This window comes from Chelmon rostratus, chromosome 12 (assembly GCF_017976325.1).
Source record: "Chelmon rostratus isolate fCheRos1 chromosome 12, fCheRos1.pri, whole genome shotgun sequence".
NCBI lineage: Eukaryota > Metazoa > Chordata > Actinopteri > Chaetodontiformes > Chaetodontidae > Chelmon > Chelmon rostratus.
In genome coordinates, this window is record NC_055669.1 from 22,447,774 (window position 1) to 22,591,952 (window position 144,179).

Consider the following 144,179-nt stretch of genomic DNA (forward strand, 5'->3'; position numbering starts at 1 on the left):
AGAATATACTAAAATGTAAATACTGAAATGCAGCTGACAATTTAGGTAAACATGTGTGTACTTTGTTAAGTACACAGAAGGTGCAGGTGCAGGTGGACAAAGTGCAGTGTACAGTGGCTCATTGTGCTCACAGTCTCTCACTCCAGTGAGGGGCTGCTGGGGGTGATAGCTCTGACAGCTCTGGGGAAGAAGCTGTCCCTCAGTCTGTTGGTGGTGGTGCAGATGTTCCTTCCATCAGGAAAGCTGTACAACAGTCTGTGGCCCGGATGGCTGGGTCTGTGGCAATGGATCTTGCCCTCTTCCTGCATATGTAGAGTCTAAGTCAGGAAGTAATAGTGAATAGTGAAGCTCTGTATCAGTTGCACTACAGTGTGAGGACTGACGCTGGTAGATTTAGTGTCTTCTGTGTCACATTAGCTGAAAAAGGTGACTGTCCTGTTTACTTTGTTCCAGTCAAAGGGTCCTCAGTTTGAGAAGAGATGTCCTCCCAAGTGAGAATGAGTCTGCTGCCGAGCGACAGATGCTTGTTTGATGAGCCCGTTCAGGTGAAGGTGGCCGGGCTGAGGTCGAGACAGGCGGTCACCATGAGAGCCAGATCGACTGACGAGAAGGGGGTGGTGTTCAGCTCCTCGGCCACCTACAGGGCCGATGGGAGCGGGGAGATCGACCTGGACAGACACCCCTCACTTGGTGGGAGCTATGTTGGAGTTGAACCTACCGGTCTGCTGTGGTCGATGAGGGCAGACACCCCGCACAGGTACTTAAACAAGAATAAAGCACTGCAGCCACATGTGGTGAAGTTCTCTGTGCACGAGGAGGAAGGTGAGGGCAGGATGCTGGCAGAGGCGACCAATGAAAGGGTTCTGATGGGTGATGGAGTCAGACGAGTCCCCGTCAAAGAGGGGAATTTTCAGGGAGTCCTGTTTACTCCCCCAGGTAGGTGGTTCCATCAAGTGTTCTGAAAGCTTTCTTGTACAAAAAGTTGATCCTAGTGATGAAACTGAACAACCAATCACAACATAAAAAAAATGTGTCATACCCAGCAACAAGGTAAAGGTTTCTGTCCCTTCCTTGCTCAGAGTTGCTCTGTGATTTTTATATGATCTACTGTTGACATTGTTGATGCTCCAGGAGACGGTCCATTTCCTGCTGTGCTGGATCTGTGCACCTTTATGTCAGAGAAAAGAGCCTGTCTGCTGGCCAACAAGGGCTTTGTGGTTCTAGCTATGGCGGCCCTCGGTGGTAAGCCTGACAACATCACAGAGATGCATCTGGACCACTTTGAAGAAGCAAAGGATTTCTTACAACGACAACCTCAGGTGAGTTACTTTGAAACACAGCAGCACAAAGTTACAAACCTTTCATTTTTACTCATTTTGTGAACACAGCAGAAACAACTTGTGAACCTCAAGGTCACACAAATATGTGACAACACATGAAGTCTTTCTTTTGTGAGTTCCTTGAGCCTCCATGCTTGAGGAGACCTCCACATTTCATCCAGTTTGCTGACTCTCCTTCACAGCCCAGTTCCTCAGCCCTGTGTGTTTCTACAGATTTTATCAGCTCTGATTTCATGTTTTTTCACAGGTGGGCAGTAAAGGAGTTGGTGTAATAGCACGATCAAAGGGAGCAGATATTGCGCTCTCACTTGCTGCTTTTGTGCCAGGTGTTGAGGCTGTAGTGTGGATCAACGGCTGCAGCGCCAATGTTGCCCTCCCCCTCTACTATAAGAAACGCCAAATCCTTTCACCGTTAATGTTTGACTTCGACAAGGCGATTCCCACTGAGTCAGGAGCTACCATTATCAAGTATGGTGTTAAAGATCCCCTGGCAGAGGAGAACAAGGGCAGCCTGGTCCCCGTTGAACAAGCAGAAGGACGTTTCCTCTTTGTGGCTTCAGAGGACGACCTGAACTGGGACAGCAAAGGTTATGCAGATGAGATGACGGAGAGATTGAAGCGTCATGGGAAGGAGAACTTTGAGAGTGTGTATTACCCAAGAGCTGGACACTTACTGGAGCCACCCTACGGGCCACACTGCCCCTCGGCTGTACATGGACTCTTCAGCTTTCCAGTGGTGTGGGGAGGTGAGCCCAAGGCTCATGCAGCAGCTGAAGTCCACCTGTGGAAGAAGATCCAGGAGTTCTTCAGAACTCACCTGAGCTGCGATGCCACACAGACTAAAGCCAAGTTATAGATACAAGTAGGTTGACCAGAAAGTAACAACCAATGGCAGTTAACCAAAGATAATTATTTTTGAAGCTGAATGTTTTTCAGTTTTGATGTTTGATTGTTCATTGTATCATGTTGAAATTTAGGACCCATCACAACCTGATCTTACTATCCAATCCATTTCAATCCACGTTTATTTATAAAGCACATTTAACAGTTAAAACAGGCATTGTAAGGGTTCGCCCACATGCAGAGACAGCTTGTTCCAGAGTTTGGGGGCTGGTGTGACTGTGCTTCGGCCTTGAACTTGGGACAAGGACCTGACCTGAGTGACCTTGTCGGTACATTTTGTTGTAAAAGGTTGGAGAGATTCATTGAAACCAGGCTTATAACAGTCCCCACTCGGTTCCAATACCAGGACTACCCTTTTTATCTCATTAAGGTTTAAAAAATGTCATGCTATACAACCTTTGCTGTCCATAACGTCTGGAAATGGACCCAAAGGGGAGCATATAAAGGGAAAAAAAGGATTGCTCCAAGAATAGATCCCTGAGGAACTCCACAAGGGAAAGGTGCTCAGAAGGATACAGATATACCCTAGCTGATATAAAAACTTCTGATCTAAACCACTCCAGAACACCACCTTTTAAGGTACAATGTGTAAGAAATGGTCACCGAAAGTCACTGCAAACAAATGGGATGCAGCATATCACTAGAGTAACTGTTAACTGCTGCTCTCTATACTGTTTGCTGTAGCTGTCTGTGGCTGTAGCTTCTGGATGCTGTTAGTTACTTAGCTTAGTCAGCCGTGCAGCTAGTGGCCCTATTAGCTGACTGGAGTCTGCCATGATTGCGAGCTTGTAGCACCAAGGAGTTTGTTGGTGCTTACAAAATGGGCAACATAAGTCAGCAACCTCCCAGTGAACACAGCCGGATCAGTAGCAAACACAGCTTCTGAGACCGACCGAGACCAGTTTAATGACAGGGAAAACAGTGCCGAGGTCATTTACAGCGGTTCCAACCAGGACTCTGACTCCGGCCGAAAACCAGGAGGTGCAGCGAGAGGAAGGTCGGTCATGGCCAGCATGGAAAAAACCTGTCTCAAGCCAGAATATTTTCATATCTAACTTGCAGAACCAAACCAGAGTTTGTGACTGTTATCCCACTGGAAAGACATCGTGGTGAGTTTTGTTTCTGTCAAATTTGATTTATATCATGATAATGTGTGAACAAGGTAGTTAAGCTCATAATAGTTGGATAGAAGAGAGGGAAACTGGAATTCAGAAGGTGAATGGCTGTATTTTTCTGTTTAATAATGAAAACAGGTCTAAGTATGTTTTCTTAATGACATTTTGTACATTTGTTTGTGTATTTATTTGACTAAAAGCTCAGAGCGCTTGTGAAATTTAGCAATCTTCCCTACATTGCTGTGCTGCTGTGTACAATTTTTGAATTTTTTAATTGTTTGGTCGAGCAGTCTCACAGATCTCTTAAAAAAAGGTGAGGGTGTGACAGCATCTGTCGTAGAAGATGAATGTTTCATCACCAATAATTTTGATTAATTATGAGTTATACTGGCTCACATCTGACAGCATGAGTAGCGCCAATTAACCGTGGTTTGGGTTTAGGTTTGGGACATATAGATTTAAAAGGTGCCACAGTGTCTTAGAATGATTTGGCAGGTGGAATGAAACAGTGTGATTAAACTCCTCAGTATTAAAACAAAATTATATTTCTGATTCAGTTGGGATACTTTTAAATTAATCATAAAATGGAAAAGTGAGACCCCCTGGCAATGGCTGTTGTTGGTGCAATGATATTAAAAGAAGGAAATATCAAGTTTGTCATGTGACATACTATTAGTAATACACCTATGGTATCAAGCCAAATGGTGATCTTGGTGCATATCCTCCATTAAACTGTGAGGGTTTGTGAGATTTGACCTGACACAGAAGCTGGGCCTTGGCAGTACTGGAACTCCCTAACGTTATCCACCTGCGCAGATGGGAGTCTTTATAGTCAAGACTGTTACAATACAAAAACACACTTCCCGTCTATGCTTCACATCGAAAGTTTTCTGCCTGAGCCTGAGGAGACACACAAGGACTCCAGAGCTTAGTACAGAAGGAGGGTGGTGACTGGACTAGCAATGCTACTTGTGCTACTCTTAGCAGAACTGGGACATTGTGTATTGACCTCTCTATGGAAAACTGTCACCAAAGTCATAGCAGGAGATGGCATTGTCTGGACTAATACGCCCCCACCTCTTCAGACAAAGTAGGAGCAGCTTCCGCTTTTGAATTGATCCAAATCATTGTGCATCGTAAGTCCTTGAACCTCTCTGCAGTGACCGCTCATTGTATGTTTTTGGACTATAGAGTTATCGTAACACCACGACTGATGCCTTATACTATGAGTTAAACATCTTTTTATCTGTGTTAATCTACAGTAGCAAAAAACAGCTCTTAGCCACATTAATTCACATTCATGTTTGTTGAATGCCATCGATGTTGCAGTCGATCATTTTTAATTTTCTTAGTAGGACTTCAATTCATTGTTGTTTGATTTGAGTTAAGTTGTTTTTGTCAGCTTGATGACCAGGTTGTGCAGCTCTGATGTCGATTTGCCTGGCATAAAGATGAGCTCTGTTATCATGGGTAGATATGGATTTGTGTGTGGTAATTCATGTAAATTCATCATAGTAGTATCTTAGTTTAAGTGGGAACTGACCAGAGAACTGTGCATAAGAAGTGGAAAAGGTTAGGTGCTCACAGCTCGATTTATTGTGCTTTGTGTTCGCTGCAATAAGTCTATGCCATATCAGACTCAGATGCCTGTTAGTATTTTTATTCAGAAACCCATCTGTCCCATGAAGATTTTTTTCTGTCCACAGTTGGCGACACTTGGATCGAAACATAGGCCTGTCATAGCTTTTTTTCTGGGGACTTGGGGAGAGGGACACATTTGTTGGCTTGTCTTTCTGCCACTGTGTCATTTTTCATACCATCACTGGGGGTGCCTAGTTAGAAAAATTTGTTCATTATTCTGTACACAGTTTCATTTATTTTTATCTACAATAGAGCCAGAGCCATTTCTTTAATGTGGGTAAACCACTCCTGTTGCAAGGTGATTCCAGATCCCACACAAAGCAGCTGAAGTCCACATGCGGAAGAAGATCTAGGAGTTTTTCAGCACTCACCTCAGCTGTGATGCTGCACAGACTAAAGCCAAGTTACAGACACAAATATCATGATATGAAAGACACAGGAACAGGTAAATCACGACATCTTCGCCGCCAGTAATTGTATATATGAATCCTTTGTAATGGAGCAAATGATTTATTGTTAGATTGAGGGTTGAATATCTGATGTATTGAAAGATTACAACTAATAACAACCGGATGCATGGTTACTACTGTAAACTGATAGGAATATGGCAAGTTTTTCTGTTCCACTCATAGAATACAGATTGAAATTGACAAGTACAAAGTGGAAAAAGTAAAATCTTTAATTTTAATGGAAATTAAAATTAAAAATGGAAACTTACCAAACTAAGCAAGACTTAAATGGAGATATTGAAATGTAAAACTGTAATGAGAAAGCATGAACAGAAGCAGGTACACAGGACAAGCTTACAGTGTCCAACATGCAACGTCTCAAGGTGCAGATGCTTCAGTGGGCCTGAAGCATGCTGGGGCACAGAGGCACTTTACGGACACCAGGGAGACTCTGTGAGGTATATTTATTGAAATTAGCCCATCAGTGTTGATAAAACCATTTAAAGAGTGCATCATTTGAGGGGACAGAGCCTTAACCAGCCTGGTGTTTGTAATGTCATTCTACCCTTCTACTCTGAGCTTTCTCTCAGGAGCCTGTCTGTCAACACTGTGGCCACTAGATGGCGATCATACTCCGAGTGTCACAGGAATAACCGTCCCCTTGCAATATGAACATTAATTTTGTTCATACTGCAGCTGCATCCATTCGTGATTTATTGAGAGGATGATAGAAAAAACATTTCATTCATTTTTTTCTTCTCTTCACTGTTTTGACTGAGGCCAAAGGTTCCTCTTTGTCTTATGGGTAACTTTCAAGACTCAAGATTCAAGATTTCTTTATTGTCATTGAGCATGACATGTCAATGAAATTGTCATTGCAACCCCATGTTAGAAACAAGATAATAAGAAAGATAAGAAATATTATAAAATAAAATTAAGATACTAGAATAAAATAAACCAACATGCAGTAAAATTTTTCGTAAATGCAATTAAAAATACACCAGAAATGAAAATATACTAAGACAATAAAAATATACTAAACAATAAACAAACAATAATGTACCAATGGAATAAAATTAACCAGTGAAATGTATTGACAGCAGCTGAAATATACTAAAATTCATATAAACAATAAACAATAAAAAATATACCAATGAAATATACCAATATACTAAAATGTATATATTGAATGCAAATGGTTGACCAGTTAGTTGAGTGTGTGTGTACTTCTTCAAGTCATTAATAGCGTCTATTTGTCTCTCCTCTCTGCATGAGCGGTGCTCTTCTCTTCTGTGTTTGTGTGGCCCGGCCTCCTTCCAGGTCTCTATGATGGAGAGGTGGCAATGTTAGAGGGCAACACTGGAAGCTGCTCAGTTGTCCTCCTGGATGCATCTTCTTCACGAGTGTTTTACAGTCCACATCATTCAGTATCTGATGAACAACTGCGTTAGGTCACATTTTCTGACTTCTCTTCAGCTCTCTCTGACAAATAATCAGATGAACTAAAGGTAGAACAGGACTATTTATTGTTTGCCTTTGTTTATTCCATCTACAAGCTGAGAAATGAGCCTCTTCAGTCACAAATTTTCATTATCCAACAGATGGGGAATGTCAGAGCGACCCTTTTGAGTCACAAAACCCATTACAGTCACTCTCCTTCCTGCTTCTTATGTATGAACTTGCACCTTTCCAAGATTCTCTTCAGATTTGTGGCTCCACAGTTATTTCTGCATTGTCATCGTCTGTCAAACTGTACAGACACAAGTCTTTATGTGAGGCAGGAAGACGCAGAGATGAGAGAAAAAGACTCTTGTCGTTTCGCTGAGAGGAATGATGGTGTGTTTATGGAGACTGTGAGGTATTTGACAGTCCAAGGTCAAAAACGTAACTTACTGCTTCAATCAGCAGTTCATCATCTGTGCACTCACCAAATCTGGGAATTTATTGCACTGTTGTACATTAGCCATTTTGAGTGAACTAAATACAGAAACACTTGATGATTTATTCTTGCTCTGAAAAAATACTTAACCCTGATTCCAAAATCAGACGCTGTGTAAAGCATAAATTAAAACAGAATGCAATCATTTGTGCGAAGTGAGTCCATTTATTAATTTCCTTTATAAAGTCATGTGCTCACAAAGTGTTGAACCTCGCTCCATCCTCACTTGTGAACGACTGAGCCTTTCCAGGATGATTCATACCCAGTCATGATACTATCACCTGCTACCAATCAACCTGTTTACCTGTGGAATGATCCAAACAGGTGTTTTTGAAGGGTCCTTTACAGTCTTTTGTTGCTCCTGTCCCAACTTGTTTGAAACATGTTGCTGCATCAGATTCACCATAAGCAGATATTTACAAAAATCAATGAAGCTGATGAGGTCAAACATTAAATATATTGTCTTTGTACTATTTTCAATTGAGTATATGTAAAAAAAAAATGATTAGTAGGTTATCACATTCTTTTTTATTTCTTTTTTTGCACAGCATCCCCACTGTATTTTTATATCATTATTCAATTAATTGTAAGAACACTCTTAAAGTGTTAATCTAGTGAAGCAAGGTGCAGACACAGCCAAGCAGAGAGAACAGAGGGGGAGAGGCTGAGACAGGGGAGCAGGGCTGATGAGATGAAGGGGTTGGAGACAGGATCCGGAGCACAGCAGACAGGACTGCAGGGAGGGGGGACACAGGATGAGTGAAGGTCAAGGGGCAACGATGTAGAAAGGTGGGCTGACTGAGCAGGCATAACAATCTGGCGGGGTGGATGCGGCGAAGCTGAGTCTTGATTACGGTGCAGCTGGAGAGGCTCTGCTCAGGCTCCACACCTGTCTCCACTCAGCCAATCACAAACCACACAGACACACGGTGAGAGAGAGTCAGAGAGAGACAGGAAGTCACTGCAGAGCAGACTGTGTTCGAGGGGCAGATGCAACAAACGCTTGTTTATGAAAATAAACAGAAATGAGCATAATTGCTATAATGGTCCTGGGATATTGATTAGCTTTAGCTTTCTAGCATTTTTAATCCACTGATGTGGGAAAACGTGTACTTCTTGTCACTCTTCACTGTGATGAGCTAAAGAATGAACGTGATGAGCCTCAGCTGTCCTTTTGTTTTTTTTCTTTTTTTTTATTGTATAGTGTTTTTTCTAAACTCGCTTGTTTTGGACTTTCTGCTCCCTTTCTGAATTTCTTTGTCTATTTGGATAGACTTTTTTGGATTTGACCTTTGCCTGGGTCACTTTCCCATAAACCTTTAGTTAACTGCCGTTTTTGGTCAAGATATCGTTTGAACTGTACCTGCTCTGACTCTGTTTGCATTTCGGTCCAACCCCTGGCTTCCTCGTTTCCCCCGTCTGCACAGGTGTGACATAACCAGGTAGTACAGCATTGCCACAACACAAAATTGAAAGTGGAAACATAAAGTTTCAACACATCCGTGGTTTGCAGAGACGTACAAAGCATACATTTATTCTGGCTTTAGGGTTGATAGAGTGAAAAGAAGTCCTGAACATTGTGCTTTGTCGTTACAGTGAGACTGATAAGAAGAAATGGAATTAAAAAAAGCTTAATCTTATCTGTGAAGCACAGTTCATTTCATATGAAAACTGAGGTTGCAAAGAACCACTGCCTTTCATTTTATAGTGGAAAGGTTTTTTTTTTTTTTTTTTTTCACAACCAGCACTTCCTACTCCTCTTGTATTTATTTCAGACAGTCGAAGACTTGATGGAAAATTGTGAAGCTTTTATACTTTTATAAATGTTTTAAACTCCCGTCGGACTCATCATGTCACACTCAGCCGCTCGTCACCTCGAACCACCTTGGCAAAGCACAATAGAGGAGACCTGAAAAGGAAATGAGGGGCAGGGAAGAAAACACGATTTATTGGTCACTATCTCACCCTGATCTCACTATCTCGCTCCCACTAACACGGTATTGTCCCGAGCAGGCCCGCTACCGCGCAAGTTCATCCAGACAGCAGAGCCAGCCTTATTCCGCCTCCTCCATTTATTAAGCAGCATTGTCGAAAAGCTCTTTCTCTGCCTATCATCTATTCTTTGTGTTTATGTATCTGACTGCTCCCTTTCTGTCATTTCAGTTCGGCAGAGCTCTCGTCAGCCTCTGGCTTTTGAACGGCAGGAATTATTTGTTCCACTACTGTACCTGCAGAAAGAGATGTACGAGCATCAGACACTTGAGGCTGAGGCTGTATTTGTGCTCCTGTGCTCCTCAGTGAAAGTGGATTTATATATTTGCGTGTTAGGAAGTGACGGTGTAGCAACTGAGCCAATGTGAAGATGCAGTGAGATGCGGAAACTGCAACAACTGTGATTGCTATAGGCTTGTGTTTTTTCTCATATAAGTTCCCAATGTCGAGTCACAGAGAGAAAACATCTGCAAACCTGCATGCTGCAATATCCTGAAGTGAATTAAAGAATATGAACAAGGTTAGTTTGGAGGACGAAATTTGAGCAAAATTCAGTCAGTCAGAAATAAGGCATCTCTACATTCAGGGACTTCGGACGCTAAAGGCCTCCTGGTTGTTGGTGGATTTTGCATCTACAGAGAGCTGAAGTTCAGCCCTTTCTAGTTGGCTCCTAGCCTAGTGTTTTAGCCCATATTCTAAACTAAATTTTTTTGTTTGTCGTGCTGTTGTTGACATACTTGCTGCACATAATATTGCATCTGCATCTATGCGTGTTTGCCCATCATTTCTGTATTTAGCTGTACGTCTGAGTGCGTAAGTAGACTGAGAACTAGAGACTCACATTCTTGTTAACATATTTATCTGAAAAACATGATTCTGGTTTCAAATCTGCACTGAATCCTAACATGTGAGCGTCTCTTTCTTTAAACAGAGACGAAACAGTTGCAAACATGAGATCTTGGCGACTACACCTCCCATGTGACAGGCACCGCTGTAGAACGATCACGCTCGCTTCCCTCAACGCCCACATTTGAACTTTTGAACTTCAGGCCACGAGTTAACTCCTTCAGCCCACTTCCTTCATCTCCTCACCGCATTTCATCGTGACGTTTGCCAGAGACAGAAGAGTGAGGCAGGTTCAGGAAAGTTTAAACACATCCGGTGCTTTCCCTGGCGTGCTGTTCTAGCTGTGCCTAACATAATACACCTGCATCATAAATCTCTGCTGCAGCAGCCACAGCAGCAGCGTAAACAGAAACAAAGAAACCATGCCCTCGTTCTCCAACCACACTGACGTTTTACAGTTTTCATTACTTTAATTTAATCCTAGAGGAGTCTGTCATTGCTTTTCTGATTGAGAACAAGCCTGTCTGCCGCTGACAGGGTATCCATCATGATGCTTTGTGTTCTGCTTGTGGCTGCAGGCACCTTGTGCACAGAAGCTGTAACTGCTGTATTTTTAATGAGCAATAAAGACGAGGAAACAGGAAGAGAAACATGATCAAACAGCAAACATCCTGATGCTGCAACAAGGTTTTTAAAGTTACCTGGCCCTCATCTGAACTTCAGTTGGAGGTGTTTGACATAGCAGCGCAGTCCTCGCTACCTTAGTTTATTGCATTTAAACTGCATATTTGAATGTGTGAGTATAAGATTATGATGTACCAACAGGCCTAAAAATATGAGTTTGCATGCACATGTTTTCAGGCTTTCTAGCACATCTAATCATACAGCTATTAATAAATATAATATTCACAGTTAGAGTTTTCTTTATTGCATAATTACCTGAAAATCAGAATTGTTGTGTTTCTGTAACCTCAGGATGAGCTCTTTATATTTACAGAAGGAGCAGGTCCTCTTCCACAGAGTCCGCCATGTCGCACTGCCATGTTTCAAGCAGACAAACCAAACACTGGCTCTAGAGAGAGTATCTGACCCTCCACCAGAAGGGAGGGTGAGGCAAGTGGTAGTCAGTCAACCTCACCACTAGATGCTAATAAATCCAGCAGACTGGATCTTTAAATGAAACCAACCTCTCAAAAATCTCATCACACCCAAGTCACAAGGCATTTATAGCTACATCTGAAACATATCCCTCTGGATTTTGATTTAAATTAGAATAATTAGGCGTCTCTTTAAAAATATAGATTGGTAAGTTTGTAATCATGGCTGCTTTGATAAGGTTGGTAGATGGTTGCAATTCAATAAAAAATATGTACCTAACATATCAAGGAAGTGTTTACTGCTACTATAATAATTGAAAAAAGGTAGTAATCAATAAATGATGAGGATATGAGAGATTTTTTCATTGTGCGTTGCAGGCTGTGTCTCATTTTGGAAGTAAACTCTTTAAACTGTGTGCTGGGCAGACTCACTTTGTTCATTATGCTTTGAGCTACATTCGACAAGCAGGCATGAAATATCTCCCTGAGCGATCAGGAAATTATAAACCTCACTGCTGTGGCTGATTTGTGCAGCCGTCATCAGTGTCCCTTATTATCACGGTATATAAGCTGTGATCAAACAAATCCAGAAATAAACAGAATATCACATCGACCTTTGTAGGTGTCTTTTCCCCTTAGCACTTTTACACCAGCTTGTTAGCCAGAGAAGAAACCAGTGAGGAGCAGAGCTGTGTTGCTTTGAACTGTTTTAAATTGGGGGAAATTACCAGGCTATCACTTTCATGTATTATTAGGCTGTATGCATGTAGTCTGCAATGTGTAATTAGCTCAACAGGCTAACGACAAAGGCGGATGGGAGGCAGAGTCTCTGTTCCTATCTGGTGCAGATGTTTGTGTCTATTTGAGCGACTCTATAAGATAAAGCGACAGTAGTGTGAATGTTTCCATCTATCCTGTGTTTCTCATGATGCTGTCAATCAGCACAACCGGTCTTGGTCTCGGTTACCATCAAAGGAGGGGACGAGGTGACATAAAAAGACTCCGGAGTGGTTTAAGTTCAGACAGCTGTGACTCTTGAAAGCCATAACTTTTAAGTCTGAGAGTTAAGAAGAATCTCTTGCACTCTTGCTCAATAATGCATCACACGTCAGCCCCCTTTTCTTCAGCATTTCAAGCCGCTTTGAAGGAAGTCTTTGGTTTCCAGCATCTGTTATGTTGATTACAGACAGAACTGGTTACTTTAGTCCAACTGGATTTCATCATTAGATTTGGTACTAACCTTCGAACCCTATAAAATGTGCTCATTGTGCTTAAAAAAAGAGCATGTTCAATTAGTCCCACAACATTAAAATCACCATATTTTGATTTGTAATGCCTTACAACAGCTCCACATGCATTGGAGGCATAACGCGTTAAACACACACAAAGTGCATGAAAAGACCGTTAGAAGTCACTTTTGATAGGCTAGCAGGTTCCCTCTGCTTCCTAAACTAAGCACAACAGTTAATAGTGCATTCACGCAGCCTGCAGCACCAGAAGAACAGGAAACCCTCCCGTTATTCTGACTGGGGAGTGTTCATGTATTTTTCTGAGATGTTAACCTGCGAGGCCTCAGGCCGTCAGTACTGGCCTGCTTTATGTTAGCAGGCTTTGGGTGTCCAGAGGTTAAGATAGACCTTGTGGATGTTCCAGACTCCGCTGATGATACTGAATGAGAACTGGCATTGACTGAGAGCTACCTGCACTGCCTCCTCACACGCTGAATAAAGTTAAGTTTGAACTGCATCAGTGAATACAAACCGTACCAAGATCGTCTCTGATCAGATTCCTGTTGCAATAACTTAAATATTCAAGTAAGTCCACTGCCAGCTTGTGTAGTCACATTATTTAGCTGCTTCACTTTCAGCTGTGTATTTGTTGCAGCTCATTAACAAGTGAAACCAGACGCAGACAAACTGTGGGAAGCTCCTTTAAAGAAGGTGAACTGATGGCGTTAATAACAATGCCAGCAGTGGTGATTTTGCAGCCATTTTTCCACAGATTTGTTGATACTTTGTAGTTTTGGGGGGGTTTTTTTAGCAGGTGGGAGATATTGTTGCTGTCTGATATTCCTAATATCTACGACTGATATGATATGAATGCAGCATTAGTCTGGCCATGGCCATGGCTGCCACTTTGGATTTTTCTTTCTTCTTGTGATTGTAATGACTCATGAAGTGAACTCTTTTTTCTTTCTCTCCCATGAATTCAAACATAAATGGGCACCGCTGGAAAAAAAAGAGCATTCAATTCAGATCCTCCAGCTACATTAATTGCCTTTTCATTTGCATAACCAAGAGCAACTCCAAACCTTTTCTGTCTACAGTCCTTGTTTCTTTCCCTGCGTCCAAAACAAGCAGAGCTACCGTATCATCTCCTTTTAATTCATTTAACAAGGACACAAGGAAGTCCAGATACATTTATTCAAATCCCCTGGTGGTTCAGTGGCCCGCGTGCTTGGCAGCGCTCCTCAGGCCTTCGCCAAGATGAAGACGACGAACCGTGTGAGCCAGGCTTTGAAAACGGCACAACAAAGACTTCCACGTTTCTGGTAAAAGTATAAAAATTGCCCGTTGGTCCCACGGGTTCAGTCGTTTAAGCTTATCCCAGCGAGACCTGCAAAGGTTCACTGAGAGTCAGGCACACGGAAAGATTTCCATGTGTCAGTGATGCATGCAAGTGTGCAAATTTATAGTTTTCTGAGTCATGTTTGCTGATTCTGTGTAGAATTATGTATGCATGCAAAACAAAATTAGAATATGTACTCAGTTTTTTTCATTTTCTTGTAAAGATGTGATCACAACCATGAAAACAGATTTCCAAAAAAAAAAAACTTGAGCGTGAGAGAAGCGTCTTATTTTGAAAGTTATTTTACTACTGCTGCATGAGGTTTAATGTGTCGCGTTAACGTCATCTGCACTGAAGTGTAAAAGTGTTTCTGTAATGATGTAGTACCTCGCACATCCTCACGAGGGCGACATAGCTGAACATTTTGAGCTTGAGAACAACATCTCAGGTGCTGCTGGCCCTGTTTTGAGGGGTGGTGCATTGTGTTTGACTCGTCTGTGAGCTTCATATTGGGATTATACCTCAAATCAAACACAATATAAATCACATACCCTTCCTCACTTTTAATGGCATCCTCTGAAAATATCTCTCATTTACATTACAGACTATCTCGAAATCCTACAACCAGTCTATCACAGAGTTTGCACGCTGGCTCATTAGCAGACGACCTGCACGAACTGGCTGCGAACTGGTTTGATCCTCAGAGGCTGCCATGAGGGAACCAACAGCGCACATGTGAACCAATCACATCAGCCCACCTGCAGCTCATCAGACACACAACCACACCACAACAGCTCGATAAGTAGAAAGAGAGAAAACACCATAATAAATGTCAAACACAGTATTTCAAAACCACCCAGAGTCGCAGCACCATCTGTTCGAGCTTTGTCTCGTGTCAAGTGAGGGAAAGGGAATTCAAAGCCTCCAATAGAGCTACAACTGCTAGCTACACTCTCATTTTCTGTCTTATAACACTGGCAAATGTTGCTGTTATTGTTTCATATGTATTTCAGTACATAAAAAAAGCTTTTCTATCAGAAGGAACATTCTGGAACGGACGAAACAAATATCTACTTAACAGTGTGTAAATAGCTTTATCCACTATTTGTATGCTCCTTTCAAACAGTGGATGACTAGAATAGGAAACACTCTGTTACAGACGCTTTAGTAAACATAAATCAAAACCGAATGCAAATATTTTGCTTTATGTTTTTTTAAATCCAGGTTCTCAGGTGACAGTACCACTCAGGTGTGTGCTTCACCTCCTTCTTGGTCCCACTGCTGTGCGACAGGAGAATTAAGACGTGAGTCTGCATGAATGTCTCCCAGTTAGCTGCTGGTGAGTCTATAGCCGGAACCACAATTGAGGAAACTGATTGCTTTCAGGCCGTCATGGCGACGGAGACTGAGTTTGAGGAAGATTACAGAGTGAAGGATTGATAGAGGCGAAGAGGTTGATTGGATGCGTCTTACTGCATTTGCAGCATGAATGTTTCAGCGTGCACAAACTGATAGATGAGTACATTAGTGGATGATGCATCGCAGTGGTTGAGCGCAATCTGTGAAATGAACAGTGCTTTTCCATTCAGGATATTTTGTGACATGATGCCGTCCCCACAGGCACATTTGTGCTTTTCACTGAAATGTCTCAACAACTATGGGATGGATTTCCAGGCATTCGGTTGTCCTCCGGGGTAAATTGTAACTCTTTTCAGATCCTCTGACAATTCATGCAGCACTTTAGTTTATGACTAAATGCATGTAAAACTAATGTCACCCCCATCAGCCTCACCTGTGCTTTGTGCTTAGTGCTGATTAGCTAAACTAAGATAGCATGTTAGCATGTTGACATTGAGCATTCAGCTCACTGAGCCACAGAGCCGTTAGCATGGCTGTGGACTCTGTCTTGTTTGCATGAATTTGAGGAGGGAAAAATATTTTATGACTTATAAAGTCATGACGAGTTAAAGAGCACATTGAATAAATTGCAGAAAGAAGTTAATGAATATTTTCGAGCACAGTATGATACAAATGAAGGAAATAATTCTAGCATTAAAATGCAAACATTACTAAGGATTATGCATATATGAGCAAAGACTGCTGTGTGGTTCGAGTCTGATGGCTCGGATTGACCTTTAATTCATGTTATTGTCACAGCATCTGCCTCACTCCTGTTTCTCCTCGTTCTTCCTCTCTTTTCCTCCCTCTCCCCCCATCCCCATGCATTTTCTTCCCATCACTGCCATTCTCCTACCATCCACCATGTGCCTCCAGTCACCTGACCTTCCCCGCCCATCTCCTCACCTGACCTTCCCCGCCCACCTCCTCACCTGCTTCTCATTTCAGCTAATCAGCCCAGTTCTGGTTCTTTTGCTACTTTTGCTACCCAGACCTGAACCCGCCCACCCACCAGTACCTGCCTGTAAAACTTTCACTATCACTGAAATCATCCTGCTTTGTCTGCCTTTAGGTCATGACAGCTGTGTTCCTTTCTTTCCCAAACACGTTACTACAAATGATGACTTTGGATCAATTAAAGTGAAGCAAAGTGTAGCTTTGTTCCATACCCAGAAATAGATGTGTGTGTGTGTGTGGATGCGTATTACTGATGTTGTGGGGACATAAATCTGTTTACACGTTGACGTTTCGGGGACTCATCTTCCTTATGGGGACAAAAAGCAAGTCCCTGTAACTTAAATCATGACATTTTAGTGTGAGGACTTGGGTTAAGGTGGGATCCAGGAAATGAATGTAAGTCTATGTAATGCCCCAAAAGTGCGTGTGTGTGAAACAGAATAGACAAGCCTCAAATGTACCTCTGGCCTCATTTTAAGAGTGTGTGACAGCTCAGAGACTAGAGTTCAAAAGAGAGACGGAGTACAGCAGTTATATAATGAATCCTATAAGAATAGAGGAAAGACAGGTGACGAGGTGTCAGGAGGGAAAGCGTTTCATTATGTAAGGTGATCTTGAGTGGCGACAATGGCAATGACACCTTCAAAATGACAAAGTCTCTCCCTCAGCTTGAAGATAAAGTTCAAAGTGTTGGCATGTCACTTGTGGGATTTTGCGTTCTTGAGCAAATTAGGTGAAGGATAAAACCATCAAGGGCAGCAAAGCAGCAGCAGGTGTGAATCTTTGTAAGGGAGGAATATAAATGTATTTGCTAATGTGCCTAAAGTAGACACCCTTGGAGCATGAAAAATGGGGTGTTGCTGAAAAAGAGAAAATAAGTGAGTGAGTCTACCTGGAACCACGTCCCTGCTACAAACCTCAGTTTCTTTCCAAACTGTTTTTTAGATCAGCGCCTCCCAACTGTCTTTGCTCCAACTTCCACGTGTGACGTCTCATCCCCGTTATGGTGATTAGCCATTAGCCAGGTTTCATCCAACTGTTGCACAAATTTTTTACCTGAAATTCAGAAAAACAGCAAAGGGAAATGCTAAATTTAAGTTGGTTCTTTGAGATGAGCAGTAGGTGGCGCTAATTATTGCCATTATTGCATTGTAGCAGACCAGGATTAGGTTAGCAGTAGTCAAACCTCAATTGATGGGAAAAAAAATACTATTGAAGAGATATTTATGTTGACTTTATTTATTAATGTGTGGAAGGTTACAGCCTCCATCGCTGCGCACAGATCTGATGTTTTCACCTGCCGTTTCAGTGGATGTTTACGTCACATGACTCTCATGTGCATCATGATTTATTTGCTCAATCTGTTTCTGCTGCACTTGGTCACATCACCTCATCTCTGTGATTATCTCTTGACACTTGGATTTATCCGGACATCTTGAAGGGTCCTGAATGGACACTGATTTGGACAGACAGGCTCTTTCAGAGTCTTCATCATCTCGATGTCAACCAACTGTTTGATAAACAAGGTTTTGACAAGCCCAACTGATTTGAACAAATTTGCATGATGTATCGTCATGATGGGAAGTCAAGGTATTTACTTCCCACCAGTCAGTCAGAACCGAAAAAACCTCTTGGACAAGAGGCGAAACGTCTTCTAGAACCACGAGCAAAACAAACTCCAGGACTCTGGAACCAACTTTGTCCAATTCAGCAAAATTAAATTCCTTTGAAATCCTTCCTTTTATACATTTCTTTGTTATAAACCCAGAACAGAAATACATGAAGCTGCAGGATTTTAGTCTGTCACTAACAATGCTTTTTCAAGGATGCAGAGTAATTCGCTCTCACTGTTGATATGTTCAGTCATGGCTAGCCTTGCTGCCCCCTGGTGGCTGTTACAAGTCATGACAGTGTGCACACAATTGCTTAACTGTGCAGGCAACTTTGCATTAACCAGTGTTTGTAAAACTGTGGAAAGTAACTGAGTACATTTTCATGGCACTCTTTACTTCTACTCTGTTACATTTCAGAGGGAAACATAGTGCTTATTACTTCACCACAATTATTTGACAGCTTTAGTTACTTTACAAATCAAGACTTTTGCACACAAGACATGTAGAGCTCATAAAACATGTTTTGTTATCAATTAAACTTGTCAAAACAAGTAAAGCTGAAGCTGAAATAATTAGTTGATTACAGAAAGTTTAAGGACCAGTGTGTGGGATTTAGCAGCATCTAGTGGTGAGGCTGTGCCAGTGCCAGTGCTTGGTTTGTCCGGTCTGGGCTACTGTAGAAACCTGCCGATACAACATGGTGGCTCAGGAATTTATGAATTCCACTAAGGTGAAGGGACAACCTGCCTGACTCTGCCTCTGATTGGCTCATCCTGAAATTCTTACCATTACACCAACCAATGATCACTCCTCATGTCTAGTCTCATGCCAGAGTATCTTTACAGTTTTATTAGAGCTTGTACTTAAGCAAAAGATCTGAATACTCGTTCCACCACTGATTATAACAATATGAACGTGTGTGTGCTGTGTGTGTGGCATTTTAGGTACAACCGACTGCATGTGAGGCGTAAAGATAAACTGTGTGGACGGACACATACATGAACACACTGAGGTCCAAACACACACACACACACACACTCATTCATATTCAAGGGCGACTCAGTGAATGTTGCATATTAAACACATCAAAGGCACAACTTCCCTCCTGCGGGCAGCTGCCAGACCATTCTGTGTTTGTCCTGGCATTGTTAGCAGACAGTTGGTGCACAAAGGCACAGACACACACACACACACACACACACACACACACACACACACACACACATTTTAAAATCCTGTCACCTCTCTTTCAACTTGGTGAAATCAGGAATTAAACAGCAGGTGGCGGTTCCAAATGTCAGGACAGCAGGACTCCACATTTGTCATCTTTATCAATTCACAAAAATATAAAGTAAATTCAAAAAATAATCCACATTTGGTTCTAGTGAATATTTCTGGCAGCGGGACAGTGCATGTGGGATTGAGTGAGTACTGTAAGTACAAATTTGAGGTATTTGTACTGAGTATTTTGTTTTGATGCCACTTTATACTGCTGCTTGACTTCATTTCAGAGGCGAATATTGTACTTTTTACTCCATTACATTTATTTGACAGAATAAATAGATAGAACATGATGTTTTGTTATGAACTAAACTACCCAACTGTATTTACTTGTACAGCTGAAATGATTAGTTGATTAATCATTTAGTTTATTGTCAGAAAATTAATTGATAATCGTTTATTGCCATTTGTCATGTAAAAACAGTTCATGGCTCCAGCTTTGCAACTGTGTGTGTGTGTGTGTGTGTGTGTGTGTGTGTGTGTGTGTGTGTGTGTGTGTGTGATGTGGGCGGGGCACTTCTCTCACTCTCCCAGCTCCCTGATTGCTGCTCCAGTCTGCACACCTGCAAACCATCAACTCACCTCCTCAGCAGTATATCTGCACTGCTCTCTCGGCGGCAGATCTATCTCCACACCTTGTTTTAGCACTGGAGAAAGGTCTGGCTGAACCCACTATAAAAAAATCTGTGACTTGTCTCACACCATGAAAGAATTTATCTCCCATTTAAAAGAGCATGGTGGAGGGGCGACCTGTTGCATGTCCAGTAATTGGTTAAAAAACTACAGTCATTGTGAAATCGTCATTTACTGCTCATATATTCAGAAAACATAGAGCATGTTCGGTGGATAACATAAGTGACATGTACTGGGAAACTGTTCCTCAGTCTTCTGCTGTCACTGGATGTGAAGATGCTTCCCAGGACTCAAATCATGCACGAACGAAAGCACTGAACTGCCACAACATTTTGATAAGACATTTCTGAGGAATTCATGTTTGTTCTACCTAAAGTTGCAAAGGCAGCGCCTTCTTCCAGCTTCAACGATGCAGACTATTGTCAAAGAGTTCACGTCTAAAAAATAACATGGTGATGCTACTGCTAAAATCTGTGATTTTGTGAAGGAGTCAGATCTGTTCTCTGTCATCGGGGACCCCCGAGAACAACATATTCAGACACGAAAGCTTGCCTCTGCGAAACAAACACTAAATAACTTATTAGAATCAGAATTATGGAAGAATTCAGCATCACAACAGTCTCGTGAAGCAGACTCAGGTGATATATTAGCGATGGACAAAACTTGGTTTTCTCAGAGCTGTTTGTGGATTTAAAAGATTTGGAGGAAAATGGGACAACTGCAGGTGGTGAAACTGTGCTGTACTGCAGATAATTTAGGTTTACACGGCACTTTTGGATTTACTGAAAGCGTTAAGGTAAACTCTGGTTTCAGCTCTCTGAAATCTCTTCATGTTTGCCAGCTTGGCCTCCCACCTTGTTTAGGCCATGACATATTTTAGGGTCTCTCATCCTCTGATGCTGCACTGTACTTGAAGTGTTTTATTAAGAAAAAGAACTGGCTGACATGTTCGCCCTTGAACCGGTGCATAAAGCAGTTCAAGTACAAAGGATCTGATATTCTCACAACGCCCTGTGCTGCATCCCAGCTTTCAGGTCAAAGCCATCCAGAACTGGAATTTTAAGCTTCCTGTATTAATAAGTGACAAAGTGCAAAATCCAGACGATGACGTGTGGCAGTTAACTCTTCATCTTAGGTACTGCTGATGTCATTTGTGCACAAAATAATTCTTTGTCACAGGCAGCCTATCTCGACATTATAATCCAAGAATATTTGGAATCAAACTGCGATGCGTTTTGAAAGTCAACACAGCAAGTTTTTCCTCAAACTAGAGTTTCCTCTTATCTGTATATCTGTACTGTCTTACTTGACTACATGTCTTATTACCTTTGTCTTCTGTGATTTATTTGTAATTTTGATCACTGGTGTCTTTCTCCTTGGTTCCAGAAGTGACAGATTTAGTGCAAACATTTCAACTCACCGCCATCATTGAGGTCTTACATGACCTTCCAGAGATTATTTAGACCCCTTCCCTCGGCGTGGAGACATAAGATGATTTTCAGTTCATTGAGGATTTTCAGTTCATTGAGAAGCCGATTTGCAGGCCAGTTCAAGCAGAAACATCCTCTCTGCTTAGAAGCTGAGGTGTAAGTCAAGTATTGCAGTACAGGATGCAACCACTGCCCAAAGTGGCCTCCATAAAAGATCAGTCTGAAATATATAAACCTTCACATATATAAACCCTCTAAATTTTTCTACCCCCTACCCGAACAAGGGTCTGTATCCAATCCCTACTTTCATCTTTGACTCTACCTCTTTACTTTCTACCCCCTACCCGAACCAGGGTTTTCTATTCCCACCCCGCTTTTATTGGTGCAGTTGGTGAGAGGCAGGGGTAGATGATGGTAGTGTGGCAATCAGCAGTTACATGTGGCATCTAGGCCTGTAGCAATAGCTAAAGCGGTGGTAGTATGATAGTATCTTAGCAGTTAGTACTCGTAGCTAGCAGTTAACATTAACAGTATAGGTGAATCTAGCTTTATTGTCTTCTTCTGTTCCTCTTAGCAGGTAGCGGTTAGCCCTTAACATTAGCTAAATGGTAGCATCGGAACTGTATTGTCTTCTTCTGTTCTTCTTAGGGGTTAGCATTAGCATTAGTTAAATGGTAGCATCGGTACTGGCCACTACCTGGAGCATCTCTGGGTCAGTTGAACGTGGCAGTGCTGTTTGGATTGTGTAGGAGCAGTGTGAACTGGCACTGGGGGGGTGACTCTGGGACGCGGGAGTTCACCACCTAGCCTGCTGGAGGTGTAGTGGGACGAAACACTGTTGAAGGGAGGTTTCCACCTGATGACCCCCAGAGACGTGTTAGGAATCACTGCTCTTTGGCATGTACAGAGGCAGATTAGAGCTCCAAGGTTCTTCACTGAGAATGAATCCTCTTTTTGAGCACAAGTATCTTGTGTTTAAATTAACACACTGTGTGTATGTGTGTGTGTTTGCAGGGCAAACTCCTGAAACCAACAGCTCACCTCTTGATGCCAGGATCTCCTGCATCCTTCCTGTCTCTGTCACCCAGGAGTTCAACCTCAGCCTCTTCAAATAGCTGCCAAAGCCCTGACATAGACTGGGTGGATACCAAGGCCACGAATGAGAAGGAAGATGGCGCTGGCTGGGTTGCGTGAGATGCGAAAAAGTTGGTAGGATCACTTCATTGTTAACAATAAAAGTAACATATGGTATCACCAGCCTTAGTCTTTAAAACCAGTTTCTATCCTGTTTTTGTTTTGTATGATGTAAACCTTCTATGCAAGGCTCGTCAAGAGAAATCTATTACAGGCAACAACTTTTTAACTCAAATCATTAGTGAGCATTATGAAAAAAGTGTCCAGGACCGCTCATTTGTTCATGTTTATTTACTATGACAGAGATATACCAATTATTTGAATGTGTTTGACATTTACAGTGTTTTCTGAAGGAGCAGCTAATTAGCTGAATGAAACGATGAATTATTGATGTGTGCATATCCATGCCATTAGGGAATTTGTCTCAATATGATGCATCTGAGTGGGAGAGATAATAAGCCTGCAGTGTTGGCTGCCAACACAACAGTTCCTTGAAGCCATTTAACTTTTTTTTTTTCTTCTTTTTGTCATTTTGTGTTCATCAAACTTCCATTTTGTGATTTTGGTGTCACTTTATTCTCTGCTGCTGCTGCAAACCAATTTCCCCACAGAGATCATTAAAGTTTAATCTGATGTTATTGCTTGAATTGAAGACACGCACAGTCACGAGTGGGGCTGACGGCAGCCATTCAAGTGCATTTCACAATTTAAAAAATCGACAGGTATTCGGAAAACATGAGCAGACGATTACATGAAATTGTGTTCCTCAGCATGCGCCCCCGCTGCTGGAAGGCACTTTGGTTAAAGGCTGATTTTCTCCATATTGCAGACACGAGCTTTGGACCCACAGCAGTCATAACTCAGCGTCTGCATGGTCGGTAACGTTGTGTGTGTGTGTGAGCCGGAGTGTTTCCTCAGGTGTTTGGAGGAGTCAGGTTTGGTAAGTGGATCTCACACCTCACTGCTCAGCGCTCTCCACACGGGGGAAACGCCGGGGCTGCACAGGAGGATGGACATAATCTAATCTGTAATAACACACGCATCCATCTCTACACACTCTCTGGTTACCCTGGAGCCGCACACACCACATAGACACACAATTCTGAACATAATGTTAAAGATGTTTTTCTGATTCTAAGAGCTTGATACCCTTTTTACACATCTAACATCTATCATTTCTGGAAGTTTAAAAGGTCAGACCATGTTTTAGCCAATTAAATACTTCATCACAGCAATCTTGCAAAACATGCTGCTGTGTTTTTTTAAGAAAAGGTTGTATTCCTTCTGCTTGAACAGGTGTGAAGTGTGCAATCCGTCACGATAAACTTTAAGTCTGCCTTAACCACTTTCCCCATTTTATTTCACCTTCACTTGCCGTAAGATTTAACTGTACGTATTATACAGAGACAGAAGTGAACTTACCAGACCTCTGCAGCCTGCTCCTCATCTCTGCTTGAGGCTAGCGGCTGGAGGTTACATTAGCCTCAATGAGCAAGAATCTGTCAAGTTGCATTGTGGGTAATGTAGGCTCCAGGTTTTGACAAGGGAGAAGCAACATTTTCAAGTCGGTCTGTGCTTATGCTGCACGATCTATTAATGTAAATGCAGCATTAATGGACAATTAGTGTAAACATCAGCTAATGAGCGAAAACCTGATTTTCTCATGCTTCTCTTTTCTGATTGGGGACGATTTAATTAGTGAAATCAATAATGTAATGACACTATTTTTCTAATATGTTCTTCATATGCACGCACACACACAGACTGAAACAAATGTGTATAAGTTTACAGAAAACATGCACGCACAAATAAACAGTGTTTGCCGTCACACACGCAGTCACACAGTCATGCCTTCACTTGACTTTAAGATCAGCAGGAAGGCCCATAAACACAACACTGGTATTTTTTTAATCAGCTGTTAGTGTGTGTGTGTGCGTGCGTGTTTGCATGCAGACTGAAAGGTCTGGAAATAATTAAGATAAGGGCTTGAGGGGATGATGAAGGGGGAGGGAGGGGGAGGCTGACAGACATGCATCTCCAGGCTATATTTAGCTGAGTGAGGTATTCAGAGGCCGGTCAATTCCTCTGTTGCTGCAGAGGCGTTTTTCCTCCTGTGCGTGTCCAACAACTGTACCTGAGATACTCTGATTGATTTCCCACAAAACTGAATGCAGAAAACAGATTGTACGGAGAACCGGGGAACAGGACGGAAGACAAAGAACTCACCACCACCTCTTGGCTTCGATGGTATCGGACCATCAGAAAGTGTTTACGCATTCAGAGGATGCTGCACTGTACTGTGTAGAGGTGGTGATAGCAGAAGTAATAGTATCAGTATCAATAGTAGTAGCTGTCATGGCAGTTGTAGCTGTAGAAATACCACTAGTGGTAGCAGTAAAAGTAGGATAGTTGGGGAAAGGTAGTAGCTGCAGTGGAGACAGTAACAATAGCAGTAGTAGCAGTACATATACACATCAATACACATATCAAAACACATAGTAAGTAGTAATATTACTGGTAATAATAATACTACTGACAGCAGTAGAAGCAGTAGCAGTAATGACAGTAACTGCAGTATTCAGTGGTTGTGGTGACTGTAGTAGTAACAATAGTAGTAGAAGTCGTAGTTGCAGTAGCATTAATCAATCATCAGTAGTAATAGTACCTATAATAGTCACAGTAGTAGAAGGAGTACTGCAGAAGCATTAGTAATAGTACTGTAGTAGAAGTAGTGGGGATAAATGTACTAATAGTAGCAGAATAAGTAAACTAGCAGTGGGCATTTTGTAATAGTAGCGGCAGTGACGGAAAAAGTACTTGTACCTAGTAGCTGGCAGCAGTTGTAGTAGTAGCAGCAGCATTTTAGCAGCATTAATGATACAGCTGCAGGAAGAGTACTCAAATTTCAAATGGTACTCATAGTCCTAATAGTAGTAATGATAACAGTTGTAGTAAAAGTAGAAGTACAGTAGTAGTAGTAGTAGTAGTTGCAGCACTAACCGTTGTCATAATGGTAGTATTAGGAGACTAGTAAAGGAACATTTTGTTTAACATTACAGCTGGAATAAACTGGAGTATTCAGGCTTGAATACACTTATTCTACACATAAACACCAGTATGTTACTAATGACTGCAAAATATGTACAGTAATGTCCGATGTAGTACAGTTTATTTCAACCACACACCACAACAACAATACAGTCCTAAACAGCCAAAGGGTAATGGCTGCATTCATCATTATTAACCGACAGTATTGTGTGGTGGCTTTTGTGTTTTTTAACCTAAATCTAAAGCAGAGTCACAATTTTTGACCTTTTGAAATACACAAACGAGGCTGTTTCCTGTTTATAGCCGCATAGTTCATCCGGCTGTTTGCTGGTCGTATAAAGAACTGACTTACTGATCATTTTCTGTCTGAGGATCACAGCCGAGTTATGAGTTTTATTCTGAGTACATCTACAAACGTCTGTCTTGAAATTCAACATTATATACAGTTGATTAGCCCTAAAGGGGACAATGACTCATATTTACTGGCTTTAACTGGGGGGCATAATTTCCTTATTTTAAAAAACAGAATAATTGGGGCAGTGTTGCTGTTATTCTCCCAAGCACTAAACCTTTAGAAAAGACTGGAAGCTGCTACGCTGAATATCAACAGACCTGCTGTAAACTGTTGAGTTTTATTCCATGTGAATCATTGACTGAAACACTGAATAAAAAGTTGAGTTATTCATCCTCCAAGTAGTTTGCTGCAAGCGTGTATTCACTCCAGAGATGGTGCATTTTGTCCTTTATGCTAACACACTTTCTTTCTGACATGGAAATCTTCAGTTGCAGGTGTTGTCGCGCAGCGCTGCCATCAGATATTGTGCACAGCGAAGCAGGCCCGCGTCTGTTTAGAGGAGAGGATCAACATGGAGACGGTGCGCCCGAGGCATCGTAAGCGGCACATTGTAAAGACAGCCGACTCCACCTCAGCAGCATTAAAACTGGAGAGACGGCTGCATTGAAGGAACATAAATACAGCAGAGCAGATGGAGGGAAAGAGAGAGGAGATGGGAACTTAGAGCTGGGTTAAAAACTGAAAGAAACAGTGATAAAGGAAGTTTTAGCAGTAAAAGTTTTAAACAAACGGCAGCTCCAGGCTCAAATCCTTGTACAGGACGCTTTCAGTCTGATGTTTTATGGGTATTTTCCTAAATTCAAGGCAGACAATAATTTCCATTTCAGTCAGTCTACAGTATGAACATCAATGTGCACAAACTTAAAAACAATGCATACTTTTATCTTCGATGAGGCTGCATTATTGTTCTGTGCAGTTCAGCCTTCAGAGCACACAATGCGAATTACTGTTAAATGAAGATTAACTAAAACTTTTCAAGCCAGTTTCAAGAATCTGCTGACCTGATTCTCTGTGAAGAGAAGAAACAAGCTGACATTTCTCGCCCCGTATAGTGTAAATTGATTAAAACACGTAATATTATCGGTGCAGTCTGTGAACAGCATATTATTTTACATAATTTTCACATTTTGAAGGCACAAATTTTTGTTTTGACTTTCTTCTCATTCTCGTCTAGTCAGAGATAAACATCCATTTTATTATCATAACTTATAAATCTGGATAATTCCACACAACCGGAAGAGTACCTCATAAATTCATTCTGTGTTGTGCTTTATGCTTAAATAATTCCTTACATTACCCTGAAAATTCATCTTTTTTAACGACTTGAATAGTCAAATGAGCCTGCTGAGATAGAGTTTCAGGTCCCACTGCAATTATTCAGTGAAGTTTATTACTGAAACATGAGTCTGTTTGTTATTTCACTATAACTGGTACATGTAGTGTTATCTAATATAACCTAATTCCAGGTTTCATCTATGAAAAAAAAAAGTGTTTTTAGGCAATTACATGGCTTGGATACACCCCCCACAACCCTGTATTACGGTCAAATGGTCATAAGATAAGATAAAACTTTATTTATCCCCAGCCGGGGAAATTTGGGCATTACAGCAGCATGTGTAGCAGCGGGAAGAAAAGTAGCAGCAGAGATAGAGAACATTAAAAAAAATAAAATAAAATAAAAATAAAAAGTAGGCTATATATGTACGTGTCATCTCATCAGTCTTTTTATGATATGTACAATTTCAGAACTTTTTTTATTTAATACTTTGCTTGAAGAGTTATTCAAATAAAGTGTTGAAGTTAAAATGAAGAGGTAAAGATGCACAAGGATGTTTGAAGATGTAAAGAGTTGTGTTGTACCATAGGTTTAACCTGTATGTGTGTGTGTGTGTGTGTGTGTGTGTGTGTGTGAAGTACAGAAAAAAAGACACCGAACAAAGTCAGTGCTGTAGAGGAGGTGAGAGTAGGAGATTTCTGATTTCCCAGTAAAAACAGGAGTTTGCAGCCACACACTCACCTGGGAGCTGCAGGGAACTGGGAACGGCTCACACCAGCCAACTGCCTGGGGAATCCAGCTCAGGAAACATGAAACCCAACCCCTTCCTGTCCAACTCTCAGTGTGTGAGAGTGTGTGTGTGTGTGCTTGTGAGAGAGCATATCTTATCACGTTCATACGACTGTGTGTGTGAATATACAGTATGCAGCTGCACAGATGTGAAGCAGGGCAGTGCTGATGAGGACCATTCATGCTCAAACGCTTACCATGATAAAAAGGCTGCAGGAGAGCTGCAAATGCCTCTGCAAATTAGATCTTTGAAACTCTTTTCAATATAATGCGGTCTAATACAAGGTGCAGTTGCAAGTTTTTAAGTAATATGCATTGAAGGGTGTTTGTGCTGCAGTGCATGGTCCTGTGCATTTACAGCAGCTCCCACAGAAGGTTCGACAGGACGTTGATTCAGGGTTTCGGCTGAAACTCAACACGCAAGTCAAAATGTGGAATGATTCCTGAATTTCATTCTGATGTCAAAAATCCGCTTGTTTCATTGGCCACATTGCTGCAATGCAGGAAAACAAAACAGGACCCTTATTTGTTTTTCTAGCTGCTAGTAATGTAACACAAAGCTGCACCTCCAGAAAGTGTTTTTTGATTTTGACACTTGATGCTTTGACTTGCAGTTTGCGGTGCATATCAGCGGCTAATGTTCACACAAAGGGTCAGAGTTAAAGCTGCTATAATCAATACTGCTGTTTTAGCTAAGCATCAAATGACTGTGCATGTAAAAGAGGTCACTCGTAGTGATGAAGCCGCGACTCTGCAGTTACCTTCAGCTCTGCGAAGCATTTTAACGTCTTTCAACTCATTGTTTTGGTTTTACAGCCCCAAACTTTACTGTTTTGGCTCACTCTCAGCGCTCTCGTAGCAGCAGACAGCTGTTTTCAGTGAATACACCCGAAAAACACATCGCAGGTGATGAGGTCTGTTCCTGCTCCCAGCAAGTGGGCAGAAATTCAGTTAATGCAGCTTTTAATTTCAGAGGAAATGTGTCTTGTTGCTTTTGTGGATGTGTTTTATGCATTTTCACAAGTTCTGAAAGGAAAAAAACCTTTACATCCTCAACAAATACTACAAAATGATAAAACTCTGCAATAAGTTATTTTATTAGCACTGCTGAAGATTTTCCTTGCTTTGTGTTTTATGGTGTGTTCTCCTATAAATACTTGAAATGAAGTGTATCCAGTCTTTTTTTCCACCAGTTACTGGTTACCTCACCTCTTCTCTGAGTCATCATCCATGTTACAAGAGTTTCTAAAACCACTGTGAACCAATGACTCATTCAAAGCGAGTAAAATCACGACAGTCACCAGCGTGGAGTCGTGAGGTTTTCACCTTACGACAGCAGTGTGCACGTGTGCGAGCTGCAGGCATGACGTGCCTGTAGGAAAGAAAAACAGAGACATGTGGCTTTAATGTGGAGCAGACCTGGAGCAGGGACCTCCATGCAGCCTGGAGACCTTGAAAACACACCTCAGGATGGAAAGCAGCACGGCACACATGCATTCCTCCGGCCAGATATCTCAAGTATGCGCTGCGGTTTGACTTCAGCTCTTACCTGCAAGAGGCTGAGAAATACAGGCAAAAACATGCAGGTTTGGTCGTGATTTCCCTCCGCTTGCCTGCATCAGACCTGGGTTAAACTGTTTTTGCATGTCTTTTTGGGAAAAGCAGCGAGGGACAGAAGTTCAAACAATCAGAGGAGAATGTTCATTTCAAATAAAGATGCATGTTCGTGTGTGAACCCCAAACTACTGATACACCACACTCTTTAAAATAAATGCAATGAATTATTTCCAACTGCTGGTGATGTTTTGTTTATCCTCTGAGGAAACTCTTGGATGCATGTTAGAGACTTGTGAGAAATGCTCGTCTCTTCCCCCAGAGAAGCGCTGCAGCTTTTTCCCGTCAGATCAAAGCAACTGAGCTGCGAGTTTAGATTCGACGGGGCTGAGTGGATGTCTGCGCCATGAAACATACATGACAAGATTACAAGAGAAAGTTCTTGCTCAAGTAGAACGAAATTTTGATGATGGAAAAAATGTTTGAGGTGGAGGTGGAGGTGGAGAGATGAATTGATAATGTTTAATTTCACTCCAGTAAAGTCAGATGAGCTCAAGAGCCAGAGGTGAGACAGTTTTCTACAATGAAAATCAAGTTATCCAGCTTTTATGGTGGAAGAAATCATTATCATGCTGCACATTTTTCCAACCTTAACAAGGGGTGGCCAATTTGTACAAGAACAAAGCAAACATTTGTGCTTTTGCCTCTCAAATCTGTCATATTTGGACAATTTTGCAGCCTTTACAGCCATGTAGAGTCGACCTATGTTATAGCACTAAGTTCTGTAGACAGGACGTGCATTGCAGACAGCTATGAAATAAAGTGCAGACAAATTAGAACTAAAATGAGAACAAGTTTGGTCCTTTTTCATGTGCAGTGAAATTTGCTCTCAGTTTGAGTGATTGTGAGGAGTTTATGACGCCATTAAGATAAGGTCACCGTGACCGCAGGTGACTGTTGATTAGCCTACTGCTCATATAAAATCAACAGCCTGCATTTAGCTTTTTACAGCATGCACTCAATCTTACCTCTTAAATCTTTTTTTTTCTCTCCCTCTCTTGCCAAAGTCTTCAAAAACAATTTCATTCCGGCTGAAATTAATTTTTTTGTGTGTGATTTCTGCTTGTTAAACTTGATGCTCTCTGTAAGTCGCACAGCAGCCATGAACCACACAGAGTGAGCTACAGTTGGAGATGGCCACATGGCTTTTTTCAATCGCAGAAGGCTTCGATTTGTTTAAACGCTAACATTTTTTCTTTTCTCTTTTGAACCCACCACCTGACAGGAAGTTGTTTGACGAGCAGGGTCTGCACAGTGTGTTTTGAGATTTGGGAGGTGTGAGTATCGGAACCTATGCCATATAACATCCTTGTTGACCTGCTGCTAAACATCTCGAAATCAAATAAAAATTTGTACACTCTAGTATTAGTAAATGTCAGCAATAGTTTGATGGTGTATTAGTTATCTTATATTCCCTCTGTTAGGCAACTAAACCAGTGCTAAAGCACCTACTTTTACATTGTACTTGCATATTTTAACTGGAACAAATCTTGTGTACTTGTACCTACTTGCTTACTTATATCAGAAAGGCATATTGAACATTTTACTCCACTAAATATACAGTATGTTGAGACAACCCTGTCCCCTGTATATATGTACTAATTTGCATTAATTTGCATGTCAAACAGAATCGGTGCCAGGATTATGTTCAGAGTCAACATCTGAGAGAATGAAACACTACATTTATGTACCACACTGCAGCCGCAGGGAGGTGGTTGGGATGGATGGTGGGCTGTGACACCAGAATCCAGATCGCCTCCAGACTGCGGTGAGGTTTAGGCGACAAAAGCACTTTGGTTACGGTTGGGGAAAAATTGTGATCCCCGCTGTCTTAAAACATGATCTTTCCCTAACATTAACCGAGAGCTGTCAGTGCCTAAACATTACCATCAGAAGGTTGAATAATACTGAAGTCACTGCAAGTGCATAGTGCATTGCAAGATTGGCTATATGTTATGATTGCCATATGTTGTCAGTAAATGCAGCCCACATTCAGTATGCGGCACGCCAGGTATGTTAATTAACAACATTTCCTCATTATGTAGATTTTACAAACAAAACATATGATTTTCTGAGTTCATATAAGTGTATGAGACATGATGCTACTATATTATATTTCACTAATGCTACAAAAAAGTATTTTGCAGTAAAGACCATGCAGGGCCAAAAACAAGTCACTTCACAGTGAACCTATCACATCAGAATATTTCATTCATTTCCTCCATCCACCTCCAGCCACATGAACACAATATGTTCTCGCCAAGTCTGCTCTGGCTGTCATACAGTTTACTTTATCTGTCCATTCTTTGCACATATAAAATTCTCTAGTGGAGCTCCAATATGGCAGCAGACAGTGCTGGCAGGATATTTGTAATGCAGCTGCAAAGTCTCCAGAAAATAAGATACGATGTTGTCAAACCTCCACATGAAGTCACCTCCGCTTTCATTCTGAACCCTTTACAGTCAAAAGTCTTCTGCTGGGAAAGTGCCACGCCAGGTGAACACAGGAATTCATGTGTTTAAGTCATCCTCTGACCTAACGTAGGTGTAAAGTTTCCTGTTGTTAGAAGCAAACACACACACGCAGTGAAAATTTCTCTCTGTCCAGCTGGAGACTATTAGTGTTTCTCCAGCCCACAGGAAGTCAGCCATCATTTCAGGCTGACAGGTACATGGAAGGATCTCACCAGCTCTCTGCTCTGCTGTTCTGTTCAGACATCAGCTCTGTAATTCTTTACAGCATCCTGGCATTCGCTGTGATCACCTGGACGATCAGCTGAAGGGAAGCAGCTTGCTTATGGAGTCCGTTTTGAAAAGGTGAGACCAAGTCCAACAGAGAGGCAACATGAATTTGAGTTTTTTTTTTTTTTCTTACCTGTGTTTATCCTGGCAGTTTGCTGACAGCCACCCTGCTTCACATTCACACACACACCAGTAAAACATGATCTTCTCCCGTCCAGTCACTGAAGCAGCCGGAACATTGCTTTTCCACCCATTGTTTCATCATGAAGATTGATTCAGCTCAAAATGTCATAAATTAGACTAAAGACATGAAGTGTCTGGAGGGGAAACCTGGAGCGGTGTACATATATGACATCACATACAGCTGTGGGGAAAGCTGCATCACTGAGGACACCAGAAACAGACAACCGCAGCTGTCTGTCAACATCAGACCAAAACTGGCCACAGCATCAGCGGGGAGGAGGAGAAAGAAGGACGAAGCATTTGACCAGAGACCGTCTTCGAACACAGACACCATCTCCCCCCAGCACATCACACACTCATTATGCAGCTCAGCTTTCATGCTCCACACTGAAATATCTCAACAGCTACTTAATGGATTGTCATGAATTTTTGTAGAGACATGTATGCTCCCCAGAGGATCGACCTTATTGACTTTGGTTATCCCTTGACCTGCACTAAAACCTGCAAAAGAATGACATTTCCATCAGCCTCAGCTGCACATTGTGCAGCACATTGTGAACATGGTAAATACTATACGATTCTAACATTAGCCTGCCGGTGTTAGCATTTAGTCCAAAGCGCCACTGTTCCGAAGTAAACTGCCTCACAGAGCTACACAGCACAGCTGTAGACTTTCCAGTGGTAAAATACTTTATTTTATGATGATGTATTATAATGGAATTCATCCCACAAACCCAAAAACGTGGACCTGAGACTTGATCTTGACTCACATTCAGACATTAATCCAGACATCCCAGATAAATAGAAATTAAAGCAAGGCATGCCAGCATGTTTTTACATTTTTAACTATTGGGTCAGTGTCTTGCAAGACCTTGTAAAACAACACTAATAACAGAGTTTTAAGGGAAATGTTATCATTTAATGGTCAGCATTAAGAGATGTGGAAGATTTTCAATTAACTTGAATTTGCTAATCATGACATGTGACTTCACTTTGACCTGTTAAAACCCTTTAACCACAGACATCATTGTTATCGCCTGACTGCACGTGTTTCTTTCCCCAACAAACTCTGTTGCAGCGTTGTTCCTGATGTAAAGGTACTCAAAACGACGATGAAGCTGGTGATGACAGCGCCGTCATAACTGATGACCAAAGCTATTAAAGCAAAGACCCGGTTGTGATAATCCAGAATTATCTTTTCGAAACGGCTTGCTTTCTTATGTAACATGTAAAACACCCCTTTGTCTTTTAAATTATTCAGATTTGCAAGAACACAGACTGACACATAATGTTAATGATGTGCTGGAATTGTTGTTGTTCTGTAGTAATTCATTATGTCACCCTCTGCTGGCAGCAACTGAACTGAGTCGAGCTGAATGACATTAAATTGAATTTAGCTGAACTGACATAAAGAAATGGAGAAAAATCTGAAATATGAAAAAAGCATGTATGTGCATGTGTGTATGAATGCATGCATGCGTGACATAAACACTCAAAATGTTCTCTTGTGCTCATCACACCAGGCTGAGAGTCTTCCAGCATCCTTTTAAACATCTGATACCACAGATGGCTGAATGAAACAGCTGGTAAGCACAGCGCAGGCTCTCTCCACACACACGCACACACACACACACACATACAGGAGGTCACGGTGTCTCTTTGTATTAATTTGCCTGTAAATGTGAGTGTAGCGCGTCAATGCTGAGGACGAAGAAGAAGGAGAAGAGGAAGAGGGCAGTGAGTGAAGTAGGTTGCTCACCTCATTACAGAATGCTAATGAGAAACCAAACCATTTACAAGAATTACCTCATTAATCTGTAAAATTGGAATCTCCAACCTCAGCTCGCCTCAACTCTCGTGAGCAGTCAAGTGTTTTCGCTTGTTCCTGAGCAGCCGATTACCATTTTTTCCACTTGTGCGTTCACATGAATCAAAGCATTCAGCTGACCAGCAACCAAAAGCTAAGAGGCAGAAGAGATTACAAATGTCCACTGCTGACGGCTGATGCAGAAGGTGGAGGAGTGTTGGGTTCCATCCCTGAGTGGGGTCTTGCAGGAATATTATATTGCATCTGGTTTCAGGGAAAACTGTAACATAATACATGACAACAGTGCAACCCTGAGAGCCAAAGTATGACAAGCTGATGATATCTGAAGTGGATCTAAGACACATCAGCTGGAGAGCGTCAGGCCTCGGCTCGGTCACTGCAGTCTGTACAGATGACACTGCTGTCAGAATCAAACACAGGATGATCAGAGATTCATGAAGAGACTCTATGAAGAGCCTCCGTCAGGTTAGTGCTGGTGCTTCAAGCCAAAATCAACATATCAACAAAATGTTCAAATTATGTGCAGACTTTTATGCTAAGTGTAAAATGTTCACAACTTCTTCTTCTACTTTTCTTACATATTTGGCATCAAAAGCACCCTTAAGCTCTGGTTAAGGTGACTAAAACATGTAGCGTTTGTGAGAGCAACATTAGCATTCACTTTGAGTTGTGTTTCTATCCACCTAACAAATAAGAATTCACTCTCCTCTCAGCTCTGTTTCTAAGGGAAATATCTGCCTCCAGGATGTACATCAGCAGCGAACATGGTGCTGGGCTGGTAGTTTGCAGTCAGTTTATCAGAGCTTGTACTTGCAGAAAGCATTTGCCTGCTTTGGCTGGAAAGAAGGTTCAAGTGAGCCACCGGGGGCCGGAAAACCAAAACGACAAGCTGAAAGGTGCTGAAAAACTCTGCAGACCTGAGGGAAACTGTAGAGTCCAGTGATGATTGGCTGTGGGTTCACCACTATCACAGACACCTTTTCACATTTGATGCATTCTTGATATAAAAATATTGATTAGCAGCTTTAAGATTAGGGAAAACTTATGGTCATGCTTACATGTCAGCACTGACTTGAGAAGATCTTTGAATGGTGTGAAAAGTCGAATGTTTTGCATGCTTCCCCCACCTCATACTTTCCCCTGAATGCTGCAGGAACATCACACTCCTTCCTATACTGGAGCTAAATGTGGCCAATGAACACAAATCTCTAATGCAAAACAGACGCATACATATGAATGTGTGGAACACGTAGTTCTAGAAAAACTATCTAACTCCTGAGGGCTGAACCTTGGACTGGATGACTGAGGTTGATGTCGACAGTTGAACAAACTACACGTGCTGTCTTATTGGAATCAGGCTTGTATAAATTCAAGAGGTCGTAATTACTGCTGTGTTTTTGAATTCATTCACAAACTGGCAGGCACTTCCATGCACAGATATTTTGTTTGACTTCACACGTGCCAGATTTTCAGCACATTCGCTGAGGCAATTATCGTAAGAATGATGTGAGGTACAGTTAGGGATGTACAGCACAGTATGTAGGGCAGGATTTGACAGGCTGCTAGACTTAAAAAGGTGTAAATGTGGAGTTGTGTTTGTGTGACAAGATAAAAGATTTTTTACAAGCATACAAGTCGGAAAAGCTTTTTTTTTTTTTTATCTCTAACTGATACGTGTGTGAATGCTTCCTGCAAGTAAAGATGTTTTGCTACAAAATGCGTTCACCAAATGAAAATGATAAAACGAATAAAGCCTGACATGATGCTGAAGTCACAGTGGGGTCATGTGCAGTGCAATGGCCTGGTTTTCTTTTTTCAAATGACAACCTGGATCATCAAAATGGCTGAAATACTCCATTCTGCCACTTTTCTTTCATGTTTTTGCTCTTTTTTTAATCTACCTTCAGTTTCTTTAGAGGCTGTAAGGTGACAACAGCCGTGATTTGCCCATTGCATTAAAAATGCCAGTGTGAGACCAGCCCCTTGAAAGCCCCCAAAGTGCAATTATCTGCAAATTAAATATGCTGTCATGCTATTATCACAACCATTTCCTTCTGCCCCGCTGGATCGCCATTCATAATTTAATCTTTTATGCACTTCCCCTGTTCTAGGTGTTGGCAGCGCTCCTGGCAAGGTAGGCGGAGAGGAGCAGGCAGGAGACGTCCTGCAGGCACAGAGATGAGTGGCTGGCCTTGTTGTGGGTCAATTATCCATTAAAGTGGTTGTTCTTGTAGTGTTGTTTACATGCGGGTCAAGACTGTTCCTGGAGACGAGCCGCTGGGTGGTTTTATCAGACAACACCAAGAGAGAGAGAAAGAAAAAGCTGTATGGTTCATGTTGATAAGCCAGAATGCCCATATCACGCATGTGTGTTTAAAGCATTATTTTTAACTAATATGCTTAATTTATCATGTTTTGAAGTACTGTAAGTCCAAAGTCCAAACTCTGTCACTTTTCCATGATTCCATGAGTCCACTTTGAAGGTGCAAAGTCCACGTAACTAAGCATGGCTACGTGAGTGTCGGCGTAGGCGTGGGCCACACTGTATATATGAACACATGAATATACGGGACACTACATTCACATTCATTATGAACAAATATATAAAGACCAAAGCCATGCAGCGCTGTCTGATAGAGATCAACCGCAGCACAGATGAGGGCTGTGAGTCTGGTCCATTCCTTCTTTGTGCCCTTAATTAACCTCATATTGACTGAGTCGTCCTTCCACAATCTGTATGACTGAAGCACCAGCATCTATTTAATTTATTCCCGTTTACTCTGCGTCCTTTTCACAGGTGGATTCTTATGATGGCATTTTTACTTCTGATGATAATCTGATGGAAATCATCCCTCTTGTCTCTCTAAAGAACATATAGTTGGCACCAGAGAAACAAGGAGATTTGAGGGTCTCTAGCTGCAGGATCTACTTGGATTGTGAAGAACTGCCGGTATTAATAATTGATCACATCTGAGATAAATTCATGACTGGACTGAAATCACTGCAAGCACAGATGCGTCCCTGCATCGTTCCTCCAGAAGCCACTTTGAATTTGCTTGTTTAATGCTTAGTAATATCAGTAGTAGGTAGTTTTTTCTTGAAATGACTGTAAAGAATATAAACCTTTTCAATTACCCCTTAAAAATATATGATTAGAGGCTTCTCAGATTGGACACAATCACCTATGGAGCTGAAAATGAAAGCTGTTGTTAGTCGTATAAGTAAAAGTACATCAAATAGTGCAGACAGCATCTTTCCACCGTGACACACTTTGAATAAAATCTGGCAGATTAAAGTGTGATTCTGAAGTTGAGAAGAGCAGAGGAGGTTGAGGATGGCAGGTTAGGAAAAAAAAAAGAGGTTTGAATATTAAATTTGGCTTTTATCACATCATGCTAGATACCTGTCTGATGTGTGAGATATGAAGCCCCTTTCAGTGACTGTCAAGTGTCAGAGTGAATTTGGGGGTGAGCAGAGGAAACACTGCGAGGCAGTCTGATCTCGACAAAGTGCAATTAGTGTCAAAACAGTGAGGAGTGGAGAGTAGATGGTTTCTGCTGATCTGAGGACGATGACAGGGTGGAGCTGAGGGGGGTGGGCTGGTGGTGTCAGCTGTATGATGATGAATTGTGCTCAGCGGATTGAAATTCGGCAATTTAAGTGTGTTTATGTGTACGTATAGGTAGCCTACCTTTCAAGAGCTAATGGGTTGAGATAATGGAAGTGACCCGATCTCTCTCTCACTATCTGCACTGTGGTGAAGGTGATGTCAAAGCAAACCCCCATTTGTCTGTTCGTCGTGACATGAACAGGATAAAGGTACATTTTATAGCCACCAATATTTTTCCATTCCATTGCATGATTTGTGAGTTTTTTTCATTGTCATCTCTCAGAATGTGATTTATTTTGTAACTTGAGGATATAATGACTTTTCCTCTAGTGCTACCATGAAGTTTGACATTTGTTGTCCAATGTCTCAACACAGTTATGCCCCCCTCAGGATGATTTAGTAGCCTTTTCAGGTGAAATTTAACATGTCCAGTGCTTTATTTTAAAACCAAAAGCAAACAACGTTCCCATCAGCCTCAGCTGTATTTATGCTTAGCAGGCATTAGCGTGCTAACAAACTAAGCTAAGATGGTGAACTTTCTACGCATGATACCCGCTAAGCATCATCTTATCAGCCTTGACGATAAGAACATGTTCTACAAATTCTGCAGTTCCCCTCAGCTGTTTTGAGCATCTACATAGTGAACATAGTGAGGCACGTAGCAGCTAAAGAGGCACATATTTTTCCTCAGGAGTTGGTGGAGACCAAAACGGAGCTAAACGGAAAGCAATCGTTGAGAGCAAATGACTTTAAATGCATGATAATGTTTCTGTGTGTCTGTTGGATGCGAGCAACAGATATTTGGGTTTGCTAACATGCCATGTTAATTTAATGTGATAATATATTGGTGTTGTGTTTTCATCTTGTTTCTGCTGCCCCCATGTGGCCTTCTGGAGCTTTCAGCTTCATTATAAAGTCTTCATCATGTGCCGTTTGCTCATGAATCATGCAATATGGAATTATGGAAGTCATGCAATAACAGATGTTTAAATATATATGTGTGTTTTAGATGTCTTTGATGGTTTCCACTGGGGATGGAAAGTCATTTGTTTCAAATGTAAAAATCCTGTGTTTGTCCACCTCGCTTTCATTGTTGCAGTCAATAATCTCCTAGAAAGACACTTGAGTATTTCTACTTTTCTCACCAGCACAGTAACCAGTTTTATCAGAACTTATTTGCTTGATTGCTTTTTTCTGAATTAATGCATAAAAGGTACAATAAAATCACATACTTCATGTTTTTGTACTTTGATTTGACTTCTGCTTAATCTGGTGTATAGTAGTCTGGATCCTGCACAAGTTGAACTTGAGGACAATCTTTTAAACCAAAATAGATTTATGCAGTTTGTGGAATGAGCTATTCATGTAACGATATAATCCACACATAAAGAGGAGCGAAGCCTCATCTGCATTGTGGTGTAATGTAGCTTTATAGATGAGCTTTTTAAACCATCTGTGCAAAATTACAAACGCATGATGTTTATTCATCTTGCACCATGTCTAGCGTTCAAATCATGCTAATAATTCTATTAACTGCTCGGTTCATTAATAATATATGAGGTTTATCTTTCTTTTCTTTGAACTCTTCTCCTCCTTTCTTTTCCTTTCTTTGCCCTCCAGTTATTAGTGAAATCATGACAAGCAGCAAGTCTGACTTTCATCTTGAATAATGTCAACTGGGATGAGTCATGGGGACGTCTTAGCGATGACTTACCCTCCACTCAGACGCAGAGCGCTGCTCCATATCCCATCATACACTGGAGCTGAGGCAGGGTGAGGTCATGGCTGATAGGATTTGAGGCCACAGGGGATGGGTTAGGGAAAAATATCATATTATCCTGCTGAATCCTACACTAAAAAAGAGGAATAGGACTTGACATGCATGTAAAAACCCATACTAGAAAAACAAGCAAACCTTGAGCAGAAATATCAGTTGAACAGGTGTTTTTTTTTTCAGAGCAGTTAAATGATGCACTAACACCTGTATATCATTCACAGTATATCAGCAAAGCTTTCACAGCTGTAACGATTAGCGAGCCATAATTTCTTTGCATTACCGCCTGTTACATAAACCTCCACTTGTATGCATAGAAATTGCATAGGTGTGGGTACATTTTGCCATTGTAGGCGGTTTAATTCAATGCAGATTGAATGCATAGAATAATTCATCCTCCCACGCTCATGCACTGAGCTTCTACTCAAAGGTAGCACCTATTCTGCAGTGAATGGCACCAAAGCGTAAGTTTGAACACACGCAGGGTGTGAATGGGAGGAATAAGAACCTGACTGGTGCTTTGTTATTGGACGTCTGTGCTGGTCTTGGATCGGCCATAACAAACACATGTTGGAGCGCCCTCCACTCACGTAGCCCTCCATCCTCCCACCCAAAGATCGATCAGCTTTGTGCTCCTGTCATCAGATCCGCGGCTGTGTGTCTTGTCTACTGCCGGACGGACAGGTAAACTCAAGTGTGTTGAGGGTGAAACGACTGGCTGAGGCCCCTGTCTGCGACGTCTTTAACTCCCACCTCTAGAAGAATTTCTCATTTATACCGAGCGAGATTGGGAGACAGAATCCAAGTCAGATACCAAGTGATGTGCTGTGCAGTAAAACAGATTGGGTGATAGTCGCCACCTCTGCTGTCGGGAGCACAGCAGGTGAGCCATTTTTTCTCTGAACAAAGATAATAATACACTTTTCTTTCTGATAGTGTGACAACCTGCAACACTTTCATTCTCTGCTGTGAGATTCCAGCAAAGACACTAAAATATGACTCTAAGGGGTAAAATGGGTTATCTCAGTTACCTCACTTCACTCCAGATTCACTTATTGCAGTGAATCCTTAAACAGAAATTCAATTTGAAAAAAAAAGACAAAAACTGTTAAATCTATCTGATATTCTCACTTTAGTGCTGAAGTACATAGCGGTTCCTGGCCTGGGGGCCTGGATCCTCCAAAGTCCTTTTCCAACTTCTTATATTTTTCTTGTGGAATACCAGACAGTTTGACCTCTTCCTCCCAAAAAATATTCAAAAGAAACAATCTGAGAAGAGAAAAACAGTCTGTTCACTCTTTGCTGACCTGTGCAACAGTAAAGTATATTTAATCTTTCTTTATATGATGAGTGGTCATAGGTGGCAACTGTTTAATTTTAAGGGGTCATAAGGCAGAGAGGTTGGGAACCACTTCACCAAAGTAAGTAGAGTTTCCTACAAAGCTGAAAGTGGACAGTGGGATAATAAGGTCAGGAGGGTCTGTAGCAGGAGGCTTTTGTTCCATATGGAGTTGGGAGAGCTTAGTCATGTGACTTCCATGTGTCCGGAGCTGCAGTGCTGCAACAAATGAGGTCAGCCTTCAGGTATGGGCTTGAACAGCAGGCAGCGCCTCAGGACGAGCACAGCTTTACACACATACACACAGGCATGCAATAAAAACACACCATCACACACATCCATGCGTGTGCAAATGTGGCACACGCTCTCACAGACACGCACACACGCAAGTGCGTCTGGTCCCGGAGGAGATGAAGTGATGCAAAATGACATCAGTCGCTTCTGTTCCTGCACGTGACTCGTTACACTGGCCGATAAAGGATCACCATTATCGCTGTTGGGGGTGAGCAAACAGGCCAGGTTATCACTGCGCACATACCCTGAGCCGCACATGGGCCTATTGATCACCAGTGTGATGTGGAGAAGCTGGTCTTCACTGCACAGGAAATGAATGTTGTGCAAGAGGGAAGAGGGGGCTGAGGGTGTTACTGTGTCGTTCAGAGTGAGGTGTTGATCCATTTGGAGGGTGAACAGTGGGAGTGTGTGTTTGAATAGCTGTGTGCTGGAGTCAATGTGATGTGTATCCTTAAAGCATTCGTCTATTTTTGGTCAGCAGTGGGCTGAAAAGATGACAGATATATAGCTACCAGTATCACCGGTTTATAATTGTTTTTACGGCTAACCCGTTAGCAAACATCGCCTAACCAGCACAAGTCTTTCATTTGAAGTTAAGTTTCTGTCCACATGACAATTTCCAGTCTGGATTTTTGGCTCTTTAGGTGCTTGGTGCTAGCATGTGTTCATCAGCTAGTTGCTAACATTCTTGGTCTTGGTTTGGTGCAGGTAGAATTATTGCATTATTGCATTGCATTTAATTGCAATGCATTCATGCATTATTCTGACATGACCCCAGAGTGTTAGCCATGTATCACAACTGACAAATAGCAATTTGCATTTTTTGCTGTTTTAGATGCTGCTTTTTAAACAACTACAATGAGATACAAACAGTGTAAAGCCTAATATATTACATTTCTAAATCGCTGATACAACTGTATTAGAGCTAATGTTGAATATTAGTAGCAACGATGGCTTTGTAGCAAATTTGCCACAATGGCTGCTCTGATACCAGCGAATGATTTACAGTAGTTTGGATATGACGTGCATTATCAAAGCCTTCATACGGGAAGCAAATGTTCGAGCTGTGAGCAACATGAGCTCCTCAGAGCTGCAGAGTTTGATGTGAATTCTGTAAATTCTGCACTATGAACGACTGTTCTGCATTACAGAGAGTCAGTTAATTCAATGTTTCATTCAAGGATATTGGTTAATGCAGATTAAAAGTGCATGTATTGCTTGTTGGGTTATGTGAGACAGATACATGTCTTTAAATAAATATCTGAACATCATTATTTTATCCAGAGAAAACATTTGCATCCACTTTCATTTGAATAAGCGTGCATGTCTTGATAGTGAGGAGACTGTGTCATTTCTTTACCTATTACCTGCTTTCCTGTGAGGATTAGACTGTTATCACACACAACCAGAATAGCAAACACACACACACACACACACACACACACACACACACACACACACACCTGAGCCAGTGGTCAGCCAGCTGACCCCTGGTTTACCTGTCTACAGCCAAAACATCCCTCCAGACTTTGTCCTGTCAAACACAGCTCTTATCTCAGGTAACAGGATCAAATGAAAATCTGAAGCTCAGGTCGAACTGTCTCAATCAATGAGTAATCAATAAAACAGCACTTTGCATGACAGGGAACCCAATAAACAGGTTTTAGAAATACCTGAGGTAGTCTGCACTGTAACAGACAGATTAACGAGTCACCTTAAAGAATAATTATGGCCATATCTGTGTGTAAAGACATTTACATGCAAGGTTAAAACTGAGCTGTGGCTTCAAACTAACCCTTTAATTAACCCTGTCATAAAGCAAATATTTCCCAGCAGATAGTTTCCTTTGGTTCATGCCCTTCTTTTTATTCATAATGCCATGCAGCTACACAGCATTTACAGCATATCATTAATGAGAGAGAATGACAGGGAGAGAGGATGAATTATCTTCCTCTCTCATGCTGCCTTATAAACCCAACGTGAGGACTCACCATTATCAATTCCCCAGCCACTCATCCAGACAAGTGATTTGTGCCCGCATTACTCATCCTGACACAAAATTACATTATTCATCTGTAGGCCACAGAGCCCCTCTATGGCGCTGAACTGGAGAAGATTACAGTTGAATGTAATTGATTTGTTTGGAGGAAATGTTACGTGTTTGGGTTGATTAGCATATCAAAGACCGAGCTGCACTGTCCTCACTTTTCATTCAAAAGGTTCATGCTAACATACACCTGACGAACATGAAAACAAAACACCGAGGCAGGCAGGGAACCTGACAGGGCGGAGCTTCTTCAAAGGCCAAATCAATTAGGACCATAACACGTCATTGATATGAAAATGAGCGTTCCATTACAGTTACAAAGATCTATGCAAGATGTGGCACCAAAGGCAAAGTTTATTAAAGCTTAAACACTACTTAGAGTTTAACATTAGCATCATATTAGCATTTGAAAAATGCTCCTCAGCTTTTTCCACATGTGATTTATTGTCCTTAGTCAGCTTTTTACCTGAGCATAGGTGGTTAAGAAGCTCCTATCCTATATCTGATTCTATAGCTTCCACTGATGCAGCTGCTAGACTAGTCCTGAGTCAATCAACACACAAAACGTGGTACAAAAATGAGAACAATTGCAGTTAATCAAGGAAATTAAGAAATATACAACCAAGTTATCAGCTTTTTTGAGGGAGACCTGGACAAGACATCACAGCGTCACAACAAAAATGATAAAATAGAACATGTCAAGAACTGACTGAAGGGACAGTAAAAAAAAAAAGAAGGATGTTAAAAACAGACAATGGACAACAGATACTCTTCAATGACACAGTTTTTATCTTACATTAAATTAAGGAGACAAAATCATTGAGCAGTGTGTGTTCTGAAGGTTATTCCACGACCAGGACGCAGGACAGGAGACAGCTGCTCCACTGACTTCTGAGCAAATCCTGGACACCTGGTCGAGCAGCCATCTGAACCGCATCCACCCCGTGGATCAGATCCATTCACTCTCAGCCGTGCTGGCGGCGCGGCTCAGTGGGAGCCGGTGTCACTCAGGTGATCCCCCACACTGAAACATCTCAGCAAACGATTGAGAGGATTTCCATCAAATTTTGTACACACATTCACGGTCCCTAGAGGATGAATCCTACTCACTTTAGTGATCATCCGGACTTTTCATATAGCGTCTGGTCAAATTTGAATTTGTTCAGTAATTTGATTGATGACCAAGTGCCAACAAAATGGGGCTACATGACGTTCCCAGCAGTCTCAGCTCTACTTTACTGTGTTCAGGGCTAATTATCAAATGCTACCGTGTTAACACACAAAACTAAGCTGGTGAACATGGTGAACATTAAACCTGCTTAACATCTGCATGGTAGCATTGTTATTGTGAGCTTGTTCGCATGCTGGTGTTAGCACTACTGTCTGTTAGCGTGGCAGTTGGCTCTTTATCCCAGAAAACAACTGGTTTGTACGACGTGTTGTTTGACCAGAAGTGTTTGGAGTTGTTCAGAACAGCCACACATGAAGGGTGGGTGAAAACTATATAATGTACCTCACTGCAGCAAACTGAGTAAATAAATGCTTAGTAAGGTGCTAACACTAATAGGTTTAGAGGTTAAATTCCCTGCATATCTCAGTATAGCTTCAGTCTAAAGGTATAACCCCTACCTGACGCATTACAAAGGAAACTGCTGAGGAAGGAATAAAAAGGCATTTAGCCCGAGGGACCAGCTCTTCTTCAAAGAACAATGCTCATAGTCTATTGGCTGGCGACTCTATTGAGAAGGATTATCCAGCAGAAATACTAATGAATTTACTAAAGAGGAAAAAAAAAGTCCTTTGAGCCCAATATTCATGTCAATACCAAATTAGCATTGAATAATGGCATCCATTTCCTCTCTCACATCACAGGCGGCAGGACAGCAGTTGCCTGTAGAGACATTATGATGTAGCTGGAAAGGACTCCCCAGATAGGAGAGGACTCTGTGGCCCTTCATATCCTGCCGGTGGGAGATCCAATTGAAGAGTTACTGATGTGGTGGTGGTGGGGGGTGGTTGGCTTGTTCAAACTGGTGGGCAGATCATCTTTCCACCAAAAAGATGTGCATGTGTATTTATGTGTTGCATTTCTGAATACAACCTTCACGTAAAACAATGATTATTATTTGGTGTTTGAGTAACAGTGGTGGAATAACTAAGGACATTTATTCAAATACTGTACCTAAGTGCAATTTTGAGGTACTTTATGTCATGTCTCGTCAAATCTGTTAAGTGTTTTTGTTCACTAGCGTCATGTCTTGTCATACACTTCCTGTCTTATTGTGAAACCTAACTCTCCTCTCGTTTCAGGCCCTTGACTTCCCGGTGTGTTTCCCGCCTGTCTGATTGTCTACCCCGCCCTAATTGTCTCCACCTGTTCATTGTTACCTCGTGTATATATAGTCCGCGTCTCCCTTTGTCCTGTGCCAGATTGTCATGTGCCTTGTCTCGTACTCGCCTTGCTCTCTAGCGTCCTTGATCCTTGTAAGTCTAGTTATCAGTATTGCCTGTAAGGTCTTTTGTTTGATACTTTGCATCTCGTCTAGTTTGGTATCTTTGTTTGTTACTTTGTTATCGCCTCAGCCTTCGAGCTTGATTATTCATTTTCTAGTTTTCCAGTTATCCTTAGCGTTTTCTGTTGTACTTTGTATCTCCTTCAGTTTCCCATTCATTGTTTATCCTGAGCGCTTTGAGTTAATAAACCTTTTTATTTTGAATACTCCGCTGAGCTGTCTGTGGTCTGCATTTTTGAGTCCTCCTTATCTGGTGCCTCCGGGCTTGTCAGTACAATCTGGCCAACCATGGACTCAGCAGACCCTAGCCAGTTAAGAACAGCTCTTACAGCTCAGGGCAGCCTCCTCCACCAGCATGAGGATCAGCTGCGTAATATTCAGCAGGGAGTAAAGGATCTCACAGATAGACAGAGCGAGTTACAGAGATCAGCCATGGCACAAATTAATCTCCTCACAGAACAATTCCACCGGATGAACATCCACCTCGCTAACGCCGCCTTACCTGCCGGAGAATCTCATGCAGAACCGACCGCCATTCCGCCGGTCCGTGACCAGGTCTTGGCCGCTCCACGCCTCGCTGCTCCGGAAAGATTCTCGGGAGACTCCGGTGGATGCCGATCTTTCCTGGTGCAGTGCGATCTGCACTTCAAGCAGTATCCCGGTGCGTATCCGAATGAACAATCCAAAGTGGCATTCATTATCTCCCACCTGTCGGGGCGAGCTTCAGCCTGGGCCACAGCCGAATGGTCCAGAGAATCTATGATGTGCCAAGATGTTAAGACATTTTCCAATATGCTATCTAAGATCTTTGATCATGAGTCGCCAGCCCACGATGCCTCTCGGGCGCTGCTGCGCCTGAGGCAGGGCCAGCGAAGAGTTGTTGACTATGCCATAGACTTTCGCAGACTAGCCGCCGACAGTGGGTGGAACAGCCCGGCATTAAACGATGCCTTCGTCCACGGCCTGTCCGACGCACTGAAGGACCAGCTGGCTCCGCTGGACCTGCCCTCGGATCTGGAAGCCATCATATCGACGGCCATCCGAATCGACTCTCGACTATGCGATCGGGAGAGGAATCGCCGGGAGGACAGCGCGCGCCGAGGAGACGGCTGGAGACAACCTCCGAGGGAGGAGACCCGCCGCTTCGGTCCGCAGTCAGTGCCTCCGCCGTTCACACCCACACCGCCGCCTCCTGGAACGGAGGAGCCCATGCAAGTTGGGCATACCAGGTTGACGGCGGAAGAGAGGAACCGCCGCCGTAGGGAAAACGCCTGCTTCTACTGCGGTGAGCAGGGCCACCTCTTAGCAACCTGCCAGGTAAAAGAGCAGGCTCACCAACTGAAAGGAGGTCGCTGGTGAGCCGTATGCCTGGACTGAACCCTCCTCGCGCGTTGACTAAGGTAACGTTGAAACTGAATCAGAAACTTTGTGACTTAGAGGCACTGATTGACTCTGGGGCTGACGATAATTTCTTGGACTGGCAATTAGCCAGGGATTTCCAGGTAGCCGTTAACAAATTATCGCAGCCCATAAATGCCAGCGCCTTGAACGGACGCTTCCTGTTTCAGATCACACACTGCACCGAACCATGTGAGCTGACCATAGACAATGCACACCGAGAAACTGTCAGCTTCCACTTATTTGATTCAGCTCAACACTCCCTCATTCTGGGTTTGCCGTGGCTCCGCAAGAATAACCCCCACTTAGACTGGGAAACTGGGAAAATCCTGGGGTGGGGAAGGGAATGCATGACAAACTCTCCATGCTTATCTGTCCACAGCACAGAAACCCAGAGCACTGCAGCCCTCGACATTTCGACGGAGGAGAGTGAGCAGTATCCGGACTTGGCCCGGGTTCCGCGGTGTTACTGGGATCTCAAGGAGGTCTTTAACAAAAATAAAGCAACCTCGTTACCTCCTCACAGATCCTCAGACTGCGCCATCGAGCTGCTCTCCGGAGCTCCCATCCCCAAGGGGAGGCTCTACTCACTCTCGGTGCCTGAGCGCAAAGCAATGGATGATTACATCCAAGCCTCTCTTAGGTCCGGGATAATCCGACCCTCATCCTCCCCCGCGGGGGCAGGATTCTTTTTTGTTGGCAAAAAAGACGGGTCCCTCAGGCCATGCATAGACTATAGTCCGCTTAATGATATCACTGTCAAGAACCGCTACCCATTGCCATTAATGTCCTCTGCTTTTGAGCTCCTTCAACAGGCCCAGTGGTTCACTAAGCTGGATCTTCGCAACGCCTATCACCTGATCCGCATCAGGGAAGGGGACGAATGGAAAACCGGGTTTAATACCCCTAGCGGACACTATGAATATTTGGTGATGCCGTTTGGACTGACAAATGCCCCAGCTGTGTTTCAAGGGTATGTGAATGACGTGTTGAGAGAATATTTAAATGACTTTGTTTTCGTATATTTGGATGATATCCTGATATTCTCGCCTGACCTGCACTCTCATCAGCGTCATGTACGTCTGATACTCTCTCGCCTCCTTGAACACCAGCTGTATGTAAAAGCTGAAAAATGTGACTTTCACACTAACCAGGTTTCATTTTTAGGCTACGTGATAACCAAGAACCAGATTGAGATGGACCCCGAGAAAGTAAGCGCGGTGGCTAACTGGCCAGTTCCTACCAACCGCAAGAAATTGCAACAGTTTTTGGGCTTTGCCAATTTCTATAGGAAATTCATCAGGAACTTTAGCTCTGTTGCCGCTCCTCTCCATGCTCTCACATCTTCCAAAGCAGTATTTCAGTGGTCTTCCGGTGCTGAGACAGCCTTCCAGCGTCTGAAGACTGCCTTCACCTCCGCTCCTGTCCTCACGGTACCGGACCCGCAAAGGCAGTTCGTGGTCGAGGTTGATGCATCCAACGAAGGGGTAGGAGCAGTTTTGTCACAACGATCTGCTAAGGATAATAAGATTCACCCATGTGCTTACTTGTCACGCAAACTTAACCAGACAGAGAGAAAATATGATGTGGGCAACAGGGAACTCTTAGCAGTTAAGACCGCGCTCGAAGAGTGGCGGCACTGGCTAGAGGGAGCAGAACAACCGTTCCTAGTGTGGACTGACCACAAAAATTTGGAATACATCAAAACTGCTAAAAGACTTAACGCCAGACAGGCCCGTTGGGCGCTGTTTTTCAGCCGGTTCCGGTTTACGTTGTCGTACAGGCCCGGGTCTCAGAATACTAAACCGGATGCCTTGTCACGACTGTATGAGCCGGAGCCGGTCGCCAAGGAGCCCGAAACCATCCTACCACTGAACTGTGTGGTCGGAGGGGTCTCCTGGCAGATAGAAAAGGATGTGCAACAAGCTACTGAGGGGGATGAAACCCCGGCAGGCTGTCCCAGCGACCGGTTGTTTGTACCGGCTCGTCTGAGGTCACAGGTGATCCACTGGGCACACACATCCTTGCTTACATGCCATCCGGGGGTGAAAAGGACAGGCTATGTGATCAGGCAAAGGTTCTGGTGGGCCACCATGAATAAAGACATTTTGGAATATGTGCAGGCTTGTGAAATCTGTTCCAGGAACAAGACTCTCCGTCAAAACCCGTCTGGACTCCTTCAACCCCTGCCTATCCCTCAGAGACCATGGACACACCTCGCTCTGGACTTTGTCACCGGACTACCCACGTCAAGAGGTAACACAACCATACTCACTGTGGTGGATAGATTCTCCAAAATGGCCCACTTTATCGCATTACCCAAACTGCCGTCAGCCAAAGACACAGCTACTGTCATGATTAGGGAAATATTTCGCATACACGGATTACCCAAAGACATTGTTTCAGACCGAGGGCCACAATTCATCTCCAATTTCTGGAAAGAATTCTGTCAGATGCTGGGTGCGACTGTAAGCCTGACATCCGGGTACCACCCACAATCCAATGGCCAGAGCGAACGAATGAATCAGGACCTAGAAACTTGCCTCCGTTGTCTTGTGTCCCAGAACCAAACTTCCTGGAGTGACCACCTTACGTGGGTGGAATATGCTCATAACACTCTCCCCACAGCAGCCACTGGAATGTCACCATTTCACGTAGTGTATGGATATCAGCCCCCTCTGTTTGAGGTAAACGAACAGGAAGTGACCGTCCCTTCAGCCCACGCCCTGGTAAGAAGATGCCGACGCATTTGGGCAGCAGCACGGAGCATGCTGTGCCGTAACCAGGCACGGGTGAAGGCAGCGGCTGATCGACACCGGAAAGTGGCACCGCAGTATGTTCAGGGCCAGAAGGTTTGGCTATCTACCAGGGATCTCCCCCTCCATGTTCATTCCCGAAAGCTGGCACCCAGGTTTGTGGGACCCTTTGCAATATCCAGAGTCATTAATCCTGTGTCTGTCCGATTGAAACTCCCCAGGTCCATGAAAGTTCACCCCACTTTCCATGTGTCAAAACTCAAACCTGTCCGTGAAAGCAACCTGGTACCCCCCACCGAACCACCCCCACCACCTCGCCTTGTAGATGGAGGTCCCGTCTACACGGTGAAAAAGTTGCTCGCTGTGCGCCGTCGGGGACGGGGATTCCAGTACCTAGTGGACTGGGAGGGGTATGGTCCTGAGGAGAGATCCTGGGTTCCCACAAGCTTTATTATGGATAAAACGCTCATAGATGACTTTAACGGACAGCATCCTGATGCTCCTGGGCCGTCAGGTGCCGGCCCTAGAGGGGGGGGTACTGTCATGTCTCGTCAAATCTGTTAAGTGTTTTTGTTCACTAGCGTCATGTCTTGTCATACACTTCCTGTCTTATTGTGAAACCTAACTCTCCTCTCGTTTCAGGCCCTTGACTTCCCGGTGTGTTTCCCGCCTGTCTGATTGTCTACCCCGCCCTAATTGTCTCCACCTGTTCATTGTTACCTCGTGTATATATAGTCCGCGTCTCCCTTTGTCCTGTGCCAGATTGTCATGTGCCTTGTCTCGTACTCGCCTTGCTCTCTAGCGTCCTTGATCCTTGTAAGTCTAGTTATCAGTATTGCCTGTAAGGTCTTTTGTTTGATACTTTGCATCTCGTCTAGTTTGGTATCTTTGTTTGTTACTTTGTTATCGCCTCAGCCTTCGAGCTTGATTATTCATTTTCTAGTTTTCCAGTTATCCTTAGCGTTTTCTGTTGTACTTTGTATCTCCTTCAGTTTCCCATTCATTGTTTATCCTGAGCGCTTTGAGTTAATAAACCTTTTTATTTTGAATACTCCGCTGAGCTGTCTGTGGTCTGCATTTTTGAGTCCTCCTTATCTGGTGCCTCCGGGCTTGTCACTTTACTTGAGTATTTCCATTTTAAATATATATATGTAGTAATGGAAATTAGCTCTACCTCGAGCAGCGACAACTTTAACGGTTGAAGGTTATAGTAAGAATAATAATAATAATAATATAGTATATGATAAAATATAATTATGAGTACTTTTACTTTTGATACTTTAAGTACTTTTTGTTGCTAATACTTTTATACTTAAGTCAATTAAAATTTTACTTGTAACAGAGTATATTTACAGTGCGATATTGACACTTTTACTGAAGTGAAGGATCTGAATACACCAGTGTTAACAATTATTTTGTTGCATGGGCTTCATGTTTTCATATATTAGATTATATATACATCCACAAATTATTGTTTTTTTCTAAATATGGCTCTTTCCACAGCAGTGGAAAGTCATAAACTGGGAAACACATCCTCACTCGCTCCATGCTGAAGGATGCCTTTTTCAAAGAAGACATTTTGACATGTCACAGACAGAAAAGCACAGGTGTAAATGTAAAAATAATGATGGCTGAGTTTCATTTAGCTGCTTTAGGGGCTTTTTTTTTTGCATCACTACTGACATCTTTGGAGTCTATAAAATGGAAAGCATTGCATTGTGGGCTTGTTAGCAGAATGCCATGGGTGCAAGTTTTATTCTTTCATTGTTGAATTTTTGAGGGCTCTTCTTAATGGATACATTTACACACCGAAATCAGGCAATCAAATCAAATGTCTGACAACAGAGTGAACGACATAGTAAACAGGGTTGGATTTCAGATGCAGTCTGGTATTGAACATGCTGGCTCACTGTCATCCTGCCATAGCTTAGTGAGCCACCATTTTTATTCGAGGTGCCATCACTTTTAGTCTGTAAAAACAAGCCACCAGAGCTCAAAATGACATTTAATTTTTTTTAATGAACAAAGTCAAGACTTATTGAATTGACACGACAAAGAAACACAATTCTTTGCATGTGATCAGAAAGCAATTAATTGATAATCAAAACTGAAACATTTGCACATCTTTAGTGAACATTTTGCTCATTCTATCATCTTTATTTCAAACACTGAACACCTCTTCATTGAGAATATTTATATTCTCCATATTTTAATTGTAAATTTCTATTTTGTATTTTGTACTTTTCCTAAACTTGTTTCTTTTAATCTTTCTGTCCCCATGTTAAACCTCTGCTGTTCATCCCCTGTTGTCAACGCAGAGGAGTCCTGCTGGCTGTGAGACGCTCGCAGCAGCACCTGGTGCGTCTGAACTGGAAACCTGATCACGGGCAGGTACAAGAATAGCCCGACAGGGCCGTAAAGGCCACTCCCCTGACCTGCTGTGAACTGTCATTGAACTTGTTCCTGCTGAGGACAAAACCCTTCTCAGTTTTGTGTGGGCATGCAGCTTTGGACCCAGGTTTCCCTCGTTGCTTTCCGTTACACAATAATTTAGAGATACAGTGTGTTTACAGTAAGCAAAAAGGCCACCACTGAGAAGTTAAGCAACCTCTGCTAGCCTTTAACATTAACGTTTTACATTACAAATGATTATACGGCTGAAAATATGCTTAGTTTTTATTTAGCACCAAACAGGAAGAGGAGACTTTTGTTCTCGTGCTGATGGGGAATGACCCTGAGAATGTCTTCAGTGATCAAACAAGTGAAACACACAACATCCAACATATTTGTGTGAGGAGAAGTAACAGGATAGAAATGCCCCCAGTTTTGAGAAATCTACTAAATTATCATCTCGACGACACTCATAGTGTGCTGATTGGTCTGAGTCAGGCTCAAGGGATTCTCAGTATGTTTTCCAGATTACATCTTGTGACAAAGACTGAGATGCTTCTCTATCATTGCTTGCTGTGAATTTGGATGCTCAGTTTGACCCATGAAATGTTAGATGGAGCATATGACGAGTAAAATATATTTTAAAAAAAGATTGATTCATTTGAACATATTTACAGAATAATGGAAAACTAATTTTGTGTGAAACCCAGTGATAAATAGGAGTTTATTCTTCTTTTAAAGGTTTACAGGGTGTCTTTTTTACGTAAGCCTGTAACTGCAAAAACACAGCAGTGGTGAAAAGTAACTAAGTACGTTTATTCAAGTACTGTACTTAAGTATAATTTGGAGGTACTTGTGTTTTCTTTTTTTCTATTATTTCACACCTCTACTCCATTAGACTCATATTATTAATACAAAATATTATCAACAAACAAAATATAATACTTTATTTTAGATTAAAGTTATTAAACAGTGTGTGAAGTAATTAAAATTAGCCAAACCTTTACCAGCTGCAACATTAAAGCGATACACTAATCTATCAATGGTTATAATCCAGTAACATAATAGATATTTCTGAAATGGGCCATAATGAGTACTTTTACTCTTGGTACTTTAATTTGATGCTGATACTTTTGTACTTTTACTTATTTTTATGTAAAATTTTGAATGCAGGCCTTAAGTTATAGCAGAGTATTTCGACACTGTAGTATTGCTACTTTTACTTGTGTAAATGATCTGAGTACCTCTTCCCCCAGTGACACCCGGTGTCATGGACTGTGCCGGCTCTGCTGGGAAGGAAAAGCTGCTCTCTTTACGCTTTATCTCATTAGTCTGACTGGAGGAAGCTCAAGGAAAAAAGGAGGTCAAATGTGATTATAGTGTTGGATGCATGTTGAATGCATGACATTTGACATTTAGTGGACTGTATTCTCAATTATGCAGACTCCGATATATAGAAAGCAGCATTTTACCCACTTACTTCTAATGGAGTATTTAGCACATTTGTCATCACAATACTAATAATCATAGGTAGTATTTTAAGTACTTGTGATAGAGGACTTTTACAGTTTGTTATTGCTGCCGGGCAAAGTACTCACATCTTAAGTAAAAGTAGCAAAACCTCAGTGTCAGAATACCTTGTTACAAGTAAAATTTCTGCATTCAACCTCTTACTTTAATAAAAAAAAAAGTACAAATGCATTAGCATCAACATATACTAAAAGTACCAAAAGTAAAAGTACTCATTATAGACATTGTCCATTTTCAGAATCATAAATTATATTACTGGGTTGTAATTAGTGATGCATTAATGTGCACATCACTTTAATGTTGCAGCGCAAAAAGGTGGAGCTAATTTAACTTACTAAAGTGCTGGGCATTTCATTTTTATCAATATATCGTAATAAGTAGCAGTAGAGCACAAAGCATAATATCTGCCCTCAAAATAGAGTCGATTAGAAGCAGAAAGTAGCATAAAATGGAAATACTCAAGTAAAGTACAAATCACTGACTCGTGATTTCCACTTTAGCTCTACAAAAGTGTACATTTCCACCTGTGGAGAAACACCTCCCTGTTATAATTTAGTTTTCCTCAGCATTCGGGAGGAGCAGAGAAAGTGAGAGTCCCGCTCGGACCCCGGCAGGGCGGTGGGACCACCGCTCAGAGAGCACACACCCATGAGCGGCCAGTAGGAGGGGCCGTGCGCTGAGGTGTTTGAGAAGGTGATGCCGTAAAAGCGCCCAGTGTGTCGCAAACCAGGTGTTTTTGCGGGGGGAAGGTGATGTCGTAAAGCGGACAGGGGAAAGGGAGGGGAGGGGTGAGGCGGAGGAGGGGGAGACAGGAGGAGGAGGGAGGTGACTTGCGAGCGGCTGCGCTTCAGACTCAGCGAGAGGATCATGGCGGATGGCCCCAGGTGTAAGCGCAGAAAACAGGCGAACCCGAAGAGGAGCAGCGGTAAGTCCAAACTCTTCCGTAACCGCCGCCGGACGAGCCGGGCGGGCTGCCGGCGAGCCTTCCGCTCGGTAAAGTCCTGCTGGAGACTTTTTGGGAGTGAGTTGGACCACGTTTCGATGAGTTTGGGGGAGTATTAGTGTGTTCATATCGGTGTGGTGGTGTACCGTTATACCTGGCTGGCTTCTCCGCCTAGCGGTGCACGGGGCCGCCTGGCTGAGTGAACCGTTATTCGCCAGATATAAGAACCCGAGGAGCGCTCGATAGTTGTCCGTATTTTTAGTTTCCTTAACTTTTACTCTCTTTGTTCCTGTACTTTCTGTCACTTTTCCACCCATAGCAACACTTGGCGGCAGGTTGCGGGGCTTTCACAGAACAACGTGGCCCGCAGAGCGCAGTTTGTAGTTTAGTGTGGGCTTTTTTTTTTTTTTTTTTTTTTCAGGGCGAGGTTGTTGCGGGGTTAGTTTCGTGCTAACTTGCGGCTCACTCGGCCCCGGATGGTGCAGTTTCTCCCTCCCGTGCAAAATAATTCAACTTTATCGGTTTGTGCTGACGGCCGGATGCGTTCTCTGCCGCTGCCGTGAATGCATGGGATTTTTTGCATGGGATTTGGTCGACATCACCGGCGCTCGTGTGATGGAAAGGAGATGGGATGTTTATTTTATCTCCACTTCCACCCCTCCCAGCTTCATCTGCAGCACCACATGTTCCTTTAGTTAAGGTAAGAGTAGAAATTGTGTTTTTAAATACTCCTAAAGTGGATCGCCAAATTTATCTTCATGCATTGTGTTTCCTCGTTGCTCGTGCCAGTTTAGCTTCATTACTTTAGCAATTCTTGTGTTTCAGCGTGGAGTTTTTCTTGATAGCCCTGCACATTGCACTCATTGCACATGTTTGACTTGCTTTTTGCACCTGTCAATTCGGGCTTGTGAACCGCTAGCAACGCTGAAAATAAATGTTTTTTTTTAGGCAGCAATTGAGCATTATAAGAAATGTAGTTAGTAAGCATAGGTTTCGAGCCCCTTCATTACAAAATATGTGCATTTTATTTACCTTCTCGTACTTAGTGGAATATAATTGCAACAATCCTTAAACACTACCAACAGGAAGTTTATCTATGTGATATCATTAGAGGAATTACGTCAAAATAGGTGTTTGAGGGCTGGAGCTTTTTTTTTTTTTTTAATTCACCTGTAGTGAAAAAACGGTGTGAAAGAGTATTTCGATGTAAGTTCCTGTAATAACTTTAAATTTACACAACCCTCCGGAGCCAGATCCCTCATTGGACGGTTTCTTACCTGTACTCTCCCCCTCTTGCATCGCATCAGCCAATAAAAAAAGTAAACCCATAAATTTATATATTTTTAGACACCGTTATGAGGCATGATGTGTGTGAGCCGAGGGGCTGGAAAGCACCTTTTTTTTCTCCTGCTGACGACACGACGGTGACTCTGCGCGTCCGTACAGGAGCCATCATCATCATCATCATCATCATCATGTTTACCTGAACGCGGATAACGGGGCTGACAAATGGCCTAGAAATAAACAGAAATAACACCTGCTGGCTCTCGACCGTTAACGGAACAGGAACCGCTCGCCGTTCCCTGAAGGCTCAGTGTCTTGTGAGGAGCCAGGAAAACCGCTCCAAATGTCAACTTGTGCAGGTAGACATGATTTTTTTTTGTAGTTTTCACCGTGTGCCAGCGCCAGCTTCGCATGGATGCTCGCCTCCCTTCATTCTCGCGGGATTTATCTCATCGACACGCATTTCTGACCCACTTGTGCATGTTTTATCTTCCCTTTTATGCATTTTTTTGTGTGTGGACTGGTTGCCTTGTTAGGTCGAGTGCACTTAGCAGCCCTGTGTGTGTCTGTGCACGGAAAATGAGCGGTGCATAAGGTGGTTATTCCTCTGTTATTCCCCGCCGTGCACAATAACTGCGCCTGCAGAGCTCACCGTCAAACCTCTCGTTTCCATCTATTGTGTTGCGGTAATTCGTTATACAATTTCCTGAGCGGTGTGCGGAAGGGAATGGCGGTCAGTACCATTACTGCAGTGAAGGCGGGGTTGCTGTTTTTTTTCTGGACGGGAGACAGCCAGGTACGCAAGGTGATGCAACACCTATAAAGGTGTATTTTAACCGATTTCCCCGTGATATCCTTGCCGTGCGCGGCTCAAACACATGACGGGAGTATTCCTGAGCGTCTGATTTCGTTTAATCCCCAAACATATAACGTTAGATGAGATTATAATGTGAAAGGAGCGCATCCTTGTCCGTGTAACGGGGCGCACAATCAAGATGGCAAAAGGTGCCTTGATTCAGTGCGCACCGCTTTCATCTGCTGCGAGTGAAACTCATCTTCCTCTCCTTTCCGTTTCATTCTCCATCCTGCCTCGGTTCAGACGTTTATTTTTGCTGCTCGTCCACAGCCTGTCCTAACCCTCCTTTGAATTTCAAAGCAGCTGATGTGCCAAACATTAGCCTGTGCTAATGTGCCATGACCTCCAGCCTGTCATCACCATGATGTAGCAAACAGCTGCTGATACTATCAGCTATACGTCACAAAAGCTTCAGTTTATTATGATATAATTTCACAACAGTTCACCTGCTTGATAGTGGCTTTGTGTTCTGTAAATGAATTCATTTACATATAAGGAAACATAAAGGTGGACAAACTTTGTGCTGTGTATGGAAAGAGAGCGGGCAGACAGGCAGTAGATGGGCTCACCTTGAATTACATTCCACCTCAGGTCTTTCCTGATGGTACCTGATGTTCCTCAGGTGATAGTCTGTACATTTCATTCATGCATTTTAATGCATTTTAAGTCGTCATGGAGCCAAATCTGCTAACGATCACTTAGTATACTCTCAATATAATAATGTTGTCCATAAAATGTCAGATAATAGTGAAAAATGAACATTGTAACTTCCCAGAGCTGAAACTGTTGTCCAAACAACAGTCCACAAGCCAACCCCCCAAATATATATATTCATCTTTTATGTTTATATATGTATATAAAACAAAGAAAACCAGCAAATATAGAACCTGAGCATGTTTTGCACAGAAAATTACTCACGGAACGATTTATCGCTGATCAAAAATAGCCAGTTGATTTCATACATTAATTGACTTATCGACTAATCACCTAGCATTTTCACCTGTAGCTGTAGCACCTCACATGTCTCAGGGAACCATCTCCTTTCCTCACTGGGGAGTTTTGCTGACTCTTGTTTATCATTATTGATTATGGTCTGAGAACATTATAAGGCAAAGTATGACAGAGTTCAAATTACAGACACACTAATCTATATTAAGGCAGACTGGCAGCTGTACTATACATGGTTAGCAACAGCTGAGCATCTTTAACAATATGTGTTAAGAGCTCACTCACACCTGGGTTTCTTGGGTCCAAACTGTAGTTGACTTTAAAGTTGACTCGGCATGTTTGTGTGGTTTCAGTTTCTCATTGCGCCGTTGTACTTTAGTGAACCAGAACTGTTAGCAAAGTCATTAGCAGACTGTAAGCAGACAGATTAAGTCATCTGTCACTCCTGCTGGTTAGAGGCAGTGTTAGGGAGTGAAAAGAAACCTACTTCCAGTCCATGTAATTTAAGATAAACATTGTTTGAGCTCTTTGCTGTAGTAACGTCTCTGGTGTTTAAAACAGTAGAGAACGGGAGGAAAAAAAGCTGGATGTGAGCAACAGCTCACACTGTAGTTTGTCCTTGACTATTTTTTGTTATGCATGAGCAAGGCTAGTCTATAAAACCTTGTGTTTGTATTGTCATTTCCTGTAGTTATGATCTCGTTTATTATGAGCAACGTTGCAATTTACTTGAGATTGGACTGAGAGTCTCTGTGCTGGTTTAGTGTGCCATCTAAGTTCAGACTGCATTGGTCTCACCTATATAAACAAGCTAAAACTAACCTGCCTGGTGTTTTTGATAGCTGACAGTCTGTTGGCCTTGCTCTACTTCTTTACAGAGATGATTTCCCTCCAGGCAGCTGCTGTAAACATGGTGATATAAAAAATAGGAAATAATGAGTGTCATCTAGCTCTAGTCCTGCAGAGACCCCCACCAACCTTCACTTTTCTTTTACTGTCCTTGTTTTTGCCTTAATTAAACCCTTACCACAGAATACTCTGTACATTTAGAGTGAGTTGTGGCAGCATGCACCGTTTATGAAACAGTTTACTCATATGTTTTTCATGTAAAGTATATACTTACATCCCTGTGAAGCAGGGGAAAGTATGAAGCTGTTTGTTCTCTACCTAAACAGCCTTAGGTACAGGCTCAATGAACTTGTTTTCAGCTCCACCACATGTTCTGCAGCTCTGTAAATGGCAGGTGTCGGCCGTCCATGCGCGCCGCCTGTTGCTGCTGCCACTTTGGTCGCGGCTTCGTCATCCAGTGCCCTTCCTCTTGCTTTAAAGTGCTGCATGTTTGTGTGTGTACGAGAGCGCTCTCAGATGGGCTGTAATCTAACACTGCAATTTAGGGACTACAGGAATGCGGCCTGGTGTTAACATACCTTGACAGGATAAACACAGCAGCCTACTCCCAGGCTTGGACCTCTCGTACGTGCAACCCTGCCAGGTCCTGGGCATTCACCAGCGTCTCTCCGCCTGCCCTGTGGAGGTTTTTGGAGACATAAAAAAAAGGATTGGGTGTTTAAAGGTGCCCTGTGGAGTTTTCTCTAAACAAACAAACCTGCTTGAGATCTAACCAATGTGGTGAATGCATTTTCTTCCTCATGAAACTTGCAAATCTGATTTTTACGCATTTTCAATCCAGCATTGCTGACGTCAGCCTGTACTAGCTAGCAGTCATCTTCTCCTCTGTCTTTGCTGACACTTTTCAGCATATTTAGGCATATTACTACCACTTGTAGATCAGTGGAGCAGTACGAAAACCATTGCCTGGACTGTGTATTGCTTCACCTGCGTGCATGTGCAACTCTGTGTGTGTGCATGAGAGCAACAAAACGAGGACCCACTCATAGAAAAACAGCTCCATAGCACTGCTAGAAGCACCTCTTTGTAAGGTTTCTCTTTTCTTTGGAACCAGTTATGTTTCTAGAGCGAATGCTGTACTAAAAATATTGTTCGTTGTCATGCAACATAATAATCCTCAAATGTACCTTTGGTTTAATTATATGAAGTATTTTCACTCGCAGTGATAGTGGTGCATTAACAGACAAGTGTAGTGTTTACAACAGCTTTCACTGACTGTTCACCGACTGCTGTTTTTTAAAGTCTTTTAAGGGAAACAGACTTTTGTTGGTCTGAAAGTGCTTTGAATTACTGTTTTAAAGGAATACTCTTGTCTCTTTGGTGATAGGCTCTTTGATCAGCCTGCTGTTGTTTGATGCCTAGATGAGCAGCATTTTCTCTATGTGTCTGGTATTTATGCAGCTCTCCTCTGTGGATGCTGAAGCTGTAATGCTCCATTAGCGCCTCGCTTGTCGCACAAGCAAACTTTGCATCATCTCATAGGGACTCGGCCATTGAGCCGAGCTTATTGCTCCAAATCAGCGCTGTATAGTTCATCATGCAGGACTTTATTCTGTTTACCAGTGTTTCTTGAGCATGACGCACTGTGGTTCTAAAGCCATGTATAATCACACTCTCTTAAAGGAAAAAAGGGTTAAATGTAAATGCTGCAGCGTGTCTGTATTTTGTTTTTGTATGACTGAGCAGTTTTCTTGTGGTGCTCCAGTTACAGCTGTTCTACAGAGCAGAGGAGTGATCTGTGAGTGTCCTGAGATAGTATTAAGCATTAATTTCTGGCTAATGGGCCTTGCCATAGGCTGGGTTCATCCTGGTGCCCTCATTTGATTAGTCTGATAACAAATACTAGATGTTATAATGTTGTATAATCACATTTAGTAAATGCAATTAGACTAAATCCAACACGTTATTATAGTTGCCAAATATCAAAGCTGTTTTTTATATGAAGGATTAGTGATTTTGGCAGCGTTAGAGGGAAATTGGTTGTGGTCAACAGTAGCTGTTAATTGATCCACGACCAGTGGTCATATATTTTACTTTCTCCTTGTGCTAAAGAGCCTGGAGCTGTGTGTGTGTGTGTGTGTGTGTGTGTGTGTGTGTGTGTGCTCTCTTTCCCTTGTACAAATGGGCTTGTGGAATGACAAAGCACTACAGGATGTCTTTAGCAAGTCAGCATTAACCCCTCCCATTGCCTTTTATGGTCCGGAGGGGGAGGTGCGTCAGGGCTACTGATGCTGCTTCTGTGACTAATTGAGTAATGTGTGTGTGCCTGTGTTCGTGTGTCTGCGTCAGAGAGAGAGAGTGTGTGTGTGTGTTAGCATCAAGGTGGGAAACTGCTACTTTCCTCCAGGCTTTGCATAACAACACAGGCCTGCTTGTTTGGATTTACATGCATTAACATGGTGCCTGCGAGGGAAAATCAGTGGTTCCTGTTGCTGTTGCCTTTCAATTAGATGATGTTGGCCGATAAAGGCACCTTGACAGATCAGGCGTAGAAAGATGACTCAGTACAGCCTAATAAAGGCGTACGCACAAGCTTTAAACAATATACACCCACATGTCTGCCTTGCACAAGGTTTATGAAGTTATAGCAGGTTAAATTAAATGTGTACTAAGCAATATTTACCTAAAAAACAATGTATTGACTCTAGACTCATACAAAAGTAATGCCTCTCAATCATCACTCATGACCCACTAGAAGCGTGTGCCTGTATTTTCTTATTTTCCTCATATTTCGCTGTGGTCGGGACGTTTCTGGGCTGCAGCCTTTGGGCAGTGGGTGTGTAGCCCCAGCCAATAACAGTGCAGGGGTGAGGTCGGAACTTTATAAATAGGTTGCAACCAGGTACCAGACCGTAAGCAACATGCATCCAAGAGGGAAGCATGAAAGTGGTAGACAGAGAGCTGAAAACTGTAACTGACAATTCCTGCATAGCATATCTTGAAATACAGGAGTAGTTAAAGCCTGGATCATTTTATTCATCACATATACAGCAACTTTTAGCATTATTTAACTAAATACATATAACTATATGGGTAACAGAAGAAGAAAGGAAGTTATGCTTAACGAGAATGAGATGACGAGAAAAATATCAGCTGTCTTAATGAATCTGATGATGATGTTCAGGGTGTGTGGGGAGGTTGATGAGCTAAGCTATGCCTTAAAAACAGCCACAATCTGTTTTAATGAAACTGTTGCACGGACGCGCCTGTTGTCATGCAGGTGTGATTTGCCCCTGCAACTCGTGAACGCTCAACATGGGAACTATTTCCAGTCGAGGTGGAAGGGAAACGGTGCGCTGACCTCTGATATGAAATGAAACTGAGAGCAACTAGCTGTGTCATTCAGGCTGCACGGCACAGAGGAGTCTAAATAAATCTGAAAAATGTGTGATAGCGTGGCTTTTGAAACTTTAAACTATAAGTTGTGTGCATCACAATTGTTGACTACTCAGATTTGAGGAGGCAGCCCCCCCCCCCCCCCACATAGTCAACCATCCTCCCAGTCCTCCACAGAGAGGTCAGAGGTCGATGGTGCAGCCCTGCACCAGAAAACACGTGAGAAAGTGGCAGTTTCAGTGTTTGCCACATTTCCCCAGTGTGCTTCGTAAAGATCACACAAAAGTAAACAAAGAAAATACCATACAAGACCTTTTTTCTCTGCTTCAAATCATTATAAATGGGTGTGTGCATTGATAGTAAACTGCACTGACATCAATTTTTGCTTATTTTTATGTACATGACCTTCATTGTTAGTCACCCCAGTCCTCCAGTGCCAGTTTGTGCACCATTTCATCAATTTAGGAGTAACAAATCAAGCCTGCAAGAGTAGAAGTGCAGTAAAAACTTGAGAAGAACATCTTCAGGTGGCATCTTTATCCATTACCTGTTCTATGTCCAGGCAGCAGAAATGAATCTATTACCCCATTCAAAACTCAGTCAGGATGTTTACAGTGATATCAAAACACACAAGTGTGCTTCATTCGTTCTGCAGATGGCTGTGTAATAGTCAAAGCCTTCAAAATAAGAAAAGAAAGAAAAAAAATAGGAATTTAATGTCTGTTCTTTCTGGATTTGTTGCTATAATTTAATGAAAGACATTCACAGTTTAAAGCTGCTGTGGCCTCATAAATATGTGACATGTGAAAGATGTGTCATGCTAAGAATGAAGCGCTCAGAAGCGTTGGCAGAAAAGAGCCATTTCACGTTTAGTCTGCCGCGCCTAATTAAAATAAGATTAGAGTAAAGCCAACTCCTCCAAACTTACAATGGCGTTTAAAATTGATGTTATGAAGACATAGTCAGCTCACTGCCACCTACGCGCAAAGCAAAGCAAAGCAGAGCAAACGTGGAACCAAAACTGACATTTACCTCCAGCGCCACTGGTGCATAAAATCTCAGAGGAACTGCCAAACTCGTATTAGTACTGTTCTTAAATGTGGCCTAACCCATTTCCACAAGTAACCTGCTTTGCTGTTGTCTTTCATCGTTCTCATTAAACCACCTGAATATTCATGCATTCAAGAGGCTCCCCTAGCAGCTAACAGCTAAAACTTTAATCTGTACTGTGGTGCTAACCAGGGCTGAGCTGTGAAAGACAGCCTGTGGTGAAGGGACCCAGTTTATTCTGTTGGTGCTCACCAGCATCCCACCACACACCATGCATGTGTGTGTGTGTGTGTGTGTGTGTGTGTGTGTGTTAAAACTCCCATATATGAGTGCACATGTGCGTTTGCATGAGTGTTAAATGCTTTTCTACATGTTTGTGTTTATACGTGTTTGACAGTGTCGGTTATGTGCGCATGCAGACCAGTATGTGTCAAAAGAAAGACTCCCATTCAAAGTCCTGTGTGTGGGTGTGTGTGGGAGAGGGGGAGCACTCTTTCACACTCAACCGGTGGGAAACTCCTCTCCTTCTCCTTTGGTGGTAGCACAATTTGCATATCCTGCCATCCTCCATTCTCTTTTTTCTCCTGCCGCCTGAGAAGCAGAACAGAGGCCGCCGGATCCTTGAGCTCAGAGGAAATCCGTGAAAACTCAGCCCAAACCTGCTGCCTGCCTCCAGGCACAGCGCCGAGCCGCTGATACAGTAGAGACTAAGTCGAGCTGTAGTCCTGCATGTCGTCATTGAAGTGGAGTGTCGCATGCCTATGATAGGCCACATTCCATTAAAATTGGGACACATCTCAAAGGTAAACCAGACAGAAACAGGTGCAGCAAAGCTGAGACGAATAGAAGTGCAGCGCGCTGCTGAAATATCGTTCCTCCCCTTGTTATTCAGTCATCAAACCTAAACGTCTAGTAGAATAACTGATTAGTAATCGTCAACTACTTTGATAATTGCTTAATCATTTGCGATATATATAATATTTTGGGGTTTTGGACTGTTAGCTGAAACATTTTATAGACTACAGAGCATTTGAGAAAATAGTTGTTAGATTAATCAGTAATGAAGATAACCGTTATTTGCATCCCTCGACTTGATTGCTCTTAAACCAAGTAAAATCTACTGTTTGGGAATTCGATAATTTTACTTATTTTCTAATACTGGAGGGTCACTTTTTAAAGGGTTGTTGAGTAATAGAAGGACCTGCCTAGTGTAAATAATTCTCACTTGATTTCAGAAAATTCAATCTTATCCACATCTTGTCACTCGTTTGATGAAAAGGTTTTAAGACTCAAAGCTGCTGACTTCTTTAGTGTGTGTTGTCGTGACCAGCACACTATTGGAAAAGACTTTTAATCTGAAATGCCCTGCCTGTGCTTACTGAAGTTCCACAGTATACAGTAATGGAAAATGCTTCTTTAGGCATGCACCATGGTATATACTTTCAGCCTTTTCACAGGAACCAGATTCTTTTCACGGGAACATTTTGTATTAAAATAACCTAAAAAGCCACAGTGGGTTATTTATTCTAATTTCACATTTCATTACTCTCACAAACCAAAGCTAAATAAAACCACAACCCTAACCGAGGAATTCCCGGAAGATTCCGACTTATTTATGATTGAATAAAAACCTGCAGGAGGAGCAGGGGAGGCGACCTCCCAGTGGTCTCAGGAGACATAAATCATGAGCTGTGGACAGGTGGGTTAGGAGGGGCCTGGACTCACTGAAGACCCCCCAGAGACATGAGTGGGTACAGCAGCAGCAGGACAGGTGGGAGTGGAGGAGAGAGTTACATTAGAAGCACAGCGGAGGGATTTATTCTGTTCTTCTCTTCTCAGATCACCGTGTGCATCAAATGAGGAATTGCTCAGAAATTTCTACATTTAATTAAATGCCATGTCGGAAAATTAAGGTGGACACTGCTGAAAATATGTCACATGTTGCATCACATGTCTAACCACCTCACTGCTCCTAAAGTAGTTGGCTGGAAAGCTTTTGTTGACATACCTGCCATTAATACACCAGTCATTGGTTGAAATGAACCAGCTCTCTGGGGCATTTTGGGAATCGTCTGTTCTTATTAACCTCACAAAGAGTCAGTCTTCCTCTTCCTTAACATGAGCCTGAAGCTTGCAGGTGTGTTTAGCATCGAGTTGGCAACATGCTGTTTTTCTCCCACTATATTCCTGCTTGTTGAACTTACATCTCAGGGGAAGCCATTGACCGTGACATTTAGCTTTCCCTCCTTTTGTTTGCTTTTCGGTGGTTCAGTTCCCCGGGGAAATTAAATGAACGTGATTGGTTGTCGGTCCCACCTGTCAGAGGGTATCTGCATAAAGTTGAATCAGTCTCAACTTCCTTGTATCGTCACACATGGAGACTTTTGAATCTTCAGGTTCAATTTACAATGATTTACAGTTGAAACAATTAGTCAATTAATTAGTCAAGAGACTTATAAAAAAAGAATTAAAAACTTACTGGAAATTGTTCTGGTAATTGATTAATTGTTGTTTTTCAATCAAAAATGCCAAAAACATTTGATAGTTCCAGCTTCTCAAGATTTGCTCTTTTTCCCTGTTTATTAATCATTATAAATGAAACATCTTTGGCTTTTGGGTTGTTGGTTGTATAAAACAAGTAATTAGTTGTCACCTGAACTCCAAAAATCTCCAAGAGCATCATTGGTAAATAACACTGGTTCCTGATTGGTCTCCTCCTGGGCGGTGCTGCTCTTTGTATTTGAACATTATTCAGTTTCCTTTTGAATACCTGCCTGCTAATAATGATGCACCACTATACTGTGGTTCTGTTTACATTCTGTGGACAGATTTCTCTTTATTTATTGGGATGTTATATTTGTTTCATAGTTGGACAGCTGCTGTCTTTTTATTTTTCCCTCTCGCCACGCCGGCGGATGTGAGTGAACACGCTGAAATGGAACAGAGGATTTGATTAGAAGCTGAGTTGAGATGTGAACTCTCTCTTTGTGTCTCTCCTCCATCCTGTGTCCTGTGGGCTCGCAGTGCGTGGAGCCAGAGGGATGATATATGACGCTTGTAAAAAAAACACTGGGAGGAAGAGGTGGAAGACACCTCTTGCTTGCAAAAAAAAAAGAGCTGCAGGTATATTTGAAGCCCTTGATACACTGTCAGGGTAATTTTTGATTTTTTTGTCGATGTTGGAGAACATTAGCAGTCATCCTTTTTGAATCGTGCAAGCAAATTCACAGCTGAGTGAAAGAGAGAGCTGAGCGGCTGAAAGGGAGTGTTGTTATTGAATTACAGGTGATGGCTGCTAATTGGGCCCTCCAGAGGGTGTGTGCATGAATGTGTGTGTGTGTGTGTGTCTGGCTCTAGGGATGCGCAGTTGATGAAGCTGTTAGGGTAAAGTGCGGGGCCCCTGTGCGCTCCCTGAGTGCTGTGCTTTAGAGGCTGTCCTGTCCCTGCGGAGGGGCGCTAATGGAGGCCACCCAGCCCAGATGAATTACACCCAGACTGGATGGATGGAGGGACGACAGAACCGGGGGCGATGCTGCTGTAATTGAGGCGGCTGCTGAGCCAGAAGAGCGTTTGGTTTTTGATGAGCTGTAAGCACGAAGCAACACGTTTGCACCGGAGCTGTGACAGTAACAGCATTACCACCCCACTGTGGCTCTTGGCGGGGTGTTGGCAGGGCCTGAAAGTCATACTGCACAGGCGTTATCTGAATACATGTTATTCTGCACTCAGTGATTCATGGGAGACAACAGTTCGAGCCCTGTGAAATCTGTTTTATTTTTTCTCCGGTGTTTAACGATTTAAGCATGTTTTGTCATCAGCAAACGTGTCTTATCATGTGGGGGAATAAAATTTCAACAATTCAATGAGAAAATAACCAAAAGTAAAGATTTGCTGTTTATCAATTCGCCATGGCCATTTTTCACACGTCTTCTGCATTTTATAAACAGAAATGTGTATGCGCTGAATCTTATTGTCTTACAATGTTCAGTCAAAGCTGATTTTAAATGGCTGTTTTGACACTTAAAACAGAAAAAGACCACAGGTATTCAACCGCTCCAAGTCAGCATTTAGTAGCTGCATCTTTGGCAGCGATTACAAGCTTGAGTCGGTGCGGAAGGAAAATATGCATATGTATATTTTCCGGAGCTCTCCAAAACCAGGAGCGAGCACAACAAGACTAAAGGAATAATCGAGTAACAAGAAAAGTTGCTAATAAAAATATAATGACAGCTTACCCCAGGAAAATAAAAGAATGCCAGCTACTGAAACTCAAACATTTTGACTGAAGCTGTTTATATTTGAAAGAGACAGGAAAGATCCCAGACTGGATTTCAGCCTCCCATAACATCAAGACATCCCGTTGCTGTGAGCTGATGAAGCTCTTTTATAAGATTTCTCTGTTATTTTGGCACGAATGTGTTTCCGGGATTTTAATGACAGTGATGTTCAGTTATGATGTGCGATTTCTGGTGTTTTTGTGTTTGTCTTAGGGTAAGGACACCAGCACCAGGTTCATATCTCTCTGCAGTTTGGAGCAGAAAGAATTTATCAGTCATTTAATCCAGCTTCTCAACTCCAAGGACTTCCTGTTTTGTTTTGTTTTTTTTTTGTCATATGAGAGAGTGAATTAAATATCTTTGTGTTTTGGACCAGGCACTTTGAACACATTTGGGCTGCTTTTCTTTTTTCATTATTCTATATACATCACATCTGATGTACTTTCCCGTGTAATTGTTATTCATTTTCTGCTGAGCGTTCAGCGTCTCTGCTGTCACTGAGAACGCCGCCGTGTTTTTCCACTTTGGTAGATTTCTGTTGATCAAAGCAGTTTTGGCATCATTGTTGCCGCTGCAGCGTGATTGCTGAGGTGTCAGCTGTTCAGTCTACAAGAGATGCGGACAAACGACACTGCGGGCTTTCTCATCATTTTGTTGCTGTGTTCTTGCTGCTGCCTCTCAGAGGGGTTTTGGCTCCCTCTACCACCGCTGAGGGAAACCTGTGGGGCCACACCTTGGTCTCTGTGCATCTGTGAAGCCATTTGCATCATCATATCTGCAAATTTTTACGCTTTGCCGTTACCAGACTGAAGTTATCAACCATCAACAGTTATGTGTGTGTGAGACTGAGATTGTGTGGCCTGTTTACTTTCAAGGGGGGTGTGTCTGCTCTGGCAGGAAGTGAGTGAGGGGGTCTGCTGTGTGTCCTTACAGAGTTTCCTCTGTAGTAGTGCTGTAGCAGTGCTTGTTGCAACATTGCTGTCTTGTTTACTTCATTTTCAACAAAAAAAGATGATATTCTGCACAATCCTTGCAGGGATTTTTCGTGTCTTGGTGCTGAGTGAACGTAGAGGAAGCTCTGTCTTCTCTTCACACCTGCGTAGGTAAACTGCCGTCTTCACTTTGCACTGTGATGCACAAACATTAAACCACATAACCAGCCTGCAGAGGTTACAGTTTATCTTTTCTGACATGATAGCAAAGTGGCAGCATCCAGAGCAGAATGATGCAGAGTTTTGTCTGTGGTTGGTAAGTTTAGGTAACTAGTCTTCTGTTTGAAGGTCAGATTTGGTCAGACTGACAGCTCACTGAAGCCTACTCTCTTTGCCTCACCTTTGTTCTGAAAATGTTGGGATCAGACGTGTTACTCCAAATCACCTGTTGACTTTTGGAAACCACCTGCCAGTTTAATCGATGGGCAAAAAGTTCAATTTCCTGCCCTCATCAACTATGTAACCTAAGCAGAAGTCTGGCTGAGCTGCAGTTTTCCTTTTTGGGTTATCGGCATCAGAGAATTGGCACAGGTGCAGCTCCGAGGCTGCAGCTTTTATGTCTCGACTGGGTTTCATCAACGCTGTTTGTTTTCCCCTCTGGTCTCATGCAGCAGGCATCTTAATGTGAGCTCAGAGATACTTGGGAGTTAATCTCACCAACCTGTAGTGAGCTAGTATAGAGGCTCATTAGTCACCAGTCGCTTTGCCTCCAACAGTCACCAACAGAAAAGGCAGAAGGAGGCCAGAACTCACAGAAAATCAGAAGTATGTGAGTTGTCTGTACACCAAACTTCAATGTCTGTACTAATTGTCTAGTCTGAATCGATTCACAAGTGTAAAAACCCTGTGATGTGGCCAGTAAATTACATTTTCATTATTTTAATACAGGCTATAAGATGCTTCCAGGTTGATGCAGTTAAGTTGAATAAATTACTAAAATAAGCTGCTTACTGTCACACAGATTTCTCTGCTTTTTTTCTTACAATGACCCAGGTTCAGTAAGTTTAACTGTCAGTCATGTTTCATCTGCAGCTCAGTGGGCAAAGAACAGGAGTCAGTCATTTGCACACGGTGCAGTGGAGTAAAAGCCGAAATATACTCACAACTTTTATCTTGTATCAGTATCACAAAACCAAATTCCGACACACATGGTCAAAAAAGATTTAGAGCCTGACAAAACAAGCAGTTTATGCCATGTGGATACATCAGCTTGGTCTCTGAGAAATTATATCGGGCATTTTTCACCACCTTCTGACATTTTTATTGATCGAACCATTAATTGAGAAAATAATTGGCGGTTTAAATGATAATCGTTAGTCGCAGCCATAATTTGATTAATGTGTGACTGTGCTCTTGAAATAAAGTCATGCTAATTTGGAAATGGAAAAAGGTGCACATAAAACTAATTAATCCAAAATAGGATAGGTATGTGGAAATATGTTAATGGGACGTGACCTAAAATTTTCTTCCCTCGTTGCCTTAAGTTTTACTTCTTTCTTGGAAAAGCCGTGAAAGCCTCTCGCCAGCCTCTTTTCTCTCCCACTCCCTCCATGTCGAGACAGGTTCGGTTTATTTACGTACATAAAGCCCTCATCAGATTTGTCTCGCAACACAGCACTTAAATACAGCTAAAACAACAACTGAAGACAAGCAGAAACAAGCAAACATAAGGATTTGCTGCTTGAATGTGGATGTTTGTGTGTTAATATGTGTGAAGAGGTGTGTGTGTGTATATACAGTAAACCCTTCCCAGCGTAGCAGGTGTGCCCGGGCTTCAGCCCCATTACAAGTCTCATAAATACCACCTGACACTGTTACAGCAGGCGGGCTTCGATATAAAACTCTCCTCCTGTGGCGTGAGCATGCAGCCCTTCAGCACAATTATATTAAACCACACTTCAGGGGAGGAAAGCTCCAGCTCCAGCCCAGAACCTCTTAACAGTCTGAGCCGGTCTGCTCACACATGCTCTGTCTGTCTTTGGAAAAACACACAAAAAAAACACATCATAAAGGTCAAGGGGTATTGGAGTTTAATCCATTTGATTCCTTGAACAGTTAAGGCAAATTGGGCACATTTGTGGCCAGAAGGTGATGTAATTATAAACATTTGTCTGGCATTCACTTTGTGCAGACACACCTGCGCAGTGTTTTTCTGGTTAGCCTCTTCGCTCCCTCGCCCGGATGACATTTCAGCCGGCCGGCGATCTGAACGTGCTTGACATTTTGTTAAACTGCACTCGGAAGGTTCTGCCTGTCCCAGTGTTTTCCTTCCCCTCCTCCCTGCATTGTGTGACTGGGTAAACATGCACGCACACACACAAACACACACTCAAACTCAAACACATGCGTATATCCTCACAGGCTGCCTATACATCTGGGGGGTTTGCTTTGTACGCCTGCAGGTTTAGGATTATGCCTTTGTCTTTATTGCCCGCAACGCACAGAACAGCCTTGAGTTGTTTATTTTCGCTGTTTTCCCTAAACACACCTGTAAAGAAAAAGTAGGCTAGCATCTCATTATGCTCTCAAAACAGGTCAATATTTCCACAGTCAGTACATCGAAGGTTTCTGCTGTGCAGCCTCTCCTGTGCTCAGACACTGGGAGTTTAAATGCACCAGATAGGACTGTTTGATCTGTTTGCATGTAAGTTAATAGACCAAAGATCATCTCAGACTCTCTGTGAGATCAGATACTGCCGTGAAGACCAAACCTGTATACCAAATCCCTCTGCTGTTGTAAGTGAAGTAAAGGTCTTTGAAAATATCAACGCCTGTAGCTGTGCCTCCTCCAACCGTCCCAGAGGTCCCGTTGAACTTTTAATCCAACGACTGAAAGCATATGGAGATTGTTTCCCAGCTTTGGTTCTGTGCCACTCAGACATGAAGCTTTGCCTCTGCAGTGCCAGCTCTCCGGTACCCGGCCACAGTCTCATCTCCCAGCTTGATGCTCTCCTCGCTGACAGCCGTTCAAAGCCAGCTAGCTTGCCGCCCCGCATCCAGACGGCAGCGGCACGGTCTTCATCTAGTGTGGACTGAACGGCCATGCCAGCCGAGGCTACGTGCCAGGGAGCGGCCCGCAGAGCTCCCCGCGGCAGCTGCCAGCTCCTGACATACAGTAGACGGGCGCTCTTGCACCGCCCGTTCCAAAAAAATATGGTGGTCTGATTAAGTAATGTGATGTAAGATGGTGGGATGCTGTGAAGTAGCCTGCTGGATTTAGAGATGGAGATATCGTCATTGGGGAAGGGAGGGGGAAGCTGCAGCTCTGTCCGTTCTCCATCTGTGTTCTGATTATGAAATTAAACTGCTGACTGGATACACAAACCCATTCATAAAGGCTTAACCTGGGAGGAGACTGGCACTTTATAGTTCCACAGGTGGACTAGTAGGGTTATTGCAGGATGACAGTGATGCTTTTTAATGCAGTATTTGAAGTCTGCTAAACTATGCTTTTCATGTAAAAGTTGCATATTTGAAGGCTTAATTTGATTATTTGTGTGTGTATTTCTTGTGAAATCTGGTCTGTTTTCTAAATGTGGATTACTGTAGTTCAAATGAGCCACGTTTAAGTCAACAATCACACCTGTTTGTGCTTTAAAGACCTTGAAATGTCAGTGAGAGCATATTCAACTTTGAAATTAATCAGAGATTTGTTTTGATTGCTGATTGATTTGAAGTGGAATTACAGCCGTCCATCCACACCCTCCTCCTCCGAGCTGTTGGAGCTGGTCACATCAATCACTTTTGGAAATGTAACACAAACCAAACACAAAACAACGGACCAATGATAAACCTGCATTCACCTGCATTGTATCTAAACTCAAGTGACTGTGTATTTTATCTTCAAAGCAAACATTTTGACTGATGTTACCTTACAGTTGACCTGGTTCGCCCAGACTACCGAGGTCAGCAGCGTCATCTGAGAGCATTTTTGACATGACAGCAGTAGCCCGCGTGTGCACGGGCATGTTTACCCTAAAGCTCATGGCAGACCCACGTAAGGCCTGCCTGGTGTAGCGTTAAGCTAAGCGCTTAGTTTAGCGTAGCCTAGCCAAGTGAAGCAAAGCACAGACACAGAAAGTGCTCACGGCGGTACACACTTGCCCCCACAGGCTAGCTTGTGCTGCAGAGGCAGCTATCTGTGCAGAGACACAGCTAAACACACAGATGTCATGTCGCGCACATCACAATGCTCAGCTTTTACTGATGCTAAGCAGCTCCTCTTAACCGGCGAAGGTCTACACTTCTCCGACCTATTTCCCAAGGAGTTTTCAGCCAGAGAGAGAGCGTGTGTGATATGAATACTGAGCAGGTGAGAACGGGAGGAAAGTGTAGGGGAGCTGGTAGCGAGTATTAGATCATGACCACAGCAGTGCAGCAGTACCTGCTGGGGCATAAATCAGGCTCACAGAGATTAGTATTGATAAGATGGAAGTGTTTTTTCCTGTTGAAACTCACCGTGACCAATGTAAGGGAGAGGAGAGATTAATTCCGCAGGCAGGACTTAAAAGCAGAGTTTCATGCCAAAATGAGAAAGCCACATTTTTTTTTCAAATACGTTGCTAAAAACAGGGAAAAAAAAGATGGTTGGCTTAAAAATAAAACCAACTATTGATTATACTCTCTGCTACCACATGAGCTTTTTGTAGTAGTTTTTTTTTTTTTTTTAAACGTGTACATGTCAGGAAAAACAGTCACTATTTGGGAACTGCTTTTATCCAAAGCAGAGGGAAATAGTTTTATAAATGTATGCATGGTCGTGACAGCAGTCAACCGTTACTCGTCAACCATTCAGACTAGAGTTAAACCGATTAATCATATTAATTTGTGCTGATATTACGAACTATTAGCTGTCTGTTATGCCATTGTGTACCTGATATAAGAAGATGTCTGCCGCTCTGCTGAAAGCATGCTGTCTTTTGCTAGGATGCCTAAACAACCAATAAAGACCCCATGAAATGATGCTCGTACTTCAAGACCGCGAGAGGGCTGGCATAGCGCACCTAGCGTACTAGACTCTAAATTACATTTTCCAATGTAGATCACATCAGAGATAATGTTTTCAGAAAGCATTTCTCTACTCCATTATTCTATTATTATTCTCTAGAAAATTCGGGCAAAATCTAAATCACAATGTGGGGAAAAGCTGATTTTACAGCCAGGCTGACAGGTGGCGTTCATGTCATATCTGACCCGTATTCAGTTTATTTTCATCCTCTAATTTGTCTCCACACTGAGAGAATAGGTGGCAAATATGTAGACTGTATTTTATTGATTGGATGTATGATTAGCCGAATGCTCCCACATTACCTGATTGCCTATAAGATGTCGTCTGTTTGGCACCAGTAAAAGAGAAAGCAAACCCTAATGGATATTAAATTAGTTCCAATGCTCCAAATCATGAGTTGCAACTAAAGCACGTCTGGAAAATCAGGGTGTGGATTGAAACACAAGATGTGCTGTGGGGAACAGAGTCCTCTACTATGTACACTGCATTTAAGCTGCTCTGAATCTTCGTCTCTCTCCATTATATTTGATGATAATCATTATATTATTAATGGTATTTAAGCCTGTAGCAGGCGGGGTGAGTCTCAGGGAGGAGACGGAGTGCTACGTGTGATTAAAGACTTAATAGGTGAACCTGAATGACATTTCCAGTTTGATAACTTCAACAGTCTTGAAAGAAAAGGTCAGTGGAGATAGGATTAGCAAGCAGAGCAGAAACCGAGCAGAAGTCAAGTACCGCCTTTGTGTCTCTGACTTGTGTTTGCTTTCAGAGAAGAGTCCAACGGACCCTTTTTGCTTTCCAGGCATCTTCTCCTGAGCGTCTTTGTTTTTGCTGGTGTGAGCCAGAGGTTTCACTCACACACCCACTGATGAAGCAAGTCTTGACTGAGAGGATATTAACCTTGTTGCACCTACCAGAGATGCAGCCACCCCCCACTTGCAATAGAGAGAAAGGGGGTTGAGCCCCGCGTCAAAGGTCGTCAAGCAGTACTGCACCCACAGGACATGGAGAGTACACGGCAGCAGCCTGGGCAGATCGTTCCTGTCAGTCTGTTTTGTAATACTGTCCAATCTAACACTTGATTGATCCCTGTTGGAAAATTCTGCCTCTTGTATGAGGAGGTCGCAGGTTGCATAACAGCCCCTGAGTCAAGGACACTTTAGCAGGTTGGGTCCTTGCTTAGTTTACCCCCCTGTTTGGTAGGGTTAGGGTTGTCTCTCCACTGTCCACCAAAACCCCTGCTGACTGTGCAAAGTGGCCCTGAACCAAAGCCAGTTATTTTCTTGATTGATCAGTTAAACTGCAACGATGACTTGATTACTCAGTTAGTCAATCCAAATTAATATTGTAATGTTGAACTAATTTTGGACCCAAAAGCTCAAGTCAGACACATAGTTTGTGATGGTTTGAATGCAGATTTATTGATGAGATGTTGAGATGGAGATCTGGAGTGCTGAGTTGAGTTGACTGGAAGGCAGAGACCACAGAGAGCACCTGAGGCACAGGTGAACACAGAATTAAACTAGATTCAAGCAAGCACAAGACTTAAACTTATACAGAGTATTAGTACCAGCAAAGACTGGAGTGTAGAGCCGGGGCCGGAGGAGCAGGAGCTTGATGAGTGGATGGGTTGCAGGTGTGCAGGTAGATTGGCAGCAGGTGGGAAAATGGAGCGCCACATCCAGAAGACACAAATGCAGAGAGAGAACAAACAAGATACCGACAAGAAGCGCAAGAGAGGGATAAACTACAGAAACACTAGAGAGAGGGAGAGGAGCAGCCGGACTATATACACATAACATAACCAGCAACTATTTGATTAATTGATTGAGATTTTTAAGAACTCATCCCAAACTTTCTCCAGATCCAGCCTCTTCTTTGTGAGGACTTGCTGCTTTTCTTAGTCTTATGTGAAGGTAAATTGAATATTGATTGACGTCTTTCAGCTTCTGGATTTTAAGAGCTTTGACTGCCGTTTTCTTACTTTTTATAGACTTAGACTTAAATAAGAAAAACAAAAATATTCTAGCAAATCTGCCCATTTGAGGAGTGACAAATTTTGAATTTTTGTAATTTTTGCTTTGAAAACTGATTCATTTTCCAGTAAACTATTCAATTAAATTGACTAATCGCCTCAGCTCAACTGCAAATATGTAAAAGAAAATGCACGTGCTGACATTTTTTATTCCTTGTTGTTGCATACGGACAATTAGCTCATCTGTCATGTTTGAGCAGCATCATTATCAGAATCACAATCGCTCGAATGACTAACTTCAATAAGAGAGGAGGTAATTTGTCTGCTCGAGGTGCATTCACAGATGAGACGGCGCATCCAGACCTGCTTGGTACACAGATAACAGTTCCTTGTGAACAGACCCGGGGGGCACTCAGTGACACATGGTAGACAGTAGAAAATAACTGTAATTTAAAATGAAGCATGGGCCGTTGACTCTGGAAAACCAATGCAAGCTGTTTGCCATTGAGCAGCTCTGCTTCTCCCCTGAGACTCTGCTCAAACTGTATGAAAGTAGAGCAAAAGTATCACATTTATTTAATTAAAACCCCGCTGAGGGTCTGATGTCATACATAATATTCACCATCTAATTACACGGTTGTGCTGGTTCAGCTTTCGCTTTCTCATCTTTTTTTTTTTTATATACAACCACAAGGTATTGTGTCAGATTGCTAAAGTTTTTTTTTTTAATCCAAGGAACGTTTGCTCAGCACACCAGCTCAGCAGCTACAGCCCACTTCATATTCACACAGATGGACACATTCAGACCTGGAAGCTGCCCAGTGTAATCAGTCTTTTTTTCCACTCTCCGAGAGCTTGAGAGAGGCTTGATGTTTATGAGCCACCAGAAGACGACATGAAGAAGTCTAGGCTTTTTATAGAAAGGCATGGAAATTGTAAAAACATCACCTATATCATCTGTGCAGTTGTCTGCAGATACAGTTTTTCGTTGCTTTTCCTTAGTCGTGATGATTTATCACAACCAGGTACGGACTTGCCCTCCACTTCGATGATGAACTGCATTCTGAATATCCCTCCGTTGAATGTTTGAGATGAAATCCCACCGAGGGAGAAACAAGGAAGCAGCGAAATGCGATTACCTGCTGACAGCCAGAGATCCCCTTGACGGGCTTGATATTGGAGATGACTCGCCAATTTGCGGCTGGGAATGTGAACGCAGGCGTGACACTCGCGCACGAAATACGGAAAACCACCGTGCTGCGATACTACTGGGTCAAATACTAATGCTGAGCATCCAAAACACAGCGATGACCTAGATTTGCTCCCACCAATAGCTGTCACTCCTTCAGAACAACAGAGGATCCTAAGGGGCTGCAAAAACAAATAACAACTCCCCAGTCCCTCCGCTGCTTTAAAAAAGTGTCATCCGCTGCATGTCTGCCTGTTTGTTGTTTGCTGTGTCGATCATAAGGCACAGCGCCTGTGTACGGGAAAGTGACGCGTAGGCTCGTTTCACGGGAATCGGGGGCTGGATAATAAGCTGGTTACAGGACTTCCTGCTCCAGATGTGCACCGGGTCTGACAGACACCAGAGACTCAGGGAGCTGTGTGTGTTTTTATGATGGCATTTTAAGCATTTAGCGAACGCCATTATCCTGATTGATTTGGGTCAAGTTAAAAGAGCAGAATAAATCTGTATTAATGAATCAACAAAAATAGAGAAGTACAAAAAAAATCAGCTTGTTTGGAAAGTGGAACAAACTTTCATGGATTTCTCTCCGCTGGCCTGCAAGGGACTGACCAAAAACGTGTAATTAAAGGCCAGTGGTGGCAGATAACGAGAGCTGAAATGAGTGCATCTCTTCTGTGAACTCAGTGTCTCTGGGTTTTCAACCGTTGGTCTGACCAAACAAAGCATTTGAAGATGTCATTGAAGATGTTCTTGGGAATTGTAATGGCCATTTTTCTGTATTTCATATACTAAATGATTAATTGAGAAGACAATCTGCCATTAGCCAACATTTTGTGCCAGTATTCATTATCTTATGTTAAAGAAGCTTTTTCCATTGAGAGAGTACTGGCAGAGCACACCACTTTTCATTCAGCTTGCAGACCTGCCAACACTTTTTCCCGGGTTTCTCTCGTATTTCAAGGCCACGTCCCAGCACCCGCCCGTTTTATTGTTCCTCCTGGGAAACTTTATTACAAATAATCATCATCTACAAGTTTTTGTCCACTTGTCTGACGCCACACAAGCTGCCAGATCGTTTACGAAACTCAACCTCTGCACACAATCCAAACGCTCCATATAATTCCAACCCATCTGTCGCCACAAACTGGTAACCCACAACCTGATTGAAGGGGCGTGCGTGCAGCTGCTCTAGGCCAGCTAAATGTCAGCGCAGGACTGCGTTCCAGATAAAAAATCTAGATACTACTCCACCCACCCCACCGAAAAAAAACTCCTGTATTTAAAACCTAAATGTTGGCAGGTATGAGTTTGTTAGTAACCCCTTTAAGGCAAGATGACCGACTCACTAATTCATTGATGGAGAATCTTTAAATTAAGAGATACTACCAGTCTGCTTAAGATTATTTCCATAAATACAAAATATGGATGGGCATTTCATGCAAATATATTCTATATAATTATATTTTATATTTTTTCATTTTCATTTCATTTTTTCACATTTTATTATTTAATGATTGTTTGAGACTTCAAAAATCTTTTAACCCATCCCAAATACAAAATAAGATGTGCAAACAAAATGTAGTCAAAAAAGTGACTGATATTATATTCAATGAACAGCCAGTAGTGTCAGAGAGGTCAGTCTGTCTTTAGCAGGAACACGAAGAATACTGGATGCTTATGAGAAATTTAATGGGACTGCACAAGTAGTGTATCAGTACATAATGCTAGCATAGCATAGCCAAGTGATCTAAGGCACTGTTTCTCAAGCCTGGTCCTGGAGTACCACTGCCCTGCATGTTTTAGATGTATCCCTGCTCCAGCACACCTGATTCAAATGAATGGCTCGTTATCAGGCCTCAGCAGAGCCTAGTAACGAGCTGAGCATTTGAATCAATCTAAAACATGCAGGGCAGTGGTACTCCAGGACCAGGTTTGAGAAACACTGATCTAAGGTGCTGGATTCAGACTTGAGGCATTTTGATGGCATGGGTTCCAGTCCCACCGCTGCCAGCACTCATTCATTTCAACAGTTGCCCTGTGGGTAAATAAAGTTCTGTACTATCTTATAGTATATTGATGAAGTCCAAGCTGCTCAGATTTTAGCAGAAGGTGTTTCTTGATGCTTTATTGTGTACAGCGTGAAATTGGTTGATATACAATCAAAGACCGCTATTAATGATGAAGCCATTACATCCCAGTGAGCTACTTTCACCGCTTCTGCTTTGCTTTGAGGCACTTCTTGGCCCATGTGGTGAGCAGTAAACCCAGGAGCACATTAAAGCTGCAGTCTGAATATTAACACAGTATCGGCCAGCCAGGTACGATTTGCAGATGTTTGTTTTGGTAGTAGCTCCCCATGTGAAAAAACACTGCAAAACAATGCTCCCTGTTAATATTTGAAATTGTAATTTCATGTGCTGCTTAAAAATAGTGCAATTTAAAGTTTGAGACAGGGTGTTGGAGTTTTCCAACACATTTTGGCAGGTGACTAGGCTGCTCGAGCTGGAAGACAAAATCCATGTAATGCCACTATGTAAATTGTCCTGATGCCACCAGGGAAGATTCGCCTGCATCTGCTGCTGTATAAACTGATTTATATTCAAATGAATGGATTCAGGAGCAGCTCCAACTCTACGCATTGTTGCATTTCAACCACAAGATAGCTGCCCTGCTTTCTTCTGTCCTCCCGTGTGTCATGTGGTGAGAGGCCATGTGCTCAGAGTTTCTCCTCCCCCCTCAGCACAGTGACCTGTCCTCCTCCCTCCTCCCTGAGGTGGCCTCTCCATGCTTAGTCCCTGTTCATTCCCAGTCAGTTGAAGCCACCTTTCCGACCTCTTTAGCGCTGATTGGCGAAGCACGGCTCTTAGCTTGGCTGCACTCTCTCCTCGCTGGCCTCTGGTCTTACACTGAAACATGGCTGCTCAGTGGGGTGTGGAAGAGGCTGTTGGTAACCATCAGCATGGTGGTCACCAGCTGCACTTCATGTACATCTACCTTCAAATAACTATGTTTTGGTGTGCAGAAGTTACACTTAAGTCACATTTTATAGTGTGTGTATAGCAACAAGACTAGTAGAATAATGTGTAATGATAAATATAACGTGGCTTTTGATATATAGCATTCAACAAAAACATCTGTCATAATCAAAAGTAAGGTAATGAACCTTGATGACATAGGATTTACTACAAAAAATCATGTGTTATATATACTTAAATGTGGATTAATTGATTACTAACAGACAATTCTGATGCTAAAATAGCATGGTTTGAAACGGTTAAACTCCAGATATGCATAAATTCAAATCTGAACATTAACTATGAGACACTGGAATCAGTCTCTCTTTAAGTGTCAGTTTTGGAAATCTTTGCCTGTAAACAGCATCTTGGAAGAAATGTACACGTTTCTATTCCTCTGTGTTCTGCTGTAAACAAAACCTTTGGACGCCGTGCAGAGTACCTGGAAAGGTTTGACCTCATTACCTAAAAAGAAGGTCTTATGAGTGCAGAGCAGAATAGAAAACAGCAGGTCTGCCCTCATTTATTGCATGTATTGATCTGGTGGTACGGGTACTGGCATAACATGTGCAAGAAAATCTGTTGCTAAAAAAGGTTTAAATTGCTAATTCACTCCAGAAAAACCTCCATTTGCCAGATGTTCTTTACTAATACTAATGCTATCAGGATAGGGATTTTCTCTGCACTGTCTGAATTGTCCAAGCAGCATAAAACAAGTGTTGGATAGCAGCACTGTGGTTTAGCCCCAAGGCTGCAAGGTCTCTGTATTCTCCAATACTCTTTTCTCTGAAAGATAATTAGCCTTTGCTCCAAAATAACGTTTTCAGCGAACGTGTGGAAGGGGCACTCGACTCCGGAGACTTGTTTCGCTGTAGGAAAACTGCAGGTGAAATGTAAGCTGTGAACATAAACATCTAGTTTTGTTGCACCAGCAGAATTTATATGTATTACTGTGTCTGCGTGTGCATCCTTTGATATGTCTGTTTGGTGGCCATGCTTCTGAGTTACTGGTGAGAGTAACAGAGTAGCTCTGCAGGGAACAGGGAGCTGAAGTGGCAGCAATCGAAGTGTCGAAATATTAACACATTACTGCCTTGCACCATTTAATTTTAGCATCACCGGTTTGCTGCTTTTCTCAATGTGTTACCATAACAGAGCGAAACGTCATCCAATGAAATGCATTGATCACCTATTCAATTTTTGCCAAACTCTATTCATAAACTGTTTTGCAGTAGTCTGCTAATGAAGAATATTAGTATCTAAAATGGGTGGATGTGACATTGCCAGAACCACAGATGTCCCTCCAGAAAATGCAATTTCAGCAAAGGTGTACAGTAAGCACAACCGGTGGGCGGCCAGCCACCAACTTCAATGGCACATTCAGTATTAAGTGATAGAAGTGTCCTGTTATGGCTTCCAACAGGCAAGACGTCTCTAAAATTGTCAACATCAAGGCGAAACTGCAGTACTCTAGACTGTGAGGAGGGTAAACTTTAGCACACAGGCTGCAGACTGTAATACTGTTGTTATAGCAAGAAGCAGCGAACAGGGAAATGAGTGCTGAGCAGCTTTCTAAAAGGAACCTGTTCACTGTGGGTCACGCTGCACATGCACTGCAGTCTTTTTGCACCAATAATGAAATCAAAGAGTCACACGCAGGTGATGTATGGTTGTTATAAAGCCTGTCATGAGCCTGAGCGCTGTGAAAGAGCATGCACACACACACAGTCATTTAGCAAGCCAACAAGATTTAATGTCTAAGTCTTGAATCTCATGTGTGCCAAAGTAGAGACCTGCATAAAAATGGAATTACAAAAAGAAAGAGAGAAGAAAAGAAAGCGCTAGTACAGCAGTTTCTCTTGGCACACACACACACACACACACACACACACACACACACACACACACACACTTTTCCTGTCTTTCCCTCTCAGTCTTTCTGAGTAACAGCTGGGCATCTTAGGCAAATTGAATCAGTCGCTCCGCGGTCGGTCAGGCTCTTGTGTGGCCCCTGGCATAGAAACTCAAGCTATCAGATTGATTTTTGCCCTCTTGCAGTCTGCCTCCTCCTTGTCGAGCCTGGTGTTTCAGGGATGGTCTGACTAGCCGACTGGATCCAGCATAGTTGAAAGCCTGGGAGGACTCTAAATGGCTGCCGCCTGCTGGACCCACAGGAGCCTCGGCTCTCTGATTTATCTCATCTTATGCATGAATTCTGTCACCAGTAGTGCATGCAGGGAGCCTGCACTGTCAGTCAGTCTCTCTCTGTGACAGTGGCTCTGCTGGGAGTAGAGCTTATGTAACCACCCTAGTCCTCTATCCCCACGGGTCTGCTTCAGAGACTCGTAGAAAACGGGGTCAGTCCAGCTCCTCTTAATCGCTCATTCTTGGCGAGGCAGCCTTGAGACAGCACACACACACTTCCACACACACTTCCACACATACACGTGTATCTTTTTGAGCTATTTTCTGCTTGACTTCAGGTCCTGCCCTCGAACCTGTCCTCCATCTAAGTCTTCAGACTCAGAAAGCTATTAAAGAGATATTTCACCAAAATCCAGCCTCTTGTTCCCCAGGCTGTTAGTCAAACCGCAGGGAAGCGGGTCAGACAGGCAGGCAGACTACATCACTATGATTAGCCTGCTAGCCTCTTACTCATGGGTGACTGATGTTACACCAGCTGAGAGCCCATCAGCTCCACTGTTTGTCCTAAATAGTATTTTGAAGGTGTCCTGGGACTTAAATAAAGTGTGAGTGGTGGGAGGGGCATGCAGTAATGCACCTGTCCTCTGACCCAGCTTTCATGTGTCTAACATCATAGCTGTGTATCTGTATTCATGCTGATGATGCTGCACAAGGTTAATGTGAATCTTTTCTGTGTTGGGTTAGTTTAAATAGTGTGAAATTGGGAAAAACAGACAATTTGAAATGTCAAAATGTGCAAATACTAAAACTGCAATACAGATATAAATGTAATTTTGAAAATGTGATGTTGCCTGCAGCCAGCTCATTAGCTCTGACCTGGTCAGCCTCTGTCTGCAGCTTCACTCTGCACACTGACCTCACTGAGCTTCTTCTCCTGTGTGTCGGTTAATTGAGAGATCAAACAGTAGCTGTGTACAAGAAATCATCCATGATAGATTACTGCTGAAACCCCTTTAATCCAGATGTAGAGCTGGTATGGATGGCATTTTGGCAGAGAAGATTAGTGTGTGTACTCCTGATGGCGGCAGATTAATGCATGTACCGTCGTATGAAATTAAATAAAAGCTACAGTAGGTGCTGTCCTCTGTGGTGAAGGAAGGGAAACGCCCTGCCAGAGTGAGGGCGAGTGTGTGTGTTAGAGAGCTAGAGTGTGTGTGTGTATGAGTGTGTTAGAGAGCTAGAGTGTGTGTGTGTGTGTGTGTTAGAGAGCAAGAGTGTGTGTGCGTGTGAGTGGGAGAGAGTTTATGAGTATGACAGTGCAGTGTTATGCGATTGACTGCCTGACTGCCTCATCCTTCATACATGTCACGCACACACACACACACACACACACACACACACACACACACACACACACAATGACAGGCTGCAGGCTTTTAGGTACTCGTTGTTTTCAAGTGAGTACTTCTGTTTCTCCTCCCATGCATTTAAAAGAACTGGACTGGCAGCAGGGAGTTTCCACCAGCGGTCTGGTGCTATTAGTGATGTTCTTTTCGTTTCCTAGATGTGAATCAGAAGTGAGCGGATGACAAACGAGAAAGGAGTTGGTCCATTAGGCCAGAAAACAGTTACAGACCTACAGCCTCAGCTCTGTGACTCTGTCGTACTTTGTCTTGTCAAGTCGGTTGGTGTAACTAGGACCTGATGAAAAGGGACACAATCATATATTGGTCTTTTGGAGGGTTTTGTTAGCAACGCTAGCTTAATGTTTTTGATGCTTTTGCTGAGTTTTGTTGACAAACTAACATGCTTTTCTACAGGTGAGCTTGTGAAGATTCAGATTCCATGAACACATTCAGGTTCGAGCAGTGAAAGTACTGAGGTCCAAACCCAGCTGTCTTGATCCTGTTTGTTTTGCAGAAGATTAGGTTGTTGTTGTTTGTGAGTGGTTTGTTCTCTTTTGACTGCTTGATTGCTGCATTTTTGTGACTGATTACTGCAGGCGGGAAGCAAATATCAAGCAAGATTATGAGATGTTTGCTCAGATTTCAGTCCGATGTATCGGATTGGTATCAGAGCTGATAACTGACCTCATTAGATGAAGTGGGTATTGGCCATGATGTGACCGATCCACGTTAAATACAGTCTTTTTGTCAACGTCATTGTAATATTCAGTGTTTTCACATTCATTTTGTCGAACTGAGGCTGTAATGGCACCACAATGCCAGTATCCGTAAAGGAAAACATGGATCGAAGCATCCTTTATTTTGGATTAAAAGGTAAAGAGAGAAAGTTGTGCAGAACTTGTAAATGTTTTCTGCTGTCTGTAGTTAAAGGTAACTTCAATGAACAGCATGTTTTTTCCTGCTGTGTGTAAAATACAGTCCAGAAATTCTCTCCAGTCATTGCAAGCAGAGTCAGAATTAAATAACGATGTCTGGCCTTCACATCCTTCTTGTGACACACCACTTTAGGACTGAGTTACCGCGGTGTAAGAACATCAGCTAAATGAAAACATGAAAATGTGCCCGCGCACCCATTAAACGCTAATGTTTGGAGCGAAGGCCGATCTGCTCGTAAAACAGAGTAGACCTGAAAGCCGAGGACGGGGTTTAGAGGGGAAGACAGGAGCTGTGAAGGTACTAAGGTAAACAGGAAGTGACCACTCACCACTTTTACCACCACTTCCCTATATGTCACGTCCTGTATGTGGACTGTGGTCTGCTTACTGTAAGAGCGCTCAGGTTGCATTTGTCAGCAAGAGACTGAGAATACTCACCTCCTGTCACTGAACCAGAGGTGTGTATGTGTGTCTCTGTGTGTGTGCGTGTGTCACAGTGTGTGTCGGTGAAGAGAAAGAGATCCGACATGTTTTATTATACACGACAAGATTAGATGTTTAGCCTCTGATATGTTGATATGTAGGTCAAAGCTGTGTTTATACTGTATGTCTGTATATATGAGTGTGTGGGAGTGAAATCTGAACAGCACCGTGTTAGCGTGTGACCCAGTTGTAGTCACGGTGAGTTAAATCCTGCTGATCCTACACTCGTCTCACACACACACACACACACAAACAGTGCATGGAGCATGCGTGTGTGTTTTGTCAGGCAGGTAGCAATAAGTCAGGGTGGCAGGTGAATGTCAAAGATGCATCCAGTCGGCAGATCGCGTTTTACCGGCTTCCAGGCTCAGTAGGACAAGATCCCACTCTGCTTTTCACTGCGGACCTCCACTCACAAAAGCATATTTTCTTTTGTCTTGCAGAGGTCAGAGGTCAGAGTGCAGGTCGCATGCAGAGAAGTGCCCTGGAACTGACAGCAGCAATAACATTAGACCTTCCAGTTAAAAACCTTAAACCATGTAGACTGGTACTGTGATTTTTGACCACTTTAATGCTCAGATATAAGTGAAGAAGTTGACTTTAAGATATCAACATTCTGTGTGTTTATCCACCAATTTATTGAGCTGTTGTCTCGTCTTAGTAGGTGAACTGCGATGCCTGTCAATCCCATGATTTAATGTTTTTCCCTTTATTTTATAGTCAGATGATGATTGTGCCTTTACATGTACTTTCGAAGAAGTTGTTGGAGGCTTTTTTTAACATAGGACAAGATAGTGCACAAAAAGTTCCAGTTTTTTATTCGGCCCATTGAGGCTATAATAATGTTATGCTCAACCCTTGTCTAAATATTTAAAATTAGGAAGCGTTCAGACTTTCTCAGCACTGAGCAAGCTTCACTGCTTCACCTGTGTGGTGGATTTCTTCAACGCTGCTGATAAATATATGAGAAGTGGTAGTGCTCTGTAAACGTAATGTAAATGTGAATAGAAACTGGTTTCATTTTGACTGGAAACTGGAAGCTTCAGCTGAACAGAAACAAATAGGTCCTTATTTTTTTGTTGCTTTACCTGTTTTCCTCCACCTGAAATTGCACATATCAGTATTTGCTTTACTTCACATTTATACTTCAGCACTGAACTCCATCTGGTATTCTATCTTTGGGCTGCACTCCTACTTTAGTTGACATTAAAGAGGCAGATTTGTCCAGAGTATTACCTTTTACACTGTGTTTGCCCACCTGCTTTACTCTCACGCACCTATCAGAGTGGAGCAGTGCTGTTCTCATTGTGTTTTAAAAAGAAAATAACATTGCATGTCTTCCATCATGTAACATTGATGGGCTTTTTTCTTCGTTGAGTGGCTGATTATAATTCATTCACCCTGTAGTTCATCTGAGGCTGGATATATTTTAATCAAAGCTACATCATTGCTGGTTTTAGGGATGTTCCCCATTCTGGCTCATCTGTGAAGCTTTTTATTCAACAGGCGAGAGGAAATTATTCAGTGTTGTTGAGGCCTTGAGCTGTCTCGAAGCAGAGCAGTCACGCATTGCTGTTCAGAAGGCAGTGTGGATGGCTGCTTCGGTTTGATTCACGTCTTTTCGCCGAGAAATGCGCAGACCTGACACCAGAATTTAACTTGAGCTTGAAAATGAGCATCTTAATTAGAGTTACCTCTTCAACTTGAAACAACACTTTAAGAAGACCTAATGAGGCAGGAGGGCTTTTATATAAAAATCTGGCCTAGAGCCGCTTTAATCCATACTTCCTCGCCCATTAAGGTTTATATGACTCACTGATGAACTCCAGTTGGTTAGACAGATGATGATGTAGCGCAGAGGTGCAGTCAAATCAGTGGTTTTTCCAGGCAGCTGTAACAGAACTGAGATCAGAGCTGAGAATGTTATGTAATACCCCAGTGTGCTGCCACCCCCTGTAGGGCATGACTCAGTACGCTCACACAAATACGGCATGTCGTGTACGTTACTCGTGTGATGCACATTATCACTCGCAAAATGGGCTGATGGCACACAAAATACGTCAGTCGCTGAGTCGCTGGAAGTGTGACACCTGTTTGCAGCACTGATGCAGACGTGCATGACTGAAGACATTCCACTTTGTTCTGAAGAAATTGGTTATCGGAACTTTTAAAGAGACAAATTTCAGAAAGACTGCTTTCGTTAGTAGACGGACAAAAGTAGTGATCACAATTATGCATTCAGTTACTTATAAGATTCCCTTTTTTATGACCAGTATTACCTTTCATCGTTAAAGCACTCAAGAAACACTTAAACTGCACTTTAACTGATTCCTCACTCTGCGAATACACCTGTGATGTCACTGGTTTCTCAGGTGTAGTGTCGTCCTCTGAGTCACGGCCTAGTCAGCTGCTGCACTTGCCGTAAATGGTATCTTTGGGGAAATTACATCAGTTATGGTGTCTTAGCACCTGTCACCTGTAAGTCACCCAGCAACGTGTGGGAAGTTTGAAAGTGATGTAAGAGTCACTTACGGCCTTTAAGAGCAGCTTGTACAAAACTCTGCATGAAATAGACTCATTTCTAAACGTGATATTTAACGTTTGGAAACATTAAGATGCAATCTGAGAAAATGATTGCTGGCACAAAAATAGCATGTTACCGTTGCTGTTACAGTGAGTTTATCTTTCTCTGTCTCTGCCTCTTGTGTGTGTAATACAGACATGATATTTTGTTTGAGTGGTTAGAAGCTAATGCTTAATCAAACATTACATGCATTTTAAACTAAGTCCTCTGGTTTGATGGCAGACACTGGTGCTTGTTCACTCAGGCAGTAAGAACCTCCTGTTAGTGGATGTGGTAGTTTACACCCAGTTTTTCCCCTCGAATTCCTGCCCAGAAGCCGTATTCTCATGTGATCAGCTCAAAGTTATGTTAATTTTTGATGTAGAGTCTTTAGAGTGTCATCTTTACTGATACCATTCCTGCATGTCAGCAGTTTTAGTTGTTGATAAAGTAGAGACCTTCAACTAGGAAACAGATTTTTAAAACAGATTTTCTTTGACAAAACTATTAAACTCGTTCTTATCTTGAAGGTTTTCAGAATACTCCTATAAACCCTATCATCACAACTTTACTGATATTCAGCTGTTCTGATTTCTCCTCAACCAGGAGTGTGTAAGAGTTTGAACTCAGAACCATGAAAACTAAATAATAGTAAACCTTTAAAGACCTCTACTTTGACATTGAAATGTGAATTCCAGGTAGCTCACACTTGGCAGCAAGTGTGCTTTCTAAAAGTCTACCTTGTAAAAGAGGATCCTCGATCTCAGAGGGACTAACCTAGATTTCGTGATGATTCTCTCACACAGAGACTTGAAGTGGGTAGAGCAGGTAGTCAGCCTCTCAAAGTATCCCTTTTGGTAACCTGCCAAGGCTGGTCACGTTACATAATAGATGAAATGCAGGGAATATATTGCTGTTTTTCGTACAACTGTTTAGTTGTTTTATATAATCAGTTATTATGTAAAACATTCATTCATGCAAAGATGAAAGGTCAGGAAAAAGATTTAACTTTAAGCTTGAATACTTGTGAAACTGACTTTTTGTGACATCACTCCTGTTTCAACCAGACAGGTACCACCGGTCAACGAGGAACTCATTTGTTACAGAGCTTGTTGCTTTTTGGCTCTATGATGAAAAAGTGTTCTTATCAGAACAATGTGGAACGTCTCCTATTTCTTTTTCTGCCACTGCCAACAAACATGGCTGTTTCCAACGCAAATGTGCACCAAACATGTCGTTGTCTCTGATCCACAAGTGTGCTGTAGGAGAGGGAGATACAAGATAAGAGATAAAATAATCCTTCATTAATCCCACAGTGCAGTGTGATAAATAAACAATGTTAGAGAAAAAACAGACAGAGGTTGAATTCACATTATTTTACGTAGGGAATATTAATGTTGCACAGTTTGGTAAACACAGATCTTGCACTTAGGTGAATTAGTCAGTTTCGGTGTGTGTGGTTTAGTGTTGATTGTAAAGTCTGACAGCAGCAGGAAGGAAGGACCGGGAGTATCTCTCCCTTACACACTGCGGGTGAAGCAGTGCTGTCAAGAGTGTCCTGCATGGGGTGAGACATGATCTCCATCAGGGATATTAGCTTTGCCCTCATCCCTCTCTCTCACTCCACTTCCAGTGGGTCGAGGGGGAGTCTCAGGACAGAGCCGGTCTTCTTAAGTCAAGAAGGGTCCTCAGGAGTGCCCCTGCACACCAAAAGTGTCCTGAGCAGATTCAGTCTGCTCTGGCCCGTTTTACGTGGTGCATTTGTATTATCAGTTTATTTTTCAGGTGAACACCCAGGTACTTGTCGGACTCCACCATCAGTGTCCGTTCACTGGTGTACTCCCTTGTTGTCCATATCTGGGGTAGGAGTCAGGCGTTGGACAGGAAATGCAGTGGATGTACAGGGCTGCTGTGAGCTCATTGTTGTGGGGGGTTGTAGGTGGGGGTGGGGCAGCACACACGGGCTGCAGATGAAGGGGGTTGCAGCGGGGAGGACTGGATGGGGGAGGGGCAGAGACTGATTGATTGAAGAAGTTCAGATCATTCACCCACTTTCGGGCCCACACTGGCAGGGAGTTGGGTTGTAGCTTGTAGCCAGAGATGGTTTTGTGGCCCCTCCAGATTCCACCGACTTAACATGATTTTTGTCACAATGTGATTAAGTACCTTCATTTGTCGTCAAGTATATTTAAAGACAGAATAAAAAAAAAATGGAACATCTGGTTTTGGATAAACACCTTCCTGATTGATTTTTCGAGAAAATTTGCTCTATTAAGATTAAATATTCACACACACACTTGTCACTGGTGTTTGGTCATTAGTGCTCATCAACAAGCAAAGAGTAAAGACTGATTATAAATGAGGCATAAAAATGTTAATATCTTACATCTGTCTGTGGAGATTCTCATTCATCCAGGTCATGGTACTTCTAAAGGCTAATGTCTTAAAGTTACTGCCTTCTGTGGCCTGAGTGGGATGTGACTTTGATTTATTTTACAGATCATTTTGCCTTGCTGACAGTTCACTATATTGATGGTTCTTTGCAAAACCTACTGTATATCCTGGAATGGAATGATTTCACATTTGGTGGATACCTGTTACTGTAATATATATGTTCTTATTATTATATTATTATTGTCATTAAAATATGCGTATTATTTCTAATTAGATTTTATTCACTAAGTAGGGAGTTAGAGTGGGCAGGCAATTAGTTTATAATCCTATAATTTATGTAGGAGTGTGTAAGTAAACATATAGAAAATGCACAATATCGAACTGCATATGAAAGCTGCCCTGCAGAAGATCCATTTGATAGAAAGTAGTACGTTTTTTGCATTAAATTCTTTGATAGTCATTAGATTTTGAATATCATCCTTTGAAATTGTTGAAATTTTATTTGGAAAAACACAGAATTCAGAACAATTAAAGTAGAAAAAATGGCAGCTGGGGGAAATGAAACTGGATCTGGGAAAAAAAAATCAGATTTCATAGGACCCTAGCTTAGCATAAACACTTGAAGCTGAAGGAAACAGCTACCCAGGCTACCTGCACCTCTGAAAGCTCACTAGTTAATATGGTATTTCCCATTTGTTTATTATAACTTCTAGTTTTAGGGGAAGTCACGAAAGTCCAGGAAGTCACTTCCATGACAGACTCTTGAAACTCTAGTCTACTCTGCATGCAGTTTCAAGTCTGAGTGTAGATTGTAATCCTGGTGCACAATTGTGTGGCCCTTGAGATTTTCTGGAGTCCCTACTGTTGTGTGCTGGGGGTCCGACCACGCAGAGAGAGAGCGAGGTCTGATGGGGTCTGATTGAGCACCTGGGCCGGGCAGGAAGCAGCTGGAGAGTCCTGATTACTCTGTGGACACGCAAACACACACACACGCACACCCACACACACACACACAATTCCTGAAACACGTTAGGCTTCAGTGACCTAGCGGGGTGAATTATGAAGATTCACTGTACAGTTATTAATCACACACATGCACACTGAGGGTTTCTCTTTCTCTCTCACTGCAACAATCACACACACATATATGAACATACACGTGGCAGATGCTCTGTCTCTTTGCAAGCAGGAAGGGGGAGTCCTCTGCCTCTGGCTTATATTTCTGGCTTCAATTGGAGGGGCTTTCCTGTGTGTGTGTGTGTGTGTGTGTGTGTGTGTGCTGGTGCATTGATAGCTCTGCAGTGTGTGCTGGCCCAGAGGTTGTCAGCTGTATTAAGGCAAGGTGGGCATGGAAACCCGGTGTGGTTTGCCAGGGGAAATAAGTGACCACACCCCTCCTTCTCCAGTCTGCGCAGATGACGCAGCCTCAGTCTTACCTCATGGCGCTGACTTTTAACAGACACCTCAGGAATATGAGTCAGTGCCTCGTAGTTAACAGCTTCCAGTCCTGCAGCGAGGAATGTTTTTATACTGATGTGGCTGTTCTTCAACCTGGAAGGGACTGAAAGGCAGTGAGATGTACTGTAGCATTTTAACAGTGATGACTTCCTGTGTGTTTAATTGACACAAACAAGCGACACCGGCGCAGAGAAGATGATTAGCTTCATCAGTTGTCTGTGCTGTGTATTACAAGTGGAGGTCAATTTGATGGTTGATTGCTTTACAATGTCAAACAGTAAGAGGATGCTGTTCTTCCACTGTTAACAGTAGATAAAGCATTCAGAGATTTCAAATCTGCTGGAAAAATCACCTCAAACTTGGTTATCCTCTTACAGCAGGAAGCGATATGATTTAGGGGAAATGTTGTCTTCTTCATAGAAAAGATGCTGAAGTAGGGCTGCAACTACAAGACTGCAAAATTGTTAAAATCCTCCACTGTAGGTTTTGACAGTCCAAAAGCTAAAAGTGTTTATTTTACTGTCATATATAAGAAAAGTGTCAATCATGACAAATCATGACATCTGAGTAGCTTAATCTTCATTTTAAGCCCTAGTTAATGTGCAGTATGTTTATTTTCTGAAAAGCTGGACGTGTCACCTTTAAGTGGACACAGTTGCTCGCACAACATAACGCAGGACAGAAAACGTGTGACTGTCCCTTTAAGTGGGCTGACTCCCTCTGCAGCTGCTCACCATGTTAAAGTCTGGTCACATCTAGTAGCAGACAGACAGCTTTAGTGATGTGCACTCTTGTGTCACACACACACACACAGTGGGGTAATTGTCTGTTAGGGGCTTGGCAGAGGTCCCATGCTGCACAGCTGCACTGCCTCAACACACACACACACACACGCACACACACACACACACAAACACACACTCAGTAAACTAGCTGTGGTCTTGTCATGCTGTCTGATGTTTTGCTCGCACATTTTTCTTTGGTCAGGACTTTTCAATAACGCATCCTAAATAAATAAAGGAGTTGACTCATTTTCTGTCATTCATGAGCAGTAGAATGAGTGTTTGCCCAGCTGTAGGAGCTAATCATCAGGTCTTTAATTAATGATTGATGATGATGAGTTTTTACTGTCTATTAGTCAGCTTGTGCAGTTCAATTTCAAAATCTGCAAAAGCTAAGCTGATTGATGTTTTTAGCCGATCGTGTGAGGCGGCTCTGAAGACGTCAGTTTGTCGGTCAGTCCGCCACTTTGTTGGATCGATTCTATGAAAACTGTTATATTCATGGTCCCCAGATGATGAATCCAAATGCCTTTCGTGATCCCCTGGCATTTCATTTAGCGCCACCATGAGGTTCACATTTGAGGTTTTGGACGAAAGCTGTCGGATGGATCGTCATAAAATTTGGTACAGACATTCATGTCTCGCTAACGATGAATTTTAATTACTTCAGTCATCCCTTTACCTTTTAATCTAGTGCCATCATCAGGTCAAAAAGTTAAATTTGTCCAATATTTGGTTTATGACCAAATACCTGCAAAACTAATGACATCCAGCCTCAGCTGCACTTTGTGTTTAGTCCTAATTTGCAAATGTTAGCATGCTAACAAGCTAAACTAAGATGTTAAACATCACCAGCATTATACCTGCTAAACAGCCGCATGTTAGCATTGTCATTGTTAGCATGCTAGCATACTGATGTTACCCTTTAGCTTGCAGGGCTGTAGGCTCTTAGTCTTGTTGGGCCATTATAGTCCTGATATACTGAATCTACAGACTTACAGCAGTCTATTTTTAGATTGCCCCCCTCACCCTCCCTCCCTTCTTCTCGCTGCACAGCAGCCGACCTTTGACCCAGATACCAGGCCATGTGGTCCAGTCAGGGTTGTGTTATGGTCCGTCAGACACACATGATTTCCCCTCCAGGGTCACGTGTCCTGATGTGGGTCTGGCTCTCTGATGCTGACGCTGAGGAAGTCAGATGCTTTGCTGCTCGCTCAAAAACCTGCTGCTGCTGAATATTGACTGTTTTCCCAAGAGGAACTGTTTGTAGGCATTGTTTATTTCCTCCTTTTTCAGTCACTGAAATGTAAAAAGAATATATGAGCTATATGAAGGGTAGTTCAGAGGATACAACTGTCTGCAGTTCACAGTAGATGCAGAGGGGCATTAAAATTTACAGCAGTGATTTTTGAAGTAGCTGCTTGTGGTTCAGGAGTATTTTTCAGTTTCACTGTGTTTATTGAGGTGACTTATGTTTTTTTTATCACTGGTGGTGCTTCCTTGTTAAGGTCTTATTGCAGATACATTGTTTTAATTTAAGTCAGACTGCCTGATTAAATTAAGGTTAGATCAAATAAAGTCAGATGAGGCGTACAGGATATTATGAATTCCATCCTCTGACTTATTGCTCTCACTCTCTGTAACATTTCCCTGGTTTTAATTGAGGGTTGAGTGCTGTTGGCAGTGCACCATGCAGTTAAAGCACAGTTTTGTTATTTGATGGTGCATGTTTCTCATTACCGGATGAGTGGGTGAATGCAAGGTGTTAAAAAACAAAAAACACAAAAGTCGATATATGTATGACATTTCATGCTTGTGCCCAACAGAAAACTGTCAGTTTTGTATGAAAATGTGTTTGAACACAGCGAGGAAGGAAGACAGATACAGTTACATCTATTTCACCTCCTGATAATTTTTCTTTTTGACCACATCTTGGATAATTATTTGCTGAAAAATTAAGTGAATACAAGTTGTTGCGACAGAACTAGTCTGCTCTCGTCGGTATTGCTTTTAGTACTCCTTGAGAAGTCCAGTAGACATGAAGTTTGTTGTTTTATCAATAATATGAAATGCGGGGCCGAGCCTTCCAGCCAAAAGCTGAATGAAACATGATTTCACTCAACAAACAGGCACAGGGAAAAGTAATGCTTCATGAAGGATTCCAGACTTGGAAGTGGCTGAAATCCTATCAGCAATTTGAACAAATCTGACGAAAAAAAAAAAATTGAACAAACATTAGTTCGTAGTAGTAATGAAGCAGCCTGTTATGAAACAGATTCTTAATCAGAGAGATGGATGGCAGGAAGGGAGGAATGCTATCGTCTAGACTTCCCTCTTCCTTTCTTAGCTGGCCTCTCCTCTGCACAGACCTCCAGATGGAGGATTAACAGTTCACTTGATGCATTGTCGTGATGATGTGGATGGGTCTCGGTCTCTGGCGAACAAATACACACACACCAACACACACACACACATGCACACACAGACGCACATGTTTACATCGCTATCTCTGAGAGGACACTCCATTGACGTTATGCATTCCCGAGCCTGTACCTTAACCTAACTCTAACCCTAAGACCAAGACCAAAACACACACACACACACACACACACACACACACACACACACACACACACACACAGAAAAAAAATGTTACCTGCTCACTGCTGCCCCCTGTCTGCTGCCATGGGACGTGCACTTTGGCCAAGAGAGTACAGAAAGCACAGAGTTGGCAGGAATACTGAATTCCTGGTTTATTTGTTGTCAGGGTGCGCAGCCATCATCTTGTTTGTGTATCATTAATTGTTAAGATGCCTTCGGAGCATTTATTGGACTTGAGTTCTGTCTGAAACTGAGCCACAGCAGGGTTGATTTGCTTCTCAAAATTGTACAGACAGGTAAACATCTGACTTCAATACGCAGAAATCCTGAAATCTAATGCCGTTAAAATACACGGAGCATGCTTGTGTCTGCTAACCCGATCAGTCTGTAATCAAATCTAATGGAACAGGAGAGGAGTAAGAGCCAGCTGCTTTCAGCTTTCTCAGGCCGGAGTGATAGTTTGTTGTTGTTTAGCACAGTTTACGTTTCATTTTTAGGTTTTACTTCCTCACTCTCTGGTAGAAAGTAGACCTGACACCATAATTACATTTTGTAATCACTTATTTTATTCAGATTCTATAAAACAACTAAGCAAATTAAGCATCACTTCATCAGCTTTAGTGATTTTTTTAATGTGAACATTATCTGTGGAGACTCTGTGAGACAGTTTCACTGTATATTTTAAGACATTAAGACTTTCTCCCTGCCATCTGCTGGGATTTTGCACATGCGTCAAGTATGGAAAAGTTGACAAAACTATTTCAATCAAACCCTTTGAAATTTAGGAAATGCATTTTAAGTTTGGAAAAGATTTAATTAACTCAATTCCAGCCCCGTAATTGGATATTATTAGCATTTTGATCAGTTCAATGGAGGAATGGATACAGAATTCAGGCGTATGATGCCTGAGCTTGTATTTAGTGCCTTCTCCTTTATTCTTTATTATCTGGAGCTCAGCTGGTTGTAGTTCCCTCCAGCAAGCGCTGTTAAGAATAACTCACCAGAACAGACACAGGCTGTTTATCTGAAAGTATAGACCTTTCTATTATTGGAACGGCCATGAGCCTGTCTGGTTAATAATGTGTGTTTTTGTCTGAATGAAGACAGACACAGTTTGTTGATTTTTAGGAGCTTGCTGCCTGCAGTCGGGGTGGGTTTGGGCTGACTGTCTGCAACATAGTTCTTAACTCCTCAGCTGATCTCCATTTACCTCAAGTTACCATTCAGATTTTTGGTTACGCTGTACTCAGCTCGTCGAATATTGATGTTCAGCTTACCATCAGCTGACTGTAGTGTGTTACTAAGAGGCAACTGAGCTACAAACTGGAAGAAGTTGTCTGCCTCAGGGTCAGATTAGGCAACTTGTTGACCATTTATTTCTATCGATATTTTGTCTATTTGAGGCCAACATTGTAGCCGCCTAGATGACATTCATGTGAACAGGGGTTGTAATATCTGCAACCAGATGCTTTCGGTCATGTCACTGAATGATAACGTGGAAGTGATCATTCGTAAAACAAACTGTGGTGCTTAGGGAGGTGCTATGTTTAAGATACCTCATACATATCTTTCTGTTCTCAGCTGGGAGGCTTGCTATGTCTGCTCCAGTCGTGCATCGACCGCCCTTCCAATACACACACACGCTCGCCTGTCTGGAGCAGTGACAGAACCGTCTCCAGAAAGTACCACATCACTCCTGGAGGGGTGTCGTACAGTTGGAGTGTGTGTTTGTGCAGAATGTGTGTGTGTTTTAGATGTAGGTGGTATCGTATCTGCAGTATGTGCATGCTTGCAAGGGTGTGTGAGTGTGTGTGTGAGTGTGTAATGGCACTACTTGAAATAGCTTCCCATTTCATGCAGAGGTGCAAAACTACACTTAGTACGCACACATCGAGCTTGTTTTGTGGTTTGGGACCCGTGTGTGTGCGCGCATGTGTGCGCACCTGTCACCTGTGAACAAACAACCCAAGCTTTCCTCCTCATTAGGCGCCTTCAGCACCTCCGCCAAGACGCACAGCTTCCCCACGGAGGGGATTCACACACTTGCACACACTTTTGTTGACTCGTACACATATACTGGTACCTCACACACACATGCTGACACTGAAAAAGCAATTAAATACCTAAAACATAGCGCTCATCACCACCTTCATCCCTGTATACCCACACGTCTCCGTCATCTACAACTTTTGTGCAAAACACACACACACACACACTCACTCATCCTGCTAAATTCATTCAGATCAGTCCAGTTGGTCCATTTTTCATCCTGAGCTCCCATTAAGAAGCTGTACCCCACAGACAAACTCACTGACTGCTGCACAGTGTAAAATAGTTTTGCTCTGTGAGGCTGATAAACAAGTGATTATTTTCCCCCATGGCTGCAGTTTGCCCTGTTTTATGTCTTCTTCATACACCAAAAAGAGAAAGTTGAGACATGTGATGAAGATCATACTCTGTGGTTTTGAGCAAAATATGGGCCAATGATGGTATGAGGTCTGGTTTTACTGGTTTGCTTCTTTCAGTGAATTAGTTTTGAGACATCAGAGTTGGTGAAAATGGGATGTTAAGGTTTCTCTCTCCTACACAGTTTCTGTCTTTGGTCTAGCGACTCCACCAGCCATCGCATGCATTCCATTCTCTATGGTGGAGACCTCTGCAGAAGTGAAAGAGCTATGAACTGTAACTAGAAACTGTGGCTTGTAGGTTGTATTTTTATATGTGGATCCAACATGTTGGCACGTGGACGTACCTGACTGATGCGCGCCTATTTTCACACCACAGTTTCCTTTCCTTCCTCACCTCAGTCATCTTGCTTTCGTCATTAAAAGACAGAAGATGACAGCGGCAGATAACTGGTACAGGTACGTGGCGTACTTGGCCGAGGTGGGTTAATTGAGGCCGTGCTGTGCTGCGTTTCATGGGTTATGTTTACACTTGGAGCACAGGTGTGATGCTCTTGCGAAGATCACAGCATCATTACAGCTGCCATATGTGACATGTTTTTACAGTAAATTTGCAGTAAAGGATTGAAGGTTTGCATGGCTAGTGTTGTTTTTTGATCATCATATCTCATCCTCTGCCTTTGACATACCTTTAACTGCATTTTGGAATTGCTTCAGATTGGAGAATAAGATCCCACAGTGGCATCTTGATGAGTTTAATTTATGTATGTTAGAAATGTATGAAAGAGAGACATGAAAGGGGGCAATCAGACTGGACTGCTTCCTATAGAAGCTGTGCTTTTTCCTCATGCAGCTCAGATGCTGATCTCATCGATGTTTGACGGTTGGTAATTGCAGTTAATCGCCTTTATTCTGCATCCCAGTTGAAAATCAGACGCTGATTACAGCAGCAGGGTGTTGCCTTCACAGCACTGCAAATCAGAATGAGCGCTATAAGGTGTTACCGCTCAAGTCTTACACTGAGTGCTGCATGTAAGGTCACCCTCCATCTCTGTGTGTCCTTTCTGCAGTGACAAACTTCAACAATGGCTTGGAGGCCAGTTCAGACTCTGATGACGAGGACAAGCTACACATTGTGGAGGAGGACAGCCTGCAGGAGACCGAGGTCGCCAACGCCGATGGGACTACGCCGCAGGACAGCCATGATGCCACCATAACAGTATTACCCCACAATGGCTCCTTGAACGGAGGTGAGATGCCAACATAGAAACATGATTTTCATTCCAGCCATAATCTGCGCAATATTTGTGTAACAGTAAATATAGGTGGTTTTAGGCTGGACTTTCAAGATCGATCTTCATTATATCTGTTAATCCTGGGAAGGTTTGTCGAGCATGTTTGTTTTTTTCTCAGCAGTGCCCTCTTTCTGATCCACATAGTAGCACACGCTCTCTGCTGGTAGCTTCCCAGTACACCCACAGACTTACACAAGCTGTCTCCACACATCTCTGCAGGGAGATAAGTGAACGTTTTACCCACCTTGGTAGCAGCAGTTCATGGACGTTAGAGTGTCACTTTAATCGCACAGATTTTCCAAGCCCGTCGGCAGAGTTGAACCAGCAAAACTGAACTGTAGCCTGTTTCTGCGACATGATTTGACAGTGATTTGTCCCTATGTGTAGCTCATCTCCATCACTGCTATAGATAAACCCTAAAAGCTACATTAATGATGGAGTGAGTCAGCTCAGTGTATGGAAGTGCTATCGTCTTTATATGGACATGTGTTGGCTCTTCTGTTTCAGCAGATACATTAGAACAGGTGGTGAGATTATCCACGCAACTGTTGTCAAGTGGAACCAAATCAGGACAGAAGCAGACTTGTGTACACTGTGGTGGTTGTGCATTCTTGTGCAAGTGCCACAAAGCACGTCTAAAACGCAGTTTTTCAAATCCATAACGTGATGGCAAAATGCTGCCAGGATAAAGACACATAAACGAAGCGTTCCCCTGCCAGAGTTCGGTGCGCAGAGACGAAGCGTTCCCCTGCCAGAGTTCGGTGCGCAGAGAAGCCGGAGGCGCGAGTCAGCTGATCACGGTCACAGCTCAGCCTGGTGTGACATTTTCAGATCAACAGAGAAGTCAGGAGCGATCACAAGGCACACGTTGAGCAAATGAGAACATTTGAGCAAGGAAAAAGAGGTATGCAGACAGAGAAACAGAAAGAGAGGGCAGACATGCTTCAGTGATGCCTTCAGTAGTGTAGAATCTCACCAGTCATGCAGGTTTTTCTGTATATCGGCTCTCACATCCTTACTAGCAAACCCAGGCAAATCCCATACATTCCCTAACAGGCTAGCACACCGACAGTGCTCTTCCCAGGGTCAACATTCACAGGCAGGTCATACACTCTTTGACAACACAGCATCATTCAAACCAGCCATATGATAAGTTCCTTGTTTCTGACTTTTTAACTAACCAGAAATCGCTCCTGTTATTTTTGTAACTTCTCTGTTGCTGCTGCTGCGGCGTCTGAGCTTTGCATGCACGACGCCTGCGTGATGCAACTTTCGCGCCTGTGACAGAAAATAATGAACCAAAGAGATTCCCGAACAGAGCGGAGGTGTGCGCTGTTATCTGGGTCGGCTGTCTGTTTGAACGGCTCAGCCTCTTTCTCTCAGTTTTTAGTGTTTGATGTTACAGCACCCGTTTACTGCTCAGCTTACACTTACGCAGCATGCAGCGCAATGCAAATACAAGAGATGCTCAGATGAGATTACTGCTCAGATGAAAGCGACGGCTGGTGAAGTGAAAATCAGAGCGAAACTGTAATCCAGTCAAGCAAAGAAGGGAAGCTTACAGTGTATAATACTGTATAAAGAAAATACAGTTTTTGTCAAATGGCTGATTTTTAGTTCATTAATATTGACGTAATGTTGAGAAAATGATGGACATGCTTAATACTTATCTTATATTTTATATTTCATGAGGTTTCTCTGTATTTCAGCCTCTGCAGGTCAACTTTTTCCATTTTATTTTCTCATTATCTGTGGAAACGCCCTGACATCAGCGAAAGGCCACTTTGTGTTAAGATGAAGGTTGATAGTTGTGAGAGAAACAGTGGTCTTTGATCGCGCCGTTAGACCATCGACCAATCCTGCATCAAAATTCAGACAGTGTCAGATATTTAGGGCCAAATTCTCACAGTCTAACTGCTGCTGTGACCCACGTTTACAAGCCAGCCAATCGGAATACAGCAGGAAATGATGCAGAACACACTGGCTGACCAGGCCGCAGCGCTGATCTGTTTACATCTTGGTGCTCGGATTCATCAGGTATTCAGCCTGACGCAGATTGCAACTAAAATGTTATCAGATCCATCTTGCAGCGTGGCATCCACTGAGCCACCTGTTTCCACGCAGCGCATACAAGCGTATTCTCTGCCGCTGATGATTTGTTTGCCTGTGTGCATCTACCTGCTCTCCCTTTGATCAGATTAGTTCAGTCCTCCTCGCAGCCTTCGGGGAGCGCCGGCTTGCTCGCACATCCAGATGTTCTGCTCTCATCTCCTCTCCGACTTTCTGTACAACAAGACATCCTCAAGGCGGATCTGCCTGCAGCACACATGCACGCTCTCACATGACTCGAACCCTCTTCCTCTCTATCTCTCTCTGATAAACGCAGTGATGAGCTTCATCATCACTCCTCCTCATCTCTGTCCTCAGACTGCTGTATGAAGTAAGCCATTAAAAATCTTATAATATCATAAAAAGCAGTCAGGATAGGACTTAATAATCAGTTAAGTTATCTTGGTGTGTGGTTGTCCACATGTTCCCTCTATATTTATAGATTTTGTTGTTCTTTGCTGCATAAATTAACACTAACAAGAAAAAGCACCTTCTAAAACCTGTTTTTGAAATGCATCTAATATCTCTGTTGCAACATCTTTATTTTAATGATCAGTTAATCTGCTGATTATCAGTTAATTAATTGAGCCATTGTTTGGTCTATGAAATGTCAGAGCCCTTAAAATCCTGAGGTGAGGTCTTCAGGTGTCTTGTTTTGTCCGACTGAAGCTGCAGTTTACTGTCACACACGACAAAAAAAGCATCTAAACATCACATTTTATCCAATAATTCAATTATCAAAGTCAGTGCAGTTCATTTTTCTATTGATCAACGAATAATTTCAGCCGTACCTCTGAGTTGATGTGATTCCAGTGTGTAGTGTGTGAAGACAGGAATGTTGACTGAGGAATTAGTGAAATAATGTTTTAATGAGTTTCCTCATTAGCGCTGCTGGGATTGTGTTTGACTGTGGGGAGTTGAGTCAGCCAAACTGCCTCTTGTTTGTCTGTGCTGACAGGTTTTATTTGCACTTCACATCCACTTGTAGATTAACACAGAACCGGTTTAGTCATGCGGGACGCATCGAGTCTGCTTTCTTTAACACAGTTGGACCTTAAGTCGCTTATCAATCAATTTCCTGCCGTCCTTCCTCTTATTCCGCACATGTACAGTTTCTGAAGTTTCTCCAGCTGCAGGAAGTGCACAAAGAAACAGACTTTATGGAAGCTTTGTGCTTTCATTTTGTTTTTTAAATTAGCTTTCGTCTCACTTCCAGACAGCTCGAGAAAGCTCTTTAAAGCTCTTAAAGTTAAACCTCCGGATAACCTACAGTAGGAAAGTTTGCTGGATCAGCGCGACCCGCACAAGCGCACTTTCAAAAACCCGACACACCTCGGCACACACGCCAAACAGCAAAAGCAGCGTAAGATATAATAAGCAGAGGCAGAACCGAGTCTGCATTCAACAGCAGAGATTGATTGGCTTGTGTTTACACCGCTCCAATGCCCTTTTAATCCTCGATTCCCCGCAAACAGCTCAGCCTACGCGAGCATCTGCCTTCATCTCAACAGCAGTCAGTTACAGCCAAGCAGGAAATACTAAAACCATGGAGACGGCGAGAATGTGACACTCAGAGATATTGCTCTCAAGGCTTGTTTCATTGTTTCTGAATAAAGCCTTACATGGTGTGAGCCGTGCTCATGAGCACTGCTCGCTCTCTTCCACTTTGTTTCCCTCCCTCTCTCGCCTCTCTCCTTTCTCCTCTGTGTACCTGCTGCCTTTCTCCAGTCACTGATCCCTTTTCATCTCTTTGTATTCTTCCACCCAGCTTGCCTCTTTGCCTTCTTCGCCTTTGTTTTTTCGCCCGTTTTCCTCTCCTCTTCTCCTCGTTTCTTCTTCTGCTCAGAATGCAACCTCAGATATTGTATGAAAGCTTCTCCTCCGTGTTTGAAGCGATAGGTGCTGCTCCGACTTTGGATATTATTAGCCGTTAATTACCCACAGAGGGTTTGCTGAGCTTGTTGTTGTTCCGTGAACCCTGACATTAACTTATTTGACTTTTTTGGACAAACTAACTTTTTAGGCTTCATCCTCTCTTTGTTGTAGCAGCCAGGGCGGTGTGGTTATCACCTCCACCAAGGAGGTTACGTTTTCAGTCCTGTTTGTTGGTTTGTGTGTTTGTCAGCAGGATTACAGAAAAACTTGGTGGAAGGATGTAGCGTGAGCTTAACATCCAGTGAATGGTAGTAAAAGTGATTAGTGACAAACAAGCCAATTGTAAAAATGCAATGAGTCCACATCACAATCCACATTCACAGGTACCAGTAATCGCCTGCCGACACATGCAGCTGCTGCAGACATCAGGCAGAAGGCAGTCAGACAACTGGAACTTCACCACAGTTCGAACACTTTTTCCTCAAGCTGAGATGTGGCTATGGAAATATCATGCAATTCATTTTGCTCTTACTCACATCGAAATGTAAACTGTCTGCAATGAACTCCACCAGAGATATTAAGAGAAGTTTCAAGAGTGGACTACTGGCCGTGACGGAGGTCCTCGCTCTCCGACTGCCCTTCTAGTTAGAGCCTGACGGCAGCATGACCCCTGACGCATTAGAGGCAAACTGTAGCAGATGTGTAACAAGACATTACAGCACAGACATGCAGAAGCTTGAGGTAGCAAAGAAAGTGTCACCATTACACTGATTTTTCAAACTGATTTTTTAATGAACTTTAAGGGGTCCTTATCCATAGTGAATTGGCTGATATATCGCTGTTGGAATTTGTCTTATATGGACTGATATCAGGTTTATCCAGTATCACACTGACTCTCATTGGTATTCTATCTTGGTTTTCCTCTTTTTAGAGCACTTTGGAAAAGCTGTATAAATAAATGTATTATTATTATAGTTAGGTCTGGCCTAATAATTGGTACTGCAAAATCTACATTATACAGCGAACCAACATTTCTACAGATGAATGCTGTATCTAAAAAGATTTATCAGGAAGAAACACTGGTGCTAAGTGAGTCAAAATATGGAGGAATAAAGTGGAAGAAACAAAAATGCTCAAGTCTTTTAATTGTTGTATTTCACCTCATATTATAGTCACATATCTTGCCTTATTCTTGTGGATCTCTTCTCTAATTAGCGAGCATACTCGTCCGTGATCGCTTGTAGATCACGTCACTCCTCGTCCTCGTTCATGTCTGTAGTAAAGCTGCTCTTGAAGCCCACCCCTGTGGAGGCTGAAGCACCGTTGCGGCCACAGCTGGTTCAGCTGCAGCGACTTGCTCGTGAGCACGTCAGCAGGGACTTAAACATGAGACCTGAAACCTGGCTGTTTGTGCTAACTGAGCTTGTGGGTTTTTCAAACAAAGCCGTTCTTTTCGGATGCTGCGCAGGCTTTTTACTGTGTGCTGTCGTCGCTTGTAGCACTCCTGGTGCAGAACTGTGAGGCTTGAGTGAAGTATTACAGCACTGAGCAGAGAGAAACAGTTCATTTATTGCCTGAGTGCTGTGTTTTTCAACCCTTAACCTTCACTATCAGCTGCCTCTCGTGATAATAATGTAGGATAGTAAACTTTTGTGTACTTGTGTCCCCGTTGTAGTTACTCTACAGCACACAGGAGCAGGTAAATACCTAAAATGTCAGCATAAGTGCCACTAATGATGATGAACTAATGAATTTTTCATCTGTGGACATAGAGACAGACACATTCTGAAAAAATACTGGTTTTATAAAGGTTTATCGTGGATGGAGAAATTCAGGGAAAGTGATCAGTTCTTCGGGGGAACTTACCGTTACAGGAGTGCACCATAATGTATTTGACTTGAGTCATATATTCATGACACTACCTGTTGTGTTCGGCTGCAGCTGCAGTAGAAACCAGCCTGTTCACTCCTTTAGAAAAACATTAACAAACCAGGAAGGAGCAACGTGTGTGTGGTGCGTGTGGAGGAGCTCCGCCGGTGTTGGAGGGAAGTCATGGAAAAGTCATGAAATGTTGCGGCACCGTAGAGCCACGTCGGGAACCCTTCAAAGGCTTCGCGTGATATTTTTGGATTGTCTGACTTTCACTTTTTTCTTTCCTCCCCGTCTGAGGCGAGAGGAGAAAGCAGGGAGAGCAGCTGGTGTTGAATTGGTCCTCTGGTGAGAGATTAGTGTCTGCTACTCCCCCTGCAGTCTGGGCCGCACTGCAGCTCCAATCCATCCTGCCTTGTAAATTCACCACGGACTCACAGTGACAGGTTCTGGCAAGGTATACAAGTGCAAAGCTCTGCATGTGTGTCTGTAGTGGGTGCTTGTGCTTGTGAATAACCCTGCAGGTGTGTGTGCCTGTGCACACTGAGGGTGTGCGTGCGCACCACATGATTTCCTGTTTTCATTCCATTCTGATATTCCACATGTGTGTGTTGCAGGGTCCTGGTCGTCATTACCGCGTGGCTTTTTGCGAGGCATTAAGTGTAATTGTAGAGTGTGGTGGGAAAATATGCGGAGAGGTGTATCGGCGAGGAGGGCGGGAGGAGGGTGGATGGAGGGAAATGAAGCAAGAAAGTAGAGGAGGGAGGTGGGGGCCAGAATCAAAGAAATTTAAAGAAAAGATGAAGGTGAAGAGACAGATGGTGGTAGAAGGTATAGGAGATGAGAGAGATGAGGCACGGTGAGGAGTGAGAGAAATGACGAAGAAGTGAGGTGGGAGAGGTGGAATGAAAGGGCGAAAGAAAGATAGAGGGAAGGGAAGTGAGCAGGAGGCGAGAGAGAGAAGAACAAAGGAGTAGGAAGAGAAGGGAGGTACAAGTGAGACTACATCCACACCAAAGGTGAATCAGTTTGAAAACGCTGCTTTTGTTGGTTGTTTTTGTAAAGATCTCCAGGAAACGGCTGAATCTCTTCTTGGCAAACAACAAAATGTGTATCGCAGCTAAGATCTATAAAGCCGTAACGATTAGTAATTCGACAGAAAATTCAGTGGCAACTGTTTGGATGACTGTTTAAGCCCAGTTCAAGCTTCTCAGCTGGGAGAATTGCTGCTCGATTGTAACCTGAATACCTGTGGGTTTTAGGCTGTCGGTCAGACAAGACGTCACCTTCAGCTTCAGGAAGAATTTTCTTTTTTTTTGACACGATCAATCAGTAACTAAGTAAGTGTTAGTTGTAGGCCTAAGCATTTGTAAGGCACGAGGCAGACTATGTTCCTCTGTAGAGTCTTGGTTAAACATTTGGTCTGCTGCACTGAAACATCACTTTAATGATCACAGAATCAGCATACACTAAATGCAGGTTAATGACAACACCTGTATTGTGTGATCAGCTGTATTAATGTTTAAAAGGATTAATAATCCAGAGTAATCCTTTTTTTTTTTTTAGGTGTTGAAAATGTTGGCTTAGAACAAGATGTGTTTTTAAATTTAGCTGGCTCGGAGGAGGCGTTTCAATCGTCCATGGAACAGATCTGCTTCTATTTTAATCAGTCCATCTGTGTCCAACAGCTCACTTCACTCGTGATGCACGAGGAAAAGTATTTTTACGCTTCAGGTCTGTTTTCTCCCATTTTACGCGTTTCACTCCAGTCACTGTGTGCCGGACTGAGCGTCCTGTGTACATCCTGCGTATAGACAGAGCCGCGAAGCTGTAGACAAGTAAGTAAGCAAAAAGAGGTCAAGATGAGGAGAAAGAGGGCTGGAGAGAGGAAGTAAGGCAGAGGAGAGAAAGTAAGAGGTAATGAAGGAAAGAGGGATGAAATGAGAGAGAGAGAAGCATGAAAGGTAGATAAGTGTGTCTCTGAGGGGAAAGAGTGGTTTTGGAAAGCTTTTGGATGAGGTCATGGGAAGCAGAAATCTGTGTGTTTAAAATGAGGCTTAACAGGGCTTGGCCTGGTCCCGCCTCTTCTTTATGAAGACACACACACACACACACACACACCCACACACACACAGCTGCACCTGTCCCTGACAAGGCTCAGCAGGAAGAGGCGTGGCCTTTGGCACCGGTCCTGCCTGCATTTAAAATGCCTGATCTCCATGGCAACGCTGGTCACAGTTTCACCTCGCTCCTTGGTCCCATCAGTGTTTTTACACACAGAGAGTGAGGTAACGTCTCTGCCTCAGATACTTCCCTGTTGTTATAAAGATGATTATGTAACACAACGCCAGATCAGAAACAAGGCAACACAAGAGAGCTGGTCATCCGCTGCAAGTGATGAGATTCAGTTTGAGCCAATCAGAAACAGACGATGATAAGAACATTGGTCGACACAGCATCTTTCAAAACAGTGTTATGTGAGGAGCTATACATCAAGAGTAAAACATTTTGAGACGAAGCGAAGAGAAAGAAGACAGTTAAGACACTATCCAGTTGCATTATGGGAAATGTAGGATTGTGTTTTTGGAGTTTGGTCCGTAAAGCAACTGGAACAAGATATCGCAGACTGCTTTGGTTTTGATCTTGTATCTCAGTTTCATGTAAGTTCATTATAAAATCGCTTTTATAAATTAAACCTAAAAGTTGAAATCAGAGTCAGGATATCTAACGTGTGTTAATGGATGGACGGATGCTTCACAGGCTTCAGTTGTCACTTTGAGCTACGGTACAATTTCAAAATAAGGCCTGTGATCCTAAGCTGACACTGTCTATCAGTGATCAAAAGCTCTCCATAGCACATGTTGAACACACTGATTGTATGAAAAGGTAAAAGTAGTAAAAGCCTGTCGTCCCTTTCTGCTCTATAAACACCCAGATATCACTAACAGCTATTTCCAGCCTTTATGTCAACCTTGTTTACGTCTTATTGCACACAGTGTCTGTTGAACAAGTCCAGACATTCAGCCTGATAACACTTTTATGCGAGTTTGTGAGCATTCTTGTCTGTGAGGCTTACCTGAGGTTCCTTTGAATGGAGGTGTGTATTTGGTTTAGATGGAGGACAGACAGTCAGTGTCACTTTCCTCTGAAGTGTCACGTCAGAATAGAGTCCAGCCGCCTGATTATTCCTCGTAAGGCTCGTTGTTGTTCGAGGAAAACACAGGCTGTCTTTTTAACAGCAGGCCAGCGGTTACAAGTGAACTCAACCATCAGTCAGTTCTGCTGCTATAGTGTCATAATACAAGTTACACTTAGAATGGTTTTATTCCTGAAAAGCCATCAGTATCAGCAGTGTTCAGTGCTGCTTCCCACAGGTCAGGGCTTTCCTCACATTACAGCTATTACATGAACAGTTTGGGGTATTTTTCTTCTAACCATAAGCTGCTCTGTAATTTTGCACTTGGAAAGGTCAGTGGGCCGAGGTGTGGGATATTTTCTTGTGTGGTTTTGAAAGTGTTAGCTCAGAAGATGTACAGGAACGGGGACTCGTGGGTCGAGTGGTTTTAGCAACATGTTCCTTTCATCGCTCTCATCTTTGAATTTGGAGAGCTCAGTGACTGTTTGTGACCTTTAGGCGGGGTTTGCCCTCTCGTACAGGTGTGAAGAGCTTTAAATGTCTGGCACGTGTCAAGCTGTCAAAAAACCCTGAATTCTAATTTTTACTCTTCCCTCTTGACCTCATTCATGTTGATATGAAACCGAGCTCTGTACTTTCAAAGCATCAACAGTGGGGAAGGTGGAATTTCTCAGACTATCGGTAGCCACCAGAATTAATAATGAGTTAACCTTGAAAAAATGATTCAGAGCCATTTTATTAATTTGTGTTTTTCACATCTATTTTGGAAAATTCTCTCCAGGCTTTGATTTTAGAATTATAAATTGCAGTCTTTGCAGAAACTTGAGGTAAACGGTGTCTGTCTTTGTTTAAAAGAGGAACACGCTCATCACAGGTAATTATTAAGAAGCTATTTGCTGCTCTCTAGTGGTGGTGCTGCAACACTGTCCCGTAGAGAGAGTCTTGGTTGAGGTTTTGTAAAGTCCAAGCCCAGAAACAACAAATGATTCTTGTATTCCCAGAGGAATAAAAAGGATAGACTGCTATGATGATCCTAAACTTTGTATGTGTGTGTTTCTAGTGAAAGACGAGTGTGTGTCAGAAGAGGAGGAGGAGGAGGAAGAGGTGAAGGATACTCTAGTGGAGGAGATTCTCCAGCAGGGAGACACAGCCATCATCTATCCTGAAGCCCCGGATGATGAGCAGAGTCCAGCAGAAACAGGAGGCGCTGATGAAAACGGTAACATTCACACCCAAAACAAACAAACTTTGTTTTCTGAATGTTCACACTTGATTATTTCTAGTTAAAGCTTCTCTAGTTAAGATTTCTATGTGATTATACAAGTGCAAGACAAAAAAAGTGCAGCTGAAGGATTAAAGCATCCCCCTCCCTGCTGTCTCCATCACAGGCACCCCAGACTCCTTCTCCCAGTTGCACACTTGCCCCTACTGCTCCCGGGGCTACAAGCGCAACGCCTCGCTAAAGGAGCACATCAAGTACCGGCACGAGACCAGCGAGGACAACTACAGCTGCTCGCACTGCAGCTACACCTTCACCTACCGCTCGCAGCTGGAGAGGCACATGAGCCACCACAGGGGCACCAGGGAGCAGGTAACATCAGAGCCCGGACGCATCGACTGTGTCCAGGATCCGACCTTTCCTGATAAAGCAACGACCGTGACCTGTTTAGAGAAGAAGTGTCTTTAAAAGATATATATTTACATATATTTAGCCTATTTATTTTTGGAAGTCTTGGATTGCTACAGATTAGCGTTGTTTGTACTCTTCTATCACCTATTTGGACCTCTCGCCAACTCACTTCAGTAGACTGTAAACTTTAAACTAAAATTTGGTGGTTTTATTTTGGTTTTGCAAGTGCTGATGAATACATTGACTTCTGGGTCTCCTTTCATGCACTGTGATTTATTATTCATTCAAAATCAACATGCAGCTTTGCAGTCTTCGATCTGGCCTGTAACAGAATCTTCTGCATCCACAATCAATGTCCCTTTTAAGACTTTGACCGACAGTAAAACTGAAGAAAATAACGCCAAAGCTTTTGCTGTGTTACGTTTAATGAATACTAAGCAGCTCACGCTAACAATAGAAAAACAAATGCTTCTTAGTTATTTCATCATATGCGAACACCTGGACACTTCCTCAGCTTCTCATCACCGTCCTCATCATCTGTTTTCTGATTTCACTGAATTTCTTTGTCTGTCTCAGCGTCACGTTTCCCAGTCGACCGGAGGATTAGAAGGAACAGGTGGAACCCGCAAGTTCAAGTGTAGCGAATGCTCCAAGGCCTTCAAGTATAAGCACCACCTGAAGGAGCACCTGCGCATTCACAGTGGTGAGTTGTTACCGCAGCAACCGTCACTCTCACTCTCTTACACACACACACACACACACACACACACACACACACACAGTCAGTCCACAACCTGACAGTCTGGAGTTCTGAATGTTAGTTCAGACCGCTCGCGCCCTGTAGCAGTTATTTATTATCTGTAATCGTTGTGTTTGTTGTTGATTCATAGTCATCAGATCGAGATTAAATTTGGTCTTTTAATTCATTTAGTCATCTCTGTCTGAGGTGCTATTTTATGTCAGGTTTCCCCAAATACTTTTGGCTTTTAGGTTAATTTGTGAAGTTCCAAAAACATGAACAGAATTTTCCCTTAAAACAACAGACAAAATGTTGGAAATTTCTCCTTAAAGGCATAAGGTGCTGTAACTGAACTGAACTGTACAGAAACTTGTAACTGCAGATCTCGGATATTGTTTTATTTACCATATTTTCCCCACTATAAGGCGCACCTAAAAGCCTTTAATTTTCTCAAAAACCAACAGTGCGCCTTATAATCTGATGCGCCTTTTATATGGATCAATATTAGTTAATTATGGCTATCGTAGTCAGGGGGCGTGGCCGAAGTAACAGCGGTATTCCACTCTCTGCGTGCCGTCATCCTTTTACTGGCGCGTGCAGTCAGCTGTCAACCTGAATACTAAAAGGACTATTTCACTGAACAATGAAAAAATATGAATCTATGCTAAATAATAGGCAAATAAAATATTAATCAAACGTGGTTAATGTGATTTCTGCTCCTGAACCATAGCGCACAGCGTCTGCACATCAGCGCTGTGCGCCGTCACCTGCATCTTTACGCAGGATAAACTGTCATCTGTGAGTGCACGCGGTGTTTGTTTCAAAACGAACAAACTAAAATAAAATACATTTTAAATAAATGCTCATTAATTATTTTCTCTCTCCGGAGCCGCGGGTTGCCAACCCCTGATCTAGTGGATACATAACGCAACCCCAGACACCACAGTACAGTAGTTTCTGTCTATGCGCCTTATAATGCGGTGCACCCTATATATGAAAAAAGTTTTAAAATAGGCCATTCATTGAAGGTGCGCCTTATAATCCGGTGCGCCTTATAGTGCGGAAAATACGGTATTTCAATATTAGAGTACAATACCTGAGCAAAAGTTTGTAAATGAGAATTAACACAAGCATCAGAACAAGATCTTTACAAGACTGCAAATCTGACCAGACCTTTAATGCCCGCTTATGGTTCTTAACAACTACTTTTGTTTTTGATGCACTGAGGTTCGCTACTAAGCCCTGCTGGAAGAAATGTATAAAGCCATTAAAATACAAATCAGCCTCATTTAAAATGCGTCTGTTCTCTGTGTGCCCCTCTTAGGTGAGAAACCATATGAATGCTCAAACTGCAAGAAGCGATTCTCCCACTCAGGCTCCTACAGCTCCCACATCAGTAGTAAGAAGTGTGTGGGTGCAGCATCTCCTAATGGTGTCCCTCAAATGTCAATCAAATCCCCTCCACCCACTACCCAGGCCACACCGGTTGTAATTGCTCCAGCCCGCGTGATCCTCAAAGAGAAAACTGAAAGCAAACCCCTTCAGGAGCAGCTCCCCGTCACCCAGATCAAATCTGAACCTGTGGAATACGAGTGCAAGACGGTGATGGCGGCGCCGGCGACCTCAGCCGGTACCAACGGAGTGGTGAACGGAGGCACGGCGCAGCCGGCTGTGGTTCCAGCTGCAACCCTGCCTCAGGGCGTGGCTATGGTCGTGCCAACGGTCGGCCTGATGTCGCCCATCAGCATCAATCTGAATGACTTGCAGAATGTGCTCAAAGTGGCGATGGACGGAAACGTGCTCAGGCAGGTGCTGGGTACAGCTAACGGGGTGGTGACGCAGGGCAAGCAGGGGATTATAGTGCAGCAGCCCCAGCAGCAGATCATCAGCCTGCCGGCCTTTGTGGATCACGACGGCACCACAAAGATCATCATCAACTACAGCATCAGCCCTGCGGCCGCCACTACTGCCACTACCCAGCCTGCACCGCCTGTTGCCAAAAACAATGCCTCCCCCACTGTCACCACTGCTGCAGCCCCCACCCCCACCAAAACAGATAAACCCTCGACCCCAGAGGTGGCCGACCTCACCATCGTAAAGACAGAGCCAGAATCGGTGCCCATCATCGAGGCAGAGGCAGTCACACAGACAGAAATGAAAACTGTAAAGACTTCAGACGGCCACACAGCTCCGTTGCCAAAAGTCAGCAGCACCAGTACGTGTTTACTTTGCGACGACTGTCCCGACAACCTGGAGGCGCTGCACCTCCTCCAGCACCGCAAAGCCGCCAACGGGGAGGCCGTGGACTCCGCAGCGCTGGACCCCTCGTTCGCTGATCTGCTCAGCGAGGCAGGGGTGACGCTGGAGGAGCCGCCCGTGGACGACCTCCTCTCGCTCCTCAAGACATACTTCGCCTCCAATGCCAACCCCAGCGAGGAGGAGCTGGCAAAGATCTCAGAGTCTGTCAGTATTCCTGTGGATGTGGTCAGAAAGTGGTTTGCCAAGATGAACTCTGGGAAAAATGTGGGTAAATACCGCAAAAACGCTACAGCGGTTTCCAAAAAGACTGAAACCACAAATTCCAGCACGGCCGACGTCTCGAATCAGAACGGAGAGGCAGAGGAAGACAGCGCCCAGGAAGCATCGGACAAAGCCTCATCAGAATCAGGCAACGCTGCTCTGTCAGACTCTTCACCACTAAGCCTCAACACCGGGGACCTTGTCATCATTAAAAGGGAGCCAGAGGACCCAGAGGCCCCAGACTCGCAGGCAGAGCCGCTTGACCTGTCCCTTCCAAAACATATCGCTGCGGCGTTGGAAACAAAAATGGCCGCGCCTCCCGCCAAGCAGCAGGAGCAGCCCCTGAACCTGACCTGCCTGAGGAAGGAGCAGCTGGAGAGTCGAACCGTCTATGTCACGGCGCCTCAGACGGGAAGGCCGGTCAACATCGTCACCGCCGCGCAGCTGCCCACGTTAGTGGCCATCGCTGGTCAGGGCACGGTGGGCTGTCTCAGCGCCATCAACACCACATCCAAACGCACCATCCTCATCCCCCAGCTCACCTACACCTACGCCACTACGGCCGGCAACGCCACTGGAGCAAAGACCGTCGTACTGAACGGCCATAAGGTTGGTAGAGTTAAACGTTATGTCCACCAAATAAATTATTTGGTGGACTTTGTATGTCTGTTTGATTTGTATTTGTATGTCTGCTCTACTGGACACTCTGTCAGGTAACCACTCTTCTTCGAGACGTCCAAAACTACTCTTAAAACATACAGTAGATTACCTGGAAATAGTGAAGGTTGCAGATTTATTTTTAATTATTACACACCTGCAAAACTGCTCTCATGTTTCAGGGTCTTCAGTCCCATAAATAGCAAGTAGCATACAGAACCGTAACATTCAGGCTGTAGTACATCCATGTTTCTTTGCTCTGCAAGCTTTCATTTTCATCTGTCAATCATATATGTCATTGATTGGTCATTATAAAATGTGAAAAGTTATTATAAAAATTATTAAAATTATAAAAGTCATTATAAAACAACCCTATTTACGATGGCATAAACACAGAGAATACTCACATCTGAGAAGCTGGAACCAGCCTGATGACTTAAATGCTTAATCAGTTCTGAAAGGCCTGTTGCAAATGTCTACTTGTTTCAGGACTATGATGCAGTCGTATTAACATGGAGGCTGGTGAACAGTCAGCTTCTAATAAGTCAGGTATCTCAGCACCTGTATGTTTCATTATTCAGCTGAGCTGGCACAGCACACACTGAGCTGAAAGTTTCCAATGTAGTCAATATTCATATTACCAAACACACCAGATACTCTCTCTACTGGAGAGGACAGTACGACAATAAAATAAATCGGTCTCTTTTTGGCTTATATCATTAACCAGAGAAATAAGCTCAAATTCCATCTGTGACAATAGATGCATAACCTCAGTAAACATTTCAAAAGCATCCTCACCTCGTGGGCTTGGATGCCAAAATATCATACAATAATATATATCCACAGACCCTGCAGAATGCATTTCAGTTGCTCGACTTCAGCTAGTTCTAAGAATAGCACTAATCACGAATTAGCTCTGTCTAAAATTTTATTTAATTGTGTTGCTATTCTTTTTGAATTACATTTACAGTGATAAAAGTATATCATAAAAAAAGTTTAATATACGAACTCTGACGTAGTATGGGTCGGAGGTCAGTCTTGTGCGCATGACAAACCAGCTTTGCTGAGATGAGCTCGTGAGTGCTACAAAGATGAGTAGACGAATGCGTTTTCTACCCACAAAAACATGGCAGAACAAAGGAAGAAAACTTACCACTTTCACTGTGAATGGGAGGAAGAGTTATTTTTTAATAACGTGAAAGAAAACTGTGTGTGTGTCATTTGCGGTGCGACTGTGGCGACGGCTGAGCGGCACAACGTGGAGAGACACTTCAGTACGTGTCACAAAAGCTACCATGCTAACTACCCACCAGGCAGCCGATTTTTGTTAAATCTTACATAATTGATAATTTGTACAAACATGGTTCAGAGTTTATGATTTGATAAAAACTGTTAGTGGCTCGTAAAAATTGAAAAAGATTTCCTGCAAAATGTTGTGGAAGTGATCATTTGAAAATGAAACAATTGGATATTGCATATTGAAATGTATCTGTTTCCTACCTTGTTTAATCATTCTGAATAACTAGAAGTGTATTATCAAAGTGGTATCCCTTTGCATTACTCAGTGCCCTTGAAGTAGCTCTTAGTTTCAAAAAGGTTGGTGACCCCTGCTCTACAGTGATGCAGGTGAGGCTGACAGAAACCATCTGCATGCAGGAATTACACCATGTCAGTAGATGATAGTGGACTTTTCCCCAGATGGCTTTAAATCACGGAGGTTTCCCTTTAAATCAGGGATTCAGGTCGAGAGATGATGTCTCTGATATGATTGTTCTCACTTAGATAACATGTCAGAGGACTGTACATGTTTACACCCCTGGTTTCTCTGACACTGATGACCAAGTGACCACTTCATTAAACTATATGAGGGAACAGTTCTGCTGAGCACGACGTCTTATTGTTCAAGAACACCCTGCCCGGTCCTCGCTGAGCTCCGTGCCTTCCATTGCAGCACCTGAGGATTTGTACATTAAACGATTTGACCATAACGATAAGTGTCATTTTCCTCCATTCGCAGCAGGAGAAGAAGCTGGACAGCAGCTCTGACGGTGTTTCCACAGCGGAGGAGCAGAATGACGCAGATTCGGCCTCACTGTTGAAGAAGCGACGGCTGGAAAACGGCGTCTACCCCTGTGATCTATGCTGTAAAGTCTTCCAGAAGGGCAGCTCCCTGCTCAGGCACAAATATGAACACACAGGTATGCTCTAAAATGACCTCAGACAAAGGAACGTGTTCTCTAAAAGGGAACCTCAAATCTTAATGTGCTGAGTGAACATTAATACAGTCCTTTGTTTGTTTCGCTGCACGAGTTAAACTAAATCAGAAACTGTTTTAAAGGAAAGTTTATTTTTACTTTCCAGGCCTGTGATTCGAAATGTGACCTCATCTCTCATTAAATGTGTTATACATAGTGTGATTGTGACTTTTATGAGACAGCTGGCCTGTAAACAGAGAGCTGAGATCAGTATTTATGGAGATGAGACCCCTGAGGTGAATTAACTGGATCTTTTACCCGAAGCTCTAGCTAGTATCACACTGGAATGTGGTTTTATTAAAATCTGCTAGCGGTTAGCTGCTCACTGCACTACTGTGCACAGGTGTGTGGTGGTTGAGCCATGACATCATCCACCTTAACACAAAGCACAGACAAAAACTGACAGGCGCTGTTTTCCATATGTAATACATCCCGTTATTCAGAATCCTTTAAGGCTTTTTTTAAGACATCATTTACAAAAAAGTTGGGACGCTGTTAAAAAAAGAGAAAGAATGTGATAATTTGCAAAACATTGAAACCCCATATTAAATTGAAAATAGCACAAAGACAACATATCAACTGCTGAAGCTGAGAAAGTTCATTGTTTTTGAAAATTATATCCTCATCCTCATGCCAGCAAAATGTTTCAAAAAAGGTGAGACAGTGGCAACAAAAGAGTGGAAACGTTGGGAAATGCTAAAAGAAAACAGCGGGTGGAACGTCTCACAGTTAATTAGGTTAACTGGCAACAGGTGAGTAACATGATTGGGTATAAAAACGAGGCGGGGTATGTCTGAGGTAAAGACGGGGAGGGGTTCACACACTGTGACAGACTGCGCTGGCAAGCAGTGCAACAAGTGTTTTCAAGCAAGGCTGAAAACCAGTATTGTCTGGCTGTGATCTTCGCGCCGTCAGACAGCAGTTTGAAAACCAGACACGAGTCTGTCGTGGACATCACTGCACGGGCTCAGGAACGCTTCCAAAAACCATCGTCTTTGAACACATCACAGCAGCCTCAAATACAGGCTGAAACTCCTGTGCTGAAAACTGTCCTGTGGTCTGACGAGTCACACTGGCCTGCCTGCAGTCCCAACTAGTCACCAACTATAAATGTTTGGCACATGATGAAATGAAAAGGAGACCCCGAACTGTTGAGCAAGAGTGAGAAAACATTCCACTTTCAGAATGACATCAGTTGGTCTCCTCAGTTCCCAAACAGAGTGTTGTTAAAAGAAGAGCTGATGCAGCAGAGAGACTGTGGCTGCATCAAATGTCTTTGTCCTATTTTCAGTTAAATATGGGGTTTCACTGTTTCACAAATCATCACATTTAAGTTTTGCACAGTGTCCCGGGGTTGTACTACCAATACTAAGACAATTTATATTCCATTTACACACAATTATCACAACCATACCTGAGGGTAAAATGCTCCAATTAAATGGTATTTCTTATGATATTAACTAATCTGTTGATCATTTTCTCAATGAGTTGCGTCGCCTTTAACATATCAGAATGTGTCTAAAAGCTCAAGATGATAATGAAACCTAAAGATTTCAGTTTTTTGTTGCATAAACAAAGAAAAGCAGCGACTCCTCATCATTTAGAAGCTGGAGCTCGGCAGTGTTTGGCATTTTTGCTTGAAAAAATGACTTTAACGATTGATTAATTCTGAAAATAGCTGCCAGTCATCTTTCTGTCAATCTGCTAATCGTGCGAGGGCGGGACCCCTGATCTGGGATCCACTGCTGTAAAAGATAATAAGCCAGACAATCAGTTTTTCCTCTGCTGCTTCAGTCTGATTGGTTCTGTGCAGTGTGAGTCCCTGTCTCACTCTTTGTTCTGTCGCCTGCAGGAAAACGGCCCCACGAGTGCAACATCTGCAAGAAGGCCTTCAAACACAAACACCACCTGATCGAACACTCGAGGCTGCACTCCGGCGAGAAGCCCTACCAGTGTGATAAGTGCGGGAAGCGATTCTCTCACTCGGGCTCGTACTCCCAGCACATGAACCACCGCTACTCCTACTGCAAGAAGGACGGGCCAGACTCCGGCTCCGGCTCCGGCTCGGGGTCGCGCAGGGCTCAGTCGGAGCTCGGCAGCCCCGGGGCCGGGCCGCAGTCGGACAGTCGGACCACGACCCCGCCCTCCCAACTGGACTCAGACGAGAGGGAGAGCGAGGACGACGAGGACGACGAGGCCATGTGCATGGACGACATCCGGGTGGTGCAGGTGGACGACGGCGAGTGCGAGATCTACGAGGGTAACTTCGATGACGACGACGAGGACGGGGAGGAGATGGCGGAGGAAGAGACGACGAGAGAGGAAGAGGAGGGGAAGGAGAAGGAGGACGAGGAGGTCGTTTGTGACGTGGTGGAGATCGAGCTGGGGGACGATCACATGGAGGACGAAGAGATGGAGGAAGAAAAGGAGGAAGCGGCAAGTGCAGATACGGAGGAGATGGCGGACTGTGAAGCGGCATCGGACAAAAGCATCAGGGAGGGCTCAGACAGTGCCGAACCCACAGAGGAAGCGGTGACAAACGCCAAATAAAGGAATAAACGTCTCTCCGGGACAGTTCGGTCATTAAAAGTCGAGTTAATTAGGACAAAACCGCAGAAAAGTCAGGAGAGTCACGGCGGTTGCCTGATCTTAACGGTCCACTACTGTGTACAAAAACCCAGGTGTGCCTGAACTTGAAAAAAGAAAAAACAAAAACAGTGACTTTTTTTTTCTTGGTGGAACTGAATTACCAGTGTTATAAATTGTTTATAGAAGTACAGATTTTAAAGCAGAACTCACCCATCGACTTGTTAGACTTGTTACTGAGACATCCCAGGTTGTTTTCTCCTTCGTTCGTTTTCATTTGGTCAGTGTTACTAATCTTGTTCTCGTTTGAAAACATTTTAACCTGTAAAGATGAGAAAGATTTCTATACCTTTTTATTGCCAATGAAGTTTCCTAAATCAGTATTTTATTGAGTTCTACGAACAAAAACCTCTGCACTACAGTATTCCTGGTTTACCTATGGATACATGCCTCATGCATCGTATGCCCTTCAGTGTTATATGCGTACACTAGCTAGCGAGATGTTGTCCGTGTTAGTCTTAGTCTTTGCTAGCTAGCATTACCTTTGTTTTCAGTTTGACTGTTAGCCTTAAGGAAAACAAAGTATTCTTGGGGAGGGTTGTGGGCGGGATGGGGAGTCCGGGATGAGAACGTGGCTTCTGAACGCCATAACCAAATTTGTCCTATCAGGGAAGGTAGAGTCACAACCTCAAAGCCAGCATCAGGCGTCTATGCTTTGCGACCCAGCGTAGCCCGTACGGGTGGAGCCTAACAGCAGGCTCCGCCCATCCTGGCTCAGCTGGGTGCCAAAACACACGCGCCCGTTCTTACCAAGCTTCTCCTTATTAGTTCGACTTTAGTTCTCAGTGTTTCAGTGTTATTAGCTTATATATGAAGTCATACTGTACGTGAAGGAACAGGGCTGTTTCCTGCTCCACCCCAATGCCTCCAGCCTTATGCAAGACCTGTGTGCTGTTAAAAGTGCCATTGAACAGTGTTATCATTTCTTCTTCACACATGTAGCCAGTATTATGTGTCTCTGTTACTTACACAAGACCCACATTGACTGATGTTTGTCGACTTGCACAGAACAGCAAAATATGTCACAGTAGCTGAAACACACTTCCTGTCACATTAATTGGAAATGTTTTAGAGACCTTTACATGTATTTGTACCACACAGAAAAGCTGGGAAACACAGTATTATGACAGTTACTCTAATTATGATTAACTGATTGTTTAGTCTATAAATTGACATAAAATAGTGAAAAGGAACACATGGAAGCATTGCATTGCATGGCATTTTTTGCTTGAAAACTGACAAATTGTTGGTCAACTGACTAATTGATGAATCAACTAATGGTTTCAGCGCTGTAATCCATGTGTTTAATAGCTGAGAAACATGTGGGAACCATTGAGAAATATAGTCCAGACTGAGCTTACCTGTGGATATAAAATGCCTTGTAAACTTGAGATAATCAGTTTCCCACTGATGTTTTTTAATGTGGTCACAAATCAAAGCATGAAAAGCGTTAACAAAAGTGCTTAAAAACTGAATGTTGAGGCAGATCAGAGCGCCAACTTGAGACTTTAAATAGAAAATATACAAAACCAAGATCAATTCAGCGTAAGTAGACGGAAAGATTTTACAGTGAAATTGTAAATTTATTCAGACTTTCAGCACTTTTTTTCTTCAGATAGTAAAAAACAAAAAACAAAAAAAAAAGGAAAAATGGTGGCAGGCTGTCTCGCACTTCAGGTAGCAAACGTGAGTGAATGTGGTCTCTGTCGAAGTGTTTTCAGTTGGTTTTACCGAACAGTGTTTCTAGATTTAACTTTTCGTCTTTATGTGTGTCCTCTGTACGTTTTTTCAACAATGGCAGTATTAGAACCCTTTTCACAGATTAAAAAAAATGTACCTGTTTAGTTTTTAGAAGACTTTTTTATATTTATGTGTCTTATTTTTATATTTTCTTTTATGGTTATTTATTACACATTGTAGTGTACATTACTGTAGTTTGAATTGATACAATAATATATTTTAGTATGAAAAATAATCTCAAGACAAACAGAAAACCCCAAAATGTGGTTCTGGGAGCTGAAGTTTGTTTTAACAAAAAAAAAACATAAAAAGACAAAACATGTATTCTGTAAACATGACTTCTGTTTTAAGCTAAAAAAAAAAAAAAGACAGGAATGAAGTGAGAAATAGAAACTGTTACATGTGCATCCGCTCTGCGTCGTTATGAAGCTACTGAACTCTAAACCTCTGTGATTTTAAAAGCATGAGTCGTCGCCGTTTTAATGAAGGATCTTGTTATGAAGCCGTTGCTCCTCCCTTTTTATTTCGAAGCCAAATTTAGATCGTCCCGCCACCCCGTTCTCTGTTCTGTGCCAACTTGTTCCATTGTACTGTTGAAGGCTGCATATCGTTCGTTCTGTCCTCACCCTTTGTAAATCCACTCTTTTTGTATCCTTTTTATTTTAGTTTTGCTCCATTTTTATGACTCCCCATCACAATAAAATATAAGAAAGCATTTCTGAGTTACTTGTTTTAATTCTCAGCTTCCTGCTTTATCTGTCTGTTGGCGTAAAATGTGAGTTTTTGGATGTTGGGCCGCTAAATTCAGATAAATAAACTTCACAGAAACAAGCTTTAACTGGAAAAAAGGAAGAAACCTGGACAGATGTCTCTTCCAGGACAGACGGACGTGAAATAACTTGTAAATGGAGGGAAGACGGAAGCAGCAACAGCATAATTAAATTAAATCAGTTTCACAAAGACAGACTTTGTCTCATTCTTGACTACCTTCAGTGTGACTAACTTGCTATGAATTCTGGGTAAATAAGGGCCTCTTTCATGCTAACATGACTGAGTAACAGCGTCAAACCACTCGGCACCGTTGGCTCCAGCAGAAAACATCTGCATTCAATGTAATAGTACAAAAACCATCCAGTACATAAAGAATAACTCAGCTGCTGACAGACAGGGTTTGATTTTGCAGCAGAATAAATGAAATGAAACATTCAGAATAAAAGCAGACTGCTGTGCATCAACATCTGCCGACCAACTTGCTTTCTTAATAAAGAAAAAAAGCTCTTTTTTGTTGCAGTGATGATGGTTTTATCTTGTTTATGGATTTGTGGAAGACATTTGGCACAGAAGCTTTATATTTCAGGCCTTGGGGAAATTAGGTTTTTGCCCCTAATTTGGTGCAGCTATGAAAATCATATATAAGAATGCGTATTGTTCATTAAAATTGAATGCAGGCGCGTCTCTTGGATGTGACTTAAAGGATGGAGGCAAGAGAGGGTCGGCCAGTGTCGCCACACTTGTTCCCGATCTGTGCTCTGATCGTGATGTGCTCATCAAATATTCATAAATCTAAATGTTCAAAACATAAACCATCTTGTTAAACATCACATCAATCCTATAGTCTAAAAATAGGAATGTTATTAAAATCTTAAAACCTGTGCGGAAGTCAATTATGCTCTCAATTAAAATGTATAAACTGGAGAAAATGTCAAACTGACAAAACCTGAGGAAGAGACTGCATACTTAATGTTGTCGTGTTCTGTGTCTAAAGCAAAATGAAGATTTGTCAGCAGGTGGCGGTAGAGCACCACCCAACGCACCTTTATAATACCTGAGAGCATCGAAGTCTGCAGACCACAACAGACAGCAGAAATCAGCACTAATCATTCATGAATAATTAAGAGATGAGCCATGATCATTAAGTCAAGCCAGTGTCCTCTGAGCGCTCAGGAGCTCTATTCTAATAGAAATCCATCACAATCGTTTCGCCCTGATTATCTGCATGGCTGATTTCAGAGTGCAGCAGTTATTCTGTGCAATTTGAGGAAATATCAATGATACAATGGTGAGGTCGGGTTATAAGAAGCAACCAGCAGAGCTTTCTATGAGGTTACTTTTTCATTTAAGTCTCCCCTCAGGTGCTTAGAAAGAGTGGAACTCACCTTTTAATGGGAGAAAACCCTCCTGACGTCCAGGTCATGAAAATGCACACCTATAGTGCGCTTTCACCGACTTTTTTAAACGGCTGCACAATAAAAGCAGAAGTTTGTGGCGCGAGCGTTTTTCTGTGTAAATGAACTTAATATAGTTCTAATGAATATTCATGATGATGATGTTTGGTGCGGGCCGACTGCTGTGCATGCGTTGTGAGGAAGGTAGCGACATGAAATGCACACAGTGAGACATCATGAGAAGATTTAGGGCATTTGTTGGAAGGAACGCTTATGTGCAATAAAAATACAGATATAAAAAGTAAAAGAAACAAGAAGGGGGGCAAATGAAGACTTGGTGCCATCACCCAGTGGTAGACAACAAGGTGCAGAGGAAGTAAAGTCCCTTCATTGAGAATCAGGTCACACCCAGACCCTGAAGAGGAGGCCAAGCAGTGAGAGGTGAGACCCTGTTTCTCAACCAGAACCCTGACTGAGGGTCTCAGAGCTACCTCTCAGATTATACACCACATCATATGTATTTATCTTCGTTGTTTATTGTGACAAAGGGTTTGAACATACATGTATTCAAAAGGTTTTTAGCAGTGGGATCAACCTTTCACCTGAATCACTGCTGCTCTGCTCCCTGCAGACTGAAACACGTCCCCAGCCTGCGACGTCACAGCAGGTGCTCTGCGTTTGGAAGGTATGTGGGTCAAACACCTGCTGTGACATGTAGTGCCTGACAGATTCAGTTATAATCCACCACCCTTTCAGACAGGAATCAAGCTGCTGGTCCAAACATAACCAGTGGGTGGCAGTGGGGGTCTGACCTGGGAGTCGGTCAGCTGCAGGTTCGTTCCGTCTACAGCGACGGGAAGAATCGCTGAAATATTTTAGACCTTAATGGAATATTACTGCAGGAGACGACTTTTCCATCCTCCCATCAAAATGATGCTTCAGTTAAAGTGCTTTGCAGTGAAATGCTCTGAAGCATCAAGAGAAAAAAACATTCATTTGTTTCAGCAGAGTGGTTTTATATTCATGAGCTTTTTGTTAAAGCGGTCGGTGTTAAGAGTAGTTGGAGTTTTTGGTGGATGAGTGTATTTTAAAGTTGTGTTGAAGTATTTGTGGTTACGTTATTTAAACTGCGTCCACTGTGCCAGTAGGGGGCGGCAAAGATATTTTATAATCCTACCCATAGTGCCCTCTGGTGACGTTCAGCTGCCTGGCTGGAGTAAAAGTTATTTTCGCTGTATGATGCGTTTAATAATAATAATTAATGCGAGACTGTGAGAATTTTCTCCTGATAAAAACATTAATGCTTTGATGCTCTGAGGGTCAAAGGATGGTAAAACGTAATTAATACTGAAATCTCTCTGTCGGCACAGAAGCGCTAATGCGTTTGAGTATAGTGACTTCTTCACTAAATCACAAAGTCAGACAGGCTGACTGTCACTGCGGTGTGTTTCCCCTCCAAACAGTGTCTCCTTCTGTGAACCATCAAAGCTTCCAAACACCTGTAGCCACCCACACAGGTGTGTTCCCTCACTGATTGCACCTCTGCTCAGGACTGTGTAGGCGGCTACAAACTGTGTACTGTGTGCCCTCAGTCTTCTCCAAGACAACGAAACAGAGTTTGTTTCAGAGTTTGGTGGCTTTTAGCAGAACATGCATACATTGATTCATGTGCCGAAATACTGGATCCACATTAACTTTGTGCTCTTTAGAAGATTTAAAAACGGCAAATTATGCTTGGGCATGAATAGAGAAGCTACTAGACCACCACATAATGAGGATTTCACAACACATACACACACACCTACTTAAGCCTTCTCAGTAGATGTGAAATGTGATGATGATGATGATACCGGTCTCCTACAGCTGAAGGCTACTCAACACTATAACATGACGGAATACTGATCATCTTTAAAAGAAGTCATGGAAAGCGCAGATGGCAAAATAGGGCTTGGAGTATTTTCATGCAGTGAGTGATATATCCATTCCTGCACAGATGTTTCCACATGCTCACCTTCAGCAACAACAACAACATCACATTCGGCTCATCTACAAACCAAACGAGTCTGCTGGAGCCAAACAAAGCACAAACAAGCGTCAGAGCTGTAATAACTGGCAGTAATTAAAGCTCATTTCACGCCGCTGCGGTTTGTGACGCTGCAGCTATTTGTCAAAATTAGCCGCGACGCTCAGAAGCACATCACACCTGTCGATCAATGCACAACCTTTCTGGCCACCGATCGGCAACGCCGATGCTGACGGAGGCCGCGCGGCTGGAATGAGCTGGGGGTAATGGACGGGAAACTCATTCGTCTTTGGGGAGAGCATGTCACCATGTTTTATGTTTTGGTTTGTTGTTGTTTGTGTAGCATCGCATCCTTCCCTCTCAACAGTCACATCATGAGTCATTTGAATGGGAGCTGACTGCAGTTTCTACACTGGTTTGCAGTCTTTGAGAGCGAGGATCCCTGAAGAATAGCGGCTGCTGTCAGGGGTTAATGAAACTGTGGCGTCCCAAACTGAGCCGTCAGTTTGAGGAGGAGAACGCAGACAAATGTCAAATGAAACATGAAATTCATACTTACGCAAGCGTCACTGAGGTGACACTGAGGTCAAACACTGAACTCCATCCTGAAGCCCCCAGCTGATCTCCGTCCTGTTCAGTTTAAAGTCGTCCACTGGCTGCATTTTAAGACCAAAACTGACCAGAATCTTTCCGCCTCTGCTACATGTGATGAGTGCGAGTCAGGTGATGGGATCAGAGGTCAGATTTTCTGGTCTTGTCCGAAGCGAAGAGCTTCTGGGGTTACATTTTTAAGCAACACACACAACAGACAGCTAATCCCTGACAGTCTGTCTCCCAGCTGCCCTTTGACTCTTCCCTCAGCATTACATCCGGCCCTCTTGCTCGCTGTGGTCGAGGCAAAAAGGGCTTTCCTGACAGAGTGCGAATCAGTTTCCTCTCCTTGCTTTAAAAAAATATCTCAGTTTACGGTTTCCTGTTTGAACCTTGAAGAGATTCAGCAGCCTTTGACCAACAGACAAGTTTCTCAAGCTCTGAGGACGCATTATTGAACATTAGGAAGGAGACATGTCAGCCTGTGAGCTAACTGCATGAGACTGTGTTGTGTTTTATTGTGCTTTGATTCACCTGGATTTCAGCTGTCTAGGCTTTGGACTCTTTCGCATTTCTGACCCTCAATCCAATTGTGGACATTTCAGTGTTTGCACGGATTGACATGCAAATCCTGTGAGCTGGCGGTTTCTTTTATTTTTCTTTACTCTGTCATGCTTGTGTGTTCGTTTTTGTTTTTTTGTGCTGTGAAAAATTTCAAATTTTCAAAAGCCACTTTGAACTGTTTCCTTCTGTCTTGTGTGTCATAAATTGCAAATAATATGTGAATGCAAACACGTCTCACAGCGATACACAAAGTGAGGTATGACGTCCTGAAATCATTCACAGTGACACAATAGATGCACGCGCAGGTGATGACAGTCAGAACAGGTAATTGTGCTGAAGAAGAATCCATCAGAGGTGAGTGAAAGCTCTTCATGTCATGTGCCAAACGCTGACGTCCTCCACCGTCTCTGCTTCTCACAACACAACAACATCGGCTACCTGGTGATCATTTAGGAAAACACAATCCGTCACTGTCAGCTCAGTGTTTGAAAGGTGTCATCAGTTGTGCCACGACTATAGTCACAAGAGCGACGCGTCCTAGCATAAGGGCGAGTTTGTCGCTCGCTAGAATTGACTGAGGGGGATAAATTATTTATGTGACATTATGGCGGCTGGTGTGTGTGCCAGTAAAACTGCATCTGTGCTTTAAAGGCAGAATGTGCAATAGTACAACTACCTGTTATATGCTGGAACAGCGGGGCTGACTGTCTTCTTCGTTCCTGCTGTGTAGCTTCACTTTCATCTGTTGGTGAAAAACAGTCCAAAAAATCATAAAAGCTGGAAGGTGTATGGATGGGATGGACATTTGCCTTATATGTGTGTGAGTGTGTTTTCTTTATGTGCTTTTATCATCAGAGTGTTTTCTGTCTCTGCATAGATGCACCTGCAGTTTTTATATGTGAGCAGTTTTATTACTCTTCAAAGACTCCAGCAGAGTTATAGATTTTCCAGCAGTGTGTGTGTGTGTGTGTGTGTGTGTGATGCCTGCTGAGGTTTGTCCCTACTATTTGTCTGTCCTGCTGAATGAGTTTGCTGCCTGTCTTTAAAGCAGCCACGCAGGGAGAAACAGTCTGTCACGAGTCCCTCTGCGGCTGCGCTGGGATCAGTTTCCCCCTGGCTCGTTCTCTCTGTGTCTGCGCGCCTCGAACTGAATCTCTGCTGCAGGCGACATCACTACGTTTAACTATAGGTGTCTAATCGATGCTCTAATGCAAAGCAACTCACTCAAGTGGAACAGCAAAGAAAGGATCTTGAATAAATCCCCAAGCAAGCAACCATTAGTGCAGGGAGAGCAAAAAACAAAACAATATATTATCCTTTTATGCCTTACAAGCACAGGGGCTCAAGGCTTTGTAGCTTGTGGTTTCTTATTACCTCTACAAGCAAAATGTATCTCTCAGCAAGATTACAAGTATAATGTAAATGTGGATGTGAGAAAGTTGTTTATATATTCCAGCAATCATTTCATAACCTCGTAAAATAATCTGACCACACATCCTCCAGGATGAGCTGAACAGCTGAGGTACACAAGATTTCTCTGGATTTGCTGCAAGATGTAGTAGAACATGTAATTTGGGTTGGTTGTATGTGGGATTGGAATCATTCACACCTGGATCGTTTACTCCAGGATGGCTGGATCAGGATGGACGTACATACAGAGAGGGCGAAGGCTAACCTTTATCTTAAACCACCCTCTCTGCACTGAGCTGAACCTTTCTGTGCAGACTGTGTGTTTCATGTACTCATAATAAAAAAAGACAATCCATTCATGAGTCATTGCCTTATCACAGTGGACAGATTTGCATGGCCCCATGACCACTGGCGCTCTGCTGTCAGGGGCAATAGAGAGGGTCCACCGAGGGAAAATGGTCCCATTAAAGCTAACCAGGCGTTCAGGCGAGCTGCCACAAGTAAAGATGAGACGATGAAACACTATTCAGGGAGGCCATTTTAAGTGTTGGTCCATGAGTTTGAAGGCTTATCAGGTCCCAAAACACTGCACGACATTTTTTAATACTGTGAGGAAGGATGTCATAACCGTGGAAAGCTACACTTACACTTACTAGCTTACACTTTTCTCCTTTTGGTGTGACGATCACTCACTATATCAGGAATGTCAGCATGCATGCATTTGATTGGCCAGACGCAAAATGATGCATAATTTCAACAAGTTCAACTTTTTTGTCGGATGACACGTTGCCTTTCCCTGCAGCTCACTGCATCGGCTCTGTCTCTGTTTATCTGAACACCACTTAAAGGCGATGCCTCTGAACCGGCGTCAGCTGGACAGACTGACTTCTCACTGACGAGAATGACTTTGACTTCAGAACGTGACCTCCAGGTTGACACGATTCGAAGCCACAGTTTCTCACGTGTAGCCACAGGATGAAGGGCTCTTACAGCCAGGAGGACTTCATGCATCTGACGCCGCCTGAAGCCCTGGAGATGTAACGTATCTCACCTGACCCGGGAACACCTCCTCTTCCTCAGGAAAGCTGGAGGCCGTGTGGCTGAGGCTGTGCCGAAGAGCACTCGCTTTTCCTATATTGTTGCCACACACCTGGATAAGAGGTGGAAAGTGGATGGTTGGATACATAAATATGTCACATAATGCAAAATCTGTATGAATTATCAGTAACGAAAGCTATATGGAACATGTGCACTACAGTAGATTAAAATGTGTACAAAGAGACATAAACGGTTCAAATCTGGGTCACCATTTTCAGAAGCGTGTCCTGCAGTTATCTGATAGTGTGACCCTACATGGAGGAAATAACCTGACAAAGACATGCCGCCCGTCTGCACTTCCCTCTATTGATACGCCTATAAAGACTGTGTTGCATCTAGCGGCACTCGACTAATATATAGTGTATCTAGATGGGTCCTCAGCGGAGCCACTATTCAAACAGGACGATTTGTATCAACACACAGAGCCTGTCACAGACGGCACGCTGGTATAAGCATAATGTGAGTGTATGTGAGTGAGTATCTATGTGTGTTATGATCCTTTATCAGAACCTCTCAGCTCTCCAGACATTTCATTTACTGTACACATGGATCATTGTCTGGCAGCCCAGTCTATTTTAAACCTGCTCCTTTCCATCCATCTCCCTGAATAATCCCTGAGCTGCAGCAGCGCTCTGCTCTCTGCAGACGGGAGACTCTCTGGTCTGTTGTGGTGCGTTTGATCTCCCATTCACTCCAAATGTGATGGTCTTTAATGGATGAGATGAGACCTCGGAGACTGTCTGCTTTGGTATGAAGAAAATCCAATGTCATGTCTGTCTTCCTGTTGGGTGTGTCGCCTCTTGAAGCTCTACTGATCAATCAGTATTTTGTGTAATTAACGACGGATCATTTTCCAGCCGTGGCAGGCAGATGTTTACAGTAAAGAGTGACGATAAACTCGCTGTACGCCATCTGCTCAGCATCAAATCACAAAGCTAAAGACTAACTGGTGAGGAAAGTCGAATATCCAGCAGCTGAAAAGCCAAAAAGATGTTTTGGTCTTTATTTGTTTGTATGTTTTGGCCACTTGGGGGCAGAATAAATCAAATAATTCAAGTAGCAGCTATAAATCACGTCCTCTGTATTGCTTTTCTATTGAAATCTGCTTTCCCAACTCAGACACTTAACACACTATCATATAATAAAAGCTAACGCTAAGGCAAGTTAGGTGCAACATTTTAATCAAAGTTGAGGGAAAGGAGATCTTAACACACACTTGCAAGTCCATTTGCAAGTCCATCTCATTATGACTGATAACATTATTCTACGCTCACTGTCTTACTATCTGTGTCGTATTGTTTTCAGCTGCAGCTGTGACTCCAGACTCAGACCTTGACAAGGACACACTGAACATGTTTAAACAAAGGTTTGTGAAACAGTCTTGAGCCGACGGTGTGAATATATCAGCTAGAAAGCTGCAGGCACATAAAGTGTCACGCTTAAAGACTGCTGTAGATCTTTACTGTGGTTTATTGACCGGCTGACAGATTTTGGATGTGATCCTTTGAAAGTGAACAAGATACTCTTAACAACAGGAGCAAAATGAGGGAACAAGTCCAGCATCTGATAACAACACACACAGAGATCAGGATGCTGTTATTGATCCTGCGAGGCTGGATGAGTTCTGTCAGAAAGAGCCAGAAATATGGACTGTCAACACAAATTGGATCACAGTTGGACAGCAATTATTCAGTGATTAGACTATATACTGTATATAGTACCAGTCAAAAGTTTAAAAACAGCCTTTCAGCCTTCACAACTTTGCACTCAGTTGGCTTTCTCTCAGCCCGTCTGGCGTCTTTTCCTTCACTTTGAGGTCCAACTCACCGCAAACCATCTGATCTGGTGTTGTGATGGCAGCACTCCATCACTCTCCTTCTTGGTCAGATAGCCCTCAGACAGCCTGGAGGTGTGTTCTGAGTCATCGTCCTGTTGAACAACAAATGATGATCCCACTGAGCTCAACCAGATAGAAGCTGTCATCAAAGCAAAATAATCTTTCAGTATGTGTTGGACAGTAATTTTATGGGCTGTAATTGTTATCAAGCTGGCAGACAAACAGCAAGTCAGGACAGATGTGTTTATCGATGTGAGGCTTTGAGATTTTTTCTATTAAGCCCCCTTGTGTGACCAAAAGCAATTATAATGATCAAAGATATAGTGTCTGAACAATATATCACAGCCAAACAAATGGCCTCCTCATATGGTCCCGACTTGCCTACTCTGGACTGGTTTACTTGCCGTCTGAAATAGCAGCCCGGTCTCAAGTCACCGTTGAGTGTCTCCATTAGACGCATCAGGCTTTCAACTAACTCTGTAAACCCATCTGAAGAATGGTTATGCAGAATTAGATGCTCAGAGCAAGGTGACGTAGTGTAAAGAGCAAAAAAGTCCACAAATGTTTAGGGTGGATGGATGGATCGAACAAACACATGACTTTCACCCAGGAGACTTGGATCTTCCAAAACCTAAAAACTAAGTAGTTTTGGTACCTGAACCTAGTCAACTGAGACTATCTTGACTGGCTTCATCACCGCCTGGCATGGCAGGTGCGCTGCCCTCAAAGAACTTGAAGCAGACCAACGACAAGTGCCGGAAAGAAAGGGACTGTGAGGTAGTGAATCCTGAGGTAGAAAGTACTTTAGTAGAAGTTGTTGGTAAACATCATTAAAAAGTCATTAGTGAGTTAGTCAGTAAAAATCTGTGTTAAAAGTCCTCGTAGAAGTCATTAGTAAATGCCTGTGAAGGTCTTTGCTGAGAGTCATTACTGCAAACCTTTAGTCAAAGTTGCAGCCTTTAAAAAATTGACTGTGTCATTCTTTAGTGGAAGTCATTAGCAGTGTGAGTAGAATAAACTGCATCCTGATTTCCTGCTGCGATGCTCCAGCTCATTAGCCTCCACTGTTCTCCTCCTCCACGTTCTCCTTCCCTTCAAACCTTTTTAATTCTGGGCCACCTCCTTAACTTTTCTTCATCTCTAGCTTTAACCTTCTATCCTCTCATCCCCCGTCCACGTTCTCCCCTTCTTCCCTCTGTGATGGAAGTCTTATGTTATGTATTTTCTCCAACAGAATGATAAAGAGTTGGTTCATCTCCATCTCAGTCAGTCCTGTAGAGCAGTCGAGAGTCATGGTGTAATCCCCTCTCTCAGTGTTGGCTATTAAGTAGTTAGTTGGCTATTACTAGTTTGTCTTATAACAAAAGTCGATTTCTTTTTGTAGAAGGTGGAGTTAAGTAAGTCTTAGAAGAAGGTCAGGACATGATGAATTTAAATTTCAGAGTTAAATGTTTGAATGTTCACCTATTAAAATAATCTTGTAATTGAAGCTGACGTTTTTGGTAGCTTAAAGATATTTCTGAAATTTAACAGTGTTTGTGTAAGTGTGTGCAAAATTAGAAATTATTGTAGTAAATATCTAGTAAATATTATAAATAGTAAGATGACTAAGACAGCAGCTGTGTGTGGATAAAGGTCGGGGGGCTTAATCATGTAGTGTGCATTTATAAATGTTTAGAAAACTGCGTCCACAGATATTAAATGGATTGGGTTATATTAATTGACCTTTTTATTTACATTTTTCATGTCTGTTTCCAATTTCCGCAATTTCTACACATGGCAACTACAGTATGGTCATGGTTTGGAAAAGCTTGTGGTTTTAGCAATAAACCATGCTAACAAATAGTTAGCATTAGGCAACCAAAACAGTTAAGGTTAGGAAGTGAATCATGGTGACGTTTAATAAAAAAGGCAAACATTCATCAAACTATAGTCTCCTGCCTGAAAGTCAGATTGACTACAGTCACATATATGTACCATCCCAACCTGCACACCCTTTTTTTCCGTCACACTGGACTCATGAATGGCGCCCATTGGCTTGTCTAAAGCTACAGTAGTTATTCCAGCTATCGGGTTGACTTGTGTTGTGCAGCCTACTGCACATGCACCTAATTGTCTCTCCTGCTGGCCCTGCCTGTGCACTCCTACTCAATCCATAGACTTCATACTTGATATCAGTGAGATGACGTCATGCACCAGTGGCAAAGGAACTACCAAAGTTTAGAAAGACCATGAAGGTAATCTAATTATCAAGACAAATTTTAACCTGATGGCTCTAGAGGAAAAGTCAAAGGATCACCAAAGAATTTGTCATCTTGGAACCACAAATGTCCAAAAGTTCTTTCAATCCATCCGGTAGTTGTTGAGATATTCCAGTCAGGACCTAAGTGGTGAACTGACAGACAAGACGCCAATATGGGTCCAGAATCAGTCTGTGGTGACTAAACTCTGGTTTCTGTGGCTCTGTCTGGACATTTTAGAGCATTTGGGAAACAGTAACATCACAAGGCCTCAGAATGTCTGGCCCCTGCTCATCAACCTGGCAGACCCTGTACATTATACCGTCAGCACGTTTCAGTTCACAGCGCTGGCGGTCTGGGAGCATGCGACCCGACAAGTGAGGTGGAGAATGAAGCGAAGCTGCTGAAGCTTGAAGACCAGCAGGCAGAGCTGACAACACTTCACCAGTTCAGACTCTTCTGCAGCTTAAACAGGAAGATGAGAGAAAGTCCTTCTGCAGGTCAAACATGGTGGAAAAGTAAAAGTCCTCTGACAAGACGAAGGTCGTTCCGAAAGCTTGTTGAGAAAGCGCCTTGAAGTGCAGTAGATTCAAAGTTTTTCTGTGGCTTTTCCTTAAGACTCCATCAAACCCTTGTCAGCCTTGGGCTATATTTGTCTTCTGACCTTTACGCCCCGCTCCAGGCTAAAGCTTGTGTCCAGTCCCTCCTCACTCATCGCTGTCAGTGAAATCCAGTCCCCAAAGTCATCATCCCAAACATGACTGATGGAGAGAAACATCAGTGAGCTGCCCGCTGAGGGACACAAATTAACAGCCTGTGGCACAAAATGACCTCGGACCTTCATACAAGGCTGCGAGAAGCTGAACTGGGAGCAAAATACGTCCAATAATTAATACCTGATTTGGCATTTTGCTCTCGACACACCTGCTTTTAATGGAGATGATTATTCTGAGTAAATGTTCCTACTACAACTGTGGGCCGTTGTGTGTGATTCATGAGAGCTGGTGATAGAGATAATATTTCCTTTGCAACGTAGGTGTGAAAAATGGAACAGAGCTGGGTCAGAAAATAAATAGTCAGAAAATATTACTATTTCTTTATTTATTACTATTATTTATTACTACGAAATAAAATGTAGTAATAGGGAATAAGGGAATCGGCTTAGAGGTGGAAGTTAGAGCCAGGAGATGTTTAGCTTAGCTTGAAGGCTGGAAGGCAGCTAGCCTGGTTCTGTCCAAAGATAACAACGTCCACCTACCAGCACCTCTAAATCTCACGAATAAACATATTGTTTGTTTTTTCTGTACATGAAATGAAGTGTAACAACTTGTGGTTTTAGAGGCGGTTATGTACTAGGCTATTTCTTGGCTGAGTGCAGTGTCTAAGCTAAGCTAACCGGCTGCTGGCTGTTGCTCCAGATTTAGCTAACTGACAAAACCACAACCTATCACTTCCATACTCCTTATTATTGTTATGCTCCGAACAAAATTAGAAAAAAGACACAATGTTTTAAACGGTTTCTTTCAGTCTGTGCGGTAAATCTTAAACTACACAGCCAGCAGCAGCAGTTAGCTTAGCGTAGTCACTGTGCCCACCGTACAAGTAGTCCGATAAAATAACTTACATGTTGGTTTGTTATGTATCAGGCTACGCTTTGGTTTCTGCACGGATGAAACAAACAAGATCTAAAGCGTTAGTAATTGAGCTTTAGAGGATTTTAAAACCTTTGGACTGAGTCAGCCCTCTGTTTCCAGTCTTCAAGCTAAGCTAAGCTAACAAGATACTAGCTTCATATTTAGTGTACAGACATGAGTGCGGTATTGATCTTCTTGTCTAACTCTCAGCAAGAAAGTGAATCAGCACATTTCCCAAAATATCAAACCATTCCTTTTATGTTGTTAGTCAGAAAAACATCACATGGATTTCATAGTTCAGCAAAAGTGCAGCTGAAAAATGATCAAAGTGCCTCGAAAATCAGATCAAAAGAGATTCACCTGGGAAAATAATTAACTGTCCAGAGCCGAATCGTAGCAGACACACAAACTCCTCTCAGATTCATCAGGTGGAGTTCAATGAGACAATGAAGCCTTAACCTAAAACCTCATCCCGGCCTTTCTTGGCTCCAGACATAGGTGCTCACCTCCGGCCCTGATCCCAGCCCAACCTCATCCTGCACCCGTGGCCTCAGAGTCCTGCACCGTCCTGGCCGGCAAACAAACCCTTCCACCAGCTCAGCCTCCTGCTTCAGCCTGAGCTCCATCTTTCAGCCCTCAGCTGTCAATCACCTGCCCTTGCAGCCATGGATCCAGCAGACCGGTCGCTCTGTTTTCCACCTCAGGCAGCAAAACCAATTAGTGTCTCTGACAGTCGGCCGCAGAGCTTCGCCTCTACTTTTCTAAACTCTGTTTTTATTTCCTTCTCCCTGTGACCACAAAACAATCTGGTCCGCTGACCCGTGTCAGCGCAGGTCAGGCAGGGAGGAGACGCTGCAGGATACCTCAGTGTTGTGATTCATTTGTCCCCGGACTGTCCACATCAGATCCAGTTCACCTCCTGTTTCCAGAAGGGCTGCTTTGAGTCTCTGATGTGGTTTATCTCCACTCACTGTATTTACTGACTTCATTTGCACACGGAAGAAATCCCACAGAGGATGTAACAATCACAGCAGAACTACCAGCCGAGCTTGTGTGAGCTTCCTAAACTGAGATGACACCAGACGCAAATGACCCTTGTGTAGCTGATGATTCCCCGAGCAGCGTTCGTCTGTTTTATTTTATTTTTATTGTTCTCTAATCAGTCTTCCAGCTCTGTGACATTTAGAAAACACATGTTTCCACTATTGTTTCCATCTGGCAAGTGTTAGCGTAGCCAGTGTGGTTGTTTTCAACCGACTGTGTGACCATGAGATGGAAGTATGACAGCATCCATTGTTTCTTTGAATCACTTCATCAGCACTTCTCTTATTGTTGAGGATGACAGTAATTAAGTTAAATCTCTGCCAGTGCTTTGTGAAATGTTTCTGATTACAAAAGTCTAAGAGAAGCCCTGAAGGGATTTGTCTTATTTAGAGTTTTATTGTATAATGAGAAACAACTGATGCCTACGCAAACAAATGGATTTTGCATAAAATACTTAAATGACAAAATAATGAGGCTCAGACATTTAATATTTTACCCAGTTTTGGAAATGTGCATTTCTTTTTCTTTTCTTGCTTTCAATTCAGAGAGTGTTGCAGCTTTGAAGGAGGTGTTTCGTACGTTTGCAGAGTGGGTGGTCAATGTACATCAGAACAGTGAAATGACAAAAAGAAAAAGAGAGAAAAAACAGATGTTTTTATGGAGCACACACACACACAAAGTAAACTTTGAAGCAAGTCCTTAGGTATAAAACAAAAGTTGCACAAATTGGAGAAAAATCCAAAAAGGGGAAGGCGAAGGAGAGATGGATGCAGCGATACTTTCAGGAAGACAAGCTATGATTTAAGATGATTTCACCTTGAGTGCCTTTCACCAGCTTTCTCATCATTAGTTCTTTTCTTCACCTCACCTCTAATATCATCCACTCAGCGACCTCTCTCTCAAACTTTTCTTTTCTCTTCCTCGCCTACAGACCCTCCTCTTCTCTTCGAGTCCCACTCAGTCGCCCGAGTGGCCATCATCACCGTCAGAAGTGCTCTTAAATGCTTTCATCACCTCCAGCCTCTCCTACGCTGTAAACATTAAGCAGTATTTCACCATTTTAAGTGTTTTACTTTCCGAATCCTTTCCGCTCCTTCCTGTCAGCCCACTCAGTTAACCGGCAAATTGATATGCAAAACAAATTATTCACTGACATTTTGACTCTAGCCACAGTTATTATACATCGTATGCAAATTATTCATTAATTTATCGTTCTCGTGTGTCCTTTCTAATTAGAATTTGAAATCACTCTCAACCAGTTAAATGTTTTGTTGAATATTCTTACCAAGCATGTTGAGAGCATGGACGATGGCTTCGATCAGACAGTTCAAATAATTCCCACACAACATCAAATTAATTTGTTAACGTTTTTATTGATGAGCCAACATTTTCACCTCAGTGAAAGTTTTTTTTGTGATATTTCAAATCATCTCTTGGATTTTCTTGGATGTTGAAAATGTGCAGAAAAGCAGGCAGGTGGAAACACCTCATGTAGTGATGTCTGAGCAGATTGCTGAGACGCTCGGTTTGTCTTTGAAAGCACTTTGTAGCTGTGTCTTTCAAAAAGTGATATTTAAATAAAGCTTGACTTACTTACAGACTGACTAAACTAATTGATTAAATACAGAAGGAATTGATCTAATGATGAGGACAACAGGCAGGAAAAAGACAAAGGCAGGAAGTAAAGTAAAAGGAGGAGAGCAAACTTTAAAATACAACAGGAAACAGACTACAAGCACACCCCAGGACCATGCCGATGCTTTTTTCCTTGGCCCCTCACAGGCTGCAGCCGGCTGATAGCAGGCCTTCAGTCAGAGAGGACGGAGCTGTGATGTTTCTATCAGCAGGCCGACGAATGAATGAACTTCCAGCTGCGCCTCTGAAACTCACCACCACTCTGCCCTCTCACCTCTTTTCTCGATCCCCTCCATTCCTTCTCTCAGCCCTTCCATTTGTCCCGCTGTCCTCCTGAATCACTCTGTGACTCCTTTCCATCTTCTATAAAAGGCTGTTGTCACTCCTAGAATGTGCTTCATTCCTCCGTCATCCCCTTTAACTTTCTCTTTGTGTGCTGCAGGAGCTGTGCAACATTTCTCTGCGAAAACAGTCCCATTAATCCTTTCAGAGTCGACCGGCCTGATCGGGTATCAGCGTTTGAACGGGTGATGAGGTTTGGACTGGCGGTTGGTGTTTGGGTGGCGCCGTGCTTTCGACTCCTCAGCAGGAGTTCATCCTCGAGCAGCGGCTGAAGCCAGGATCGGAGCTGCTGCTGTTCAGCAGCCTGAGGCTGTTTGTCTCATCATAAGCTCAACAGATGTTTTTTTTTTTTTAATTTTTCTTAAATCTCACAAAATGTGTAACACAACATCAGTTAATTTAAGAAGGAAATTGGTATAAGTGATTGCTCTCAGTGACTTTTAGAGTCCAATTTGGATCTGAGAGCAGCTAATCAACAGGTTCTTGATTAGAAAAATTGAGGTCTTTGGTAAAAATGATTCCTGATGAAATAATTCCTGACGTCGTTCAGTACAGTTTGCAGGAAATTCGGTCGTATTGTGACGAGAAACAGCTGAAAATAGTGCTTCTGGAGAGAGAGAAATGGAGCAAATCAGTAAAACACAAACAAGCTGCTTACATGCCAAAGTCACAGAAAGTAATGAATAAAAAAAACATGAAACTTTGAATTTGAACTTTATTTTATTTTTATACTCAACGTTGAATTTCCCTTTTGATAGAAAGTAATTAGATTGATGTGCTTTCTGTTGGGGGGAGGTGGGGTGTGCCGGTAGATCAGACAGTATCGACTTAAAGGCCGGACTCAACAGATCCAGCCACACCATGCTGCCTTCTCTCGTGGCGCTCTCTTCAGAGGGAGAGTGTGTTCAGAGAGCGAGGTGATCCACCGGCTTTTCTTCTATGATCCTCTATGAGCAACACAGATTCTCAGCAGAGGGAACAGGTTTTATGTGTGGTCGTCATCCATACACTAAAAAAATGATGAAGGCACAGAAATGAGAGACCTCTTTGTATTCTGTTTTTAAGCCAAATCTGTTTTACACTGCTCAGACTGTAGCTACTAGAACACAGCTTAGAAAATTGATCAGACTATTGGTATTTATTACAGATAACACTAAAGCAATAACATTTTATTTCACTTTGATTTGGCTATAAACTAAAGTGATGTCCTCCTTCATCAGGGGCAGTGTCAGACCTGAATGCAATCCTGAGTATAATGTTCAAATCTGTGGTACACTTTGAGACATTGGAGGCACTGGGTGCTAAAACAAATATATTAACTAATGAATTTGATAATATGAATTGGCAATATGGCAATTTTGTGTTATAGTTCTTTGTGGCAATATATTTTTTCACATATTTTTTCTTTTATATAGTCTTTTGTATAAAATGTACATATATATAGTCAGCTTTTAGTTTGTTTTTTGTATTTCTTTATCCTGTTGCTATTTTTTTCCAACCGTATAACCTGCTGCCTGTAACACCCGAATATCCCCGGCTGGGGATTAATAAAATCTTATCTTATCTTATCTTATTTGCAGGATTAGCAGTTTTCTGCCAGAATGCTTCATTCTAACAATCTGTTCCTGTTGCTGAAAGAGGTAGCACAGGATCGGTCTATTTTGTTTTGGAAAAGGAGTCAAACGACCCTTTTTATGTGAAGTGTCTGATGAAGAAAACGTCTTCTGACTCTGGGTTTTAGGTTTTTGTTCGAGCCACCTCACGCAAAGAAAGCCTGGCTATGTGGAACTTGCTTCGTATTACACCCGCCTCGACTGTAGAAGGTGATTAAGTCCGTTTTCACCTCTGCTTCCAGAATTAATCTACAGACTCATGATCAGTGCTGGCGTGCCACGTTTCCTCCAGAAATCACAGATTTTATTCTCGTCACAGAAAAGACAACGCTATCGTGTCATCTGTTTTAGTTGATCCTCATTCTGCTCTGATGACGAAGCGTTTGTGGAAAACACTTGGCTGAATTGATTAGGATCAAGCTGCTCAGATTCATTTGCACTCACAGCAGTACAAAGAACCAATCTTCCTGTTTTCTGCAGCTGGGGTAAACATGGAGCTCAGGAGATTGGAAAGTGGTGATTAGATCCTCCTGAAATATAATGCAGGTTTCAAAGGTGACGACATGAACCGGGCAGAGTCGTGTTTTTGGGGTTCGTCTCAGAATGATCAGAGCAAAACAATGCGCTTTATGACAGTATGTGTGGTCAATCATTGCATTTCAACGAGTCGGTCAAATTACAACCCAAACACATTATATGGTCAACTTTTGTCACTTCAGATGTGAAGTGAAAGCAGCACAGCAGCAGCACCTTTAGCCCTCTGTCTGTCTGCAGGATGCGTTCAAGCACAGTTCGGCCTGCAGGTCACATGCAACACACAAATCACTGTTGTTTATGAGCATAAAACAGAAGCAAATTGACTTGAGGCATAAGAATACTCTTCAGGTTGCAGGTGCACACATAAAGCACAAGTATGACAGCAATCTATTCACATATGTTGATTAAAAAGGAAGCATACCTGAGGTCAGACGGACAACTGGAAAATGTGGCTGAAGATGGTGGTTATCATCACGTTTGATGATGTCTTTAATCACTTTCTTGCTTCAGGAAAGAGCTTTTTACCAACCATTCTGGACAAAGGGAGGAGTAATTATATCTGCAGTAATTGTTTGTTGTGATTGTGAACAGTTAATTAAGACTGAGTAGGAGTGGATTTGGGGTCTAAGCCAGCGAGGCTGAAACATCAAACAATGGCTAATGACACTTGTGTTTACACAGACACTGGATGAACAATTACCCATGAGCCTCTGGGGCCAGGCCGAGGCATGCAGACAGAGTCGTGGGTGGTCAGCGAGTTGAGACAGTAACAAGCTGAGAGCCAGCGGCCTTCTGGGAAGAGGCGGCCATGACAGACTACAGGCTGCGTGAGAAACAAACACCGGATGATTAATGGCTGCTGGTGCTCTTACAGCAGCGAGGAATATAAAAGTAAATGATATTATAGGAGAAGCGGAGAAGTGGCTGGTATCAGAACAGAAAAATAACAGGTATTGCAGGCTATGAATGGAGCTGCAGAGTCATTTGTTGATCCATATGTTTTGGTATCGGGCTGCAGAGTAATGAGAAGGTCTGAGAAGCTGAGCAGAAATGACCCAACAAAGGGCCGTACCGAGGAGATGTGAGGCTCCTGGGAAATCAACATAATGAAACCTTCTCACCTGAAAACACAGAGCGCCGGGCCGCGGAGAGATTGCCTTTCATCTGGCAGTCTGGATCAGACGGAAAAATGAGCCGGCGACGGCGTGGACAAACACAGAGGCTTCTGAATGAGGAGGATTTAAACGGCCTGTAAAGATCTAGCAGCGGTGTTATACACTGTGTGTCAGACTAAAACTGCTCTGACACAGAGAGAGTGTCACAGAGCAGAGTGAGGGGAGCAGGAGTGTCCCAGCAGAGGTACTGGACCGATGTGATGCTCTGGATCTGTAACAGAGCGAGGACTGCCAGCAGCACATTGACTGAATGACGGTGGAGCAGCCTGCTGGACGAGACCAAGACCAAATCAAACAGAAAAACATGGAACTGTCATCTGAAATATGAAGCTTTGCCTTTTTAAAAGGTGTTATACTATTATGGGATAGGACCTGGGATGATCTCCCAATTTCCTGTATGAAGTATTAAACAAATGTGGCTCTAGCTGCAGCACAGCAGGAAACATGAGCTCTTCGCAGTTTCCAGGTCGTCTCTGTCTAACGAGCACAAATGTCTCAGCCTCAGTCACTCTAAACAGAAGCTAACGGAAGCTAACATCAACAAGCTATCAGTACAATATTGGCTGCCACCACATTGAGAGCTAATGTTATGCTAATGTGACTAGCTTGCCAACACGTTAATTGCGAGTAGCATCTACAGACTGCAATGTTTGGTGTTTTTCGTCTTGTTCCTGCAGTTGAATGAATGTTTGAGCACCACTGTGCAGAATGATGTTTTATGCAGCGTTTGACACTAGCGGCCTGTTTTAACATTCATCCGCTGAGCTGCTGGCATGATTTCTGACACCACAAACAGTGCGGAAACCAATCTTTGGTCCAATATTCAACATACGCCAGCGTGATGTGGAAACCTGATGCTCCACAGCACATACACTGAAAACGGACTTCCCAGTGAAGTGGGAGGCATCTTGTGTCCAGCAGTTAAACTGGTCAAATGAACATGATTTGCATTTTCATATATTCTGGAATTGTTGATGAGGGAGAAGGAGTAGGTGCCATTTTAAGGATTGTGATGATTATACTTTTTTCTGCAAAAACATGTCAGACACACATTGGATAATGTTATGCATGTTTTAATAGATTTGTGAAGGAGAGATCTAAACATAAAAATTTGCAACTTAGGCAGACTGCAATATGTAATGCAAAGTTTAAACGGATGTTCAGCTAATTTATGTGCATTAACTTCCACTGCAGCTACAGTACGTGAACATTAAGAGCTGGTGCATCCTGATAAGCAGAAGGTAACATTACACCACTGCAGAGGAAGTGGACACAATAAGATGACAAGATGAGATATGGCATTTCTGTTCGGTCCATGCATTAAACTGAGGTTTTCTCATCGCCCCACACAGATCTGATGTCTTCCTCTGCTTCAGTGGATGTTTAAGTGACATGCTTCATGTGTGTTATGATATATTTGCTAAATCTCATTGCACTTCATTTTTATCAATACAAAACTATCCCACCTCCTCCAAGCATAGAAACTTTGTTTTTTGCAATATTTCAACTTATTTTCTGGCTTCATTTTTAAGTTAATTTTTGGCCTCTCCACTCCACCATCTGCTTCTGCTTTGTGTCTGACTCCAATCTACAACCTGCATGGACTCTTTGTCGGAGAGAAGTGGCCTCTACAACCAGCAGGCCGACGCAGGTCTAATATGCCGGCAATGGGATGACTCTTAAAAAGAGCCACCATCTCTAACTGCAGCAAATTAATATGGATCAGATCTCATTACGACCGCAGGTGTTTTCTTTCAGTGATGCGTGAATTAGTTCCCTCTCATTAGCTGTGTGTGTGTGTGTGTGTGTGGCGAGGAGATTCCAGTGTTAAATACATGACACTTCTCATCTGGGCAGAGAAAGTGGTTTGATGTCAGACGGCTGGTATTTCTGCTGTTTGTGATTATGAAATAATGCAAATGCAGATATCCGTCGTCCGCTCTGGTGGTTTCATTGGTTTTTAATGGGTCAACGCAGCAGAATCGAATCCATGGGTGCAACATACTGTGATGAATCTGTGCAGGCATGTGTGCCCATTTGCCGATGGAGGTTAAGAAAATAATAAATTTCTCTCTAAGCTGCCGGTTTCTTGCAGCGAGGAAGCTTGAGTAAAGTTATTGCGACTTAATGAAGGTCAATCAACAGCAGACCTCGGAGGACAGACTCTGGAAGCGGTTTTAATAAGAAAGCCACGTTTGTGCAGTTTGTGAGTAAGAGAAAGAGAAGAAGAGTTTTATTTTGAGATAAGTCAAAATCCCCCATGATTCCCGCACACTAGGGGCCCAATATTTCTGATCTCGCCGTCGTTTTTCTGTTCCTATCAAACAGCTGTGGCTGTGAAAGCCTTGAGGAGCACTGAGCCGTGCCGGCGCTTATCAAAACTCCCGAGACTGCAGCTGAAGAACAGGGAGACGGCGGCAAGCCTGTTGAACACGCAGACACAGTGAGGGTTCATTTGTCGGGGTTGCAACAAACTGCTGTTCTGTGTGGGCGTGCGTTCAGTCGAACCGTGACTGAACATGAAAAGCCCGCAGTGAAACCAGGTTGTTGTTTCTTTCCCAGGTGAATCCCCGGAGATCTCTTTTCCTCCGCCTTTCAAACAAAACAACACTGAACTGATTGTGTAGTTGTGAGCGAAGAGCAAGCGAACACGAGCTGAAATCGATTTTTAGATAATGATTTAAAATGAAGTGGTGGGAAAAGGTAAAACAAAGTTAAATCAGCCTGGATGAGATGCATCGGGGCTCTTGAAAGCCTGAACAGGACCGACAAGCTGCTGTGAAACATCACTGAAATCATATTTATTATTTTTAGGCAACAGGTTGAAATCTTATTACCAGGAATGAAGATGTTCTGGCACATTTTCATTGTGATTCATTCATTTCTCAAAATATCAAAGCACTCAATGGATTAAAACCGTTCTCTCATTTCATCTGATAAATCCAAAGTTATTCTTAAAGAGCTTTTATGTTACTGTTAATGATTCCATGCATTTATGCCTTTGTCCTTTTATTTCATGCATTGCAGGTAAACAGTGATGTAATAGTGAAGTATGGCCGCTATCTTTGTACATCGTTGTTTGTTAAGGGGCCTGACCTTTCCCAGAGCACAGCCACACTTCCTGTTTCCTCCATATATGGTCGTCTTAGGACAGATCTGTCGACACCGGGTTAGGGTTAGTCCACATTCTCCAACAAGGCTACACACAGTGAATCCTAAAATCACCACTAGGCAACGTCATGCTTTAACATATCAGAGCGAAAAGGATTAATTAACGTTAGTTCCTGCATCAATTAAGTGACTACAGTTAGGAAGTCAGAATACATACAACACAGCTGCTGGCAAGAGACACATTTGGTAGGAGAGTGTCGACGCAAGCTTATGTTTGGCAGATTTGTCTCTTTTCCCTCAATTTGCTTGACTTTGACCAACACTAGCCCCAGATGTTTATCAGCCAGGTCCTGCTGAGCAGTGGTGTGATGATGGTGGAGAAAGGACTCCGCTGATACAGGCTTGAGTTGAAGAGAACTTTAATAACAAGCAGTATCAGATCAGATGCCGGCAATCTGAGAAAGTTTCAGGGTCAGATCAGAAAAACTCTGCCGTTATCATGAAGACAATACAATATATAGCATAATGGTTTGTCCTACTCCACCCATATCTTACCTAACTCACAAATAAGGCCATGTTCTGTACATTGTCTTACTGAGGAATGTATTCCTCCACTCTCACCCATATATGTCCACCTCATCTCACATACCACAACTGAAGGTGGCTTGCAGTTTAAACATCAGTTTACCTCTCATCATGCTTAAACATATGTTTGAAATTTGATTAATCTGATTATATACCTCACCCTCTCCCATTTGGTGAGAGACTGCATGTAGCAAACACATCAGACAGGGCTGACAGATCTGTCTTTGGCCTTGACCACATGTATTTTGCAGACCATTTTTTCCTTTCTGTACAGTTAGTTTCGTGTGGTTTTATTCTGTTATTTAAAAAAAAACACTTACTGTACATATACAAGCTATTACAAAGTCTAAAATAAAATAAATGGACATGAAATAAAATCTAAATAACTGACGAACGATAAATGTTTTGACACTTGATGACAGAATAAATTTACTAAAAGTTAGCAGAGTTCATCTTATTTCTGCAGCAGGCCTGGCCCACTCAAAGCCATGATAACACAATCTGTGAGGAGAGCTGAGACACTGTTATCACAGGTACTGCACACAATCACAACTCCATTAAATACAAACGGGGAAGAAGGATGTAGATCCAAAAGAACATGTCTTTGAATTTTCAATACAGCTGTTACACATGTTCTAATATGCTCTACACTACAAAGTGTTCCAAAGCCTCTTAATTTTCTCTGGCCTTGTGTTCTCCTCTGTATAACCACGACTGTGCTGCGTTGTTAATTCTCTGAGCAATCTGGAAACACAGACCGGACATTTCCGTTCTTTATTTAGAAAGTATATTATGCAGAGTTAAACACAAGCGATGTTTCAAAATGAGGTGGAAATCTGGATTTATGGCCCTTTAAACAGGAAGTGTTTTGGATGCATACATGAAACAATGGCGTTTTGTTTAGAAGTAAGCTGTCTACATTTCTGTTATGTTGTAACAGGTGAGATTGCGTGTATTCTCAAAGTGTTCTGGACTTTGTGTAAAACGCATCCACTGTTTGACAGTCAGGTCGATCACAACATGGTGCTGATTACTTGCAAAGTGAAGACAAGTGCAGCTGCAGGTGACACAGATGACAGCCTGATTACTGAAGGGTGCAGTCATCCAATAGGATGCTTTGTATGTGTCTGGCTAAACAGGATATAAAGAGGTTTCTGGCCTTAGAGTCACTTTAATGTGGTTTAAAGACGACAATATAAACAGAATCAAGTCTGTGTTATCCTTCTTCTTCTCTGTTGAGGTGCTTCTTACCTGCCTGCTTAAAACTTTAGACTTAAATCTTAAAAAGCGCTTAAGCTTTAATGTATGACTTTCCATAAATTATT

At 42.8% G+C, this 144,179-nt stretch overlaps 2 protein-coding genes across 3 annotated transcripts in view; both read left to right on the forward strand.

The window, feature by feature from the left end:
* The window catches only part of LOC121615342 (acyl-coenzyme A thioesterase 5-like), a 5,900-nt gene extending 1,084 nt beyond the window's left edge, over positions 1–4,816 (forward strand). Inside the window, exons 2-4 of the mRNA XM_041949663.1 lie at positions 454–936; positions 1,132–1,319; positions 1,588–4,816. Of these exons, the coding sequence (XP_041805597.1) occupies positions 480–936; positions 1,132–1,319; positions 1,588–2,196 (1,254 nt within the window). The 5' untranslated portion in view covers positions 454–479 and the 3' untranslated portion in view covers positions 2,197–4,816. The remainder of the gene's footprint in view (positions 1–453; positions 937–1,131; positions 1,320–1,587) is intronic.
* Positions 4,817–54,688: 49,872 nt separating this feature from the next.
* On the forward strand, positions 54,689–118,010 carry LOC121614739 (zinc finger E-box-binding homeobox 1-like). Of its 2 annotated transcripts, none has more exons than XM_041948775.1 (8): positions 54,689–54,748; positions 97,850–98,029; positions 108,124–108,282; positions 108,452–108,654; positions 109,270–109,396; positions 110,757–112,561; positions 114,627–114,807; positions 116,717–118,010. In XM_041948775.1, exons 1-8 carry the CDS (start codon positions 54,691–54,693, stop codon positions 117,412–117,414), a joined length of 3,411 nt encoding a protein of 1,136 aa, XP_041804709.1. In that variant the 5' UTR covers positions 54,689–54,690; the 3' UTR covers positions 117,415–118,010. The 2 variants fall into 2 exon arrangements, with proteins under 2 accessions (XP_041804709.1, XP_041804710.1); XM_041948776.1 differs by having other exon boundaries at positions 114,630–114,807.
* The last annotated feature ends 26,169 nt before the right edge of the window (positions 118,011–144,179 follow it).

Bases quoted from the DNA above. Each gene is read 5' to 3' on its own strand.
- LOC121614739 (XM_041948775.1), top strand. From the start codon at position 54,691: ATGGCGGATGGCCCCAGGTGTAAGCGCAGAAAACAGGCGAACCCGAAG. The intron at 109,397-110,756 runs GTGAGTTGTTAC...TGCCCCTCTTAG, and splicing joins GCACCTGCGCATTCACAGTG to GTGAGAAACCATATGAATGC. The intron at 112,562-114,626 runs GTTGGTAGAGTT...CTCCATTCGCAG, and splicing joins TCGTACTGAACGGCCATAAG to CAGGAGAAGAAGCTGGACAG.